Source organism: Epinephelus lanceolatus, chromosome 19 (assembly GCF_041903045.1).
Source record: "Epinephelus lanceolatus isolate andai-2023 chromosome 19, ASM4190304v1, whole genome shotgun sequence".
NCBI classification, from domain to species: Eukaryota; Metazoa; Chordata; class Actinopteri; order Perciformes; family Serranidae; genus Epinephelus; species Epinephelus lanceolatus.
In genome coordinates, this window is record NC_135752.1 from 1,758,765 (window position 1) to 1,902,943 (window position 144,179).

At 41.2% G+C, this 144,179-nt stretch overlaps 2 protein-coding genes and 1 long non-coding RNA gene across 9 annotated transcripts; 2 read left to right on the plus strand and 1 right to left on the minus strand.

Annotated features, from left to right (window-relative positions):
* Positions 1–414: 414 nt before the first annotated feature.
* Positions 415–83,518, minus strand: ajm1 (apical junction component 1 homolog). Of its 4 annotated transcripts, none has more exons than XM_033646763.2 (3): positions 83,284–83,518; positions 13,558–13,639; positions 415–5,608 (listed from the first exon to the last, which is right to left on the minus strand). In XM_033646763.2, exon 3 carries the CDS (start codon positions 5,552–5,554, stop codon positions 2,276–2,278), a length of 3,279 nt encoding a protein of 1,092 aa, XP_033502654.2. In that variant the 5' UTR covers positions 5,555–5,608; positions 13,558–13,639; positions 83,284–83,518; the 3' UTR covers positions 415–2,275. The 4 variants fall into 4 exon arrangements, with proteins under 4 accessions (XP_033502654.2, XP_078018332.1, XP_078018333.1 ...); XM_078162206.1 differs by lacking the exon at positions 13,558–13,639 and adding an exon at positions 18,526–18,719; XM_078162207.1 differs by lacking the exon at positions 13,558–13,639 and adding an exon at positions 25,727–25,776.
* On the plus strand, positions 25,298–43,203 carry LOC144458771 (uncharacterized). 3 transcript variants are annotated; one of them, XR_013488155.1, is made up of 14 exons: positions 25,298–25,783; positions 27,352–27,397; positions 30,416–30,464; positions 30,554–30,592; positions 30,702–30,740; positions 30,823–30,861; positions 31,088–31,125; positions 31,239–31,277; positions 31,363–31,401; positions 31,782–31,838; positions 34,304–34,470; positions 35,153–35,194; positions 35,697–35,811; positions 41,234–43,203. It is a non-coding gene; the product is annotated as an uncharacterized LOC144458771 (long non-coding RNA). The 3 variants fall into 3 exon arrangements; XR_013488153.1 differs by lacking the exon at positions 41,234–43,203 and adding an exon at positions 36,774–37,239; XR_013488154.1 differs by lacking the exon at positions 41,234–43,203 and adding an exon at positions 36,774–37,239 and having other exon boundaries at positions 25,746–25,793.
* Positions 83,519–98,794: 15,276 nt separating the features above from the next.
* Positions 98,795–101,348, plus strand: LOC117269201 (uncharacterized). 2 transcript variants are annotated; one of them, XM_033646068.2, is made up of 10 exons: positions 98,795–98,928; positions 99,221–99,352; positions 99,446–99,580; positions 99,668–99,736; positions 99,823–99,892; positions 100,081–100,100; positions 100,208–100,328; positions 100,618–100,691; positions 100,890–101,016; positions 101,137–101,348. In XM_033646068.2, the coding sequence occupies exons 1-9, from the start codon at positions 98,806–98,808 to the stop codon at positions 101,004–101,006; spliced, it is 861 nt and encodes a 286-aa protein (XP_033501959.2). In that variant the 5' UTR covers positions 98,795–98,805; the 3' UTR covers positions 101,007–101,016; positions 101,137–101,348. The 2 variants fall into 2 exon arrangements, with proteins under 2 accessions (XP_033501959.2, XP_033501961.2); XM_033646070.2 differs by having other exon boundaries at positions 99,224–99,352.
* Positions 101,349–144,179: the final 42,831 nt, after the last annotated feature.

Sequence of the window (144,179 nt, forward strand, 5' to 3'; positions counted from 1 at the left end):
AAGAGTAGCGGTAACACAGCCAAACCCGCATCGGAAACCAGATTGAACACCAGATAAAATATTGTTAGCATCCAAATAATTAGTGAGTTGCTTATTTACAAGTTTTTCCAATACTTTTGATACGCAAGGCAGTGTTGAGATGGGCTATAGCAGTTGGGATCAGCCTGGTCTCCTCCCTTAAAAAGGGGGCGCACTACAACTGCTTTCCATGCAACAGGGACTTCGGCCGTGTGGAGGGAAAGATTAAAAATATCTGTAATTGGAGCTGCAATGATGGGGGCTGCAATCTTACAGAAGAAAGGGTCCAGCTCATCAGACCCAGCTGGTTTTTTGGGGTCCATCCTAAGCAGCTCATCCAGCTGACAGACACAAGGTTGTTACACTTCACCTAAAGAACAGCAGGACAGCAGCACCCAGAGTTCCCATTCCATTTATTAGATATGGTTTATAAATAGACACACTCAGACACATATGTTGAAAGTATAAAAAATACAAGATTACAGGATTTTCTAGACATTTGAGTGAGGTCTCTCCATTACCTTTGACATTAGTTATTTTAACTTGAATGACTGACGAAAAAGGCAAAGTTTATTTTTTCTTACACAACATAGTAGTTTTCACTTTCACTAGTCCATTCATCAAGCAGGTTACTATTGTCATCAATGTCATGGTAAAATGAGATCAGAGCATAGAAAACAGAGTCACATGCAGCCAGCAATTTTTCACTGAATCTGTACAGAACATCCTGTCAGCCAAACAAGTGCAAGTCAGTGAAAAAAGAAAAAAAAAAATATATATGTATATATAAACATATATATATATATATATATATATATATATATATATATATATGTATATACAAAATGACTAATGACTAATGACTGGGTTGACTAAGAACAATGAATAATGACTGGGTTGACTGGGTAAGTTTAAAATCATCATCAGTGTGCTGGCAGGAAATTTAGGATTTAGGACACTACAAAAACAAAATTAAGAAATGTACTGAGTTATGAGGCAGCATGGCTTTGTTGCATTGATAAAAGTTTCTAAAACTCCTGCAACCTATGAGCAATGCAAAGGTTTTGATTTACTAAAACAAACAAACAATATAAATCACACGTAATAAAACTAGTGGAGCACAAATACACAACTAATGTCTTCTTCAAGCATTTATGTACTGTTTATGTAGCTACTGAGCCAAATCTGGCTCACCTTGTTCTAAGGACAATAACTCCTGCTGCTAATTCATATATTCTTATTGTAAACATATCTAAAAATACAACTCATCAACTTTACCGTTATAGGGAACTGCATGATATTGGTATTATACCAAGTTTTGATTTTGTAACTCTCACTATTCACAGTGTTTAAAACTGAGCAGTACAGGCCAACACCTACTGTGTGGCTGGTAACTGGCACCTTTTCAGTATCCATTGTGGGGTTGCTTTCAAGTCCACTAGTGCTCCGGTGAACTCAAACAGGAAAACACTAACTTTCAGTATAGTACTTCTACCTAAGTAACAATAAGTTTTTGTTCTTTTTATAGATGTTTCAAGTAGCACAAATGTCTCTTTCAGCTTTCATTATTTTCCTATGATTAACATTACCACCAAACTTTCAAAATTTTACTCAATTTCAACAAAACTTTCTTTACAGATGTGCATAATATAATATAATATAATATAATATAATATAATATAATATAATATAATATAATATAATATAATATAATATGTAACAAAAACAACTCCTACAGTAATGTGGTACTTAGGTCATGAAGCAACTTTGCATAGAATGTGTTTACGTAGCTAAGAAAATATTGTTTCATATTTTCTGCATGGTATACCATTAAAGTCGCATATGAAAAATAGTCACGTCGTACTCACACACAGAAATGGACTCTTTCATTCAAAGAGACTATGTAAAAAAAACAACATACAGTTGTTGCTAAGAATTTGAAAAAATTAAAATAGTAGAATGTCAGCTTAAGTAGTCCCTACCAAAGGGAATGTGTTGTAAAAGTAAATGTCCAGGATACATATAAATGACTTGTGGTGGACAGAAAGTATGTACTTGTTAAAAAAATTAAAATAAATAATGTACTGTACTCATTCTGCACCTGACAGGAAATAGAATACTGACCAAGCAGAAATGAATATAGATATTTTGATAACAAAATACTTATCTACAAATGTTTGTAATTGGATTGATATATAAATATGTGTAATAATATATATGTATTTCTATACATATATATTTACAACAAAAGGTGCACTCAAATAATATCATCAAGGAGATGAGGAGTGCCTACCCAGTCCAACGTCCTGGGCTCAGAGGCAGCCATAATCATGCACATAAACTGTTTACCTGTCCTCTTGTCAATAGGATAAATAGTTGTGGGTGTGAACCTTCTGTTACTTTCCACAAACTCACAGAGCTGCTGATATACCTGTGGGTATTCGTGTCGTAGGAAAACCCCTCGAATCCTTAACTCCCGTTGTATATTGATAAAACAGATTTCCCTGGCCTTCCTGCCTTCCTCTCCCTCTTTGTCAATATCTGCTGTTCCAGGGGGTGGAGTGAGGATCAGCGTTTCCATGTCACTCTCTTTCTTGTGAACCTTCCTTTCAGGGCTAAAGGAAGCCAGTGCTACCTTTGCATATTTTCTGACAGTTGGAGCTTGATTCCTTGGTGATGGCCCATCGGGCAACTGGTCACCAACAGCAATGGATACATTCAAGATGAAACATTCATTAGGGTCGTACTCTTTACCAGCTTCTTGCAGCTCCTTACAATACTCCCCTAGGTTGTCCTTGAAGCTTTCAAGCTCTCGGAGGGACAGGTATGTAGGAGACATCAGTAGACTATCAAGACCATACTGCAGGAAGTTACTAGATGATGCAGGATTTGGAAAACCAAGAAACAGAACTCCTCTACCTCGAGAAAGGTAGCCAACTTTGGCAATACGGGAGAAGACTTTGTGGACTTCAACAGTCTCCCGGCAGTGTTTGATGATGTGACGGCATATGCTGCCAATTCTTCCATACAGGCAGCTTTCTTTATGAATGTCCCAGTCCTCCCTGCGACAGTTACGAGAGCAGTAGTAAGTGTAGCAGCTGTGGCAGGATTTAAAATATAGGCAAGCATTAAACAGGGTCTCTGTCCTCCGGCATTTGTTGTTTGAGCACATCATTGTATCATCTTCATCTGGGCTCTGATCTGGGGAGCACTCATCTGCACTCTTCATTGCATCACTGGCCCCGTCCATGTCTCGAAAAGCATCAGGGGTCATTCTTATTGAGGTTGGCTGCTTATCAAGAGGAGCTGGTTCCTCTGCACAGGCCTTTGAGCTCTTTCTGGATAGAGATACTGCTTCTTCCTCATCAATTAACTTCTTTAATTGATCAAGAATGTCCTCACTTGCCCTTCTACTGGGTGGCTTATAATCAGTCACAAGATCTGCCAGAAGTTCATCAAGTTGTTCAAGGCTTTGCTGTAGTGAGGCATTGTCATGTGTCTTCTCTTTGGTTGAGCTTTCAAAGTCATGCTGAGACAGGTCTGGACCCTCTGGGCTTCTGGAGTCAAGAATGTCCCAACTGGCAGACCGTCCTTCAGCCTTATTAAGTTTCCCTGGTCGAATGTCATTATCAGTGATTGTTATCTCAGGAGTGACAAACCAGAGTTTACTAGTCGTGCTCTTTGATGTCTCTGTTGGGCTTTTGTCAATTAGTGAGTTATCAGACATTGATAAGGCTGCATAGCGTCTTGGTGAACTGGAAAGATTGACCACCACTGGTTGCGGTTTGTCACCCGAGACTGCTGCAGGCTTCCTGGAGTCAAGAAGATCATCATAGCTCTGACCCCGTTGTACAGGAAGAGGTTGTTCCCTCTCTACTCGAGAGTTGAGAATATTGTCCCAGGACCTTGAGTAAGATTTTGAATCTGTGCCAATTCTTTGAGTCTCTAAACATGGGTTGGCATACCAGGGTGCTAACACTGGTTCTTGATGGACTCTGGTTGGAGTGACTTGAGATACATAAGAGGCAGGATTGGTGGAATAACCAGATGCATCTGAGCCATACCAGTCATCTGTTTGTGCCTGAATGACTCTAGCATGTCTTCGGCCCTCTGTGTAATATGCCCTTGCTGGGATATGATGCTCTGGTGGCATTGCATACATGTCGCTGGAATAATAAAACCTTGGCGGAGCAGTCTGGATTTGATAAGACCTTGGATCATCACCATAAAATATTCTTGTTGGAGGTGTCTGTATAATGTATGGCCCTGGTTCATTTGCTGCATAGGGTTTGGGATACCCTGTCTGCACAGAGTAAGGATAGGGCTCCATCTCAGGATAAAAGGGTCTTGTAGCTACAGCATGTACCATTCGAGTCCTTGGATCTTGCACGTATTGCACTTTTGGAGTATATGTTCGTCCTGGTGTGTAATGTTCATTGTGAAAGCAAGAACTTGGTTGAGGAGGAGCAGTAGTAACATATCTCCCAGGGTCATCTGCATAAAAGAATTTGGTTGGCACATTCGGACTGGAATGAGCTCTTCGTTCCCTACCATAGTAATCACCTGATGATGGCATTCTTTGCAAGGGAATTTCCATGGGTTGTAAGTAACTATTTGGCATGCTGCGAGAATATTGATAAGCTTGCCTACCCTCTGTACCTAACGAATCAGTGGGAGTTGGTGTTCTTGAGTAGGAGAAATGGCGTGGCACAGTCAGACTCCTACTCCCCCCACTGTGGTGCCTCTGCAAGGGTATGTCCACTTGTGGTGTAGCCTGTTTGCGTCCTGAATGATGCAATGCTGCATCATCAGGCTTGATGTCTACCCTACACCTGACATGAGGGCTAGTTGCGGGTTTATCCAGCCCTCCATCCTCAGTATTATCAGCAGCATAGTGAGGTGAGTATCTACTGCTGTCACCCATTTGAGGCTGCAACTTAATGGGATGAACTTCATGTATATGAGCCCTAGCTGCTGCATGGGAGGACTCCCTACGTGGTGATACTTCTGGTCTCCAGCGAGTGTCTCTTGGAGCCCTTTGTGACTCCCTGCCCTTCCTCCCCGAAGATGAGGAGCCTTCAAAAGACACAGGAGTGAGACTGGTCTGGACCCGAGGGGCACTTTTTGACCTGGTCCTTATTTTTTGTTCAGGGACAACTACTTCACTGGTCATATCTGCAGCCATTGGTTGAGGAGTTAACCTATGGCTAAAAATGTCCGGAGCAGAAAAGCGGTATCTCTGCTGGTGGCCCAAGGCATTCCAGGCAGCATCTGGGTTAGCTGCATGCCTATCAGCCTTCTTGTATGGGGACTCCATTGAGTATTTGTGTAACTTTGGGTACTCCAATGACCTATAGTCAAAGGTGCGGCAGTGCCTCTTATTGACTTTGCTCTTACTGTCCTCCAGTGTGCTGTAATTTATGAAATCACATTGTTTGGAGGGTTGCAAGGATTTGTAGTGTGAAGAAATGGGGACAACTTTTATATCTCGATGCACAGTTGATACCAGTATGTCAGGAGGGTCTGTGCGTGTCATCTTAAAGGGACTCCTCTAGTTTTCTCCATCAAGTTGCTTCAATATTGATGTTGCCTGGAGAAATAAACAAAGAATTGTAGTTAGTGACATTTATCTGGCCAATACAAATTTGTTTCACCTACTATGCATGGAGAAGAAATACGATTCAGTATGTTAACAAGTCAGTCTATAGACTAAACTTTGGCAGAAATATTTCGCTAATTATGTAATATGATATAAATATAATCAACTTGGCAAGGTGCCTTGTAAATTTAGTCCAAGGATTTTCTGCTTGCCATTATCTTTCATGTAGAAAAATGCTGTTAGGTTTGTGCAATGACAATAATAATTATAATAATATTTGTATTCTAATTCAGGTGGTAAAAAGGAAGGATACACTAATTTATTGGCCGAACATGGGTATCAGCTGATATTCCTCTTGTTGACTGCCACCAGCCAATAAGATCACATTCACCAATGCTAGTGGCCGATGTTTTTCTGTTGTGTCACATTAAAAAGGACCTATTGTGCTTTTTGGGTTTTCCCCTCTTCTTCAGTGATTTATACAGCATTTTATGCATCTATACAGTCTACAAAGTAAAAAAGCCCAAAGTCCAGCCTAAAGGGAGCTCTCTCTCCCCACAGAAACACGGCTCCTCAGCTGTCTGAAATGTCTCATTTGCATTCCTGCCTTTACTTCTGTAACTGGGTTGCATCACTATGTAAAACATTATCTATCTAATTATTATCTCTAAATGGTCAAGCTCCATCATATCTTAGAGAGCTCATAGTGCCATATTATCCCACCAGAACACTGCGCTCTGAGAATGCAGGGTTACTCGTGGTCCCTAAAGTCTCCAAAAGTAGATCAGGAGCCAGGGCCTTCAGCTATCAGGCTCCTCTCCTGTGGAATCATCTTCCTGTTACGGTCCGGGAGGCAGACACCGTCTCCACATTTAAGACTAGACTTAAGACTTTCCTCTTTGATAAAGCTTATAGTTAACACTAGAATTTTAAATTCAATTCTGGATTTTACAGCTGAAAAAATGCATTTTTGTCACAGTCATTTTAAGTACAAAAATTTTTTTTAAAAAATGCTGGAATAACTTGTCAATGCCGGGGAAGTGTTGTGTCATAAATGATGGAAAATCTCATCAATGGTAGGAAAAATGTTAAGACCTGCATTTATTTGTCAAAATGTGTAGCCACACAAGGAGTTAAATTGGGAATAGGCTTTTAAAGAGGACCTATTATACTTATTTTGTTTTTCCTTTTTCTTTAGTGTATTAAATAGCATTACAGCTGTAGGCCTCAGCTAACTGGCTAACCAAAGTTTTTCTTTTGAAATGGTTTTGTTACTCAGTTTATAGTAAGTTACACTGCCAGCTAGCAGGCTAATGATGTGTAGCATGTCCATATTGACAAAAGTTCCAACATTTACTGCACGATCTAAGCAGCTAACTAACACTAGCTTGAGCGTTTAGCCAACACCACGACAGCAATCAGACCTGGGGTAGAATTAAGACCTAAGACCCCATCTACTTTACAGACATTAAATTGTGATGTGAGAGGCAGTCGTCTGACCAAGAACCATTATTTTGTGTTTAAGTATTTAGTGTGATTTTTGTCATCATGCACATATTTCACGTATTTTTATATTTTAATTTTACTACTATGTTGTTTTGTTCATTGTCTTGTTCTGGGTACACATTTGGTTTGTAGTATTTGTCTTGTCTTCTTGTCTATTGTTCTTATTTTACTTACCACTTACTTTCTTGTTGTGTCATTATATGATAGAACAAATATTACTGTGCTTTCTGTCTGCTGTAATTGGAAAATCTCAATAAACAGATTTGGGGAAAAAAAGACATACAGTACATGGAAAAATTTTACAGCTTCAGAAGCTTCAGAATATATATATTTCTGCCTCACACTATCACATGCCTTTGACTTTGTTATAATGTTAGAGCAGGGAAAAAAAATAAAAAAATTAAAAAATAATTATATATATATATATATATATATATATATATATATATATAATTATTTTTTTATATATTTATATATATATATATATATATATATATATATATATATATATATATATATATACATACATGTGTATACATATGTATGTATATACAGTACAGGCCAAAAGTTTGGACACACCTTCTCATTCAATGCGTTTTCTGTATTTTCATGACTATTTACATTGTAGATTCTCACTGAAGGCATCAAAACTATGAATGAACACATGTGGAGTTATGTACTTAACAAAAAAAGGTGAAATAACTGAAAACATGTTTTATATTCTAGTTTCTTCAAAATAGCCACCCTTTGCTCTGATTACTGCTTTGCACACTCTTGGCATTCTCTCCATGAGCTTCAAGAGGTAGTCACCTGAAATGGTTTTCCAACAGTCTTGAAGGAGTTCCCAGAGGTGTTTAGCACTTGTTGGCCCCTTTGCCTTCACTCTGCGGTCCAGCTCACCCCAAACCATCTGGATTGGGTTCAGGTCCGGTGACTGTGGAGGCCAGGTCATCTGCCGCAGCACTCCATCACTCTCCTTCTTGGTCAAATAGCCCTTACACAGCCTGGAGGTGTGTTTGGGGTCATTGTCCTGTTGAAAAATAAATGATCGTCCAACTAAACGCAAACCGGATGGGATGGCATGTCGCTGCAGGATGCTGTGGTAGCCATGCTGGTTCAGTGTGCCTTCAATTTTGAATAAATCCCCAACAGTGTCACCAGCAAAACACCCCCACACCATCACACCTCCTCCTCCATGCTTCACAGTGGGAACCAAAGACATGTGGAATCCATCCGTTCACCTTTTCTGCGTCTCACAAAGACACGGCGGTTGGAACCAAAGATCTCAAATTTGGACTCATCAGACCAAAGCACAGATTTCCACTGGTCTAATGTCCATTCCTTGTGTTTCTTGGCCCAAACAAAGGTGAGGTGACTCTTGGTCTTCCTTTCCTGGGTCGGTCCTCATGTGTGCCAGTTTCGTTGTAGTGCTTGATGGTTTTTGCGACTCCACTTGGGGACACATTTAAAGTTTTTGCAATTTTCCGGACTGACTGACCTTCATTTCTTAAAGTAATGATGGCCACTGGTTTTTCTTTAGTTAGCTGATTGGTTCTTGCCATAATATGAATTTTAACAGTTGTCCAATAGGGCTGTCGGCTGTGTATTAACCTGACTTCTGCACAACACAACTGATGGTCCCAACCCCATTGATAAAGCAAGAAATTCCACTAATTAACCCTGATAAGGCACACCTGTGAAGTGGAAACCATTTCAGGTGACTACCTCTTGAAGCTCATGGAGAGAATGCCAAGAGTGTGCAAAGCAGTAATCAGAGCAAAGGGTGGCTATTTTGAAGAAACTAGAATATAAAACATGTTTTCAGTTATTTCACCTTTTTTTGTTAAGTACATAACTCCACATGTGTTCATTCATAGTTTTGATGCCTTCAGTGAGAATCTACAATGTAAATAGTCATGAAAATAAAGAAAACGCATTGAATGAGAAGGTGTGTCCAAACTTTTGGCCTGTACTGTATATATATATATATATATATATATATATATATATATATATATACATACATATATATATATAAAGAGAGAGAGAGAGAGATGTCCGATATTATCGGCCTACTATTATTATCTGCCGATATTGGCATTAAAATGTAATATCGGAAATTATCGGTATCGGTTTTTACTTTTTTAATGACACAACTTTTACACAGCATGCACATATTATACATCAAACTCTTCAGCTACTTCTCCTCTCACTCAAAATGTCAAAATATGAGAGATGTGGTGTATAGTTTTTGAGATATCTTTGTTTGGCACAACTTGCAATAAATCCTGTGGCTTCTGCATTTCTGAGCCAACCTTGAACGTATCAGCGCGCACTTGATAACATCATCAAACCGCATCGTCACCTGCAGCATAACAAGCTCGTAAGTGGACTCGTCAACATGTCTTTGATTTGAAATTATTTCAAAGTGTCTCCAGACATTAAATTTGCCGTTTGCAATGACTGTAAAGCGGAGGTTATGCGAGGAGGAACCAAGACGTCTTCCTTCAATACTATGAATTTAATCTCCCACCTCAGGAAGAATCATCCGGAGATACACGCAACGTTTGTGCAGCAAAACGATGAAAAGAAGCAACAGGAGAGACCGAAAAAAACCACCCAATTGACCTTTAACAAGTCGATCGATACAAAACAAAAATACAACAAGGACCACCCCAGAGCGAAAGCCATCAATCAGAAAATCATGGAGTGTATAGCACTGGATAACCAGCCATTTTCGATCGTGCAAGACACCGGATTCACCAAACTTGTGGAGTATCTCGAGCCACGCTTTGCCATGCCCGGTCGTAAGTATTTCACAGATATCTGCTTGCCCGAGTTGTACAATATGGTGCACACGTCGAGAAGCTAATTTCAGATGCTGTGTCCATAAGCTTCACAACAGATATCTGGTCTTCAAGCGTTAGCCAGGTTAGCATGCTGAGCTTGACTGCACAATGGCTGGATGAGGACTTTGTGCTGAAAAAGGCTGTGCTTCTTTCCCAAGAGTGCCGTGGCTCTCATACAGCAGTAGCGATCTCAGCTGCTTTTGAAGGGATGTTTGAGGCGTGGAAAATCCCCAAGGCAAAAGTACATACTGTGGTGAGGGATAATGCACATAACATGGCTAAAGCTACGATGGAGTTTGGTGTGAAAAGTCTGCCCTGCGTGGCGCACACCTTACAGCTGGCAGTGAACGGAGGTGCCCTGTCTCAACGCAGCATCGCAGATGCTCTGGCTGTGGGGAGGAAAGTGGTAGGACACTTCAAGCACTCATTGCAAGCTTACAGTTGTTTGGAAGACATACAAAAGGAACTCAACATGCCTGTTAAAAAGCTGCAACAAGATGTCACCACCAGGTGGAATTCCTCCTATTATATGATGCAGAGTCTGGTGGAGCAGAAGAGGGCTTTAAGTGCATATGCTGCCGATTATGAACTCCCTGCAACATTAACAGCAACTCAGTGGGGAATTCTAGAGAAGATGATCACCCTGCTGGAACCCTTTGAACAGCTAACCAGGGACATCAGCTCCTCCGCTGCCACTGCTGCAGATGTCATCCCTGGTGTGGTGTCCCTGACACGGCTGCTTACCAAGAGTGATGAAGAACAGGACAAAGGGGTGAGAACAGCCAAACGCACTCTATTGGAAGCTGTCAGCGATCGCTTCAGTTGTGTGCAAGGAGTAACCTCTTTATGCCATTGCAACCATAGTTGATGCTCGTTACAAAGATCGTTATTTTGACATGGACAAGAAGGAGGGAGCACGCAACATGCTTCTGAAAGTTGTGGAAGAAATGGCCAGTGGCAGTGATGATCAGCAAGGAGAGGCTGCTAGTGCCAGTGCAGATGACCCAGTCCAGGAGGATAAGGACCCCCCACATAAGAAGGCCCGAACTGGAAGCCCGAAACTGCAGGACATGTACCAAGAAATCCTCGAGGAGAATGTACTCAGCGAACAAGCAGCTACAGGGGAGACGGCGTCACAGGTGAGTTAATAATACATTTTATTAGCAAATTAATTTAATCGAATTGCAGGGTGCTTCACATGAAAATGTATATGAAATTAATAAAATAAACATTGGACTGTCAGTGCTTTGAGGAAAAGCTAATAGAATTCTATTTTTGTTTTGTACATTTGTCTTTTTCTTTAGGTGCATGCATACCTGGGAGAAGCCACCATTTTCAAGAAGGAGTGCCCTTTCAACTACTGGAGGTCCAACCAGGCCCGCTTCCCTGCTTTTTCCCGTGTAGCACACAAGTACCTAACTGCACCCTGCACCAGTGTTGACAGCAAACGGCTCTTCAGTGCTGTCGCCCATGTCATAGATGAGAAGTGGAATCGAATACATTGCGATAATGCTGAAATGCTGATTTTCATCCAGAAAAATCTACCTCTCACTCACAAGGAAAAATAGGACAGGGACACTGTCATATAGCCCAGTCTACATCAGTTTTTCTTTCACTTTAATTTGTTGCACCTTAAAAGAGGGCTATGTTTTGTTTACTGGACTCTAAACTGTCACTGTTTTTTTTTTCGTGACGTTTTTGTTTTCATTTGCACATTTGGTTACTTGAAAGAGTAGGGCTGATTGAGCCAAGGTTGTTACTTTAGTGATTGTGTTAACCAAATTATGGCCAGTTATAGAGCTCAATTAGAGCAGGGCTTGAGCCCAGTTTATTTTAAGATTGCGTTACCCTAAGTAGGCTAATGACTGGCCCTGCTTAAATGTGTGCTGGAGCCTCCAGCACACATTTTTTTTAACTTGTTTCAGTTGTTTGCACTTTACCTCACAGTTGTATAGGTATAATGTTTACATTTTGTGAAGAAGTACAAATTTGCCCTGTGTAGTGGGCGTTTGTCAGGATTATCTCAGGGAGAATGTGATCCAAGCTGCTGTTGGAGAAAATAAATATGGCACTTTTTTCCATAGCCTAACTTAAATTGAAGTAGTTGTCATATTTTGCACAGATAATGTTTAAAGTTTACTGTCAAAAGTATGCATGATGTTCTGTTAATTCCAAGACAAGAGATATGTAATGTTAGTTACCTAAAATGATTTAGTTTTTCTTTTCTTTTTTTTTTTTTCTGAGGGGGGGGACCCCGCATATATTGTTATCGGTTGATATCAGTATCGGAAATTAAGAGTTGGACAATATCAGTATATCGGATATCAGTAAAAAAGCCAATATCGAACATCCCTATATATAAATAAACATACATATATGCCTATGCAGGGTCCAAAACTAACACTCGCCGCTCGCCAATTACATGTAGATTTTGACTCTGGCTGGTAAATTTTTAAGGCCACTCTGGCGAGTTATTTTTTTTACCAGCAAAAAATGCATTTTTTGTTACTGGAGACAGATGCTGGTATCGGCTGGTTTCCTGGTAGAGTAATGTGTATTTCAGGCAGAGACGATCTTTGGTCACGTAAGTGCGTAAGTCATGACGTTAACACAACGCGCCAAAGTGGATAGCTGTTGTTAGGCTCGTTGGTGGTGACAAAAAGCCGCGGTGAAGTCGTACAGTTTCCCAACAGTTTCCAGCAGCCTTCAGTCCGTGCAGGACCATACAGTCACAGACACACTAACATCCTGTCTGCAATGATATCAGTTCATTAAAAAAATGATCAGACCCATATGTCAGTTTGTTTTCAGTCTCCAGTTGTTTTACTTATGATAGATTAATTTATTAAAATGCTTTACAGGTGATCTGTAGTTTATGTTCATGGTTTATCCTCCATTTGATATGAATTCCATTTGATGTGAATCTGACATCAAGAAATCCTACCAGTGGCTGGAAAAGGCTGGACTGAAAGACGGCATGGAAGCTCTAATCATGGCAGCAAAGGAACAGGCACTTAATACAAGATCAACAGAAGCAGGGGTCTACCACACCAGACAGGACCCCAGGTGCAGGCTGTGCCAAGATGCTTCTGAGACAGTACAGCATGTAATAGTAGTGATGGTGAGATGAAGCCTTGTGAAGCATTGAAGCTTTCCAGCAAATTGGTTCAGTAAAGGGTTCATTTCTCGAGGCTTCATGTGCACACAAAACCACTTGCTGGCCAAAGTGTGTAAAACAGGCAGCTGTGATCTTAACCATGTAATCTGTAATACACGGTATTTTGTGTTAGTAATGGCTGTTGGGAATGACTATTAATAATAATAATAATAATAAAAAAAATATAATAAAAATATATAACCATATAACTTACTTTTTATCAATATAGTGTATTTTCTAGTGAGTATATTATGACTATACTGTATCAAATACATGTATGATAAACTGTTACTGTTTTGTGAATGCATCCTGTGTGTATAAACCAATCATTTGGCTAAAAATTGTATTGTGGTGTAGTGTCATATAATATAATAATGGCAAAAGGGGTAATATTCGTGTTCTGTGTCACTTCTGTGCAAACCTCGCACCAAGATCTGAACTGCTTCCTGAACCAGTCACGTGGTACAGCCGGGCAGCGAGGCTTCGGACGTCATCAATGACGTCACTCATCTGAAATGATAAAAGCCTCGATAAGCGCATCGCGGAAATGCTTCCTGGATTACTTGACGCAAGCTTCGAAGCATCGGCACAGCATGTAACATCACTATGTAATAGCAGTGTGTAAGATACAGGCAGGAAGAGCGTACATGGAACACAATAACCAAGTGGCTGGCATAGTGTACAGGAACATCTGCACTGAGTATGGGCTGGAAGTCCAAAGGTCACAATAGCCGCTTTTCCACAGCAGGAACTTTTATCAATTACCCGTGATTTTGAAAAACCTCTGCACGTTTCCACTGAAACTACTTGGGTAAAAAACTTTCCCTCAAGCCCAAACTTTCCCTGAAAAAAGTACCTGGTAGGGGGGTAGGACTTTACAGATTACCCAGATTTCTTGAGGGGCGGGGCTGTGTGCTGAGGAGCGCTGATTGGTGGAACACACTTGCAGTGTTCTGCACTTCCTGGCACGGGCAGCCGCTGCAAACTTTATTTAATTTCTACAAGCTTCACTTCGTTTGTGTTTTGATAAAGGATGGGTACTGAATCCTGGTACTAAATTAGCCCCGAGGCTAAATTATCAAAGACCGTAGTATTGATAAGCACTGACAGTATCGGTTCTCCTCTGCGCTTTGTGCCACCGCTGAACTCCTCCACACACACATTCACACATGTAACCGGTGGTGTCTGACTCTGCGTTGTGTGCGTTGTGTTTGAGGAAGAGACTCAGACGTGGATATCTTTGGAGGCAGTCTCCATTTAATCTGATGGAAGCAGCCTGACGAAAGCAGCATAAATACAAAATCCTCCGGCCAGTAACATTCTCTTCCATAAAACGTGCCCCTACACAAATAAAATGACACAGAAATATGTTGTAGTGTATCGTAAGCACTTCACAACAAGTTTAAGCTAGCCAGTAAACTTTTAAATGTAAATAACAGAGGCTAAAACACAGAAATTTCTCCCGACTGCAAGGCCGCTTACCTCTCCCACGGAGATCAACAACAAAAGGGACGAGGAAAAGGCGTGGAGACGCTAGTTACAGAGGGCAGTGTCACACTGTATAGTAAACATAGGGTTACAGTCTCAAATTAAAGTTCCACATAACTGACTCGGAGGCCTAACATGTCAGGTATTAACTAAAATAAATATAAATAAAATAAACGTAAGGTTACACAGATTTTGTGTAATTATAACACAACAACCAATGTACATTTTCCTTTACACATATCGCTGCTGCATAATTGACCCTGTTACACACACACACAGACACGACACAGTAACCGGTGAACAGCAGAGTGGCCCCGGTGGAAACGAAGTGAAGATAACTCAAAAATGACTTGAGTTGACGGCAGCTACATTCGTTACTGTCAGTGACATTAAACCTTAGCGAGTAAGAAGCCAATACTTTATCAATACATATGTTCAGCAAGCATGAACATGTAGACAGCGATATTCAATATGCTCCATCCACAGTCTCTCATCCACTGTCACTAATGTTATGTCTTACACAAGGACAGCGCGCTAATTCAGCTGATAGCAAACTGTTACTAATAATCTCAAATGACAGCTGTCTACATGTAGACTAACTTAGTTTGAGACTTATCGTAAAATACTTTTAAACTTAGCTACTGGCTGAGACAAACGGCCCCTACTCTCTCTACCAGCACTATGTTACCAGTAAACAAGCTGGTGGAGCCAAATACAGAGCACATGCTGAATCATCTACGTCATCACGCTAATTTGAATACATTTTCCGGAACTTTGAGGTGCGGTGGAAACGCAAACCACACAGATTACCAGGAATTCTTTTACCCAGGTAAATAAATTCCTGGGAATAAAAGTTCCTGGAAATGTGGGTGGAAAAGGGGCTAATGGAAGACACCTCCTAAGGTGGTGGAGAATGACCGAGCTAAGATCCTGTGGGATGGTGTAAATAAAATAAATTCATGATAAAACGATTCACCCTGGCAACAGGTAAAAAAATAGAATTACTGCCCCGGGGTTGTATGCCTCTGTGCACCAGTCAAATTTATCTTACAGTTTACATCTGTTGGGAACATAAATTCGGGCTTCACACGGAGGCACCAAATATGTTGGGATCAACATATATATTTTGGGAACATAATTTTAGGTCTCACACGGCGGCATCAAATATGTTGGGATCAATATACACTGAACAAAAATATAAACGCAACACTTTTGTTTTTGCTCCCATTATTCATGAGCTGAACTCAAAGATCTAAAACATTTTCTATACACACAAAAGACCATTTCTCACAAATATTGTTCACAAATCTGTCTAAATCTGTGTTAGTGAGCACTTCTCCTTTGCCGAGATAATCCATCCCACCTCACAGGTGTGGCATATCAAGATGCTGATTAGACAGCATGAATATTGCACAGGTGTGCCTTAGGCTGGCCACAATAAAAGGCCACTCTAAAATGTTCAGTTTTATCACACAGCACAATGCCACAGATGTCGCAAGTTTTGAGGGAGTGTGCAATTGGCATGCTGACTGCAGGAATGTCCACCAGAGCTGTTGCCCGTGAATTGAATGTTCATTTCTGTTCATTTCAATGTTTTAGATCTTTGAGTTCAGTTCATGAAAAATGGGAGCAAAAACAAAAGTGTTGCGTTTATATTTTTGTTCAGTGTATTAGGTCTCACCAAGGGGCACCAAATATGTAGGGATTTAATTGGCTATCAGAAATAATTAATAATTATTAATAATAATTAATAATTATATTAAATAATGTGACTTAATTAACATTAAATCAACTCTTGGGGCACCATTCCCCTAAAGGGAAAAATGATAGCCAGTTAAAGATATCAGTCTCATAAAATACACTAAACTATTAATTTAGAGTTTTGATTAATAATTAAATTAATTACAACAACCAAAATTAACAGTAACGCCTAAAGGAGTTCGGAGTTCTTGACACAGCAGAGGTTGACTATTCATTCACTCTTGTGCAACATTACAGCAGGTATGATTCCAAAGAATTATATTTATTCACAAAGTAGCAAAGCAAACCAAAACACACAAATTCTAACTAACTATATACAAGCTTGGTGTGTATATGTGTGTGTGTGTGTGTGTGAGAGAGAGAGAGAGAGAGAGAGAGAGAGACAAAGGCGAGTGTGGTGATCAAAGAGCCGTTTGGCCTACAAAACAAAATGGCTGACAACAGAGGACTACAAATGGCCAAATCAAAGCTGGCTTCCGGTCGGGGGAGGTGTTTGTCTGACCGTGTGTTCAGGACAAAGACAAAGGAAAAGAAGCGGGAATTTTGAGATGCCTGTTTGGGTGTAGCTCTGTTGAAAGCCTATTTGTTAATGAATCTATGTCAATGTAATTTGTGTTGCAAACAGTCTGGATTAATGCAGAGATTGTTTAGTTGTGTGCAAGAATCTGTTTGTGAACAGTATTAGCAGACTAAACACTTAGCTTTGGCGAAGCCAACTAATCAATGACCTAACTGCTAGGATTGGGTACCGAAACTCGGTACTTTTTGTACTTGGTACCGATTCACGTCGGTACTACCGAGTACCGATTCACTTAAAATGAAACGGTGCCAAATTTTGGTACCTGAGGTGGAGGCGGAGCGAGAGCGCATGACTCACACATCAGACTCAGCAACAATGGCTACAAAACTTTGTGCAGACAAAAGTTAATGTGCAGCACTGTTCCTAAATGTTCTCAATAAAATGTTGAAACTGAGAAGTTTAGAATATGGGCCCGAACGATGCATAGTGCGTCCAAATTCACACCCGTTCTTCTCTGTGGATTTTCTCCGCAACCGTGTGTCATAACGAGATGCCATGCATATCAGCGGATACAGCAGAATTGTAGCTTTCCGACAAGGCCAAGCACTTGTCGGTAATCCAATGTTTTCACAGCGAAAAAAATTGATAAAATTACAATAAAATTATGTATTACAGAGCTTTCATACAGTTTTGCACACACATTACTGTTGGACGGATTACTCGCGAACGCAGGCTCGCACAGAAATGCCACGCATATCATATCACATATCTAATTATGCATGCATGACAGGGCCGTAGTCACCATATACATTGAGGAGGACACGTGCCCCCCCACCAATGCCCAAAATGTCTCCCCAATATATAACTGAAACTGAAAAACAAATATTATCTTGGAGGACATCATTGCACTTGGTTGACTATTTTTCTATGATCTTAGATGTAAATATTGCATGTTTCTTTCAGATAAAACACATTTTTGACTTGTGAATGAGTCAATGGAATTTCTTGCAATAATGAAGAAATACTGGCAAACATGTCTGCCTGGCACAAACCACATGTTTTGGACAGCTGTGAAGTGACAGAATGTCCCAGCATCATGGTTCTTATATTGCCAGATTCCAGAGAGTCTCCCCTCTTTATATATGGCAGAATATGTCAACTTCCAACTTACTATGGTGAGATACATGTAAAAATGTAAGAATTTAGTAACACGGATTTGTTTTTTTCATTGATATAAAAATTAATATAAAATACAGGCACATAGAAGGACATGAAATGATGGTTAGGTCAGAATGTCCTGAAAAAACGATATATAGCATGTGTATGTAGCCTTTATAATGACTGTGATATGAGCTTAAAAGTAAAGGCAGTAAAAATACCCCAAAAAGGCCTAGGACCCATAGGGTTAAAAAGTACCAAAATAAGGCACCGTTTGGTACCGGTACCGAATTCCAGATACCGGTACCGGTACCGTATCGGTTCAATTATGAACGGTACCCAACCCTACTAACTGCAAACAATCACAACAATAACTCAATGACAGCATTCCATCACATGCAACAAGAGTGTCAACAGTCTTGCTTAGCCTATAAAGCTGTGATGAAGCTATGCCCAGTTGTTACATTACCGATCCTTGAGTGGATGGGAGAAAGAGTCACTTGGTGGTGTACTGCTTTGTTAACCGGCAGAAGAAGGCTGGGAAGAACTGTGGTTCCAGCTACAGTCTTTGCTGTGTCCTTTGTTCCAAAGGTACTGATCCGAGGAAGCCAGTCGCTCGGGGACCTTCCAGAGTTAGACGCTGGGTGCTAACTCACTTAGTTCCTTGTTGCTGGAAAGCTAGTTGCAAACCCTGTGCTTGCACCTCTAACTTTCTGGTTCAGGTTAGAGAGAGAGCTGTTCAGCAACTAGAAGGAAGGGAGCAGACCTTCTACAGGCCTGTGACATCACAGAGTCACATGTCAAGTCCTGTCCAATCAAACTTGTGCCTCACTGAGGTGTGAGGTAAGACCTCCTGGAGATGGGTGTCAAATAGCTGTCTTTGTTTGGAGAACAAAGAGCATGCAGAGAAGGAAGCCTTTAAATCTCCAGTTTAGATTTTACCAAATGACAAATAATCATATGTGGTCCTGTGAATCCCAACACATCCATATCTGTGAAAACATGGATGCATGTATAAGTTCTTGAGTAATGGCCCAAAACATATTTTGTGAGGTCACACTGACCTCAACCTTTCACCAAAAAACTCTAATCAGTTTATTCTTAAGTCCAAGTGGACGTTTATGTCAAATTTGAAGAAATTCCCTCAAGGTATTCTTGAGATATCATATTCACAAGAATGAGACAGACAAGGTCACAGTGACCTTGAGGAGCAGTGGATTTGAAATGAAATGAAAGTTGTTAAGAAACTGAACTTGAGTCAGCCAGATGTCTGCTCAATATTGTACAATCCCCCAAAACCAACAGAAGGGGCTGCATCAGTAAAAAACTGGAGACTCCACAAAGTCATAATAAAAGAAAGCAATACTATTCCATTCATCACATGATATGGCCCAGAACTGTAGATCTGGAAAACAGCTTTGACTACAGTGTGTTTTAGATTTTGAACAGAATTTGCCAATAGTCACACTGTGACCCATTGTAGCGCCACATTATGTAATAATGTAATTAATGTTCACGTCATTATGTAACAACGCCACATTTTGTAATAACCTGCCGCATTTTGTAATAAAAGTCTCGAATGCAATATGTAATAAAGTTTGCCACATTTTGTAATAAGTTGTTACATATTGCACCAGTTATTACAAAATGCGGGTGTTGCACTTTTTTATGTAGAAAATGTAATGCTTTGGTGCATTATGTAATAAACCACCAAATTGGATGTTTTAATTAGAAAAAACATGATAACATCAGAAAAACACTGATTTCAAGCATTCTAGCATGAATCATAACTAAAAATTAATTTTAAAAACGAGTAGGATGTTTCACTAGTCAAAACTAAATCAAATATAACTGTGTTTATTACAGTAATAAAGAATGTGTTTGACAGTTCATAGAGACAAAAACTGCACTAAATAAGTGTTGAATGAACACAAACATTACAGGTGCACTGAAATGTCGAGAGACATACACACATGCAATCTGGAATATGTTATGCATATTTACGTGATAGAAAGCAGACAAAAGACAAAAACAATTATAGCTGCTGCGCAGCGATGGGTCGGGTCTGGACATTTTTAGGCAATTCTGAGCAACAAGCAGAAGAATTGGAAGACATTTAGGAATTTTGCAACACAATCTGCCTTTTGCATCAGCTGAAGCTTGAACTCACAACCTCTGAGACTAAGGATCAATTTCTATCTCACTGAGCTAATTAGTCAGTGACAATTCATGTGTAGCTTCACAAATTGACTAAGCCAGACGTGCAGGTTTAGCAGCCGTCCATGCATGGAAAAGCAGATTTCAAACCACTGTAAAAAATTCAGTTATTAAGACAAAAATCTGAAAATACACATATTGCATCTAGACAACATGGAGATGTTGGTAATTTGTTTGTAACAATGACTGATTTGCTCCATAAGTGAAAAACTGATGTTACATTGACTCCAATTGTTCACATTAGAGCAAAATTCAAAATGCTGTCAAAAATTCAGTTTTTGAGATAAAATTCTGAAATTTGCCACACATCATCTACCATGACTGTAGAATTGTGTCATTTTTTTCATGAACATTGAAGATTTATTTAGCAAGAATTTGCATGTATATGTTTACAGTACCGTTTACAGTCATTTTGATGCACTGTAGGCTCAATTTTTGATATATCAAAAATCTGAGAAACATAGTTTGTGTAGGACAGTCTGAAGATGCTCTGTAGCAAGTTTGGTGTCAATTGAGCAAAAATTGTGAGAGGAGAAGTTTTACAGTTTTTTGAAAAAAACAGAGTGATGAACTTCATAATTTTTAATAGGTTTAAATGTACAAAAGTTTCTTCAGTATTGGGGCTACAATTTGGTGAAAGTTGTGAAGTTGTAGCACGTATGGGCTAAAGTTTTGAACTTTAGACGCTTGCTGTAGCGCCACCATCAGGACTATTGGCTTGAGTTTATAGCTGAGGATATCTGGCATGAGACTGGACCTTTGTGCAAAGTTTGGTGAGTTTTGTAGTATAATTTCCTCGGAAGAAGAAAGAAGAAAGAAGAAGAATACCTAGGATTACAATAGTGTCCTGGCAGCTTAGCTGCCCGGACCCTAAATATGGAACAGAAAAACAGTTCCATTTGTGTTAATGCGACATAGATGTCCTTTTCTATAATGGTTAATAATAGTATATAAAATGACTAAAAACAGCCTAACAATCTTTCAAATGCAAATGAGATATCTCTAATCATGTTATTAAAAAAAGAAGGCTATCCACAAGTGCCTCCCACTGAGCAAGCAACGTCTGTGGACGTCCAAGTCTAGTTGATATCACGTCCATCCGTCCAGGCCATAATCTGGATGTCTATATGACAGCCAGAATTAGTTGATAAATGACATTGAGTGAAGTCGTCCAGCCTGGCCCAATTTTGGACGTCTACAGACAACCAGAATTAGTTGAAAATAGACGTTCTGACAGGCCAAAATATGGACGTCTATATGACAGCCAGAATTAGTTGATAAAAGACACTGAAGTCGTGAAGTCGTCCAGCCTGGCCCAATTTTGGACGTCTACTTACAGCCAAAACTAGTTGAAGATAGACGTTCTGACAGGCCACAATATGGACGTCTATATGACAGCCAGAATTAGTTGATAAAAGACAATGAGTGAAGTCGTCCAGCCTGGCGCAATTTTAGACGTCTACTAACAGCCAGAACTAGTTGAAGACAGACAACCAGAATTAGTTGAAAATAGACGTTCTGACAGGCCAAAATATGGACGTCTATATGACAGCCAGAATTAGTTGATAAAAGACACTGAAGTCGTGAAGTCGTCCAGCCTGGCCCAATTTTGGACGTCTACTTACAGCCAAAACTAGTTGAAGATAGACGTTCTGACAGGCCACAATATGGACGTCTATATGACAGCCAGAATTAGTTGATAAAAGACAATGAGTGAAGTCGTCCAGCCTGGCGCAATTTTAGACGTCTACTAACAGCCAGAACTAGTTGAAGACAGACAACCAGAATTAGTTGAAAATAGACATTCTGACAGGCCAAAATATGGACGTCTATATGACAGCCAGAATTAGTTGATAAAAGACACTGAAGTCGTGAAGTCGTCCAGCCTGGCCCAATTTTGGACGTCTACTTACAGCCAAAACTAGTTGAAGATAGACGTTCTGACAGGCCACAATATGGACGTCTATATGACAGCCAGAATTAGTTGATAAAAGACAATGAGTGAAGTCGTCCAGCCTGGCGCAATTTTAGACGTCTACTAACAGCCAGAACTAGTTGAAGACAGACAACCAGAATTAGTTGAAAATAGACGTTCTGACAGGCCAAAATATGGACGTCTATATGACAGCCAGAATTAGTTGATAAAAGACACTGAAGTCGTGAAGTCGTCCAGCCTGGCCCAATTTTGGACGTCTACTTACAGCCAAAACTAGTTGAAAATAGACGTTCTGACAGGCCACAATATGGATGTCTATATGACAGCCAGAATTAGTTGATAAAAGACAATGAGTGAAGTCGTCCAGCCTGGCGCAATTTTAGACGTCTACTAACAGCCAGAACTTGTTGAAGATAGACGTTCTGACAGGCCACAATCTGGACGTCTATATGACAGCCAGAATTAGTTGATAAATGACATTGAGTGAAGTCGTCCAGCCTGGCCCAATTTTGGACGTCTACAAACAACCAGAACTAGTTGAAGATAGACGTTCTGACAGGCCAAAATCTGGATGTCTATATAACAGCCAGAATTAGTTGATAAATGACATTGAGTGAAGTCATCCAGCCTGGCCCAATTTTAGACGTCTTCTAACAACCAGAACTAGTTGAAGATAGACGTTCTGACAGGCCAAAATCTGGATGTCTATATAACAGCCAGAATTAGTTGATAAATGACATTGAGTGAAGTCGTCCAGCCTGGCCCAATTTTAGACGTCTACTAACAGCCAGAACTAGTTGAAGACAGACGTTCTGACAGGCCACAATCTGGACGTCTATATAACAGCCAGAATTAGTTGATAAATGACATTGAGTGAAGTCGTCCAGCCTGGCCCAATTTTGGACGTCTACAAACAACCAGAACTAGTTGAAGATAGACGTTCTGACAGGCCAAAATCTGGATGTCTATATAACAGCCAGAATTAGTTGATAAATGACATTGAGTGAAGTCGTCCAGCCTGGCCCAATTTTAGACGTCTACTAACAGCCAGAACTAGTTGAAGACAGACGTTCTGACAGGCCACAATCTGGACGTCTATATAACAGCCAGAATTAGTTGATAAATGACATTGAGTGAAGTCGTCCAGCCTGGCCCAATTCTGGACATGTACAGACAACCAGAACTATGTGAAAACAGACGTTCTGACAGGCCACAATCTGGACGTCTATATGACAGCCAGAATTAGTTGATGAATAATACAAAGAAAAGATGTTCAGCCTGGCCCAATTCTGGACGTCTATCAACAACCAAAATTATTTGAAAGCAGACTTTCCGCCAGGCTGTAATCTAGAAGTCCAGTGATGAACTGTCGGTATGGAATTCTGAGAGGCTATCATTTGGACATATTGATAACCAGAATCTGTTGGTACTGTAAATAATTAAATAATACTGGGAAAAAGACATTTAGGCAGACCAACCTAGTTAACAGACAGATCATGCCACAATCTTGTCTATAATGACAAGCTAGTTGAGAAAGAGGACATCCATTTTGACCAAAAAGATCAAAGAATATGCCCTACCAGAGGGACAGAGAAAGGCTGGCTGGTGAAATTGTCCTGTCAGCTATTGGTAGCATCAGGATGTGATATAGGCCTATACCTTTTATCCATGTGTGGGATTTGAAGGTCTTGAACAATGGATATGTTTACTGCATCCAAAATCATCAACCATCCCACACCCAACCTCACAGAACTCAACCACCGATCTGTCACACATCTCGCACAAACAATAACCAATGACTCGGATCACCCTCTCAACCCACACTTCACACTGCTGCCGTCTGGGCGCAGATACAGGACCCTGAGATGGAGACGAGTGCGCTTCAACAAGAGCTTTGTCCCGTCTGCCATCTCTGCACTTAACAACCTCCCCCAATAACCTCATATGGACCCAGCCCTCCTGAGTGTGATATATGTGTCAGTTGTTCATGTCTGGTGGTGTTTGTGCATTGTGTGTGTATGTTGTTCAGTGTTTGGTGGTGTTTGTGCATGGTGTTTGTTGGTGGTGTTTTTGTGTACCCAAATATTGTTGTGACAATTTGTGAAAACAAATTTCCCCATGGGACAATAAAAGGCTATCTATCTATCAAGAAAATGCCTGGGCTAACCATTTCAAAACTTTTAATCTGGATCAGGGTTATCTGGATAAGATTACATCTCAAAATTGTGTATTTAAAAACCTGATTATGTGAGCGTACAAAAACGGGATACGAATTTGATCATCTTATCCTATCCAGAATCCAGATCAGATGTTTCTGGGTATTTCAAATCACACACTCACAACAAGCACAAATCATGTATGTATGCACCAAATTAAACAGAACAACCTCAGCTAAAAGCTCATGTAAACCATTTTACCTACACCAGTATCAACATCAAGCAAATTAATAACAACATATAGCCAAGGCAGGCCCCTTGGCTGTTTTGGAGAGTAGGCTACAATTCGAAAATGCTTTGAGAAGCAAAATATAAAACATTTATGGAAAACTATGAAGGGGATGACTGACTATTATTCAGAAAGTAGTGGTAGGTAGTGAAACAGATTTTCTCTGGGTTTGAGGGAATTAGTCAGATCATAATATTCTCTTGCACCTAGACTGATAGAATTCTGTTTCTGTTGAACAGGTCAGCATTTTTAAACGCCTGAATCAGAGGAAGGCTACAAGTCCAGATAATCACAGTGCATTTATTTTGGCAACATTTGCAACTGAAATGCGGAAGACTTCACATGTAGTACCCCTTCTAAAGAAAGCATGCCTAAGGAACTAACCTTGACCCCTTTTGTGATGAAATGCCTAGAAAGAATTGGTACAGCAACTGACTAAGTCTGTAGATGACCCACTGTCTGTAGCCTAAGCAGAACTGCAAAGATGCAGTTACTGGTTGTAGATTGTTTGTTTGTTTATGTATATTCAGTTTTATTGATTTTTTTTTAAGGTGGCTTATTGCATTCATTAAAAAAAAAACTCCCTGTTTTTTTAGAGGAATTATCTCAACTGTTGAGATTATTATCTCATAAAAACAGGGGGAAAAAATTGTTTTAGAAAACATATCTCAAATGTTGAGATAATTATTTCATAAAAACAGGATTTTTAAATTTTTTGAATGAATGCAATAAGCCACCGTAATTGTTATTGTTGATTTTTTTCATTTTAAATCTTTTTTTTCTAATTAACTGGGAGCACTGCATAACATAAGGTGCTGTAACTTGAGTCGAAACACCTTTTTGGGAGGGGAGGAGGGCTTACTTTCTGATCCCTCCACTGTGAAAAACAATTCTACTTTTGGGACAACACTGAAAGTTATGTCATGAGTAAAATTGCTTCCGACAACCTTTTTTTGTTTTAATTTGCGGATGCAAAGCTCTTTATTGATCAAATACTTGGAATTAAACCGGCTTTCTCTAACTCTGTGGCGGATGGATATGACAAGTCTTAATTTTCAGTGGAGGGATCTACCTGGACACTCGAAAATCCACGGATTCACAGAGCTGCCGCTGGAGAGGATTCTGCAAGGTAGAAAAACGTATGACAAATGATTTCATGAAACTTTATCATTTGTTAGTCTTATTTGAAACACAGGTTATCCCACTGAAAGCTTAAATCATTCTATGTAATGTTGTTCGCTCCAAAAGATCAGGAAAAGTTGTAAGTTATGTGTGCTTGTTTGTTCGCACTTTAGCTTCAAAGCTAAATTATAGGCAGTTGGTAAACAGTTTTTGGCACACACATGAACCACGGGCAACCGTAGCTTCATTTACAAACTTGTTGCTAACTGGGAATGAAGAGTAATGACCAAATAAACTTCTAACGGGCCCGACGTGAAAGATAAATCTATTTGCTGGTTAATGCACACACTCGGAGCAACAGCTAACGTTACCTAGCTAGCCTGCTAACTGACATTTGCCTTTTCTTATTTCCTGGTGAATGTGGCCACTTCAACAATGTAGGAGTCGTGTGTTCACGTTAGTGCTGACCTTCGACTTCATTTTGGAAAATCAAAGTTTTTGAGCCCAAAACGATTTTTAATCGAAGCTTTGACATTGCGCCGGGGGGTGGGGGTGGGGTGCACTGAGCCGGCCCGCTAGCCGCTAATTAGCCGCTAGGCTACAGAGAACAGTACCACCACAAGAGCGTCGTGAAAGTGTTGTTAGTTGTTGTTAAATACATTGTAGACATTGTTGAGTAAGTGTAAGAGGTTTTAGAGGTACCTGAGGAGGTGTCAGAGGTTTTACAGATCCTTTGGGAGGTTATAGAGGTCCTCGAGCAGGTTTTAGAGATCCTTGAGGAGGTATTTAGGGGGCTTTGAGTAGGTATTAGTCAAAGTCAAAGTCAGCTTTATTGTCAATTCTACAATATGTACAGGACATACAGAGGATCGAAATTGCTTTTCTCTTCAGACTCTTGGTGCAGACAGTACACTTGACACAACATGCAAATATAAAATATAAGATATAATAAGTAGAGGCATAAATAAAACCTGAGCTAAAAAGAGTTATACTCAGAAAAGTAAAAAGGCACAGTGGTAGTGACAGTGCAATATGAGAAACAGATCAGTAGTGCAAAATTGAGCTTATGGACTGGATAAAGTGTATGTGTGCATGTATAGTTCAGAGGTATAGTACAGTATAGAGGCACTTGATGAGGTTTTAGTTAGGGCTGGGCAATTAGGCAAATCTCAATTATAATTACGGCCTCCCACAATTATGAAAACAAGATAAAATTATTGTGCTGCATTCCATTTTGCAGTGATGCTCTGGTTTTGTGTTGTTATTAGTCGCACCCTATCCTTTGCAACTACGTGCTCTTGCCCTTCCATAAAAGCTTAAATTCACTTTAAGGCATGCTGTGGCATGTTTAGTTCAGCTTGAGCCAAGATGACCTAGAGAGAGCCTTTGGTCCACATGAAAGGTTGAAGCAATTGGAAACACTTAAGTTTCAAGAAGTCAGAAGAGGAAATGCATGATGTTTAATACGTCAATTGTGTCTAATAACCGTGATTTCAATATTGACTATAATAAAACCTAAATGTGTTCCTGGCATCTTGATACACTGACTGATTTTATCCTGTCTTTCCCCAACAGACAAATACACACAGTTATCCTGGTGGACAGTAACAACTCAACTAAGGTGAGTCTATAGTTAGGAAGAGTGTTCTTGACACTTTTGTTTATCATTCAGCTTAGCAGAAAAGTACGGAGCCCCTAAAGTTCCACAAAGAAAAAAAAAAATATATCAAGCACACGAGATAGTAGAGATGCACCGATCCACTTTTTTTCAGTTCCGATCCGATTCTGATATATACAGTACAGGCCAAAAGTTTGGACACACCTTCTCATTCAATGCGTTTTCTTTATTTTCATGACTATTTACATTGTAGATTCTCACTGAAGGCATCAAAACTATGAATGAACACATGTGGAGTTATGTACTTAACAAAAAAAGGTGAAATAACTGAAAACATGTTTTATATTCTAGTTTCTTCAAAATAGCCACCCTTTGCTCTGATTACTGCTTTGCACACTCTTGGCATTCTCTCCATGAGCTTCAAGAGGTAGTCACCTGAAATGGTTTTCCAACAGTCTTGAAGGAGTTCCCAGAGGTGTTTAGCACTTGTTGGCCCCTTTGCCTTCACTCTGAGGTCCAGCTCACCCCAAACCATCTCGATTGGGTTCAGGTCCGGTGACTGTGGAGGCCAGGTCATCTGCCGCAGCACTCCATCACTCTCCTTCTTGGTCAAATAGCCCTTACACAGCCTGGAGGTGTGTTTGGGGTCATTGTCCTGTTGAAAAATAAATGATCGTCCAACTAAACGCAAACCCGATGGGATGGCATGTCGCTGCAGGATGCTGTGGTAGCCATGCTGGTTCAGTGTGCCTTCAATTTTGAATAAATCCCCAACAGTGTCACCAGCAAAACACCCCCACACCATCACACCTCCTCCTCCATGCTTCACAGTGGGAACCAGGCATGTGGAATCCATCCGTTCACCTTTTCTGCGTCTCACAAAGACACGGCGGTTGGAACCAAAGATCTCAAATTTGGACTCATCAGACCAAAGCACAGATTTCCACTGGTCTAATGTCCATTCCTTGTGTTTCTTGGCCCAAACAAATCTCTTCTGCTTGTTGCCTCTCCTTAGCAGTGGTTTCCTAGCAGCTATTTGACCATGAAGGCCTGATTCGCGCAGTCTCCTCTTAACAGTTGTTCTAGAGATGGGTCTGCTGCTAGAACTCTGTGTGGCATTCATCTGGTCTCTGATCTGAGCTGCTGTTAACTTGCCATTTCTGAGGCTGGTGACTCGGATGAACTTATCCTCAGAAGCAGAGGTGACTCTTGGTCTTCCTTTCCTGGGTCGGTCCTCATGTGTGCCAGTTTCGTTGTAGCGCTTGATGGTTTTTGCGACTCCACTTGGGGACACATTTAAAGTTTTTGCAATTTTCCGGACTGACTGACCTTCATTTCTTAAAGTAATGATGGCCACTGGTTTTTCTTTAGTTAGCTGATTGGTTCTTGCCATAATATGAATTTTAACAGTTGTCCAATAGGGCTGTCGGCTGTGTATTAACCTGACTTCTGCACAACACAACTGATGGTCCCAACCCCATTGATAAAGCAAGAAATTCCACTAATTAACCCTGATAAGGCACACCTGTGAAGTGGAAACCATTTCAGGTGACTACCTGTTGAAGCTCATGGAGAGAATGCCAAGAGTGTGCAAAGCAGTAATCAGAGCAAAGGGTGGCTATTTTGAAGAAACTAGAATATAAAACATGTTTTCAGTTATTTCACCTTTTTTTGTTAAGTACATAACTCCACATGTGTTCATTCATAGTTTTGATGCTTTCAGTGAGAATCTACAATGTAAATAGTCATGAAAATAAAGAAAACGCATTGAATGAGAAGGCGTGTCCAAACTTTTGGCCTGTACTGTATGTGCCGATACCAATCCAAAAAACGGTATTAGAACTCTTTTTTCTTAAATATTATCATTATTGTTGTTGTTGTTGTTGTTATTGTGTAGGGCAGGGGGTACTCAAATACAAATCTTAAAGGTCCACAAAGAAATTTTTCAATGAGTCAAAGGTCCATTTATTTAAGTGCTGGGTTTTTTCCCAAATCCCCCGTCTCTCTTTTAGGGATTAATATTATGTCATAGTAATATTATTTCAATTATTAATATAATTTTTATCTTTTGAAATACAATCACACAATATATCTCTGTAGAATAATTTTTTTCATCTGTCTAATGTGGTCTGGATTTGGAAATATCAGTGATAACACCCTTTTTCTGTTTTCGTAAGCAAAATATGGGTTTTACAAATCTATAAGTGGGTTAAAACAGCTTTTGCTATAATGTCTAACACTCTTTCTGAGGTGTAAGTGGAAAAAAACAGAATGAGCTACTATACTATTTCACTTTGTTTTCTCAGACAACACTGAGCAAGCAAGTGTTGAGCACAACGAGTGCGTAGGGAGAGTCGCGCGCGCTCGTCACAGCCCTGTGCATGCGGATACTGAGTTGTACGCTCGTGGAGCAGAAATAGGCCCCAGCTGTGATAGTTTTCTGCTCGCGGTGACTGTTCTGTGCGCTCCTATCACTGGTTTATATCTGCTCGGGTGTTGGCATTTAAACGCCATAAAACCAACTCCATTTTATTTTCTTGAGTAGGCTACTTTACTGTCAGCTTGAAAACGAAACTTAACGCATCCCCTGCCCTCGTCCACCCCTCCCCCTGTGTCAGAGGAGAGGAGAGGAGAGAGAAAGTGCACTGCAGCTTGAGCTCCGCTGACGTACCGGAGCAGAGACGTGCATCTGCCCCAATTCTGAAGCAGTGGCGGCAATAATTTAGCAGCACCGTGCCGCCGCTTCTAAATGAATGTAGCGGAAACACTGTGTTTCAGTGGAAAAATGACAGGTTAACAAGAATTGCTGGCCAATGAAAAGTAACCTAAATGACGCCCCTTGCATTTAATAAACAAACTGTGGACAACAACAACAGACATCAATGTAAATGTGTGTGGGAATTTCCCGCATAATAAGTGCTGGATTTGCGGGAATTGTTGAAATTATGCACAGTACCTGCTATCCTGCAGTGAGATTCAGGCCCTGACTAATGTTTATGACTGAGTGATGTTTCTTTTTAGGATTGCTTAGGTTCATCGAAGTCTGTGGACCGGGACAGGTCAACTAGATGTGAGTATCTCCAGTTACAGAATACCAACGCACTCAGATCACTAAGTATCTGCTCTGACTGACTGACATCTTTGGTTTAACTTGCTCAGGTACACCAAGGTCCCATGGCCAGGGAGGTTCAACCAACCGTAAGTATTTCTATTAATTGCTTTTTTAAATCAGCAAGTGGAGCCATACCAGTGTTGCACTAGCCCTAATGTTTATGACTGACTGATTTTTCTTTTTTGGATTGCTTAGGTTCATCGAGGTCTGTGGACCAGGACAGGTCAACTAGTCGTGAGTATCTCCAGTAACAGAATACCAAAGCATTCAAATCACTTACTATCTGTCATTTATGTTTCTTTTTTGGATTGCTCAGGTTCATCGAGGTCTGTGGCCCAAGACAAGTCAACCAGTTGTGAGTATTGCAATTAACTGAACACTTAAGCATTCATATCACTTAGTATCTCTATTAATTGCCTTTCTATTAATTGCCTTATTTCAAATCAGCAAGTGGAGTCAAGTTTATGACTGACCGGGACAGGTCAACTAAATGTTAGTATTTTAGGTCACCGATTGCCAAAGCATTCAGATCACTTAGCATCTTTCATTTTTGACTGATGTCTCTGGTTTGAGTTGTGCAGGTTGACCAAGGTCCCAAGGCCGGGAAGGTCAATCAACCGTAAGTGTTTCTACTAATTTTCTATTTCAAATTGCAAGCGTAGCCCTAGCAGTGTTACACTGGCAGTAATGTTTACGACTGACTAACTGATGTTTATTTTTTGGATTGCTCAGGTTCATCGAGGTCCGTGGACCGGGACAGGTCAACCAGTCGTGAGTATTGCCATTCACTGAACACTGAAGTATTCATATCACTTAGTATCTGCACTGACTGACATCTCTGGTTTGATTTCCTCAGGTACACCAAGGTCCCATGAACAGGGAGGGTCAACCAACCGTAAGTATATCTATTAGTTTCATATCAGAAACTAGACACTAGTACAATTGCTCTTGACTGACAACATTTACAAGCAGAAAATATACCTGTTTTTGCCTTTATTCCTAAAAGACCATTAATCAAATTGTGTGATAAATTATTTTATTTATTCATTTATTTATTTGATTGACAGCACTTCTTTTAAAGTAGATGCGCTTCTCCTTCCCTACAAAAATGCGGGCTTTTCAAATGTGAATGCATCTCCAATCCAGCCCTGCAAAGTGTTGGCTGATTTGTGTGTCAAAATGACTCTTGTGAAAAGGGCCTGTTGTTTCTGGTAATTGTACATACATTCCAATTCCATCTGTTGGCTACACCCCACTTTATTTCTGTTCACTTAGATCCTCCAAACAAAAGGTCTTTTCATACTACAGAGAAGTTCCCCATTCCAGAAGGGAGTAAGTATAAAAAAACAAGAGAATTTAAATGTCTCACCTAAAGTTATTTCCAACTGTTTAGCAAACCTGCAAACTTGTTGCCGTTTGGCGAAAATCAAAGGTGTCAGTTTCTGTTGTTTTAAACCTGCTTATTAAAGTGGAGGTAAGCTCAGAATGTAGTGGCAGCTCACCTATGGTGGACAGAACTTTAAGGTGTCCTAACTATTCTCATTTTAGTGAGTCTAGCTGGTTTTAACTTAGTATTTCCAAAGTTCTGGCCAGCCTCTTCCAGAATTATAATTATTTTACGTGTTTTTGAAATGATTTTTAAATGTGGGAGGATTTCTGCTAATGTAAGGTTATGTTTCCCTTATCTTGTCATTTTTTAGACATGACATGAAGTGCATTTCAATCTGTATTTCTTAGGCATCACAGTGCTAACAGTCTCTGGGTGGTCTAGCCATGTTTTTCAATGTCTTTTTTCCTAAGATTATGTTGCCAAACTGTATTTTGTTTTTTCTTTGGTCTTAGGAGTTGTAAGGTATTCAGCCAATTCAATCTCTCTTTTTAGTCTTGGATAATAAACAGGTAACAGGCTGCAGCGAGGAAACAGCTGCTCTGACAGTGATAACTGTGCACCTTTTTATTAGTACTAGAACATTGCAAATGTGTGCAAATCTGAACTCCGTCAAAAGTCGCTCCAGCTGTTAAAGGTGATTGACAGCTCCAGCTCTGCTGCGCTCAACAGAAGCGGACGTCACGCCACATGACGCCGCAGAGGAGAGGATGTCTCATGTCTCTTACATCATGTTTCCTCAGCTCCTCTCTCGCTGGTTTCCTAGCGTTTCTCCTCGGTGGGAGGGACTTAACTTAGACGCAAGGAAAGGAGGTAAGGAGAGGAAACACAGATGCAATTAGGAGACTCTGGAAGCAGCCCTCGTAGACCTGTGTAAAGAAGGATGTGTTTGCACCCTTTCACTGTGTCAGTTGCTATGTGCGTATTCAACAGTTTATCTGTGATGTTATTCATCACACCAGTTAATGTACTATCAGCCTTATAGTAAGAACAACAGCTGTATTACCCCAGACTCGCCATATGCTAATTTGGCTATAGTTTGGATTTTATAGTTTCAAGGATGAGGCCTACAGTGGCATCATCATCATTCCAAATCCCTATTTGCAGTTTAAACCAGATCTGGCCCGCCAATCAAGTCAAACCGGCCCGCCAACAAGTTCTGTTTTAAAATGGAAAACCTGAAGAAAAAAGTCGCGGACATTTTTTTAACAATAAATCCTTCAAACTAAAATACTAATGTTAGTTTATCAGACAACATCCACTGTTCATCACTGACTGTAAAACTACCTACCCTTCCTCTCACTGTGAATTGAGGGAGGAAATGATCACTTTTCTCCGTGTTTGCAACCACATGATAGCTGACGTGTTTCTGCTGGATGATGGGTTAGTGTCAGAGATCAGAGATGTGCTTTTTAAGAGACATCTTTCATCATTTGAATGTGTTAAATCTGGGACTATAGGGAGGATAAAACAGGTGAAAAACTAACTGATCTGTTCATCTATCAATCCCTTGTAAATGATTCACTCTTTTATTTTTACCCTCACAGAAATCCTACTCATTTACAATACATTTGTTTATTTTACCAGGACTAAATTAAGTTACTGTCTGTTTACTTTTGGGGCTATTTGTGTTGCAAAGAAAATTAAATTAAACAATTTTCTTTCTATGATTATTTCGCTGCAAAAATTCCAAACCTTACCAAGAATAGATGTCTTTTTTCTAGTAAAAAATATCTCATAACACTTAAAATAAGACACAATCACCTAACAAGTAACTTGGTTTTTAGACATTTTTCACTAGTTTCAAGTGAATTTTTACTTGTTCCATCAGCAGATTTTTTTTTTTTTTTTTAACTTATTACAAGTTTTTGCTTATTGGATATGTTGTTGCTGATGGAACAAGTGAAAATATTCTTGAAACTACTGAAAAATGTCTAAAAACAAGTTACTTTTTAGGTGACTGTGTCTTATTTTAAGTGTTATGAGATATTTTGACTGGAAATAAGACATTTTTTTTACTAGAAATAGGACATTCTTAGTAAGATTTGGAGTTTTTGCAGCAATATCATCAGGTTACTTTGGCATGTAGCAAAGTAACAGTTCTGAAAATGGCGTGTTACGTTAAAGGTACATCCATAATGAGAATAATGGCTCAGGGAAATGTCCTGCCCCCGGTCCCTTGGCTTAATGCAGCCCACTGAACAATATTGTTGAATAGCCCTGATGTAAACCCTCATGCCTGAATGCAGCACTCGTGGTAGGCTATGTCACTTGAAGGTTATTTAGCCTAATTGAAAATTTGTTCCTTGAAATAGTTAGGCATTAATAATTTTAAGATAGAAAAATATGAAAGTGTTCTGTCTGCATCCCTGTAATGAGTAATACAATTTTTCCTTTTCTTCACTGCCAGAATTCCAAAAAATTGTAACAAATTTTGTGAAGCTACACGAAGAAATAAAAAAGCTGCAGAGGAGCAGTGAGTCTCACTCTGCAAGTCGTGTGGAGAGGATACAGTCCCTTGAGGAGTTCAAGGAAAAGGAGGCTTCACTGCAAGATCAGGGCCATTTTGATACCTTGGTAAGATATTTCCAAGGCTGTAATTTCTTCATGAAACTGAATAGAATGTTAATTCTCTCTTTAAACCATAAGTATTCTGGTTCACATATCCACTTATCATAAATGACACATTTCAAAATAAAATAAAGAATATGTTACGGCTATTATATCTACAATAGAAGTCTGTATCCTCTAGACCTTTGTGCAATTCAGGGTTTGTACACATTTTTCATGGTCAAATTCAAGCACTGTTAGAGCACTTTTAAGGGTCATTTTCAAATTTTTCCAGCACCTTATCACTTGTGGTAAAATGCATATCTACAAGAATAGATATACTTTATTTATTATTTTTATTATTTCATTATTTTTTTCACTTTTTATCACAATGATGTACATTGTATTATGCTATCAACATCTAAAATGATGTTTCACACTTAAAGCCTTTACAGATAGACACCAGTGCCTGCTGTGACGTTACAGAGACAAACTGAACAGCCCCGTTTCTGACTCTGGCGCTTTCAACTCTGGTGTTGAATGCAACAAAGTCGGCTAAACTCCCATTTAAACAGACATGTACCAGCATCTCTACGTCTCTCCTCTGTGTGTGTGTGGTTCTACTACTTCCGCAGCTCATTATGTGTTCACAGCAGAGGACTGCAATGTTTTAGTAAAAATACAAAAATAAAAATGCTTGTATTTACAGGTTTGTCAACTATCAAGAGTGGGTGGGAGCAGAATGATCATGGTAGGCTCAGTATATGCCTACTGACTTCCTATGTGTGTGGCACTAAGAATAATTAAGACCTGAGCTCAGAGCGGTACAGAGGCTCTATTGCATATAACCCTAACATTGTTATTATTCCAGGGCAATCTGCCTTCCCATGCATGGAAATAAATTAACTTTGCACTTAGGTCCAGTCCTATGCCAAACATCTTTGGCTGGCATTATGGGCTTATAGTTTTGGTGGTTGCATCAGAAAGCATCGGGAGTTTTAAAAAATCAAAAAACAAAATTGATCATAAATAAGTCATACGTGCTAATCACTTTGCAACTTTCACCAGAATGTAAGCTCAATTAAGCAGAAATGTACAGATGCAGGGATGCAAACCTGTCATCTCGGTGAAATTCAACAAGGTTTTGAGATCAGAATAGATGACTTAGTAGTATGGGATTCAAAGACTGTTATTTTGAAGAATCTTGTTTTGTTGGGTTAATTTTTTTTTTCTTTTTTGTCTGATACTTGTAGCTTGGGGATACCTCTTCAGATTACAACCCGGTTCCCAGTGATGTCCTTCAGCATTTTCAGATATCAACCACAGTATGCCTGAAGTGCCAAAATACCAGAGAAATAGATTTATGAGGTTTGTATTTCTGCTCATTCTCTTCAGTTTTGCCCAGTCTCCCAGGATTATCAATTTTTTGAATGTCTCTGAAAGGGTGTTTAAATGTGGGAAAATTTGTCTTTGTTGTTTTTTGACTTTTTTTACCAGCACTTTTTTCCTCAAAAGACTTGGTGGTTAATAGGGTTGGGACTCGTTAGGATTTTAACAATTCCGATTCCTTACCGATTCCTTCTTAACGGTCCGATTCCTTACCGATTCCTCTTACAGATTCCTACATTATATTCATTATACTTGCTATAATTAAACAAGTATATAATAAACACAAATGCAATCATACAAATACAAAAAAACTTTATTCTAACTATTGCACAGTACAATTAGATGAAAATACACATTTGTGTGTGGTGTGTATTTCAGATTTAGAGCCTGTATCATCTCCCTGAGAATATATAACAACAAAAAGTGATTCTCTGATTTCTACAGTAACACTATTACCTCAAATTAACCACAGCAATGTAATAAAAAATACTTCTATGCATTCATGCTTGGGCACTGTTATTTACGTGACAACACCTGAACAGAACACACACACACATTGGCTGTTTGTTTCTACCGCTCCCCTCGCTGGAAGCCTCGGACCTCCCGCCGCCAGCCTCCGCCTGGATTAAACGCTGAAAATTAAATAAAAGAGGGAGACAGGTTTTTCCTATTTTATCTTATTTTGTTATATTTCTCCCTCTCCCCTCGCTGGAAGCCTCGGACCTCCTGCCGCCCACTCCCGTCTCAAACACGCCGCTAAGCACCCATGGCGCACGCCCGGCCTGTTAAATAGCCTGTAACCATAACAACTGTGTGACACAAACTCAGTGCATTAGTCATTAAATAATGTCGGGTTCGGACAGAAATATGTGGCCCGTGCCGCACTTTAATGGAAATGCACGTGACTTTTTTTTTATTTATTTATTTTTTTTACAATCTAGGAACCATTTGCAGGAACCGTTACTCCAAATGTGATGGAACCGTTTCCGGAACCAGAACTTTGGACCCGGTTACAAAAAAGAACCGGATACAGATCCCAACCCTAGTGGTTAACTTTTATACTTGTTCCAAAACTGTTATTATATATATGTTAAACTGTTATTATAATTATGGTGGAATGTTATAGAAATAAAGAGAGACTGCTTTTTCAAATTCAATGTTTACATGTGGTTTTCAATATGTCCAAAATGTAATTATCAGTGAAACTTGATTTTGTACAGATCATATTGACATCGCTAAATATTTATCGGCCATAACTGCAATTTTAATGTTATCTGTATAGGCTACAATTTCCATATCAGTGCATCCCTTGTATGTTGTGTGTTTTCGCCTTTCACACTGTTAAACAGGGTTGCCACGTGTCTGGAAAGAACTTGAAAGTGCATGAATTAAAAAGATAGAAACAAAGAACTTCAAAGTGCTTGGATTTACCAAAAGGTCCTTGATTTTGAGCTTTGTGTGGTCTGTCAACTTTGCACAATTCAACAATTTTGGGGCAAGAAAACTGGATATTTTTCTACCAAGATGTAGACGATTTTTGGCAACAAAAACCAATATTTCTAACGAGGCACAGACGATTTTATGGCGACAACTGGGCATTTTTATTGAGACATCAAATATTTTGTGGTGACTAAACAGGATTTAGCAAGACGACAACGATTTTCTGTGTAAATTATGGGTCTTTGATTTTGAAACAATTCTTCTTGAACTGTTAAATTACAAAGAGTGGCAAACCTGGTTTAAGTCAGTCACATTTTACAAAATGTGAGATACAAGCACTTTGCTAAAGTTCAATTTTAGAATTTTCATGTTAATACACTGAAATTGAAGTAATTGCTTTCTGGAGTGGTCAGTTTTGCTATGGATGATTGAACAGCTGTCTGTATTTATTGATCTACTGAATTGTCATTTAGTTGTTGAAGTCAGTGCATTTTACAAGAGCTTGGAAGGCACTCCTTTTACTGTTCACCCCTGCTACCTAATTTCATCAGACTAAACTGAGGTCCATACTACATTTAAGGTTATCTTCATGGTCAATCTGTAGTGGTTCTAAAATGGGTTCAGGGCACCCCCAGAGATCTTTGAGGATTCTTTTCTCACAGAAAAAAGGATAAAAGCAGTCATGATAATTGGTCTTTTGCATCTTCTCAGGATATCTTTTGGACGTCCTGTAGATGTCTAGAAATGATGTCTGCAGTAAGTACTTTCAACAACAGTCTTACAACGTCCAGAAAAGACTTAAAAAAAACCTTTAAATCGGGCTCTCCTGAAAACGTAATCTGAAAGTCCAGAAATTAAACGTCCTAACAACGTCTAGAAAAGACATATAAAAACTCTCATTCTGGCTCCCAAGAAGACGTCTTCTGACGTCCAGAAGGAAATGTCCTAACAACGTCCAGAAAAGACGTATAAAAAACTTTCATTCTGGCTCCCCTCAAGACGTCTTCTGACGTCCAGAAGGAAACGTCCTAACAACGTCCAGAAAAGACGTATAAAAAACTTTCATTCTGGCTCCCCTGAAGACGTCTTCTGACGTCCAGACAGGAACGTCCTAACAACGTCCAGAAAAGACGTATAAAAAACTTTCATTCTGGCTCCCCTCAAGACGTCTTCTGACGTCCAGACGGAAACGTCCTAACAACGTCCAGAAAAGACGTATAAAAAACTTTCATTCTGGCTCCCCTGAAGACGTCTTCTGGATGTCCCGAAATTACGTCTTTTAGACGTGATCTGGACTACTTTTTGCTCACTGGGCTATTAACAAAAAGATTTGCAATATTTCCAATATACAAGAAATTTACTTTAGACTTGAAAAAAAAAACTTCTCTAGTAGCAACAGTAGAAAGACTTTTTCCTCCAACATAAACTTCTCTTAAAACAACCAGCACTTAGTAAGATTAACGATAATCAGTCAGAAAATTATTGAACTAGGTACAACAGACACATGCTGTTCAAGGTTAAATCTGATCTGTGCCACATTTGGAAGTTCCTCCTATCATTTGTTCCTTTATTCATTCACTCTTTACATCATATCTTATTTCTTTGTTTTTTCTTTCCTTCCTTCCTGTTGTAATTTATGTCAGGATATGAAGTTCAGTATGTATTGTAAGAGTTGAACAAGTCAATCTAGTCACAAAACACATGATAATATACTATGTTTTCCAAAAAATGTCCTTGATTTTGAAGTCCACAGCTCGTGTGCGTCAACAAGACCCATCCACTTGCTATTTTTTCCAAATAGCTCCCTTAATCTCACTGAGAGACCACTCCCACGTCCAGCTGATCTATATAGCCTCATAATAAGTTATTGTTCTTGGCCCCAAACAACTCAGAGACTCTTTATCTGATGACATAGTTTCTCTAGATGGCATTGCTCTGGCCTCTAGCACTACCGTAAGAAACCTCGGAGTAATATTTGATCAAGATTTGTCTTTTAATTCTCATTTAAAGCAAACCTCACGGACTGCATTTTTTCATCTGCGTAATATTGCAAAAATTAGGCCTATCCTGACCCAAAAAGATGCAGAAAAATTGGTCCATGCTTTTGTTACCTCGAGGCTGGATTACTGTAACTCTCTATTATCAGGTAGCTCTGGTAAGTCCTTAAAAACTCTCCAGCTAATTCAGAATGCAGCAGCACGTGTACTAACAGGAACTAAGAAACGAGATCATATTTCTCCTGTTTTAGCTTCTCTGCACTGGCTCCCTGTAAAATCCAGAATTGAATTTAAAATCCTACTGTTAACTTATAAATCTCTAAATGGTCAAGCTCCGTCATATCTTAGAGAGCTCATAGTGCCATATTATCCCACCAGAACACTGCGCTCTGAGAACGCAGGGTTACTCGTGGTCCCTAAAGTCTCCAAAAGCAGATCAGGAGCCAGAGCCTTCAGCTATCAGGCTCCTCTCCTGTGGAATCATCTTCCTGTTACGGTCCAGGAGGCAGACACCGTCTCCACATTTAAGACTAGACTTAAGACTTTCCTCTTTGATAAAGCTTATAGTTAGGGCTGGCTCAGGCTTGGCCTGTACCAGCCCCTAGTTAGGCTGACTTAGGCCTAGTCTGCCGGAGGACCCCCTATAATACACCGGGCTCCCTCTCTCTCCCTCTCTCTCTCTCTCTCATCCTATTACTGCATCTTGCTAACTCGGCCATTCTGGATGTCACTAACTCGGCTTCTTCTCCGGAGCCTTTGTGCTCCACTGTCTCTCAGATTAACTCATATCACAGCGGTGCCTGGACAGCGTGACGTGTGTGGTTGTGCTGCTGCCGTGGTCCTGCCAGATGCCTCCTGCTGCTGCTGCCATCATTAGTCATTAGTCATACTTCTACTGTTATTATACACATATGACTATTGTCACACAAGTATACTGTCAGATATTAATACATACTTTCAACATATTGTACCACAGTAGCCAGAACTATAACTATAATATTATTACTTTCATTAATGTTGTTGTAAGCTACTGTCATTACCTGCATCTCTCTCTCTCTCTCTCTCTGTCTCTCTCTCTCTCTCTCTCTCTGTCTCATTGTGTCATATGGATTACTGTTAATTTATTATGCTGATCTGTTCTGTACGACATCTATTGCACGTCTGTCCGTCCTGGAAGAGGGATCCCTCCTCAGTTGCTCTTCCTGAGGTTTCTACCGTTTTTTTTCCCCGTTAAAGGGGTTTTTTTTGGGGAGTTTTTCCTGATCAGCTGTGAGGGTCTTAAGGACAGAGGGATGTCGTATGCTGTAAAGCCCTGTGAGGCAAATTGTGATTTGTGATATTGGGCTTTATAAATAAAATTGAATTGAATTGAATAATACTAATGACACTGTCACTGTCATGTTCCAACTGAAGGCTTTCAGCTAAAGATTCCCTGGTGTAGATTTAAGGAAGAAATGGTGATGCAAGGTCTTGAAAAAATTTAGAAACCCCGCTGAATACACCAAGCATTGACATGTCAGCATGTAGTGTTAACTGAATAATATATGACAGCAATTCTGTCAGCAGGTTGGGCATGTCACAATTTCCATCATCATATAGAAGGGCATCATCATGGGTATATCCAGGGGATCATAATGGCGTTCATCCAGGGCACAGTCATTGGGTTTATCCAGCAAATGGTGATGGTCTACATTGAACAAAGTATCATGGCACTCATTCAGGGTATCAGAGGCTTCAAAAAGGGGATCATCATGGGGTTTATCCAGGGCATCATGATGGCATTCATCCAGAGCAGTCATCAGGTTCATCTGAGAAATGGTGATGGTTTTCATCAAACGTAGCATCATGGCATTCATTCAGGGCATCAGAGGCTTCATTCAGGGCATCATCATGGAGACCATCTGGTTCATCATCTTCTTGGTTTGATCCATACTCATATCTTTGAAATGTCCTTTCTCTCTCAGCTTCCACAATATTCTCAATGAATGAAGAGACTGACCCCTCCAGACTGATTGCCCCTCTGCAATGTGTCCAAGGACCAACAATGGCAAGCTTTCTGAGTATGTGTTAGACTGTGATATAATAGAAGAGGCATCAGTTCCCAGTGTGGAAATAATGAGAAATTGGACATTGAAAATCTCAGCTGCCTTTTGTAGTGTGATGTGATTGCTGTAGGTCCCACATCGCGACATGCTATCCAAGTATGCATCCCAGTCAGTTCCATCAACATAGTGAGACAAAAGTGTTCCATTTACGGTAAATGGATAAGACCTGAGATCTTGGACTATTTCATCCCTGAGGATTGCTGCTGATCTGAATATTCCTAATGAAGCAAGCTGATCAGCCATGGCACTAAACTGGCAATTTCCATTGGGTGCTGGGTCAAACCGTACATTCACATGTAAGGAGTTATAGTCCCTCAGTCTGTTTTCATGTGTGTATGGCATCAAAAGTGGATGTAAAGGTTGCACTGACTTTGAAGATTTAGGGTGCATTTTTTCATTTTTTTTTGTCGTGTTGTACTGGTAACATCAGAAACAAAGAAACATTTTTCTTGCACTTTAGCGTCACCAGGAATCTGGAACTGAACTTTGTATTTTGAAACAGCTTCACTGGGAGGATTTTGTTTATATGCATGCTGGATCATCCGCTTACTGCAATGCTTAGTGGCTTTCATTGCCATTTGTCTTTGTCTTCTTCGTTTTTCTTCAAGTCTAAGCTGCTGTTTCAGGGAGGGTAAATTACTTTGTGGATCATTTGTGGATTGTTCACTGTTGGGATTCACAGGACCATCAGACCACAGATGTTTTGTCATTTGGTAATATCTACACTGGACATTCAAAGGCTTCTTCCTCTGCATGCTCTTTGTCTTCCAACAAAGAGAGCTATGTGACATCCATCTCCACAGGAGGTCTCACCTCACACCTCAGTGAGACTCAAGTCCCAAAACTTGATTGGACAGGATCTTTACAGTGACGTGTGACTCTGATGTCACAGGCATCTGTAGAAAGTCTGCTCCCTTCCAACAGAACTCATTTCTCCAACTGCGGAGCAGCTCACACCTTTTTCTGGCTAGGCCTGGAACAGCCCAGAGGCCCAGACCCTTGCTCCATAGCCCCAAACCACTAAAGGGAGGGCAACTGATCACAGACTCTCTAACTTGAACCTGAAAGAAGTTCCAGCAACAAAGAGAACCAAGTGAGTTAGCACCCAGCGCCTAACTCTGCTAAACCCTGAACGACCAGCTTCCTTGGAGTTTCACCTTTGGAACAAAGGACACAACAAAAACTGCAGCTGGAACCATCTTCCCAGCCTTCTTCTGCCAGCTAACAAAGCAGTATACCACCAAGTGACTCTCCCATCCACTCAAGGATCGGTAATGTAACAACAGGGCATAGTTTATCACAGCTTTAAAGGCTAAGCAAGACTGTTTTACTTGTTGTATGTGATTTAATGCTGTCATTGAGTTATTGTTGTGATAGTTTGCAGTTAGGTCATTAATTAGTTGGCTTTGCCAAAGCTAAGTGTTTAGTTTGCTAATACTGTTCACAAACAGATTCTTGCACACAACTAAACAATCTCTGCACCAATCCAGACCGTTTGCAATACAAATCACATTGACATAGACTCATTAACAAATAGGCTTTCAACAGAGCTACACCCAAACAGGCATCTCAAAGTTCCCGCTTCTTTTCCTTTGTCTTTGTCCTGACCACACGGTCAGACAAACACCTCCCCCGACCTGAAGCCAGCTTTGATTCGGCCATTTGTAGTCTTCTGTTGTCAGCCATTTTGTTTTGTAGACCAAACGGCTCTTTGATCACCACACCCGCCTTTGTCTTTCTCTTCTTTCTCTCTCTCTCTCTCTCTCTCTCTCTCTCTCTCTCTCTCTCTCTCTCTCTCTCTCACACACACACACACACACACACACACACACACACACCAAGCTTGTATATAGTTAGTTAGAATTTGTGTGTTTTGGTTTGCTTTGCTACTTTGTGAATAAATATAATTCTTTGGAATCATACCTGCTGTCTGTTTAATGTTGCACAAGAGTGAATAAATAGTCAACCTCTGCTGCGTCAAGAACTCTGAAATCCTTCAGGCGTTACTGTTAATTTTGGTTGTTGTCATTAATTGAATTATTAATCAAAACTCCAAATTAATAGTTTAGCGTATTTTATGAGACTGATATCTTTAACTGGCTATCATTTTTCCCTTTAGGAGAATGGTGCCCCAAGAGTTGATTTAATGTTAATTAAGTCACATTATTTAACATAATTATTAATTATTAATAATTATTAATTATTTCCAATAGCCAATTAAATCCCTACATATTTGGTGCCCCTTGGTGAGATCTAATATATTGATACCAACATATTTGGTGCCGCCGTGTGAGACCTAAAATTATGTTCCCAAAAGTAATTTGTTGATCCCAACATCACCAATGACACTGGATGGAGAACCTGCCAGGGGATGTATCACCATGTTACTTTTTCTCCCATAGTATACTTCAAATGGAGACATCCAACTTAAAACTTCCTTAGGGTCTTCATTTAGCACTCAGGAATATGACGGCAAATGTTTAACCCAGTTAATGTCTTTCCTCTGACAATTCATAAGGTCATACATGTTCTTTTTCCTTAGCACTCTGTTGGTCCTCTCTACCTTTCCTTGGCTTTGGGGATGGTATGGTGAACTCTCAGTTATTCTCACTTGCATTGATTCCATCAGCCTTCACACTGCTCCTCTACACTCTCTGCCTTGATCATGCTGCAAAACTTGGGGTGGGCCATGTTCAGTGTAGATATCACAAAGACATCTTGCAATCTCTGAGCTGTCTTTACCTTTAAATGGTTTCAGCCATGTGTATCAACTAAAGACATCAATCACAGTGAGGATATATCAATATGTGAAATGGCCATGCTTGATCTTCTACTTTCCCATATCAAGGAGGTCAATCTGATGCTGATGGGCCTCGGAACAGGTTTATTTCCAAATCTAGCCTTGTGGAGTTGGTAGTGTCTGGAGCTGTCCAGTGTTTTTTGAACCTTTCTTTCCCTAATAATGAGTATTGCTCATTTAGTCGCTTGTTCAGCTTCCTCACACCTGATCCCTTTGTGTCATCCAGACCTTTTTTTACAATGCCACCAACTGTAGACTTCAAAGCTATTGCCTTCCCGGCACATAGCAAGGTCTCTCCATCCTCGTTCAGAGAATAGAGATTTATATTTCTTCACAGCCTCACCAGAGCACTTTGTTGCACTCTTGTACGTTCATTGACAGGAACATTGAACTCTCCCTTTAGTTTATTTACTATGACTTCATAGACATCCTTAGTCATTGATTGTTGTTGTCCATCTCCCATGCATACAACCCAAAGGGTACAGGCCACAATTATGCTGAACTGTAGAGCTGTCAAAAATAAGTATTATTTTTAATTGAACATATTATGTTGCTGTTATAGGTTCTAATGTAATATTGTAGTTTTTTATGGTTAAATGTGTGACAAACTTTTTAACAGGCCTGGAAGTAATTGTTTGTTCACTCTAAAAAGCTTGGATCCATAGCGTTAACTTAGTTTGCTCAATTTTGAGTCAATAGACAGGATAATCTGTAAAATTTCTGACCTGTTCCCATATGAATACATTCATTTGATGTTTAACAATGAATCTGTCATTTCAGAAACTTTCTAAAACCAATCTAGCTGAAGACACTGAAGCCAAAGTGTTTGGATCTCTCCCTGGTGGCTGGCTTTAGTACACGCACACATTCTATCACCACTTTGTTGTCAGAATGGACATGAGCCAAACTAAAAAGTAACATATAATGCTGGTCCAGTTAGAGAATTTTAATTTGTCCTAATTTTTATGATGAATACAGATGAAGGGCAATAATTTTGATGGTTTATTAAATTAATTAAACTGCATTATTTTTTCTGTTTCATATTTGTTTTTATCTTTTGTCTGCTTTCTATCACATATTTGTATAACATTACCCAGATGTGTGTATGTCTCCTGACATTTCAGTGCACTGATAATGTTTGTGTCCATAACACTCATTTAGTGCAGTTTTTCTTTCTATGAACTTTCAAACTCATTCTTTATTATTATTATTATTATTATTTATTATATTACTGCATCTTGCTAACTCGGCCATTCTGGATGTCACTAACTCGGCTTCTTCTCCGGAGCCTTTGTGCTCCACTGTCTCTCAGAATAACTCATACCGCAGCGGTGCCTGGACAGTGTGACGTGTGTGGTTGTGCTGCTGCCGTGGTCCTGCCAGATGCCTCCTGCTGCTGCTGCCATCATTAGTCATTAGTCATACTTCTACTGTTATTATACACATATGACTATTGTCACACAAGTATACTGTCTGATACTAATACATACTTTCAACATATTGTACCACAGTAGCCAGAACTATAACTATAATATTATTACTTTCATTAATGTTGTTGTAAGCTACTGTCATTACCTGCATCTCTCTCTCTCTCTCTCTCTCTCTGTCTCATTGTGTCATATGGATTACTGTTAATTTATTATGCTGATCTGTTCTGTACGACATCTATTGCACGTCTGTCCGTCCTGGAAGAGGGATCCCTCCTCAGTTGCTCTTCCTGAGGTTTCTACCGGTTTTTTTTCCCCGTTAAAGGGGTTTTTTTTGGGGAGTTTTTCCTTATCCGCTGTGAGGGTCTTAAGGACAGAGGGATGTCGTATGCTGTAAAGCCCTGTGAGGCAAATTGTGATTTGTGATATTGGGCTTTATAAATAAAATTGAATTGAATTGAATTATTACAATAAACACAGTTATATTTGATTTAGTTTTGACCAATGAAAAATCCTACAAGTTTTTAAAATTTTTTCTTAGTTATGATTCATGCTAGAATGCTTAAAATCAATGTTGTTCTGATGTTATCATGTTTTTTCTAATTAAGACATCCATTTTGGTGGTTTATTACATAATGCACCAAAGCATTACATTTTCTGCATAAAAAAGTGTAACATCAGCACTGGTACTTGTACTCGTACTCGTCCTCAGCTTATCCGGGTCCGGGTCGCAGGGGCAGCAGCCTCAGCAAAGAAGCTTAGACAGACCTCTCCCCAGCCACTTTCATCAGCTCTTCCGAGGGAACCCCGAGGCGTTCCCAGGCCAGCCAGGCGATGTAATCCCTCCAGCGTGTCCTGGGACGGCCCCGAGGTCTCCTCCCGGTTGGACATGACCGAAACACCTCCCAAGGGAGGCGTCCGGAAGGCATCCTTACCAGATGCCCGAACCACCTCAACTGGCTCCTCTCAATGTGGAGGAGCAGCAGCTCTACTCCGAGTCCCTCTCAGATGTCCGAGCTCCTCACCCTATCTCTAAGGCTGAGCCCAGCCACCGCGTGGAGGAAACTCATTTCGGCCGCTTGTACTCGCGTTCTCGTTCTTTAGGTCACTACCCAGAGCTTGTGACCATAGGTGAGGGTTGGAACGTAGATCGGCCAGTAAATCCAGAGCTTTGCTTTCTGGCCAAGCTCCCTTTTCACCACAACGGACCGGTTAAGCGCCTGCATCACTGCTGACGCCGCCCCAATCCGCCTGTCAATCTCCCGCTCCATCCTACCCTCGCTCGTGAACAAGATCCCAAGATACTTAAACTCCTCCACCTGAGGCAGGACCTCCCCCCTGACCCGGAGTGGGCAATCCACCCTTTTCCGGCTGAGGACCATGGCCTCAGACTTGGAGGTGCTGATTCTCATTCCAGCCACTTCACACTCGGCTGTGAACCGTCCCAGCAAGAGCTGGACGTCACTGTTTGATGGAGCTAGGAGGACCACGTCATCCGCAAAAAGCAGGGACGAGATCCTTCCATCACCAAACCTGACACTGCTGGCCACACGAACCAGACTCGCGCTCCTTCGGTACAGGGACTGGATGGCCCTTAGCAAGGGGCCGCCAACCCCATACTCCCAGAGCACCCCCCACAGGATGCCCCTGGGGACATGGTCGTAAGCCCTTTCCAAATCCACAAAACACATGTGGACTGGTTGGGCGAACTCCCACGCCCCCTCCAGCACCCTGGCGAGGGTAAAGAGCTGGTCCACGGTTCCGCGTCCAGGATGAAAACCACATTGCTCCTCCTCAATCTGAGGTTCAACTATCGACCGGAACCTCTTCTCCAGCACCCTGGAGTAGACCTTACTGGGTAGGCTGAGGAGTGTGATCCCCCTGTAGTTGGAACACACCCTCTGGTCCCCTTTCTTGAAGATGGGGACCACCACCCCGGTCTGCCACTCCAGAGGCACTGCCCCCGATGACCACACAATGTTGCAGAGGCGTGTCAGCCAGGACAGCCCTACAACATCCAGAGCCTTGAGATATCCAGGGCGAATCTCATCCACCCCTGGGGCTCCGCCACTGCGGAGCTGCTTCACTACCTTGGCGACTTCTGCCCCAGAAATTGGACGACCCGCCCCCTAGACCCCCGTCTCTGTTTCCTCACTGAAATACATGTTGGTGGGATTGAGGAGCTCCTCAAAGTATTCCTTCCACCGCCCGACAATGTCCCCAGCTCCCCGCCCAGACTATATGTGGGCAAGTTGCCGCCTTCCCCCTCTGAGGCGCCGGACGGTTTGCCAGAACCTCTTTGGAGACGATCGATAGTCTTTCTCCATGGCCTCACCAAACTCCTCCCACGCCCGAGTTTTTGCCTCTGTGACTGCCGCTGCTGCGCTCCGCTTGGCCCGCCGGTACTTGTCAGCCGCTTCCGGAGACCCACAGATCAACCATGCCCTGTAGGCCTGCATCTTCAGCCTGATGTACCCCCGCGACTGGCCCCAGCGGCCTTGCGGCCACAGCTCACCACAGCCACCTCGACAATGGCAGAGCAGAACAAGGCCCATTTGGACTCAATGTCCCCCTCTGCCCTCGGGACGCGGTCGAAGCTCTCCCATAGGTAGGGTGACCAGACGTCCCGCTTTGCACAGGACTGCACAGCATTTCTGTGTCTTTTCACACGTCACGCAAATTGAGACCATGTCCTGCATGATTGGTTGTCACCCGCGCTTGCATCCCCCCCCCAGCCAATGAGAAGAAGCTGCATGCAGCGGCCGGCCCACGTGGGCTCTGCGTGCGTCACAGACACACTTACATCCTGTCTGGAATGATGTCAATTCATTAAGAAAGTGATCAGACCCACATATCAGTTTGTTTTCAGTCTCCGGTTATTTTAATTATGATAGATTAATTTATTAAAATGCTTTACAGATGATCTGTAGTTTATGTTCATGGTTTATCCTCCATTTGACATGAACTCTCATGTAAATCAGCATCATATCAGTTTGACCTGTCCTCTCAACTACACAGGCTAAATAAACTGCGCTTGACTATAAGTTTCATATTTTCAGGAAAAAAAAATACTAGACAACAGCTTTCATTAAAGATCAGTCAGATACAGTCAGGGCTTCACATCTGTACAGATGTTATTTTGAGAATCCTCACATCCCACTGACCACAAGTCTCTGTGTTGCTAAATACTTCAATAATTAAAACAGTCCAGTGTTAATATACAGTAGACTACATATAGTTTATTATGAATGTATTTAGTCTCTGATGACTAAACACTACGCTGAGGGCAGGTGTCCCACATTGTCCCTCACAAACTTACTCCCTGTCCCACATTTGGTTTATTGGGACCTGGTCACCCTACCCATAGGTGGGAGTTGAAGATCATCTTGACAGGCTCTTCTGCCAGGCGTTCCCAGCAGACCCTCACTGCTTGTTTGGGCCTGCCAGGTCTGCGCAGTGTCCTCCCCTGCCATCTGATCCAACTCACCACCCCCTGATCAGTTGACAGCTCTGCTCCTCTCTTCACCCGAGTGTCCAGAACATATGGCCGCAGGTCAAATGATACGACTACAAAGTCAATCATTGACCTGCGACCTTGGCTGTCCTGGTGCCACGTGCACCGATGGACATCCTTATGTTTGAACATGGTGTTAGTTATGGCCAAACTGCGACCCGCACAGAAGTCCAATAACTGAACACCACTCGGGTTCAGATCGGGCAGGCCGTTCCTCCCAATCACGCCCCTCCAGGTCCCGCTGTCATTGCCCACGTGAGCGTTGAAGTCCCCCAGCAGAACAATGGAGTCCCCGGTCAGGGCACTGTCCAGCAACCGTCCCAGGGACTCCAAAAAGGGCGGGTACTGCTGTTCGGCACAGAAGCACAGACAACAGTCAGGGCCCGTTCCCCGACCCAAAGGCGCAGGGAAGCAACCCTTTCGTCTACTGGGGTGAACCCTAACATACAGGCAGAGAGTCTGGGGGCTATAAGAAAGCCCACCCTGGCCCTCCGCCTCTCACCTGGAGCAACTCCAGCAAAGGAGAGAGTCCAACCCCTCTCAAGGACTTGGGTTCCAGGAACTATGTGTCAAGGTGAGGCCGACTATATCTAGCCGGTAGCGCTCAACCTCTTCCACAAGGTCCGGCTCCTTCCCCGCCAGAGAGGTGACATTCCATGTCCCAAGAACCAACTTCCGTGGCAGAGGATTGGACCGCCAAGGCCCCCGCCTTGGTCTGCTACCCGATCCACAGAGCACCGATCCCTTCTGGATCCCTCTGCGGGTGGTGGGCCTGCAGGGGGACGAGCCCATGTAGCCGGTTCGGGCTGGGCCCGGCCGGACCCCATGGGCGAAGGCCCGGCCACCAGGCGCTCGCCCATGGGCCCCAACCCTGGGCCTGGCTCCAGGGAGGGGCCCGGTAACCCTCCGGACCGGGTATACATCCTCTTGCTGTTGTCCATCATGAAGGGTCTTTTGTAACATCTGCATTTTGTAATAACTGGTGCAATGTGTAACAGCTTATTACAAAATGCAGCAAACTTTATTACATATTGCGTTCAAGAATTTTATTACAAAATATGGCAGATTATTACAAAATGTGGCGTTATTACATAATGATGTGAAAATGTATTACATTATTACATAATGCGGTGTTATTACATGTGTGGCACATGTGGCACTACAAACATGAAACAAATGAGCAACGATGAGGGATGTTACGCATAACAAAGTTAAGGTGGCACAATAGAGATAAGAGATCTCTTTTAGAGAGAATAGCAGCAGCAGACCAGGATATCATAGCTTCTCTGCGGCGAGACAACTGGTCTTGTGGCAGTGATGCTTGCATGAGCAAAACACTGAATGTGATACCAAGAAATTCTAAACATGCGGAAAAGCCTACAGTTTTCTAAAGAAGATGCAGGACAAGAGGGAGATTTTAGGTGTTGTAGAGAATCCAGCATCAAACTTCTGACAATTAAGGAGTCGCAAACGCACGTGGCAGCCAATTAAACAGCGAAGAAAAACCATGAACACCATTTTACACTGAAAGATGCTATTGCAAGGAATGGAGTGGCTTGACTTTAAAGGCATTTGTATTTTCTGCTTTTCCCAGCCATGCACCAAATCCTTTTGACTTTACATCTGCACGGCATTATCTACAGAGGCGTAGAACAAGGGAAAAAGGCCCTTGAGAAACTAAGCCTTTTATACAGAATATTTATAGTAAACCTCTGCTAATTACTTGATAGGGACTGTATCAATGAGGAAATGAAACAGTGTGTCTGACTCTGTCAGAGGGAGGAGACAGAGAGAAACTTGTTGACAAAAACCTGCCAGCAAGCAGGTTAAGTACACAGAGTCAGTTATCACAGTAAATGACCGAGAGTTCTAGTTACCTATCTTTCTGGAGCAGAAAACAGAGTTTCCCTCATCTCAGGATTAATAAACTCAGACTTTTCATTAAACCCTGCTCTGGGTGTCTCTGAATATACTGCTGCTAATCCTTCCTGTTTGGTCTGTGAAGGGCGTCAAGTCTACTAAACGTCACAGTTTCCTAAACGTCACAATTTTGCACTCCCATTTACAATGAACTGGAGGTCTCACATATCACATGATAGTAAATGCTAAATGGACTTGCATTTGTATAGTGCCTTTCTAGTCTTCTGACCACTCAAAACGCTTTTGTAGTACATGTCACATGCACCCATTCACACACATTCACACACTGGTGATGACTGACAACCTGCTCTACCCCCTGAGCGACAGTCGCTGATGTCTGTTGACTGATGGTAAAGCTTGGGTTCCAGCTGGTAGTTGATCCTAATTTTGGAATATTTTCTGATTTTATTGAATGTAGTCATAAAGTAAATATGTCTCGAGTTTTCTTTATAATAAATTTGTTTATATTAGCTTCTCATAAATCAAGGATTAGAAAAAGGCAGTAAAGCCTTTGATTTGGTGCCAGTCACTCATGAACTGTAGCCTAGTGAATGATAAATTACGCCATTCGGTGCCTCTGATCCAAATGTCTGCACTCACAATATGCAAGAATTTAACATATGACTTAAAAAGCAGCTGTTGAAAAGTGAGAGGCAGTGTGTATTCTTAAAAAAATGTGGTGAGAGTAGTGGGATTGGTCTACAATCAGCTACATCAGAGAAGAAACTTTTGAACTAGAAAGACCTATTAAAGGGTCAATTTAGTATTTTTAAACCCGGACCCTATTTTCCCATGTTTTTGTGTCTAAGTGACTAATGGGAACAACATTTTTTGGAGAGGTTTCAATATTGAGTGAGAGCACTGGAGCCAGCAGTAGTCCACCAGGCTGCAGTGTAACCACTTGGGGCATATTTGCACCGTCAGTATACGTCCAGTAAAAGTGTTTGTTTTTACCACTGACACGCTCATATTGTTGTTCTAAGTGTCTGACAACATTATAGAAAGGATCCCTACAGAGACAGACCTTTTCGTTAAGGAGTAAGATCCTTTTTGTTTAACCAGAGACAGCTCTGAAATTGCCATCACCAATCCCATCAGATTCCATTTAAATAAAGAATAATTTTAGCGTGTATACAGTCAGCATATTTTCACATCTAACTTGGTGAATTCAAGATTTATTTCAATTAAACCAGAGCTGGTGATTGCTGGAACAGTGGAAAAACAAACCAAGATGTTTTTCCTGTTTCTGTCAGCTTTGAATGAAGTGTCTTTTACAATGAAAAAATTACTGTTTATTTCAATGGAGACTGGTGGGATTGGAAAAAGCAATTTGGGGGCTGTTTCTGGTGAAAAAGATTTAAAGCCCAGTTTAGACCAAAGATTTGCTTAGAGACTAGTTGAAATAGGCAACTACTTGCAATGCGCAGTTCTGCAACGTTCAAAAAACCTGCTGGTTCACGCCAATGTAACTAGATGAGACGGGTGTATCATCTCTATGCAACAACTCTCTGTACTTTTTTTTAAAAAAATATGAAAGAGGATCAATCAATCAATCAATCAATCAATTTTATTTATAAAGCCCAATATCACAATTTGTCTCACAGGGCTTTACAGCATACGACATCCCTCTGTCCTTAGGACCCTCACAGTGGATAAGGAAAAACTCCCCAAAAAACCCTTTAACGAGGGGCAAAAATAGTAGAAACCTCAGGAAGAGCAACTGAGGAGGGATCCCTCTTCCAGGATGGACAGAAGTGCAATAGATGTCGTACAGAACAGATCAACATGATAAATTAACAGTAATCCGTATGACACAATGAGACAGAAAGAGAGACAGAGACAGAGAGAGATGCTGGACAGACTGTAATGACAATAGCTTACCTCAACATTAATGAAAGTAATAATATTATAATCATAATTACGGCTATTGTGGTACAATATATTGAAAGTATATATTAATATATGATAGTATACATATGTGCCAATAATCATATGTGTATAACAACAGTAGAAGTATGACTAATGATAACAGCAGCAGGAGGCATCAGGCAGGACCATGGCAGCAACACAACCACTAGTGCTCCACGATTAATCTAATTGCAATCGCGATGTCAGGCTGTGCGATTACATAACTGCATAAAAGGCTGCGATTTGCGATTTAATGTAAATAAAAGTTAATGTGTGTGCCTGTGAACGTGACTACCTCTCCTGTAGTGTGTGGAGTTTACGCCCACAAGCTATCCTGGTGTGTGCAGCACGTATGGTCAGGTGACCAGCCGGCGTGCAGCAGTGACCAACACAGACGCTGAAGAAGAGCATGAGCACGACCAAGAACAGGCTGAGTTAGTGGCGAAAAAAACACAAAGTCTATTACATGGCGATACTTTGGATTCAGGTACGGCGAAGTTGAACAGAAAGATGTGCTGTGTAAAAGTTTAAAAGTTAAAGTGGCCACGTCCCGCGGCAACACGACCAATCTATATCAACACTTGAGACAGCACAGAGAAAAGTAGGAAGAATGCATGCCAGAGAAAGTCAAGCCACGTAATGTTAAAGACAAAGAGACAACTGAAAGCAAATCGTGCAGCATTAACAACCACACACGTCACACTATCCAGGCACCACTGCGATATAAGTTAATCTGAGAGACAGTGGTGCTCAAAGGCTCCGGAGAAGAAGCCGAGTTAGTGACATGCAGTATGGCCGAGTTAGCGAGATGCAGTAATAGAATACGAGAGAGAGAGAGAGAAGGAGAGAAGGTGCTCGGTGTATTATAGGAGGTCCCCCCGGCAGACTAGGCCTAAGTCAGCCTAACTAGGGGCTGGTACAGGGCAAGCCTGAGCCAGCCCTAACTATAAGCTTTATCAAAGAGGAAAGTCTTAAGTCTAGTCTTAAATGTGGAGACGGTGTCTGCCTCCCGGACCGTAACAGGAAGATGATTCCACAGGAGAGGAGCCTGATAGCTGAAGGCTCTGGCTCCTGATCTACTTTTGGAGACTTTAGGGACCATGAGTAGCACTGCATTCTCAGAGCGCAGTGTTCTGGTGGGATAATATGGCACTATGACCTCTCTAAGATATGATGGAGCCTGACCATTTAGAGCTTTATAAGTTAACAGTAGGATTTTAAATTCAATTCTGGATTTTACAGGGAGCCAGTGCAGAGAAGCTACAACAGGAGAAATGTGTTCTCAACTCTTAGTTCCTGTCAGTACACGTGCCGCTGCATTCTGAATTAGCTGGGGAGTTTTTAAAGACTTATTAGAGCTACCTGATAATAGGGAATTACAGTAATCTAGCCTAAAGGTAACAAAAGCGTGGACCAATTTTTCTGCATCTTTTCGGGTGAGGATAGGCCTAATTTTCGCAATATTACGCATCCATGAGTTTTGTTTTAAATGGGAATTAAAAGACAAATCTTGGTCAAATATTACTCCGAGGTTTCTTACGGTAGTGCTAGAGGCCAGAGCAATGCCATCTAGAGAAACTATGTCATCAGATAAAGAGTCTCTGAGTTGTTTGGGGCCAAGAACAATAACTTCAGTTTTGTCTGAATTTAACATCAGGAAATTGGTGCTCATCCAAGTTTTTATGTCTTTAAGGCAGTTATGGAGTTTAGTTAATTGATTACTTTCTTCTGGCTTCATCGATAAATACAATTGTGTATCATCCGCATAACAATGGAAATTTACAGAGTGATTTCTAATGATGTTACCTAAGGGAAGCATATATAGAGTGAATAGGATTGGTCACAGAGCACAGAACCTTGTGGAACTCCAAAACAAAGTTTAGTACGTAAGGATGATTCATTATGAACGTGAACAAACTGAAAACGATCAGATAAATAAGATTTAAACCAGCTTAGTGCAGAACCTTTTGGGCCAATTAAATGTTCCAGTCTCTGTAGCAGAATTTGATGGTCAATTGTGTCAAATGCTGCACTAAGATCTAATCAAACAAGTACAGAGACGAGTCCTTTGTCTGAAGCAATCAGAAGGTCATTTGTAATTTTAACTAGTGCTGTCTCAGTGCTATGATGCACTCTAAATCCTGACTGAAATTCCTCAAATAAATTATTATCATGGAGAAAATCACACAGCTGGTCTGCGACTACTTTCTCAAGGATCTTTGAAAGAAAGGGAAGATTAGATATTGGTCTATAGTTGGCTAACACCTCTGGATCCAGGGTGGGCTTTTTTAGTAGAGGTTTAATTACAGCTACCTTAAAAGACTGTGGTACATAGCCTGTTAATAAGGATATATTGATCATGACTAATATACGAGTGTTAACTAAAGGTAAGACCTCCTTAAGTAGCCTAGTTGGGATGGGGTCTAAGAGACACGTTGATGATTTAGATGAAGAAATCACTGCGGTCAGTTCTTGAAGAGAAATTGGGGAGAAGCAATCTAAATAAATATTAGGTCTTACAGCTGTGTTTGAGGTTAGATAGGTACTATCTGAGGACAGGAGGTCATGAATTTTGCCTCTAATAGTTAGAATTTTGTCATCATAAAGCTCATGAAATCATCACTGCTAAGGGCTAAAGGAATACAAGGCTCAATAGAGCTGTGACTCTCAGTCAGCCTGGCTACAGTGTTGAAAATAAACCTGGGGTTGTTCTTATTTTCTTCTATTAATGATGAGCAATAGTTTGCTCTGGCATTGTGGAGTCCCCTCTTATACGTTTTGAGACTGTCTGCCCAGATTAAACAAGATTCTCCCAGTTTGGTTAATCACCAGTTCCCTTCAAATTTTCGCGATATTTGTTTTAACTTAGGGGTTTGAGAGTTATACCAAGGAGCGAACTTTCTTTGCTTTGTTAACTTCTTTTTAAGAGGTGCTACAGAGTCGAGTGTTGTTCGCGGTGAGCCTATGGCGCTATCGACAAAATGATCAATTCGGGAGAGGTTAAAGTCGGGAAACCTCTGTTACAGAAGGACATGGTATTAAAATCATCATCATCATCATCATCATCATTAAAATCACCTACAATAATAACTTTGTCTGATTTAAGAACTAAACTGGATAAAAACTCTGAGAATTCAGATACAAATTCAGAAAAAGGGCCAGGAGCACGGTACATTGCAGCAGCCGAGAAGGGGGAGTTGCAGCCATTTTTAACTCTAGTCTTAAAAATGTCTGCAACTCCCCCTCCTCGGCTGCTGCCTCGAGGAATGTGGGTATTATTATGACTGGGAGGAGTGGATTCATTTAGACTGACATAGTCATCTTGACACAGCCAGTTTTCAGTGAAGCTGAGTGAATCAATATGATTATCTGATATTAATTAATTTACCAACACTGCTTTAGATGATAGAGACCTGATATTTAACAGTCCGCATTTAATTCTCCTGTTTTGTCTTTCTGTCACAGAAGAGGTTTTAATTTTTATGAGGCTGTTATGCACAACTCCTCTTTGTTTAATTTTAGATTTAGATAATTTGGGTGGTCGGGGGAAAGACACCATTTGTATAAAACTATGGGTGGGTAACTGCACTAGAAGCTCAGAGAAGCATGTAGGACTGCGACTCTGATTCCTGGTCTCAACTCTGGGTTGTCTGGGTTTTGAATTACTAATAAACTTGGCCAGGTTTCTAGATATGAGAGCAGCTCCATCCAAAGTGGAATAAATGCCGTCTCTCCAAATCAGACCAGGTTTTCCCCAGAAAGTTTGCCAATGATTAACAAAACCCACATCCTTTGCTGGACACCACCTGGACAGCCAGCGAGTAAATGATGACATGCCGCTAAACATCTCATCAGTGGTCAGATTTGGGAGGGGTCCAGAGAAAACTAGAGTCCGACATGGTTTTAGCATATTCACACACCTAGGCAACATTAATTTTAGTGACCTCCGATTGGCGTAACCGGGTGTCATTATCGCCGACGTGAATAACAATCTTATTAAATCTACGTTTGACCTCAGCCAGCAGTTTTAAATTTGACTCAGTGTCGCCCACTCTGACCCCAGGAATACATTTGACTATGGCCGCTGGTGTTGCTAACTTCACGTTTCTCAAAATAGAGCTGCCAATGATCAGAGTTTTCTTCTCAGCGGGTGTGCTGGTTTTCTTCTCAACGGTTGGAAACATGAACAGGCTGGTGGTGAACCGTGGGCTTCGGCTTGGTACTAAGCTTCTCCCGGACAGTTACCCAGCCTTCCAGCTGCACGGGCGCTAGCTATGCTATGTGGCTCCACACCAGCTACAGGGGGCTGGCTATTTACCGCAGCTACCGAGTGATTTTCCATGGTGCGGAGCCGCGCTTCTAATTCACCGAGCTTTGCCTCCAACGCAGTAAATAAACTACACTTGTTACATTTACCACTGTCGCTAAAGGAGGCAGAGGCACACATCATCTGGCACACCGAGCAAGAAAGAGCAGAAGTCATCACTAAGTGTAAGCTAATGTAGCAAACAAGGCTAATAACGTGCAAATAACAGCTAAGATTAGCAATAAAGTCGTTAGAAAGAGGAGAGCTATAAGTGCTTAAACAGAACTAGTGTGGGTTAAGATGTGAGGTATATGTTAAGCAACTGAAGTGAGGAAAAACAGAGAGCAAGCTGGTAGGAGTTCGCTAGAGCAGCACAGAGACGCAATCGCAGAAACACCAGAAATGACACAACATGCTTACCGCAGTATGTCAGCATGTCTCTGGCAGTCTAGGATAGTGATAGTGAGATACTGGCTACAGTTGCATTTGTAGTAGTGATAAAACAGAAACAAAATGAGCATCAGATAACAAAAAATGCCACAATAATATAAATAACCAGCACCAATTAATCAGCCAATGAGAATGTGTGTGTGTGTGTGTGTGAACTGGCTGCTGACCGCTGACGGCATGTTTGCTCCCTGTGGCAGGTGCTCTGTCCCCGCCGAGCCCTCTGTTTTGTCCTCACAGTGTGTGGGTGTTGGACCCACCGTCCAACACCCACACATTGGGTCTCATTCATGAAACGTGAGCAGAAGGAATTTGTGTGTAAATTGTTCGCAGACGGAAATTTACTTGCGTGTCCGCATTCATCAATATTTTAGTAGCTCCAATCTTTTCATAGCTACTAACAAAATGTACTCCTGCTCCTGACCACTCGTAGTGCTTGTGTAAATTTAGTAAAGCACATAAATATTGCGTGTCACTATTGGAAATTACAAATTTAATTTGTATTGTGCTCTGTTATGTACACAATACACAGATGCCTTTGAAACACGTAATCTAAACATGACGAAATATTAAAAATATAACACATTTAGTTAAATTAGTTGGCAATTAGCAGGTTTAAGATCCAGATTAGGTTCATGATTGTGAATTATCTATGTAAATCGACTCAATAGATTACACATTCTTTCTACATGTTGAATGATGATAATAAAAATATCCGTAAGGACAGCCGATCACAGCCTCTTCGGCCTCAGTGCCTGGGTTCAGCAGGAGCAGCAGGTGGTGGAACCACGAAGGAACAAGCGCCAGCTGAAAGAATTATTTGAGACAACAAGTTTTGTTTTTTTTTTGTTTGTTTTTTGTGGCTTTTTGATCATTTGAATGAATAAATCTGATTTGAAAAATGTTTAATTTACGTTGTATAAAACAGAGCTTAAGGCTATTAAGATTCAAATAATTTGAAGATGATGCATACAAAACTGCTGTAGGCTATATGTTATCCGTATCATTTGTTAAAATAAATGTTAAATAGCTCTACATTCCGACAGCCATCACTGATTTAGAGTTTATCCATTACGCACAAAACACCTCTGGTTTCCCATTCCCACTTCATTCAAAACCCCACAACGGAATCTTCTGTTTGTTTGGTGACCACTACGCTATCAGTGATGGTTTTCAAAATGTATTATGATACAACACCTTACCGTCTGGGTTTGATGTTGACTCCAGTGGAGGCATGTCGCTGTCTCCGTCAGGAATAATTCCTGACAGAGAGGTCTCCCCAATTATGCCAGCGATGCGCTCGTCTGCAGCAGATAGTTGTGACTGTGAGCCTCCTCCTCCTGTGGCTGCTGTATTTTTTTGTGTGTGCTTATGCGTTTCCAGTTTTATATCAAACCATTTACGCTTCACCTCTGACATGGTTCTTTGTACTACGGAGACAACATTAACAGCATCTGTTACCTCCCTCCAGGCCTTTGCTTTGCCTGTCCCTGTCACACCACTACTAACTGAAGAAAATAAAATGTTTTTTCTTAAGTCCACTTCACCCAAAATTATTTCGATCTCCGCTTCGGAAAAATTCTTTTTTCTTTTTCTCTCTTTCTTTGTTTGCGCCATGACTGACAGGTCGACTGGATGCACCTACACCTCCTTATATGGTGGTCATTGGCTATTCATGGGCGGGGATTTATGCTAATTGCTGATTACCGGGATCACGCTGTCACTTTACGATGGATTGGCATTCATGATCATACACAAGTGTTTATGATCAAATCTGAGTTTCCCACAGCGTTCCTGAATCCGGAGTAGGTTTTTAGTAGCGTAGGCTTTTATGTGCAAATCTACACACAGATTTACTCACTTTTCATGAATGAGACCCATTGTGAGGACAAAACAGAGGGCTCGGCGGGGACAGAGCACCTGCCACAGGGAGCAAACACTCTGTCGGCGGTCGTTTTGACTTGACAAGTGGACTTCACTACAAGCCAACTGGCTGTTGAAACAGGGGACATGCTTTACGTTCTAAAACCAGTCGCTGGTGATTTGACCAGCTGAGTTGACCGTCACAACAACAATGCCGAGCTCTGTTTGTGCTGCTCACCCTGTTGATTTGAACTGAAGTGTAGATCTGTTACTGTAGCAACTCCACCTCGTTGTCCATCCAGACAAAGTTATCTGTGCATGCTTTTGCCATTGTGTCTTCTTTGTTTTGTTTTGTAATCACCGTGTTGTAGAGGAAGGCGCTTCAGCGCAGGCGCATGGCGTAGTGTTGCACTGCCACCCATTGGCCTGGCGTGCATACTACAGCGTTTCCAGTAGATTTTGCGGCTCCATATGAACGGGATTGTTTCAATAACGTCGTCATATAAACGCAGATGTTTTTTAAAATGCAAAGGACAGACTTTTACCGTTGTCGTCTAAACAGGGCCTAAGACTGCATGCTCTTTGTTCATCAAACAAAGGACAGCCATTTGGCACACCACAGGATGCATTGTCACATCTAAGTGAGAGACCTATGACTGCTGTCATAGTGACATGTGACTCTGTGATGTCACCAAGCCAACTTAGAGAGATGCTTCTACTCTCCATCCCAGTCTTTTTCCTGGACCTCGACCAAGGTAGGGTGTAGGCAGGAGGACCTGCTATGCCCTTCCCCCATTTTCTCACCTCTGTATGCTTCCAACAGGAGCTGCAGCCTTGCTCTCAATGTGACCTGCTAAGAGAAGTTAGTGTGCCAAACACAAGGTTTGCAACTAACTTTCCAACAAGGAGAACTAATATATGATGTAAAACTTGCTATAAGGTCTATCAAAACAGTGTAATGCTTGCTGTAAGGTGTATCAAAATGATGTAACACTTGGAATAAGGAGATACTACTATGATGTATTGGGCTGCCCTCTGAAAGCTGAAGATTCAAATCGTCCGTCAAAAACCCCTCAGTCAACTGATATATATGTCAGTCAGTGTGCAATGTTCTTATGGGACAATCAGTCCCCATATTTAGCCGCTGAGTGAGCACTCCTCAGTTTCATGTTGCTCTCCGGCAGCTGCGGCTGCGGACGCAGACCCAGGTTAAGTTTGAATGAGACTGAGATAGCTGCCCGGATTCAGGCAGCTGCAGAGGATACAGTCTGTAACTTTTGTTTGAACTCTAGTGTCTGCCAAAAAATGCACATTTACCATCTGTTGTCAGCGTAATTAGCATGCATTAGCTTGGTTGGCTAACTTGACTTGTTTACTATATTACATGCACATCACTGTCCAGAGGTGGGAACTCGAACCACATGACCTGGACTCAAGTCAGACTTGAGTAACAAATTTAATGACTCACCTTGATAAAATCATAGCAAATAAACATGAACTTTAACACCAAAGACTCATGTCTTTACTTTAACTTGAGCCTTTTGACTTGAAAATACTTAATACCCTATTCAAAACCCAATTACTAAAAGTATGTTATTTAAAAGGGTGCCAGAACTTAATTAATGTCCCTTCATTTCTTATATTGGCTAATGTTGATGCTATTCAGTCCCATCAAGTGAACACTTAATTCCTCAGATGATTCACTTTGTTTGAACGAATGTGACAATGTTCGATCAAGTTGCAGCAGAGAACCATGGAGAACTAATGTTATGTTACTGAGCATCAACTTAAAAAAATATCAAAGATCATTTTGTTACTGTACAAAAACTACATGGTGATCAACAAAAACACAAATTGCAGTATGCAAGACATGTCAGTCGAAAATCATAGACAAAGACACAACAACTTCCAACAAACTTGTTTTAACAAAGAAACAAATTTTTATAAAGCATTGATGATTTTTGTAAATTTATTGTATTATTACCTCCGCCAAGGAGGTCATGTTTTCGCCAGCGTTGGTCTGTTTGTCTGTCTGTTTGTTTGTCTGCAAAATAACTCAAAAAGTTCTGTACGGATTTTGATGAAACTTTCAGGAAAGGTTGATAATGGGACAAGGAACAGATGATAAAATTTTGGTGGTGACTGGTTGAAGCGAAGTGGATAAAATAATAGAATGGCGGGAAATCCGAGCTGCTTGGCGGAGGTCTGCGCTCTCCGAGTGCTCTAGTAATTGTATTATAACTCTTTGTTAAAATGGCATTACATTCAGTGAAAAGCACATTTTGACTCTTTTAGACCTCAAAAATCAAAGTTAAGGACTTGGGACTTGGCTTTTAACTTGTCAATCTTTACTCAGGACTGGAGTGCAAAGACTTGAGACATACTTGTGACCCTGAACATCCCGCTGAACCCTGTTAAGACTCCCAAACTATTTATGTCAAAAAAGGAACCAATAGTGGACCACTCCTGATTCGCAGCCAAATCCGATTCGACTAGTATAAGTCTGAGTCTGGTGCAACCCTAATGATGTAACATTTGCAATAAGGTTTATCAGGACAATGTAATGCTTGCACTTAAAGCTATACCTGGTAATGTTGGAGAGCTAGCAAGATTTGAAAGTGGCACCTCCTCTAAGCTCCACCCCCTGCTCCCCCTCCCGTCAGTGTTCCGTCCAAAGCCACGAGCCCAGACATGCCTGAACGCGCATCCTACAGTCAGCAGGGCAGAGGAGAGCCGAGTAAAATAACAAATCCCCCCAAAGCAAACAAATAATTACCTGTCCAACAGAAAGACAGCAACCTCTGCATCATTTTTCAGGCCCTTCAGCTCTCTCAGTTGTCTCCACCGTTCAAACGCTGGACTGCTGTTGATGTCTGGTTTGTCCTCTCACTTTATCCAAAGCCTTTTCTACCTCTGACTTTGTTTTCTCAGCCTGTTTAGTGGGGTGAGCCATTACAAGTAACACTGGAAGTGGTACTTTTTCTCTGCTATTGTGCAGCAAACTCCTGCTTACTCAGTATTTCGGCTGAGAAGTGTGCTGAATATTTGCGACAACGGTGACGTGATGAGTGCGCGCAGGGAGGAGGGAGGGAGGGACGGAGGGGGGGCTCAGGCAATACGAGACATGAAGGCATCTGATTGGTTCTTTCCATTCGCACCGAATGGCAGGGATTGGTCAGAGTTTTTACAGGCCTGCAGCTGCCACAGAGGTCGGATTTTTTTCATTCCTTTTTCTGAACACATTATGTATTGACTACTCTCAGGATGGAAGGACCATTTCACCCAGTATAACAAAAAGTGTTTCTGAACAGGATTACCAACTATAACTTTAAGTGTATTGAGGTGATGTAATGCTTTAAGTGAGGTGTATCAAGGTGTTGTAACTCTTGCAGTAAGGTGTATCAAGGTGATGTAGAGCTTGCCATGCCCTTGAGGGTCAAGTTAATTTTATTTCATTTTATTTTCTATATAGAGCCAGATCACAACAGAAGTCATTTAAGGTTACCTTTCCTATAGAACAGGTCTATACCTTGTCCTTTTATTTAACTAAATAGCCTTATGTTATTTATTTTATCTACACAACAGCATGTCATTTCTGTCTCTACATGGTCGCGCATTTACAATTCTCCTCTGCTCTCTTTATCGTGCACAGTGGAGTTTCGCCCCGATGCGTGCACACACACACACACATATACACGTGCGAACACATGCACAAGTGAGCACACTAGAGCGTGGCTCGGGCCGCATTTTCTTGAACGAACCCGACCCGAGTCCCAGACAATTATAACCGAGCCCGGCCCGAACCCGACGCAGTTTGTTACCTCACATAGTTATTGTTATGGACAGTGTGTAAATGACCATCAAAAGAATGCTGTTACGCATAGTCACACACAGAGCCTGTGTAGCATAGCACAACACAGCAGCAACATGGCAATTATTATTACATTATTGCATGCTACATGTCTTCCACTTTGTTGCTCCTCTCAAAAATCAGGTCATGTGTCATTCTGCTGCTATCCTGCTCATACAGCTGGCATTGCAACTAACTATACACACTGTGTCTACAAGAAAGGCTGTGATACTTAGCAACATACTAAGAATGGGTAGCAAGCTCCATTATTATTCAATGAGTGAGCTATGCTTTGTTAGTGTTCTGTGGCCCATGGCACTGCAGATAAAGAGGCTGTTAGCTGAGGGTCAAATAATTGGGCCTTTCCAGCCTGAGAGGACACAAAATTGTCTTTTTCAGGTCCCCTCAACACTGGGCCAGTAGACTGTAAGTTTTCTTTCATGTTGGCCTGAAATCTTACCCATTCTGAAGTGCCATGATGTCTTCACATGTATTCACATGACCGCAACACGCCATACCAGTAAAATTTTGTGTTTAAGTAAATCAGATATAATACAGTAAAAACACAAATGGTTTTATATCAACTAATCAAAAGTTATGAGTACGTAAGAATGAATTCAGGTAATTATAGCCCAGTTGAAATGTAAGGCTATTCTACCTTAACATTTCTGATGATATTGGGCTCTAGTTTCGCAGACCGGGCGAGGCGGGGGCGCAGCGCACCTGCACTTCGCCAACTGGGTGTGGCCAGGCAGATTTTGCAAGTTTGGCACACCATGCGCGCTGGCGCAGCAACTCCTCTATCCCACCTCCGTCCCTCCTACCTGCGCAAGTCGGAAAGAGGGAGGAGAGAAGGCATGGAGTGGGTTTTACACACATCACACCAATCAAATGAGCCCCTCTCCTCGCCCTTAAATGCGCCGCGCGAAGGCGTAATGATAGTTTACTCAATTCGCCATGGCAGAAGAGAGCAGCAGCATCCAAACTTCTCCCAAGAGGAAACTGATGTTTTGGTCCGGGAGGTCCAAGCTCGCAGTGTCCGAATATACGGAACTGCGAGCAGACCTCCACGGGCTGATGATGCAAAGGTAGCCTGGGAGGAGGTCACCACAATTGTAAATCAATGTTGCGTTTCTCTCGTGCGCGCGCTCTCTCTTTCTCTCTCGCAGTCTCACTGTTTCTTTTCTTTTGACTTTTCTAAGATGACAGATGCTGAATATATACTCCCTATCTGATGCTGTGGCTGTTTGTGGTTGGCTGAGAGGGATGTGAACTCATTAGTTTGCAGCTGTGTTAATCAAATCAGGTTGGGTTTCCATTACGCGTGTCAAACGTGCCAAACGGTGCCAATCTGCTTTGATCTGACATCAGATGTGACGGGACAGTCGATATAGAGATACATTTATGTGCTGATTGCAGATAGTTGCATTGAATAGTGTTTTTTTGGGTATTTATTGCATCGTTAATGTGCCTGATATTCTGGAAACCTGCCTGTGAGGTTTTGGTGACGTGTGCGCACTGTCCGCCGGTCAGCCAAACTTCTGCTTACACCGGCTGGAGAGAGAGCCCATTGTGTTTTAGAATTATGAATTTCCAAACAAATTTCCAGTTAATCCGATTATCCTGAGTCACCACATCATGAACCAAGTGCATTCAGGGCCCTTGAGGATCTAGAGCCCTGGGGCATTTGCCTATTTCACATTTTGAAGCCAAAGACTTTAAAATTATCTGTGTTTACTGCAGTGTTGTGAGCAGCATAATCAAAAGTCCGTTTACTGACATTGTATTAGTGTGAAGGCCAAAATATCAGTGACCTGGACAAATAAAACCCTCCTGACATTCTTAGCTGGTTGTTTTGACTTTGCTAAAAGATGGATATTGTCTTATATTCATCCTATATATTGTCTCTGTGACCATCATAAAGTCTTTTCTGTACAGGAACATGTGAAATTTCTCACATGTCCAGACAAAGACAGCGGTTTCTGTTAAAGTTAAAGCGATATAAAGCGATATCTGTTTGGCTGATTAATCAGCACTGAGAGGATATTTTATAAACAATCATTATTTTGGCTGATGATTGTGCAGCCTGCAGTTGTCAGGTGGGGATATACATCACCAACCAGAGCTGATGAGGGTGATGTGTGTGTCAAATAATCAGTGGGTAGAGCTCCAGAGAAAGCACCTCCCTCCTGCTGTATGACTGTGTCTCGCTGTGCTGTTCTTCATCTTACTATACGATGACGAAAACTCTGTCTGTCTGTGGGTGTGTCTGTTCCACGTTTTTCTACTCACTGACATGGTCAATCTATGGAAACTGCACATACACATGAGGATTGGCATAGGTAGAAGGTGACGAAGATACTTTTTCAAAAAATTACACTATTATTAGTATATTCTTTTACAAAGTCGATGCATTCACCCCATGACTTACTGTGCACGCGCGTTGATATATGTATCCATCTCAAACAAACATCATCTCAGCTGCAGCCAATAAAGGTAGGCTTATTAATTACTTAATTACATTTACACTGCTAACACGTGCACATTGACGTCACACTGACAAGCTAATCAACTGCCATGTTGTGTAAGTGTATGTGCACATGGGAAGTTGCCCCTCAACTTTGTGCACGCTCGACAGAAACACCAGCCAGCTACACTATAATGAAAGGGAAGCCAGAACCAACCTTAAACGGACATCAGCTGTAGCCGAGCAGCAGAGTTACACTGTGCACGCGCGTCAATATATGCATCCACCTCAAACAGACATCATCTCAGCTGCAGCTGATAAAGGTAGGCTTATCTTACTATATAATGATAAAAACTCTGTCTGTCTGTGGGTGTGCGTATGGGTGTGTCTGTTCCACGTTTTTCTCCTCACTGACTTGGTCAATCCACGTGAAATTTGGCACAGTGGTAGAGGGTCATGGGAGGATGCCAATGAAGCAATATTACATCAATTGGCCAAAGGGGGGCGTTATAGCAACCGACTGAAATGTCAAACTTTGAATGGGCATATCTCATGCCCCGTATGTCGTAGAGACATGAAACTTTGCACAGAGATGCCTCTCCTCATGAGGAACACATTTGCCTCAAGAACCCATAACTTCCGCTTATATAGATTTTCCGCCATTTTGAATTTTTTGAAATCGATCTCCTCCTAGGAAGTTTGACCAATGTGCATGAAACTTGGTGAACATAATCTAGGGACCAATATCTAAAGTTCCCTCTTGGCAAAAGTTGGAAAACTTATTAAAACTGAGCTTCTATAAGGCAATGACTTTAACTATCTGCCTTTCAACGTGCTACCTCAACTACTAATGTACAGTTTTAGCCCACTAACTATCCCACTATTGGCAATGGTACTACTGTACTTCCCCCCTCCCCCTCATTTTGCATACTTGGCGACTTATCATCAGTTGAACTTTCACCAAAATACACAAAACCCACACCAATTGCCCTAGCTATCACCAAGAAAGTCATCCTTACAAACTGGAAAACCAAGCAAACAATAAGGGCTCCAGTTTCCCAGCGCAGGGCAGGGTGGCGCACGGTGGCGAAACCCGCACAGAGCTAGTTTCGAGCAGCACAACCCGAGGCGCTCTCAGTTTGGTAGTTTGGCACACCGAGGTGCGCTGAGATGGGTGTGGCGGCGCAGCAGGGGGAGGTGTCAACAGATCCAGCTTGGCACAGTGACAGTTTCGTGCCAAAAGGCTTCGCCGAAGGTGCGCTAAAAGCTCGCCAGCTGAAACCAGGTCTATTGTCAGCGCAGGTGGAGCGCAGCTGGTGTAAGCCAAAATTTGGCTGACCGGCGGACAGTGCGCACACGTCACCAAAACCTCACAGGCAGGTTTCCAGAATATCAGGCACATTAACGATGCAATAAATACCCAAAAAAACTATCTGCTCTATATCGACTGTCCCGTCACATCTGATGTCAGATCAAAGGGGATTGGCACCGTTTGGCACGTTTGGCACGCGTAATGGAAACCCAACCTGATTTGATTAAACAGCTGCAAACTAATGAGTTCACATCCCTCTCAGCCAACCACAAACAGCCACAGCATCAGATAGGGAGTATATATTTAGCATCTGTCATCTTAGAAAAGTCAAAAGAAAAGAAACAGTGAGACTGTGAGAGAGAAAGAGAGAGCACGCGCACGAGAGAAACGCAACATTGATTTACAATTGTGGTGACCTCCTCCCAGGCTACCTTTGCATCATCAGCCCGTGGAGGTCTGCTCACAGTTGGGATGGACATGATTAATCAATTAATTGATAATTGATCGTTAAGATTGTTTTCGATAACGTAAAATGTTGTCGATCTATTGTGCAGTGTGTCTGTTTTGAAGCAATGGAATGAATTTCACTATGTGGCAGCAATTAGACATTTCACCAGCAGGGGGCAACATTTAACTATTTTTAGGAGACAGAGAAAACCCCCACTGCCTCCAGGCTGCCGTAGAAATCAAACGGAAACATGAAGCGGTCAAAGTGGAGTTTGGTGTGGGACCATTTCAACTTAAAAAATGATGAAGTCCAGTGTAAATATTGTGATGTCGTGTAGGTTAGCGTGTCAATACCTCTGCATCCCTGCAACTTCGGTCCCGTCAGAGCAGGTGTTTTCAGCTGCTGGACTGACTGTCACCAGGCTGCGCTCGCGTCTCAACCCTGAGCATGTTAACATGATAATATTCCTCAACAAGAATCAGTAGGAGTTACATTACTTTGTTCGGAGTGGACAGTCACCACCGCAGCCTTTATGTGAGTCACTTGTTATTGTTTTATGAGGCTCTAGTTAAATAGGCATATTTGATTGTGAATTACGTTTGAACTCATTTGAACTTTTAAGTTACATTTTGGCAAAAATTGTCAGCCATAAGTAATTTTTTTTAAATTTATTATCGTTTGATATGATTGTTTTTTGGAATTGTGTCTAAAAGAGGCTCAATTGTGTTCAAGAGCACAGTAATGTTGGCTCGTTAATTTGTGTGAGGTTTGGCTCAGTGCCAGATGCTTGGCTGCCGGAGAGCGCAGCATATCTTTTTTGTTTAACAGTTAAACATTTAAACTTTAACTGCTTGTCTAAGAGGATTGTTGGACTATATGTAGTTCTTGGAATAAATATTTCATTGAGGAAAAACACGCTGTCTTTAGTATTTTATGTCATGGACATTTAATCGATAACTGATCGTTAATTTTTCAGATTATTAATTAATTATTAATTTTTCAGGTCTTGCGAAACTAGAGCCCTAAATATCAATCACTGGTTACACCTACTCACAGAACATATATCAACGGAAAAAATAACTGCCTCTCGAAAAAAACAAATATCACACTTTCTGAAAACTTGGACTCCATTTATCACAAATCTCAATCTCAAAGTCGATATTGCCTGTTAACGAATGCCACTAAACTAAACCAGACCAGGTCTCCACACATATACACGCAGACAGATACATGCCATACACTCAACATTTCACTCCGCATGCACGCACGCGCACACACACGCACATACACACACATACCTACATAGATGGAGGAGAGGAATATTTTGTCTTTTTCTTCACTTAGAGTATTTATTTTTGTAAGTAATTAGATTATTGTTGTCTCAATGTTTGTTTGTTTTTTTCTCTTTTTCTCTTATTTTTCACTATTATTATTACAACTTTCCATATCTTCTTGTAACTTTTATTGATAATGTTAGTAGGGTTATATTAATATATATGATGACATTTTATTGTATATACACATATTTAATATATTGATAATATTTAATATTAAAGTGACATATATAATGGGATGAATATAAATTAGTGTGGCGGTGGGGTGCGGGGCTGGGGGGTGAGGGGTGGCTGCTCGCCTGGCGCTCTGGGGACATGGCCTGGACCCCAATGGGGCAGGTGGGGGCGCAATCTGCGGGGCCTACTCCCCTCTCTTTTAAGATGGGAAAAAATAATAAATAAAAAATAATGCTAGTCATACTAAGAATGTTCATAACAATAATAATAATAAAAATGATAATAATAAATCAAGAAAATAAATAATATATATATATATATATGTATATATATATATATATATATATATAGAGAGAGAGAGAGAGAGAGAGATAGATATAGATAGATAGATATAGATAGATATATAAAAGTGCAAACTATTGGAAACTTTTGGGAGGTTGGGAGTGTTGCTCCTAGTCGGGCTGATCCCCTCCTAGCTGGTCTGGGGGTGGTCCATAATAGGATGAGGCAGTGTGGTGGGCCGGTGCCCTCTTGAATGTCTGGGCACGGCTCACTACAAGAGGTCCCTCCAACCAAAAAGAAAAAGGAAAAAAATAAAATAAAAAAAAATAAAAAATTAACTACACTAATGGGGGGTGGGCTTCGCCGATCGGGTCTGTCTGCCTCCTGCTGGGGATCCGGATTGAGTTCCTGGGGGGACTGGGGCTGGGGGCCCTGCTTTCCACCCGGGTGCTCTGGTCGGGTCCTGCTCATCATCGCCAAATATGATTGTAGTAATGTGTTGTATATGTGTATATAGGTGTGTGTGTGTGTATGTATATGTGAGGAGTTCATTTCCAAGGGCAGATAAACGCCATTTTAGGGGGGGAAAAAATGAGCTGAGCCTTGTAATTTACTCTTTGCATAGTGCTGTTTTCAAAGCCCAAATCCATTTTAGTGCAATATCTGATATCTCAAAGTTTATGTTTTGTGGCAGAAAACTAATAAAAAAAAGAAATTAAAAAAAATAATTTAAAAACGAATTTTCTGAAAATTCATAATGGTGGAGTTGTCTGCTTTTGTGTATGAACTCTTCTATATATATACTGTATGTGTGTTGTTGTTTTTTTTATGTATACTTTTTATATTACTATTATATTTGGACATATTATTTTATATTATAACACATGGTTATTACCACTAATTCAACGTTACAATGTATTCTACGATCAAATTTTTGTTACAATTCTCTTTCTTTTTTTTCTTTCATGTTTTGTTCTTGTCTTCTTTCTGTTTTTTCTCTTTCCACAAAGGCCAATACACTCTACTCCACACTTCAAGCTACACCAGATCACTAAACTTGGTTACATATATACACACATCGCCTTATACACACACACACACACACACACACAGTACCCATACATTTTCAACTTAGAACGGTCTTCACTCTCTGATTATAAAATAACTACATAAATGCTTTGTTATGTCGGTTATGTTTATCTTGTTTGTTGCTACTAATCCACTCTCTGTATATGCAATTTTACTGTTTGTTTTTCCCCTTTTGTTTCGGTCTTGTTCAAGTGTTGTTTTCCCCGCTGTCCTGTGCTGTGTCTTATGGTCTCTTTGTATGTCTTGTTGGTGATCACTTGTATTGCACTATAAAGTTCAACTAAAAAAATAAAGTTACTACTATACTTAAAATAAAGCAATCGTACTATCAAATTCACAAAAACTCTGTCTCAATACACTGCTCTTCTTAATGGGTTCAGTTGACTATTTAATCTGCAATTTCCTATGACCTGTATCCCAAACACACACCATGTGAAACTGTACGTGGGCAACTGTGCACTCAATGGGTATGGACTAGTTATAACATGGATTTACATAATTTTACTGACTGAATAGTAACAGCTAGTCCAGCGCTATAGTACCATTAACCCTGGAGAGTAAGTCTGTTGTTGTGTTTCATTAGTAATTTCACTTCCGCACATTTATTTCCTCTTGGTCCTTGGTATTACGGATCAGCATACTTCGCATGGAGACAATGGGTCAAAATGGGTCAGTACCACATAATATCCACAAGAGGGCGCTCACTGCCAAATTAGTGTCACGAAAAACAAGATAAAGTGGTAAAGTGCACTGATATCTATTTTCTGTCCTCTGACAACATTCAAGTCTTAGCAGCATCATGTTCAACATATGACATTTAGTGCAAAGTAAACTGCAGTGCAAAAATATAAATGGACTATACACTAGCCTTTAAGCCTTATAGATAACTGAACAAGAGGTAGACTTGTTGACTTGTGTTACTGACTTCAATAGATACAGTAGAAAACATTATCATTCATGACCAACGTCAAGTAAAAAAACAAACAAGCTAAGCAGCCTATCAGAAACAATGGTCAACGAACTATGTTGACATACTGCTTAATGCAAACTGTAGTACAAAAAGAAAAACACCCTAAAAAGGTTAGACTATACACTATAGCCTACTGAAAACAAAAGAAGCCTGAATAAATAAAATATGAATGACCGTCATATTTTACAAATGAAATTTAAAAACAACAGCAACAAAAAACGTGCTGGCCACAAATCAACTCAAAACATGTCTGGCAGACTACAGATTGTTTGCCAAAAAGACGAGACGCTTCACTTGATCAGCAGCGAGCGCTGAGCGCTTTTGTTAACAATGTTGCCTGCCGAGGAAAACACACGCTCTGATCTAACAGAAGTACCGGGTACAGTAAGGTATTTTTTTGCAACCTGCGCGATGTAGGGATACCTCGCACTGCCTGTCGTTTTCCACCATAGGAGTGGATCTGCATCGGCTGGCAGCAGTGGCTCTCTTTCATATGTGTTAATCTGTTTGCAGATTGTGGTCTGCTGCACTGGGTTGCTGCTGGTAGACTTGGGAAAATAGATTGCCCATTGCGGAAAGGGACATTTTATTTTGGGCTTTATTTGGCACGGATAATTCTGCGCACTCGACCTCAGACTTCTCTGCTATAGCTGTCATCTCTGCAAGCACTTTAGCACCGACCTCTTGTTGCTTTCCATGATGACTCAGGCAGTGGAAGCGAGGATCAAGATAGCTGGCAGTACATGAAAACATCACTGTCTTCTGGGTAGCGCTTCTCTAGATCAACAGTTATCTTTGCCTTCATTTCTTTCACAGCTGTTGTATCATTAACATCCGTAGGCTCTCTGAGACGAGACAGTAGCATGTGCTTCATTGGGAGAACAGCTGATGCTGTCGGGTATTTATCAGTCGATAATGCCTCGGTAGCAACTTTGAATGGCCTGAGAACGTCCTTTACTGTACCTGCAAATGTAACATAATATAAATATTTCTATATGAAGAAAAAAACAACAGCATAGTAACGTAGGCCTATTGATCAAACTTCTAACTGTAGTGTAGGCATATACAGGTCAGGAATAGTAATTATAATAATTATTATGATCATTTAAATAATTTATATATAGGCCGCTTAGTACTCACTTTTTCTAGCTGACTCCACTCCTGCGCCGACAGCTCAAGGTTGGCCAGCTTCTTCTCCAGGATGATCGCAGCCACCGGTGCCTGCTGCTCCAGTGCCCGACAAATCATGTCATGAGTGCTGTTCCATCTGGTCAGACAGTCATTGATTAGTTTGTCCGTTTTCACACCCAGTATTTCTGCTTCTCTTCCAGGAGGAAACTATGTGTGGTTGATTTGCTGAAGTGGGCAGCAGCGTGTTTCACTTTGCTAAGACTCGTCTCTATAGCTCTCACCCAAGGCCTTTGCGCACAGCCAGGTTAATACAATGTGCGAAACACGGCACATTAATGCATTCCATGTGCCTCTCCACTGCATTCACATAATTGGATGCATTGTCTGTTGTCACGTCAATGACCGACTCCCATTTCACTCCAAACTCCCCCAGCCCGTCCATAATGCAGTTGGCCACGTTCTCTGCTGTGTGGCTGTCTCTGAGCTCTCCTGTTTTAAGTACAAAGTTCCTCATTTCCCAGTCATCGTGATGACATACGCATCTGTGGCGAGGGAAGTCCACCCGTCTGTGGTCAACACAACGTCCATGTCCCCCTGATCATGGTTTTCACATTCTTGGCGATGGCATCGTACAGTTTAACAATCCTATTGCTAATAGTCGCCTGGGATGGGATTTGATAACGTGGGTTGACTTTGTGGATAAAGTCTTTAAAGCCATCTCCATCAACTATACTTGCTGGTCACATGTCTTTGCAAATGAATGCAGTTAACTTTCTGGTGATGGCTTCTTGTTTTGCAGTAGGCAGAGCAGCAGATGGGCTGTAAAAGGCTGTTAGCTTTGGTTATTTGGACACCGGTCCCTCTGTCTCATCCTTGCTTTCATTATATTCCTTGGCGTGCAAAGATTGTAAATGCAGCCTCAAACTCGTGGTACTGTTGCTACATGTCATCTCGTAATGGCATAACCTGCAAACTGCTTTGGCTTTGCTCACAACTTTCCCTCCTACAATGAGTCTGACCAGAATCCAAAAATTGCCACACATCACTTTTCAGATTATCTGGTTTAGTAATAACTCCATCCGGCGTGGAGTCGTTGGCTTCCCCGGAGTTCCCGGGTTCCTTTTCGGGCTCGCTTGGTTGTTTTTCGGTAGTGCTGCACGATTTGATAAAAATGTGGAATTCAGTTTGGGTGGACAATATCACGATTTCTGTGTTTCCCCTACCATTACATTAGGGGGGCACTGACCTGACCTGACCTGACATAGTTATTGTTATGGACAGTGTGTAAATGACCATCAACAGACTGAGCACAGTCAAACACGGCTCTTGCACAGCAGCGCAGCACGGCACTGTACACACAGCGGAGCGAGCCTGTGTTGTGTTCAGGCCTTGTCACGTAAATGACAAATTCCAGCACGTGAACAGGCCACAACACAACACAGCAGCATGTCAAGTGGGCCGAACCCGAGAAAAGTTTTGCTAAATTTTTTCATTTGTTATTATAGTTTGTTATGGAGTCCGTGATTTCCCCGTGACACTTACAAATGTTTGCGTAACTGTGCTTGGATGTTGATTTATGAGGCTCTGGAGGCTTTCAGTTGTCCCTTTGTCTTTAACGTTACACGGCTTGGCTTTCTCTGGCATGCATTCTTCCTACTTTTCTCTGTGCTGTCTCAAGTGCTGATATAGACTGGTCGTGTTGTCGCGGGGCGTGGCCACTTTTAAATTTTTACACAGCACATCTTTCTGTTCAACGTCGCCATACCTGAATCCAAAGTATCGCCATATAAGGCCTACTTTATACTACATGGATCAAGTGACCCAATTCCGATTTTTTCCTCTCAAGTGACACAGTTCAGATCTGTAACATGAACAGGAAAAAGACGCAAGATATTGGATGTCAAATCAGATTCAGGCCTCCTTCATATGTGGAAATATATCGGATATGAATCAGATATCTGCCAATAGGTCTGTAATCTAAACAGACAGATCGGATATTTCCTGGCAATCCACGTCGTACGTCATGAATAATGTGACGACAGCGCATTTTGATGACATGCTCATGACCGAGGGAAAGGAAGGAAAGCCGATTGCACGTCAATCATAAACTATGAACCAAAAAGCACAATCTATCCGAGTGAGACAAACTGCTTGATCCCCGTCTCCAGTGTACCAGCAGAGAACCTGCAGAACCGAATCAGTGAAAAAACACAGCGGGCTACACAGCCTCTCTACCTGAGCAGCTGAAGCTGCGGCTCACACCCTCGACACACAGACACACAGACGGTGCTTCTGCATGCCAGCCACACGTGTGTGCACCTGTGAGAAATAAATATGTGAGGTGTACGCTGCTTTTCTATCTTTGTTTTCCCTTTTCTTTCTTTCTCTCTGTCAGCGACATACACTCCTAACACAGGACGGGTTGTTTTTATTGACTGCGCGGATCGGCTCTGATAGCATCCAAATCAGCATGTACGCATCAGTCATCCAGCCGCACCCGTCTGCAGCTGCATGGACATTTCCACCACTCTGTGTAGGCTAAGTTACCTTTTAAATTAGGTGGAGCAGTGCCAGCTTTCCAGGTGATTTATTCTTTAACGATTAATTTCAAATATTTAAAGTCAGTCTTTAAAATTGCTTTCAGTAATTTAAACATTTCCATGCGCGTAGTAATGTCACTGTAGCAAATACTGTGGTACATAGAGTGTGCCAGTAAATCCAGAACTCTGTTAGCGCTTTTAGCACTTCCGGTTCTCTCATCTAAAAGTCAATACGTTTTTTGAATGGGATTTTGGTAAAATGCCTCAAATAAGGTCTGTGGTTAACAAAAGCTTAAGTGAGTTTCAGGTTTTGTTCTACGAAATAAAACACGTCAGTAAATACCCTACTTGTGAACATGGTCCAAAACTAACTTTTTCACTTACCAGCCAGGCAGTTTTTTGTTTTTTTGCGGGAGGCTCCGCAATACCTGGCCAGCATCACCACATGATACTTTTTCTTACTTCTTCTTCTTCTACGGGGGTTCAGAGCATGGAGGTACATTAACACTAGGTTCGTTCGAGATGAGCCAGGCCTGCACAGATTCAATCACCGGCGATCGGCGCACAATGCATACTGGTTAGTTTTGTGTCCGACTTCATCCCGACTTGCTCTGACGTATTACAAAAGTGGACGGCGATAAAACCGCGAGAGCGAGGCGGCTGCAGTTTTTAGAGCCAGGCGCTGCAGTTGCTCTCCACCAACTGCAGCGCCTGGCTCTCACCTGATCTAACAGCTGATTGGTTTAGATGTCGACTCAACAAGATGACGTTTTAGATACAGAGTCTACTGTATATTAACACTGGACTTTTTAATTACTTAAGTATTTAGCAACACAGAGACTTGTGGTCAGTGAGATGTGAGGATTCTTAAACTAACATCTGTACAGATGTGAAGCCCTGACTGTATCTGACTGATCTTTAATGAAAGCTGTTGTCTAGTATTTGTTTTTCCTCTGAAAATATGAACCTTATAGTCAAGCACAGTTTATTCAGCCTGTGTAGTTGAGGGGACAGGTCAAACTGATATGATGCTGATTTACAGGAGAATTCATGTCAAATGGAGGTTAAACCATGAACATAAATTACAGATCACCTGTAAAGCATTTTAATAAATTAATCTATCATAATTAAAACAACTGATATTAGAACAAACTGATATATATGGGGCTGATCACTTTTTTAATGAATTGACATCATTCCAGACAGGATTGACATTGTGTTTTTTTCCGCCAACAACTCAGCCTGTTCATGGTCGTGCTCATGCTCTTCTTCAGCGTTCATGTTGGTCACTGCTGCACGCCGGGTGGTCACCTGACCATATGTGCTGCACACACCAGGTTTGCTTGTGGGCGTGATGACAACAAACTCCACACACTGCAGGAGAGTCACGTTCACAGGCACACACATTAACATTTATTTACATTAAATTGCAAATCGCAGCCTTTTATGCGGTTATGTAATCGCACAGCCTGACATCACGATTACAACTGCGATTACATTAATCATGCAGCACTATTTTTCGGCCATGTTAACGTGTTCTCCTCCTCACTGCTTACTGTGTGTAATGCTGGTGGTTTGTTATGACACGTGACCGCAAGTGCTCAAGCTACATAGATAGATAGCTACATAGAGACGTACATACATGTGTAAAGGACAGACAGACACACACACACACACACACACACCGGAAGAGAGTCAGCAGCATGCCCCATGCTCTGAGCGGCAGCCACGCCCACTAATCTAATATTAAATTTCATAACCGAATGTCCATTTTTTTTTTCCATATTCAACGGTTATTCGACCTTTGACCGATATTATTTTACCAGCCTTAGTGTGCGTGCACATGTCTGTGTGTGTGTGTGTGTGTGTGCGTGTGTGTGCACGCACACGTGCATCGGGGGGAACTCCGCCTTGCGCGACGCAGAGAGCAGAGGAGAATTGTAAATGCGCAACCATGTAGAAACAGAAATGACATGCCGTCTTGTAAATAAGATAAATGACATAAGGATTTGGCTGATAGGTGGGTATACTGTAAAAGGCCAGAAAAAGAGGTGGGTATATACCGTTTACCTGCAGAACCTACACCTACACCAATGAATGTATTGGAAATCCAACTAAATAAATCGTCGGTTGGTGTGGGAGAGGATTTTTTGGGGGTGATTTTTACCAGCCTGATAACCAGCTTATGGCATTTTACATGGTATACATTAGCCTAGCGACGAGCGGAGATTTCCTCTGCTCATATGAAGCCAGGATAAATCCCGAAGTATGAATCCCCAAAATGATACATAACGCACGAGACTTAAAATGCTATTTTAGTGGAGGCTTTACTGTCTTCACAATTTATTGTTTCTTATCTTTGAAATACAAGTAAATATATGCTTCGTTTCCACTGAGGGAAATGGTGTCAGTATACAGAAACAGACAGGAGGTCTGTGTCACCGCGATGCTGAGCGTGAGGGTGGGCGAGTTCAACGTTGTGTACACAGCAGGGGTGTTTTGAAAACACCCACACACACACACAGGTAACTCAGCCAGTCCCTCCCACCGCAGGAAATAATGGATTAATCCTGGAAAGCTATTGATGTAGCACTTTTCTCCTTATGAAAGTAACATGCCGATTATTCGACCAATGAGAATTTGGTCGGACGAGAGCATAGCGACCAAATAATCGACCAGGAGACTACAGCCCTAGGGGGGAGGGTGCTTCATAAAAGACGCTTTTCCTACTGCTCCAGACACTTCTTCCATCGACACTTAACATTAGCACTGGACACAGAGTGTGTGCTATGAACATGCTCTTAATGGATACTGAACTGGTTACTGTTGTGGCATTCTTCACCCCACACTTAACCATTATTTTCATGTGTCAGGACATCTCATAATGTATGTGTATGTAAACTCACATACAAACAGTTGCTCCAATGGATCAGCCTATTTCACCAGCTATTAAGTAACTGCAGATATTCCTCTCTGAAAAGTTGGCCCCTCCAGGACTAAATTATGGCTGATTTCATTCAGTTTATACTCTTCATAGGATGTATCAACCTTCTTCAAGTACAGCCATAGTGCAACATATTCTGGAGTATCCCATTAAAGCTACAGTAACCTGGTAAGCCTGGTTCTGAACAGCCTAAATGTGTGTCAACTCAACCGTGATATGTCTGCAATTGTTGGTGAACTTTACACTAACTAGTCAGAAAAACAAACAATATGATGATAAAAGACATAATGATGAAATGAGTCAGTATAGGCCAACAAAAATAGAGAATACTTATTATCCATGACCGCTGACAGGGTTTAAATGCTGCAGTGTATGGACAGCTATAATCCCCAGCTCGTTCAGCACCATACAGAAATCACTGAGAATGGCAGGTGTGTGGAAGACTCAATGACACATCTGTGCAAATGGCAGATGAATAAGAAACCTCAAAAGGTTCAAATTAAGTTGACAGAGATATAAATACTCACGTTGCTCAATGATCCCTGTAAACATCCAAAATGTGATCAAAGTCAAGAAAGCACTCAGAACCTGGATACTAGTGTGCATGGATTTGGTTTAATCTATTTTTGTAGCAGTGAATTTTGGGTGGCTACAACTTTTAGAGCATTAATGCCACCTTTTGTTTGTTTGTGCACACAAGATAATTTACTTGTGCGAACAAGATAAGGTGATAGCCTATTTTAAAAAATATCACCTTACAGGATATTAAAAGTGCAGTGTGTAGGATTTAGGAGCATGTATTGGCAGAAATGGTATAGTTATGGCTGCCTATTCATAACTATGTTTTCATTAGTTAATTATCATGTGAAAATAAGAATCATTGTGTTTTTGTTAACTTAGAATGAATCATTAATATCCAGGGTTTCCCACATACTCATTTATTTATGGCGGCAGTCTAGTACTTTTCAGTTCAGTTCAGTTCAGTGCGCATTTTTCTGTTTCTACTATATGCTGTGGATGGTTCCAATAGAACTAGGGCTGTAGTCAACCAGAGAAAATCCTTGGTCGACTAAAGTCACACATAATCTTCAACTAATCGACGAGTCTGGGAAAAAAAAAACAACTGCACGTTATTTTTACTTCTGACTACTTCTGACTTACTTCTGACTACTACTTCGCTGAATGTAGAGTCTGTATATAGAGACTACCGCAGAAGTAAAAATAACGTGCAGATCCGGGCAAACCCCGGAGATCTTGCCTCCGGAAGAAGAGCGGAAGAGCCCTGGTTTCCGATTGTAGGCTGTTTGTAGTCCGCGTGATATTGACCAATCACATTTGAGCCGGCTGCAGTTGTTGCCAGGTTTAACGGTCCGTGTGGTGAACTAACGAGGCAGAACATAATTGGCGTCACTGCAAACTCTGAATCCATCACAATGGTTCAGCATATTTACTTATATGAGCGGGGGGAGGAAACGGAAGTCGGAAATGGAAATTCGCCTCCTCCAAACCGGAATGCCAAAAAATCGGGGGTCTGCCCCCAGAGGCTGTATTGCCGTCTGCCAGAAGTCAGACGCCGAATACAGCCGATGGGTTCCGAGAATGCTTCTGCGGTGGTGTGTCTGTGTCACTTTGCAGTTACACCTCCAAAACACCAGTCGGTGGTGGAGGACTGTGTTAAGTGCTGTAAAGTTTTTTATTTATTTTTATATAGTTGATTCAAAACACACATTAAATATGGCTTAATAGAGACAATTTCAAACACAAGTACGTAAACTGGCTCCACTATAAATCACAGGACTGACAGACAAACACTTGTCTTTATCTGGACACATTTCCCCCACCAATACCACATGCTAATGTTATTAGCGCCAGCCTATGGCATTTTACATTGTATACATTAGCCTAGCGACGAGCGGAGATTTCCTCTGCTCATATGAAGCCAGGATAAATCCCGAAGTATAAATCTCTGAAGGATAAATCACACACACGACTTAAAATGCTATTTTAGTGGAGGCTTTACTGTCTTCACAATTTATTGTTTCTTATCTGTGAAATACAAGTAAATACAAGCTTCGTTTTCACCAAGGGAAATGGTTTCAGCTTACAGAAACAGACAGGAGGTCTGCGTCACCGCGACGCTGAGCGTGAGGGTGGGCGAGTTCAACTTTCTGTCAACAACGGGGGTGTTTTGAAAACACCCACATTTTCATAGCACTTTTCTCCTTATGAAAGTAACACGGCAATTATTCGACCAATGAGAATTTGGTCGGACGAGAGCATAGTGACCAAATAATCAACTAGACGACCAGGAGACTACAGCCCTAAATAGAACCATTCTATACCGTCCCCATTTTTGGTCACCCTTCTGTTGGGGTACCTAGCACACAGATCTGGTACTAAAAGGTGGAGCTGTGAACACTGCAGTATGTTGATTGGTCAATAGAGGATGGTCACTCTTGCTCAGGGCTGAGTTGTGGCTGGTTTTGAGGCTCATGTAACCACTGTTCATACCGTGCCAAGTGTTACATATATTAGTTAACTATAACTGTAAAATGAAAGGATGTTTTGCTGCCTCTTGCAGCAGCTGTAGACTGAGAAAAAAATAACTGGCAACTTTTAAGGTGGAACGTTTACTTGTAATGTTTCTCAATGCATGAGTTGACGACGTGAATCCATCAACACCCCTCAAATTTCAACATGACAACTTTGACAGTTCCATTAGTTTTTATTGGTGGTGATAGCGGCATTTGGGACATTTCCCCCCCAACTAAACGCACAAAGTCTGAGGTCTGGGCGTCCTTTGGGTTTCTGAAGAATGCCGAGGGACAGCTGGTGGAGGACAACTATCCTGTGTGCAGAACATGCAGAAACAAAGTTGCTGCGAAGGGTAGCAACACTACAAATCTGCTGGATTATTTCCGTGACCATCATCCACAGCTTTACAGCCAATGCAAGTTATGCTATGCAAACGTCAGTTATTGTGTGAGGGACTTCGGTTTTACTGAGATTGTCATAATGTGTAACTCTCGACGTATACGGGACATTTGAGCCATATCTGTCCTCCTAAACGGCAACTAGGTTTTCCGTTTTCGTTTAAGACACTTAGGAGCTAATACTAGCTGAGTAGCTAAGAGTAGCTAAGTGTTTCAAAACGAAACGGAGCTGTAAACACTGAGCGGAGCCGACAGAATATAAACGGACGTAACGTAACGCTAATTGAGATCAACTATGATTGAATCACTGTGATTATGGTTATTGTATGGCGAGCTAGAATCGATATAGATGGTCAGTTATGCTGTCTTGACATAAGCTCAAGGAAACAACATAAAACGCTGCTGTGTTAACCTTTGGTTAACCTCTTGGTTAACCCTGTGTTAACCAAGAGCATGCACTCCTTTTGTCATACAGGTAATCCTCTGACTCACATGCACACTTCTAATGTGTGAATTATTCTGTGTAATGATGACCATTGCCCTTAGGATTTTTTTGGTTTCTCCTGCACATTTGTGATATCTATTCTATATATTGTAGGTTTTTTGTTCTACTCTTGCATTGTTTTGTTTTATATATTTTTCCTCTTGTGCTAATAAATAAATAATATATAAATTGTTTACATATTTTGCTGACTGTTAAAATGCACCAGACAAATAAGCTTTGTTCCTGTAATTTGTTTACATATTTTGTTCATTTAAAATAAAATTTTCTGTTGCTGTGCCAATCCCTTGCCCCTTTAATGTGAAAGTTTCATTTTAATATAAGATTTTGGCTGTTAACATTTTAGTCTGATAAGGAAGTTACAAGATTTAGTGAAGTTATTTCAATATATCTATTTTTTGGACATTTTACAGCGCTTAAAAAATATTGCAATATTATTGTTTACTGTGATAATTTGGTCACTATAATCAAGATATCAAATTTTCCATATCGTTACATCCCTACAACAACCCCACCCAGATTTAAGAGTACTGTCTGCAGTGGAAAACCTGTCTGCAGAGTTACTTTTGGTTCCAAAGGCACCATACTGAAAGTGTTTGCTGGAAACTAGGCTGTACACTCCAATTCCATAGGAAACACTGAATATCTACATATGAAGCAGGTGGCTTCCACAGAGTTTGCTATATTGTTCAGTAGCCGAGAACAGACAATTCAAACACTGGCTCTTGTTGGGTCCATTCGCGTTTTCATGTTGGCCACTGTAGTTATTGGCACATGGAAGAAGGTTCAGTTCTGCAATCTCACCGCTAGATTCCAGTAAATCCTTCTGGACTTATAAGGGCTCCATAGTTATGTGATGATCACTGGTCAGTGATTTTTGACACAGTGTGGCTAAATGATAAGTAAATGTATAGGATAACTCATCAAGGTAAAAGATAAAAATCCTCATGGGCAGATACATTTGAGAAATTCTTATTGTTCCAAAGTCATACAATTAAGTTAGAAACTTTAATTAATGCAAGGTCTGTATTTTGGGTGCACAAAAATAAAAATTGTATTTAAATTTCACTCATATAGCTGAATATAAGCTATCTATCTATCTATCTATCTATCTATCTGTCTGTCTGACTGTCTGTATGTCTGCACACATACTGTGGCCTCTGTACAACTCTGCAACATCTGGCTAAGCAATTCTGCCGGACTTCTCTGGCAAAATGAGAGCAACCCATGCAGCCTGTGTGACATTGCAACAATCCATTAAATTAACCTGGGTTGCAATAGGTCCGAACAAACGTCGCATTAACGCGCTGAGCTAGCAAACACTGCGTAGTATATCCTGACTGCTGCTGCTGCTGCATGAAGAGTTGCTGCCTAGAGCCAGAATCCTGATGAGGATGATGTCAGTGGTCAAGGATAGGAACACATTTTTCCAACATCAGCCAAATGACTGCATTAGACAGTAATGAGCAGGACAAAACCACCGCATCCCTCTGTGCTCATATTGTGCGATCCCAAACCGAACATGCTTTACGAGCTTCGAACGGTTACTGTTAATGCCGTAAGTGCACGGATGCGAAAACAGATGTGTGCTAAATCTGTGTGATCAACGCATCGAATTAAACAGAAATGTAGAGAAAGGGCAATCCATCACGATGGGTTGCAGCAAGTGGAGGTAAAATGCATAATCTGTGTTTCCCTGCATAGGCCAACACACGGTACTGCAAATCAAACGCCTCATGTCTTACCGCATCAGTCCGGACAGCCAGCCTCTGCTTATCCATTTTCTGTCAATGATGCGATACGAGGCAGTGCGATTGTGGTCTCCCAATGACGACATTGGACATGTGCAAGAGGTAAAACTGCAATATCCGCCTTATTGGTCAGACTCGCGGATTTTTCCTCCCATCGTTGGTTGATCGCTGCGCCACCCCGCTGCACCATCCACATCTATGTGGCCGTAACCACAACCCAACCACCCACCCTGGCTCTCTCTCTCTCTCTCTCTCTCTCTCTCTCTCTCTCTCTCTCTCTTTCTCTCTCTCTCTCTGCCTCCATCACGCCTGCAGCACTGACGCTTTAAATCTCCGCCAAGGAACTGTGATTGCCTACGTCCTCCATCTGTTTGCCCGTGACAAACATATTTCCATAAGGGAAATATGTTGTGCGCACTGATTCTCCCAGGAAGAAGAAACATTAACATTTTAGAGGCCCTCCATGACCTTGCACTCAGCGCCACCGACAGGATTTCCTACTAGCGTTTTGCAAACTGTAAACTCGAGTCAGCTGACATAATATTAATTAGCATTTGATCAGGTACCTGCAGAGGGGGAGGCTTAGGGCCTCTCTGGCTCTTTATGTCCAAAGTGCCCTTTTGTCATGGCTTTTTTGTTTGTTTTAGTTTTTAGTTTTTGTGAACTCCTCCATGGCACTTATAAAGACGACCATGTAAAAAACTGATAATAATTTTGCAATAAATACATGACCTGACTACTGCCAGAGAGTTTACAGATGACCTTTCACATGCTGCAGGTGAAAGGTCATGCGGCAAGTCACAGGGTTCATCCCAATACCGAGGGTGTTTCTCAAAGTCAAGGATCCTTCTTTGGGAGGACGGGTCCTCCCAAGAAAGGATCCTGCAGAAGCAAGGGAAGAAGCTGTCCCCAGGTATATGTCATTAACCCTCAGCAGACTGAGGGGATTTCAGAGTACTATGATCATTTTGGCACTCTAATGTTGTACAATTTTACCAAATGTAGCAGTATTTTCAGAGTCATGGAACTGTAGGGAGAATATATTTCTGGATCATACTTGTGGAGTAATGAAATAAAGACAACAGCTGAATATAGTTCTAAATTATTACTACAGTATTTGCGCAGACTCACACACAGAATCATTCTGCCATTTCAAAGTGATCCATATTTTATGTGTGTACCACCACACACTCCGCTACAATAATATGAATAGCGGATCTGATCTGATTAGCTTTGCTGCTGTGAAACAGCTGACCGCCCCAATTGTACATTATACCGCCGGGTAATCCTCTGAAATAAGTTCACCTCAAATGAGTGATGCTTTGACCCGCAGGATATTCTAACATCTTTACTGAGGCCAGTCTCACTGTGATTCCCCTAAAAAATACACCAGTTGAAGCTGACAGAATGAAAGCCATTATCTTGTCATTATCATGTGAATAGTGGGGGGAGGAGACACTTGTACTCCATCTCTGCTTTAAATGATCGATTTAAAAACTTTTATGTTTTATCTAAATCTTGTTATTTTAAAAGTCTCATTCAGTGGTGAACACACTGGAAAGTGTAAATTATGAGGTCCTGTATACTTTTTCACACTTGTTTGATAAAATATCCTGGAGATATAATTCAAATAAATGACATATTTATCTAAATCCTGGCCCTGCCTTCACTTCCAGCAAAGCATTGTGGGGATTTTATACCCGCTGAGGATCCACACATGCATCCTTGGAATTTCTCTGAAAGAAGGACTTAGTCCTCTGTGAAATTTGGAAGGATCCTTGACATTTGAACTGTCCTTCAGCAGGGGTTGATGACGTAGCGTCCTTCAAATTCAGGGATTTGAGGATCCTTCCTTGACTTTGGGAAACACCCTGGGTCAGGGGCGTATGTTTGATTTGAGCTTTGGTAGGGAACATGTGAGACCATGCTGAAAAAATTTTCAGCACTAATTTGCATACTGTTTTGAGCTACAGATCAGATGATCTTGATGACTGTTTCTTTAATCAGCTTCCTGAGCTGATGCATTTGGCCTACAGATGATAACAGTATAATAACTGTAGGCGGCTCTATACTTTATAATATTATCCACACATTACAGCACCATTATTCCACAATCATATCTTTTAATTCTCAAGTTTTTGTAGTTTACACATTAGTTTCAGAATTTTCATAAAACAATAAAACAGATATAGAGTAGCCTAACAAGCTTACCTAGGAGTTTGCAACAGTTATTTCTAATGTTACATACCAAAACTGATTTATTACTAGCTAAAGGCAACTGTTATGACAACATGACAGCACCTTATCTCTGCCTCAGCAAACGTTACGAGACCTATTAGCTACAGCTAGTGCTAGCTCTCTGACTAGCTGCACCACCGGCTAGCAACGTTACAGTTTACATAGGCATTTAGGATGCAAACTAAACTATTAGCATTGATACAACTCTGTACAGAAAAATAATAGTCATTTAACATTTTATTCCCTATTTTCAGTAACTTCAATCTTACTTGCTGCCTAATCAAAATCCTCGCTGTTGCCTATCGATTGTGCTTTGACTCTGAGCTGCGGAGCTCTCGTCTGGAGACACTGACTGAGAGGAGGCTTTCAGCGGGGAAGGAAGCGAGGACACACAAGTGCAGCCTTCGCGGAAGTCTTTTACTGACCGACAAACCCTCCTGATTGGATATCAGGTATTGATTGGACAGCGCAGCGCAGCAGCTGATCGGACTGATCTGATACATCACAATATCAGTGGAATGTCATTCTGGAGGGAAGACAGATAACAGATTAAACTCAAATGTATCACTGCCACATTTTATATTTTACTTGTTCTCTGATTCACCATTGAGTTAAAAATCTGTACAAGAAAAGGAAACCAGCGACTTTCTTCATTTATTAGACAGATTTTTCTCCTCACAATCTATTACTTCCCTTATCTACATTTATCGATACAGTTAGGCCCAATCCTTATACCAACCCCTTGTCCACTACCCCTTAGCCCTTGGCCCTACCCCTAGCCATTGCCCACTACCCCTTGACCCTCGAAATGAAGCAATGAGGGGTAGGGGTTGAAATCTTTCCCTAGGAAATGGGACACCACTCACTACGTCACCGCGTTGGTTACATTCACGCATAGGTAACTATTTTAAACAGGAAGCTGCGAGCCATCTACATTTCCAACTGGCATCTACAATGGAGTCTCTGGTTGAGCTCATCCTACCTATCGTGTTTGCTGTATTCATCATGCTTCATTTGATGAATGACAGACGACAGGGGACTTCTGCTAGCAAGTCCAGGTCATTGGTCCGACATCCCATTAGTCCGACGGTCCGCAGTGCTGAACGGCTCCCGGCGGGCGTATTTCTACCTTGATGGTGTGCCGCGACCAGCTCTGGGTCAGCTGGGAAAGGCTTGAGGCGGAGCAGGCTCACAGCTTATGTGTTTGTCACTTTCTTTTTCATTTTAACCCACACCATGATCTTTTCCTGATCCTAACCAAGTGGTTTTTGTGCCTAAACCTAACCAGACCTTAACCACAGGGCATCATGATGATTTCGGAACGGACTTCGGAACAATGGATTTAATATGGTCGGAACAATGGGCTGTCGGACCAATGGGCAGTTCCCCTGCTAGCTAGCTAGCTAACCAGCTAACTTTACAAGGCAGCATAGTTATACTAGCTGGCATTATATTGTTGTTATTGTAATGTGAAAAATCCGACAATTTTGCAGAACAGGACAGATGACAGACGCCAGATAGTGCGAGCTAGCTAGCTAGCTAACAAGCAACCTGACGACAGTAACATTAGCTATGTATGAATTTTTTTCCCCGTCTCTTGCTCGGTGGTAGCCATGGCGACGTCTACCCCTCGCTGGCAAATCAGCATCTGAAATCCCTCGCTCCGCAGGGCTAGTTTCATACCCACTACCCCTCGTTATGCCCCCCACTCCTACACACAAAAAGGAATTGGGACACCACTACCCCTTGTGGGAACGCGTAAATGTAGGGGTAGGGCCAAGGGGTAGGGCTATGGGGAGGTATTGGGACAGGCCCTTAAAGTCACGGAGAGTCCGTCTGTCATCAAGAAACACTTAAACATCAGTGATCATCATTTCCATTCAGTCACACCTGAGGCTAATCATTCTTGAGCGTCGGGTTGATGAGTTGAAACATTTGATCGAATAAATTATTTCAGGTGTTCAAAGACATCGTGATTATATTCTGGGTTATTAAATAATGAACTCACAATCAGAATATCAATAAATACAGAGGCAAATAATGACTAAATCATATAAAACATATAATCATATAGTGTGACTCTGAGCAGGACACAGTACAGATTATAAATACAGAATGCAGGTTGTTGTTCATGTGCAGGTGATTGTTAGACAGCTCTGCTGCCCTGTCACTGTTAACTGTATCTGTATCTTATATATGTATAAACTAAGCACAAAAAGTAAGGAAATTTGTGTTTGGTAGAATATTTCTTTGTTGTAACAATGCTTCTTGGCAGTAAATCTTATACCGTTGGAAAGCCTGTTTATTTCCCTTTTAAATCAATCAATCAATCAATCAATCAATCAATTTTATTTATAAAGCCCAATATCACAAATCACAATTTGCCTCACAGGGTTTTTCAGCATATGACATCCTTCTGTCCTTAGGACCCTGGCAGCGGATAAGGAAAAACTCTCCCCAAAAAAACCTTTAACGGGGATTCACTAGCAAGGACCACACCACAACAATATGCAGTTTAAAGATTTAATAAAGATGTGATTGTCAGAGAAATGGTTATGAATGGGGTGGTGATGAATGGGGGAGTGCAGATTTGCAGGTGAATGAACGGGATGGAGATGACGTCATAGGAGGGTCGGACTGGGTGAGGTGTAGATGTGGGCGGAGAGACTCAGTGTGGGGGTTCCGTCTCGTGTTCGGATAAGCCCGTGCTGTTAGGAAGCCCCCCAGTCGACGCCTAGAATGAGATGAGGATAGGTACACAGCAGATTGACAAGAGAGAGGAACAGAAGGGGAGGGAGGGTGGGTTCAAGAGATCTGACAGGCCTGTGGTAGAGCTGTGCTGGTATATATACGTTAGTCAGGTGATTAGAGAAGTGGTTGAGGTGTGGTCCTGCTCCTGAACCTAAGTTAAACAATTAACTCCATTTCACTAGCAAGGACCACAGCACAACGATATGCATTGTAAAGATTTAATAAAGATGTGATTGTCAGAGAAATGGTTATGAATGGGGTGGTGATGAATGGGGGAGTGCAGATTTGCAGGTGAATGAACGGGATGGAGATGACGTCATCGGAGGGTCGGACTGGGTGAGGTGTAGATGTGGGCGGAGAGACTCAGTGTGGGGGTTCCGTCTCGTGTTCTGATGAGCCCGTGCTGTTAGGAAGCCCCCAAAAGAGTCTCTTAGTCTGTCGTGTGCTAGACAGAGATCATTGAGGTTATTGTGGATGTAGGTTTGATATGCTTGTGAAGACCAGCGGCCGAGGACCTGAATGCCTTTGTCTGAAATTCCTGATCTGGCGGCTGAGGAGGCAGCGCCGATGCGGAACGAATGGCAAGAGTAATGGTCTGATGAAATTCCGGAGAGACGGAGGATATTATGGAAGTGTTTCTGGAACCAGAAACAGGTGGCCATCCTCCCTGTTTCGGTGAGGAAGAGGGGATCTTGTGGTGAAGCGTGGGTGGAATACCGGGTGTGACTTGATTCCAGTGTTAAGTCGACTGTGGGAGAAATGTAACCGGAGCGCAGAGTGCGTATGCAGCGGCAGAGCAGATCGGAGGTGAGAGGCGTCTGGCTGTCAGTGCTGGCTCGGGCTTTCGTAAGCCTTTGATTAGCATGGTGACGTGAGCGTAAGAGATTGACTGACAAGGGATGCCGGTGGATAATTTATGGAATAAATTGATACCAGCCAGATATGTTTGTATGCTGGAGGCCCGGATCTTTGTTACAGTATGACAGTGTGTGATGAAGTTGCACATGGACATGGCATCCAGAGAGGGAAATGGTAGATGATAAGTGGCGTGGTAATTCTTGAAAGAATTCCAGCCGGTGAGGTAAGCAGATAGTGTGCTTGGTGCTAAACTATTAACTATTAACTATTAAGGATGGTTTCTTGGGAGGTGCGAGTGAGATTTGCCAGATGAGGATTTAATTGAATATGGTCGCTGAAAACGGTGGGATTGGTGTGGGATGGACATCCGAGTCTGGAGCCAAGCATCTGAATTTCTGGAAGGAGAAGCGGGAGAGTGAGTCAGCGATGGCGTTGTGGTGACCGGGAATGTGAGACGGACGGAGGATGAATTGATGCTGAGTGGAGATGAGACTGAGTCTGCGGGTGAATGGCATGATGGCTGGGGAACGGGAACGGGCTTTATTGGTTATATCTACTACTGCTGTGTTGTCAGAGTGAATAGTGATGCATTTTTTAGACCATTTGTGCCCCCAAATTAGAGTGGCGATGATCACAGGGTACAGCTCGTACAGAGCAGACGAGGGAGAGCGTGACTGCATCGAGGGACTCAAACTCGGAGGGCCAAGCAGCAGCAAACCACCTCCCCTCGTAACACCGGCCTAAACCTACATAGGGAGCCGCGTCCGTGTAGAGTTGAATGTACTCGGGATGGGTGATGAAGTCATCGTAGAAGAATGAGATGCCGTTCCAGGATGACAGAAATTGCTGCCACATGCGCATTTCCATTTTACAAGTGTTGTCCAGAACCCCGCGGTCGTGGAGAGAGGGAATGGATGCAGCTTTGGTCAGCAGTTGAGAAAGAAAAGATTTTGCCTGTGGAATTATGTGGATGGCATAATTGAGGTGCCCGAGGAGAGCGAGCAGCTGGCGTTTGGTGCACCTGTCTGTCAGGAGATAATTACACAAGAGCAGCGAGATGCGCTGCACTTTCTCCAAGGGCAGTGAAGTCTGGAATGACAGTGAGTCCAGAGTGATGCCCAGAAACTCGATGGACGTGCCAGGTCCTGAAGTTTTTTCTTCGGACAGAGGGACACCGAGGTCGGAAAATGCAGACGTAAGTGTAGTGAGACCGTGGCGAGGAGGTGAGGACGGAGGAGTCACGACAAGAAAATCGTCAAGGAGATGAAGGACGTAGGGGAGCCTGTAACTGTTGGAGAGGATCCAGCATAGAGCCTCGAATAAAGAGTCAAAGACTTTGGGACTGCTCTTGCAGACGAAAGTGAGGCGCACAGAGAAGTAGTAAGCCCCCTTCCAGCAGTCACCATAATAACACCAGAAGTCGGGGTGAATGGGCAAGACCTTGAATGCACTGGTGATATCAGCCTTAGACAGCCATGCCCCATGTCCCACCAGACGGATCAGTGCCATGGTGTGGTCAAGGGTGGCGTACTGCATGGAGAAATCCAGGCTAGGAATAAGGCTGTTGATGCTCGGGATGTCGGAGCCGTATGGGGAAGACAGGTCAATGATCAGCCTCTTTTTCCCCGAGTATTTACGTGTGGCGACACCAATGGGACTAATACGGAATACAGAGAAAGGAGGATGATCGAAAGGGCCTATCATAAATCCCTGTGACCTCTTTTGCCAGTAACGTGTCGACAGTGTCGGGCTCAGTGAGAGCGGATTGAAGATTGTGACGTGTGGGAAGAATCGGGAAGCACCTCCATGCCAGGGTGGAAACCGTGAGTGAAGCCAGAGATGAGAAAATCAACAAACTGCTTATCAGGGTGATCACTGAGAGCAGCAGCAGCGAGTGCACGTACCTTGATGGGTGTGCCGAGGTGACGTTCTAGTCATGCTGCTGTGTTGGTGGGATTGTGGGGGCAGGTGGTCCTGGCGTGAGTGCCCCCACAGAAGGAGCAGACGTGCAGGAGGCGGCAGCCGGACGTGTTGCAACCCCACTGATTGAAATTATTGCACACCATCCTGCCGCCCTGATAGAGAATCGGCCGTCCTCGCTTGTCGACACCCTTTGACACCGGTACATTGACAGTGGGACATGCGTCCTTGGCTCTGGGGATGACAGGAGGAGGAGGTGCAGCAGAAGACAGACGGTCGAAGATCTGGGCATTGCGTGGAGTGGTGGGGCGGGAGTGCGATGGAGGAGCCATGATAGTGCATGCAGAGGCCGGGTGAGAGGGGGTGCCGCATAAGTCGCAGGAGAGGGAGGAACGAGCTGCGAAAATGCGGCAGTATATTTCAGAATCGAGGACCCCCCAGTACATCCCCTGATTTAGCTGCTGCAACCGGCCGGCTGCTTGTGCAGCAAAGTGGACATAGTAGCTATAAAATCCCGCCCCCCAGAAACGCAAAGCCATGTCCAACACGATGGACAGATAGTCGTCCAGCTCTGATCGACGGTAAGGAAAAGCAGAGCAGATGACATCGTGAAAGAGGGAGAAAGCTAGAGCAAACTCAACAGGAGTCAAGTCTTTAGACCTGGCTGGCAGTGACTGCTTTAATAGAACTGGGCCAAGGACAGTCTGCAGTTCCCTGGGTTGACTACTGTCGAAAAAAGATGGCTGAATGAGCTGGGCTAGGTCTACATAATTACCGGACAATATTTGCTGGCGCAGTGAGTGCGAGACAGGTGAGGGGCGGTGAATGGCAGAGGCTGGCGGAGCTGGTGGTGTGGCTGTGGCCAGAGTGTAGATGGCAGCAGAGGAAAAAACATTAGGGTGTTGGGGAAGGGAGGGGGTAGGGGGTGGGTAGGGAAGGGGTAAGGAGAGACACGTCGGAAAGAGAGTTGAAGGCAGTGAAACGCCTGCCGGAGGAGCCCCTTGTGCTGCAGGACGGGGCTCCTGGGCTGCGATGCCAGCCAGAACAGGATAGTTGGAAGGAAGGGTAGAGGAAAGGGATGTGGGGATGGAGGATGTGTGTGCAGGGGATGAGAGTGGAGGCCTGCGAGACAGGGAGGAGAAGAAGGCAGATATTGCGCGTGACATATTTGCATCAGAGGGAGCAGGCACAAGGGGTGATACGACCTGACCCCCGGCTGGGGGAATGAATGAGAGAGGCTGCTCCGGCTGGAGTAGTGGAGGCGCCGTGACGTCACCGACGGTGACGCTGGCGGGAGTAGGCCTCGGAAGGGAACCCGGAAGTGCGGCCGGCTTGGGAGAAGGAGCTGTGGTCTCGGGAGCCCGGACCGTGGCTGAATAGAGCTGGAACAGCCTGGACTTATTGTCGCTGCGGTGGAAGGGGATGTTTTTTGCCCTCAGGAACCGCTGGAGCCGGGCGATGGTCCAATCCCTGATGTCGGGCTCTTGTTGTGGACGTGGAGATGGTGGAGATGGCCGAATGGAGCATGAAGGAGCACCGTGGGAGCAGCGAGGTCGACTAGACGCTGCACCACTGTGGGAAGGAGGAGGAAGAGACCGCTGCTGACTCCCACGGTTGTGGATGCGTCGTCGATTTCCCAGGAGGCCTGAGACCCACTAGGAGTCGGGGCGATCTCGTTGATGGAGCCCAATGGAGAACCACGGCGAGATCGAGGGATGTGGACCACAGAGCGCAGCCGGCTCCCCTGGGAGTGTTGAGAGGATCACCTGGCTCAAACAGGGAGTCGTACAAGTCGTCGGAGTCGGACCCGGACGGGTTGACTTGCAGCACATGATCCATCTCAGTGAGTACACGAAAAAACACACTTGCTGAGATACGTAGGGTCGCCAGTGTTCGAGAGATCTGTCAGGCCTGTGGTAGAGCTGTGCTGGTTTATACACATTAGTCAGGTGATTAGAGGAGTGGTTGAGACGTGGTCCTGCTCCTGAACCTAAGTTAAACAATTAACTCCATAAAAAAACGGTAGAAACCTCAGGAAGAGCAACTGAGGAGGGATCCCTCTTCCAGGACGGACAGACGTGCAATAGATGTCGTACAGAACAGATCAACATAATAAATTAACAGTAATCTGTATGACACAATGAGGCAGAAAGAGAGACGGAGAGAGAGACAGAGAGAGATGCAGGAGGTAATAGCTTACAACAACATTAATGAAAGTAATAATATTATAATTATGATTCTGGCTACTGTGGTACAATATGTTGAAAGTATGTATTAATATCTGACAGTATACTTGTGTGACAATAATCATATGTGTATAATAACAGTAGAAGTATGACTAATGATAACAGCAGCAGCAGGAGGCATCTGGCAGGACCACGGCAGCAGCACAATCACACTATCCAGGCACCGCTGCGATATATTAACCTGCGAGACAGTGGAGCACAAAGGCTCCGGAGAAGAAGCCGAGTTAGAGACATCCAGAATGGCCGAGTTAGCAAGATGCAGTAATAGGATACGAGAGAGAGAGAGAGAGAGAGAGAGAGAGAGAGAGAGAGAGAAGGAGAGAAGGTGCCCGGTGTATTATAGGGGGTCCTCCGGCAGACTAGGCCTAAGTCAGCCTAACTAGGGGCTGGTACAGGACAAGCCTGAGCCAGCCCTAACTATAAGCTTTATCAAAGAGGAAAGTCTTAAGTCTAGTCTTAAATGTGGAGACGGTGTCTGCCTCCCGGACCGTAACAGGAAGATGATTCCACAGGAGAGGAGCCTGATAGCTGAAGGCTCTGGCTCCTGATCTGCTTTTGGAGACTTTAGGGACCACGAGTAACCCTGCGTTCTCAGAGCGCAGTGTTCTGGTGGGATAATATGGCACTATGAGCTCTCTAAGATATGACGGAGCTTGACCATTTAGAGCTTTATAAGTTAACAGTAGGATTTTAAATTCAATTCTGGATTTTACAGGGAGCCAGTGCAGAGAAGCTAAAACAGGAGAAATATGATCTTGTTTCTTAGCTCCTGTTAGTACACGTGCCGCTGCATTCTGAATTAGCTGGAGAGTATTTAAAAACTTTCTACAGCTACCTGATAATAGGGAGTTACAGTAATCCAGTGTAGAGGTAACAAAAGCGTGGACCAATTTTTCTGCATCTTTTCAGGTCAGAATAGGCCTAATTTTCGCAATATTACACAGATGAAAAAATGCAGTCTGTGAGGTTTGTTTTAAATGAGAATTAAAAGACAAATCTTGATCAATTATTACTCTGAGGTTTCTTACGGTAGCGCTTTTAAATGGTGCCACATTTGTAAGGAACATGCATTTTTGAGCAGCAGAGCTGAGTATGTGGGTTGCGCCCATGAAAAATTTGCCAAATCTTCACTTTCTTTTTTTTTGCTGTTGCTATTGACTCTTGTTTTGAGCTTCTGGTAGGCCTACCCCCAGGTGCTGACAATCAGGTGAGCATGGGCCCTGCTGCCATAATTTTGCTACAAATTTCCTTACTTTTTGTGCTTAGTTTATTACATTATGTGTGTGCAGACACAAACTCCATTAAAACTTTCTATAGCTGTTGATAAAGCCTCCTGACAGCTGATCCAGCTGTAATCAGCTGCCGCCGTCATTAGAAACAGATGTTGCTTCACGTGCTGCTTCGGAGGAAAAGACGTCTCATTTCTTTAAAAACACATAGGGTTCATCCCAATATCCCTCCTCGACTCCCCCGTCCTCTATCATCGATCACTTGACCTGGAAATTGATTGAGAATCGCCATCTTGTAGGACGTCTCAATTCGTTAAATGCACTCGTGCATTTGTGGTGCGTTCGTTTTGTACTCAGTGGTCGGAAATTCCCAGTTCCCAGTAGGAAGTTTAAACTCGAACTTGTCCACCGTCGTCAACTAGAATGCAAAAACTGTTGTCAGCTCGGAGGTGACGTCATTCCCACTTCCGATTTCCAACCTCCGAGTACAAAATGAACACACCATTAGTGCTTTCGAGCGCGTTCAGAGGAGAGGGAAGCAAGGATACACGAGTGCAGCCTTCACGGAAGTCTTTTACCGACCAACACACCCCCCTGATTGGATATCAGTTATTGATTGGACAGCACTGCAGCTGATCAGACTGATCTGATACATCACAACGGTTTCATCCCAAAACCAGATTTATTTATTTATATTTTTCAATCAACTTTATTGAATGTAACAACCTTGCAAACGCAACATATGCAACAGACTTTTTTCAAACAGTCCATTACAAACAGATATAAACATTTACCAATGAGAAAGCAGAGAATAGAAAAGGAGAAAATTATATAAATAATATATAGTAAAAAAAGTAAAATAAGTACACAAAAGTAAAAAAAATCAATAAATAAAAATAATTCAAATAAAGACAAACATAGTACAGACATTGATCGTTTTAAGAGCTTTTTTGTTTTACGAATGAGATAGTGTTGCTATGTAATGTTCTATTTCTGATTTAAATACCAAAAAAAGAGGTTTTTGTTTTGAGAATTTACACTTATGAATGTAGAATTTGGCAACAAATAAGATTAGATTTGTGAGAAAGAAAGCATTAATGTCCTTCTTATTATAGTCAATGCAGCCAAAAATGACATTTTGGTAGTATAGAGTAAAATTTGGGAAAATATTATTGATGGCAAATTAATTAATGTCTTTCCATAGTTTATGTGTAAATTCACAAGACCAAAATAAGTGTGAGATGGTTTCCAGGCGCAAACCACAGAAAGAACAGTTCACATCAATGCAAACTTGTGTAAAAGCACTTTTGTTGGGTAAAACCTGTGGAGCAGCTTGAAAGAGACTTCTTTGGTTTTGTTTGTTAAAAGGAACTTCTGTGGTAGGGACCAGATTTTTTCCCAGTCAATGTTAGGGACAGATTTACTCCAGAAAAAGAGAGAGGGGAGGTGGAGACTAGATCGGCCTGAAACAAGGACCTGATTTTAGAGCTGGAGCCTTTATAGGTGGAGAGACAGATTTTACCTAAAGGAAGTTGAATTGGGTCTGGGGGTGACATTATCAAAGGCAAAGATACATCAATTGTTCTGAATAACATACAAAGACCAGAAGGAACAGCATCAAGCAGAACTTTTGGGCTTACTGGAATCTTATACTTTACAAGGAATTCTGAGTAACTGTACAGTTGCCATTCTTTGTTAAAGAGCTGACTGACTAGTACAGTAAAATACCATTGTTGAACCATTTATCATAAAATAATGACTTGTTCTTATAGACAATATTAGAGTTGTTGCAGATATAACATCTCTGTGGAGAGAAGTTATGCTTGTACAGCAGAGCCCATGCCAAAAGAACCTGTTGATGGAAGTTGGAAAGTTTAATTGGGATTTTTTGTATGTTATAGTTGCAGAGCAGAATGAATTTTAGGCCACCTAACTGTGAAAAGACATTATGAGAGATAAAATTCCAGGTGGCAGTAGAGTTTTTGAGATATTGTTTGATCCAGTATATTTTAAATGTATTGTTGAGTGAGCTAAAGTCTATGAAATTTAATCCTCCTTTATTGTATGAGTTTAAAACTACAGATTTCTGAACATAGTGAGTTCTATTTTTCCATAAAAAAATATTAAGCATCTTATCAACAGATTGATCAACATAGGTAAGACGAGAGATGACTTCTGCCTTAGTGATCAGAACTCTGCCTTTTAAAGACAGATCTCTTTGAAGCCACTGGTTAAAAACATTTTTTTCAATGAGAGGAGAAAAGTTTAAATTGGCTCTGGATTTTCTATCCTTAGTAATATGGACACCAAAGTTTGTAACAGAATTTCTTACAGGAATATTACAAAGTGAAGTTGTAGAACAGTTATTCCCTGGCAGCAGTTCACATTTATTGAGGTTAAGGGAGAGACCAGATGCTTTAGAGAAGGATTGAATAGTACTGATCGCAACAGATATTTGAGAAGCATCTTTAAGAAACAGGGCAGTATCATCCGCCAGCTGACTGATTACAATTTCATTGTTTGCAATACTAATGCCTTTAATAGGACTGTTTTTAATGTGTAAATTGAGAAGTTGGGCAGCCAGTAGAAAGAGGTATACAGATAAAGGACACCCTTGCCAGACTCCACGATTTAAAGGGAACAATAGGAGAGGTGCCGCTGCTTAGTTTAATAGAATAGTTTCCATTAGTGTACAAAGTCTGAACCGATTTGCAAAAGAATTGACCAAAACCAAACTTGTTTAGGGTTGACATTATAAAATCATGCTCTAAAGAAACAAAGGCTTTATAAAAGTCTAAAAAAAGAATAAAACTATCACCATGAACTAGCTCAGAGTAGTCTAATATATCTAAGATTAATCTCACATTGTTAGAAATATGTCTATTTCACATAAAGCCAGACTGACTCTCATCAATAATCGTGTCAAGTACAGATTTCAGTCTATTGGCTAGTAATAAAGCGAATATTTTATAGTCATTATTTAGTAAGGAGATAGGGTGCCAATTGTCTAGCAAGAGAGAGTCTTTTTTTGAGCTTGGGGATGAGTGTAATTAAACCCTGATTTAAAGTAGGGGGCAGATGCTTTCAGCAAAAACTTCTTTTAAAAATGGAACCAGGCTTGCTGAAAATTGCTTATAAAAGTCGGCAGTAAAGCCATCTGTTTATTGATTTTTAGTTGATTAAACTATATTGCGAACTGTATTGCACCAAAAAATGCAAATCATTTATCTAAGACTTTACTCGTGCTGTGTAGATGAATCAGATGCACACCATTAATCTACATGCAATCAATCCCTGTTTCCGTCTGTCCATTTTTTGCTGTATTTATTTACTTATTAATTTGTCTGATTGATTCATTTATATTAATGTATTTTTCCTCAGATGTTACCCTGGTATGTCCTCGCATAACGTTATATAATGGCTATTGTATTCTCTTGGCTTTTATTTTGAAAGACCCATATTTATTTGGACTTCCGGGAAGCTCACCTGTCTTACTTTTCTTCACGTTCTTTTCAAGAGGAAAGATGAAAACAGACATTGGAAGAAACCAAAATGAATTTGTTTTTTCTCGTTTTTTCGTTTGTTTGATTCAGACAACAAAAACAGCTCTGTTTAATCATTTGTAGTTTCTTGTTTAAAACGAAGAAATGAAAAACCATGGTATTTCCGTTTTCCAGTTATTTGGTTAAAACGAAATATCAGACTGACAAAAAGTACACGGACTAAATAATGGTCCGATTTTGGTTTCTTCCAATGCCTGTTTTAATTTTCCTCTTGAAAAGAATGTGAAGAAAAGTAAGACAGGTGACCTTCCCGGAAATCCAAGTAAATATGGGCCTTTCAAAATAAAAGCCAAGAGAATACAATAGCCATTCTATAACATTAACGTTATGCGAGCGCATACCAGGGTAGCATCTGAGGAAAAATACATTAATATAAATTAATCAATCAGACAAATGAATAAGTAAATAAATACACCAAAAAAAAAAATGGACCGATGGAAACAGGGATTGATTACATGTAGATTAATATTGTGCCTTTGATTCATCTACACAGCATGAGTAAAGTCTTAGATTAATGATTTGCATTTTTTGGTGCAATACAGTTCGCAATATAGTTTAACCAACAATTACCAGCAATTACTGTGTGCCCCCAGCAGCAATCAGTGCAACGAGCCACAGGTGGTGGCGAGCACAGGTGACATTCCTTTTTAAGCAGCAGGAAAGCAGCGTGGAGAGGAAAAAAGAAGGCAGAGGACCTCAGTGAAGGGCCAGATGGCGAGAGGAGACCGCCACCACCACAGGAGAACAACCACACGCCTGAAGCGCAGCCTGTGTCCGTTTGGCCTTGTAACTCCAGCCTGGGCGAATAGCGGGACGCTATTCCCCAGGCAAAACGTGAGTGTTGTTTTGTTTGCATGTGTTGAGCGGCGGACACAGAAGGCCGGCTGCAGGGCCAGGCAGGTGTGGGTCGGAGGAATATTGCTTTTCACAATTGTGCTCTCAATTTTCTGTTTTTGAAAGCATCACCAGTTAAGGTTAAGTATAGATGCGTACCCATGGCTGCAGCAATGATAGTTTTATTTTTTTCACTTTGCTTCAGCTACTTGAAAGTAACAGTCTACCCAAAGAAAAAGATTGTATGTTTCATGCTTGAATAAAAGAGTGCATGCTTGTTCTACATTAACAGCAGAAAATTTGGTGCAAAAGGGACAGTGAAGTGGTCGTTGCTGTCATTGAATCACCTGACAAGACTAGCACTTACCCACTTCGTCAGAGTGAACTCAATTCCCTAGCACCACACAAGTGGCTGCTGGGTGAGGTAAATATTTCTTACATAACAAACATCACCTTTGCATTCATAAATTTTCTGAAGTTACCAGAGAAATCATTTATGGAATAATTTATTTTTCAGACAGTCGAGTGCTACCTCAGAGCCATCCTGAACAAGAATGGTTTGGGCAAAAGAATATACCTCTCAAACCATTACTCAGCTGGGGTAATAGTTTTTGGAGCACGGTCTGACATGAGTAATCACTCTTTGCGCAAGGTAAATATAGTTAATTTTTATAAATGAAAATGTATTAAACTTAAGCATTACCTTAAAAAATGCTTTTGTTTGCTACTACTGTATAAGGTTGACTTTGACAACTATGACGGAGTGATAGGGGCCATCAATGCAGGAAACAACCACTGGAAATTCCTGGTAAGTATTATATAATATACACTCTGCCTCACATTGAATGATAAAGTAATAGTGAAATTGTAATGGCATGTAACTTTTCCTTTAAGTATCTGCACAAGTCGAACGGAAATGCGTACATCATGGGTCCCATGGGTCAGGCTGAGGACAAAGACTCAGGTGATGCTGCATCACGGTTTCGGTAGGGTGTGGTAATTTTAATAGCATATTACTATGTACCACCTGATACCGGACAACTGTATGCACAATTGCATGTTATTTAATTTTGATTTTTTTATTTTACAGCCAAAAATATCAAATTATCTGTATGTACTAATAATTTCAATGCTTCTTTTCTCTCTTTTTAGCAAATTATGACAATATAACAGTAAGGCTAATTTTTTGTTTACATTTTTTTTTTTAACATGACAACCTTCATTTCATCATCTAAAAAGTGACATTTTATGTCTACTCTGTATTTCAATGACAAAACAGATGGCTGAAGATGTGGTGGAGGCTTTTCCTCTTGTCCCCCAGCAAATCCAAATACCCACATTGCAAAAAGGCCTAAAAGATCTCAGGATAAACATGGCAAAGACTATTCTGCAGTGCTCTGGTTTGTTGAATCTTCTTCTTCTTCTTCTTCTTCTTGTTATTGTTATTGTTATTATTATTATTATCATTATCATCATCAGGATCAATGACCTATACTGCATCCAGTCACCATAGATGTTTGAGCTTCATTTTAATGGAGTTGTCATGGGGTCCATGTCTAATACAGTCAGTAGTGTCAACTTCTGTAAAAATGTTTAGACTTACATAGACCTGTATATTGATTTTCATATCCATTACTTACCAACTCTGAAATCAACCATGAGATAGTTTATAAAATTACAATATTTCAGTCTTCAGTGAAAAGGACCACTGCTCTAGTTGTGGCCAGAAGTACTCAAAAGGACAGAGCCAAACCACAAAATGGGTGAGTGTACTTAAAAAAATAATCTATTAAAAAAAGTTGGACATTTAAATGATGCTGAGTAGCAGTGTAAAGCAGCGCCTAAAATGGATACTTTTGGAAAAAAGATCTGATCTTAGGTATTCAATTGTAAATATGATAACATATGATAAGACCATAACGTAATACTGTTGGATATGTGATTTTAAAAATCTATTTCAGATTGAATGTACCAAATGCAGAAGATGGTACCATCCATGTTGTGTGGCAATGTCTGATGCAGAGTGGGATGAGGAAAACACTGCAGCCTCATCAAAATGGCAGTGTGGTCTCTGTTGATTTCAAAAAGGTATTATGTGTCAGAAAACTTTCAACATTGACATTGAAAATGTATTTTTAAATATATAATCTGTGATGGCCCTTGGCCATTTTGTGTTTTGCTGGCCTCACTGTGCTCCTCCCTTCCCAGGTTCTCCCTGCCTGTCTCCCTCCCACCTCACTGGGGAGAGCCACTCCACCTGTGGCCTCAACTATAAAGGCATGGCCTTTCAAAGATGGCTCTGTCTCTCCCGCCTGGATGGCTGGTTTGGTTTGGTGTGGTGTGGTTTGGTTTTGTTTGGTTCTGTTGGCTCTTTTGAAATTCCAGAGAGATATTTCAAAGTAAAAGTGAGAAATATTCATAAATTATGTTCAATGAATACTAATTGTTTCTGGGATGATTTCACATGATTTTCTGGGAGACAATGGTTGTGAAAGATCAATACCGAGCTTACAAACAGATGCCAAGTTGAATGGTGTTTGTAGGTTGAAATTCCACAGAGGTATTTCAAAACAAAGGTGAGAAATATTCAGAAAATATGCTCAATAAATACTAATTGTTTCTGGGATGATTTCACATGATATTCTGGGAGATAATGGCTGTGAAAGATCCATACCAACCTTACAGATGACAAGTAGGATCATGTTTGTAGGTTGAAATTCCAGAGAGGTATTTCAAAACAAATGTGAGAAATATTCAGAAAATATGTTCAATGAATACTAATTGTTTCTGGGATGATTTCACATGATTTTCTGGGAGACAATGGTTGTGAAAGATCAATACCGAGCTTACAAACAGATGCCAAGTTGAATGGTGTTTGTAGGTTGAAATTCCTGTGAGCTATTTCAAAATAAAAGGGAGAAATATTCAGAAAATATGCTCAATGAATACTAATTGTTTTGGGGATATCCAAGGAACCTACTGTCCAAATACTGTTTTGATACACCTCACGGTTCATGAGTTATTTGCCAAAAGATAAAATGCTTAATATCAGACCATATGGTGGCACGATTGAGTGAATGAAAAATAACCTCCTGTGAGACTCTTAGCTTTCTGGTAATGACAGTATTTGTGTGTTGTCATTATTGTTTTGGTTATCTGGACTGAAAAATCAGAGATTGCAATTTTACGACGGTCCCTAAACACTCCGGCTGCCACACGGTACTCCGAAGGACATTCAGCGTTGTTCCTTGAGTTTTCACCACAACCACTGAGGTTGGTGAGTCGATGAGACCTGTGAAATGTCTGGCTTACTTATCTCTACAAAATAATACCAACCTGGATGAAATTGGTGCAGTTTTCATGACGCTATTGAGGTTAGAAACAGAAAAAAACAAGTGAATGTCGAATATAAAACCAATTTCACTTCGCTGGCGCGGCAGTCACTTTCACGCCCTGCGCCCTCGTCGCCTAACTAGCAAATGATCTTGCGCTTCTCTGGAGCCGTTTCTCAATACTCAAGTTCGGCAATTCGGACTTGTGGACTTGGCAAGTTCGGACTTGGTAAGTCCACGCGAGAGTCCGGACTTTCCGAGTACGGGAGTACAGTCATTTCTGCTTTTGGAACAGCAGCGAACTTGATGATGTCACCACCTCCGCTCGCCTTGGCTGTTGTACTGTGTTGTATACATGCATTTAGAATAAAACAATATAAACACAGCCCAGCCCTGCGTCTTTTCATTGTCATTGTAAGAAATTAACGTTTCAACATATATAACTGACTCACAAAAATATATAAATAGCCAAAATATTTTCATAAAATGTATTTTAAAACCTTTTCCCCTCAGCTGGCTTCTGATTATAATCAAAAGTCAGGTGCGGGGGGGAATGTTTGTGGAGAGTTGGTGGTTATTGTGATCGTGAGCATTGGCGAGTTGGAAATCAAAAATCAATAACGGACATGGATCGGAGAAGGCGTCTTGGCGCAGTTATTGCAGCAGGATTACTGTACCTGCAGGCTGAGGAGGAGGCTGCCCAGCTGAGGAGGCAGATCCGAGAATGACAGCGGAGAATGAGGATGAGGCTGAGGATGAGGATGAGACGTGCGATGCGTTGCATGTCTCTATTGTTTGATATGTTTGTCCAGTTGTGGACAAAGTACCCAGGAATATCACAACAAAGAACAAAACTCAGTCACAAGTTAAAGTGTTGCATACCAAAACTGACTTGAGTAAAAGTATATGGGTATTGTCAGCAAAATGTAGGACTACTTAAAATTAAAAGTTCAAAGTACTCATTATGCAGAGTGACCCAATTTCAAGTGTTGTGTTCATCATATGCGAATATGTATTGAGTATTAATTGATCAGTGTAGGCTACATGTGAGCAGCATTTAAATGTTGTCATGGTAAAACTAATTTTAACACCTTTCACTGGTATACTAGTCTAATCTATAACAACACACAGCAACTTGTAAATATATCAAATATATCAAATTTGTACTTAAGTACAGTAGCTACTTGAGTAAATATACTTAGTTATTGTCCATCACTGCATTTGTCTCATCATTATGCTTTCTGTCTACATTTTTATGTAGACTTGACTTGGAAACTTGGTAAACCTAGAAAAAAACAAAAGTAGTTTAATATTGTATTAAGTCTAACATTTTATTGAAGTGTTGAGTTGTAGATTGTGGTGCTGTTGAACTGGATTACACTGACAGCAGTTTCTCATTTAGTCTATCCTCACCAATATAAATGGGATCAAACAGGTCAGATGTTAAGAGGACATCAGGTATACAATTCATATCAGATAATCAATATTTAAAATGCTGTTGAATAAATACTACAAGAAAGACAATTAATCTTTAAATACAATAAATAAATTACAATAAATTCTTAAAATCATTATTGAATGGTAAAAACACATGGTAAAATTATTGAATGGTAAAAACACATAGGCCTAAATAAGCAAAAGAATGCAAAAAACAATAACATGTTACAACATTTATTAATATAAGAATATATCTTATACTGAGACTGAAAATTGCCCATTAGACATTCCCCAAACGAATTACATTTCATATTTAACCACTACAGAGATATCAGCGACGAATTTAAAAGGACTACCCGAGAGAGACTGCTCTCGGTGGGGCAGCCTGAGCGCTCATACACACGTTTATTATCTATGAGCGCTGTCACCGCTAGATGACAGTGGTGTCAGCGCTCATAAACACATGAGTGCTGACACCACTGTCATCTAGTGGACCTCAGTCACATTCAAGTGGGCTCTATATTAAAACAACGACCACGGGTCTGACGTTTAAACTACGCATGAAAACACTAGGCTACGTTCTGTGACAAAACAACAGTAACATATCGGTATGGCTTACAATTGTGCGCCTTTCCCTCACATTTTCCAATGATTGTTGCGAAATGCATGCTGGGATACCTGTCTGTCTGAAGTCGATGCATCCCCGGTGAAATGGGCGTGGCGAGAACACATCCGGGAATTTGGACTGAACTTGGCCAGATGTGAACTTTGAATTGGAACAGTACTTGGGCTGGACTGATGACTTGTCACAAGTCCACAAGAACACAAGTCCGCACAAGAACGTATATTGAGAAACAGCTTGGGTGTGTTGGTCTAAAAATGAGGAGTGGTCAGGCACAGTCATGGCGCGTTGCTAGTTAGATGACGTAAAAAGCAAATGCGCCAGTGACCAACAAAAACCTGGCCTGCGTTCCAAATTGCATACTTCTACTATATACTTCTAGTATGTACTGCAGTATGGGGTGCCGTTTGTAAAGTGGCTCACGCTGAAAATAACAAACATTTTGCCACATTTAGCTTCAAACAATGTTTAAAAAAGTGTTGTGAATTTTTTAACATCACCTTTTACCTAATTTACAGCAATATTTGTTAACTTAGAAATATATTAAATAGTTAAATCTAAATATTAAATGTGGCACCTAAATGTTAAATCTAAATATTAAATCTAAATCTAAATGTTAAATCTAAATGCTAAATCTAAATGCTAAATATTTAGCTAATTGCTAAATATGCAAATTCACACTGCCGGACACCGGAAGTACCAAAATAAAAGCTCGAGATGGTCAGACTGTGTTTATAGAATCAAATAACGAATTAAAACCAATTTATCGGGGGAAATGAACACTTGAACATACATTAGCGTGATAACTACCTAAAATAACAAGAAACATGTTTGGAGAAATATTATTTGATGTGTACTTTGAGTTGTTTCGGAGAGACTAACAACCTAAGCTAAGCTAACAACCGTTAGCTGTTAGCCCCGTTAGCGGTGTCTGTACTCATTAACTCTTAAACAGTCCCTGAAAAAAATATCTTTTCCAGCGGATATCTTAGTTACAACATGATTGAGCTAGCAAAGCAGTTTTGTGTTGCGATGTGTGGTATATATTCAGTTCTGGGAAATCACGATGTCTAGAAAGCATCAGTGGCCACAGCAGCAAAGCTAACATCAGGACGTCATCTGTTAAAAGCCTCCCGTTGTCGGATACGATATGAAACTACTTCAGTTAGCTCAATCATGTTGTAACTAAGACATCTGCTGGAAAAAAATATTTTTTTCATGGACCATTTAAAGTTAGAGTCATTACAGACACCGCTAACGGGGCTAACAGCTAACGGTTAGCCCCGCTAATCTACGATAACCACGTTATTAATTTCAGAACATGATAGTAATGTTTGTTCAATCATTGTGTTTATAGACTTTACAAACACCAGATTAGTCTAAACGGTGATATAGTGACGTGAAAAATGTGAGATATTCATATATATATGTAGCTAAATTTTGTTGGATTTCTACCCGGACGTATTTGTAAACAACAAGGCGATTCCCTCCGAAGGGACACTAACAACTCAAGTAACGTTACACATCAAATAAAATTTCTCCAAACATGTTTCTTGTTATTTTAGGTAGTTATCACGCTAATGTATGTTCAAGTGTCCATTTCCCCCGATAAGTTGGTTTTAATTCGTTATTTGATTCTATAAACACAGTCTGACCATCTCGAGCTTTTATTTTGGCAATTCCGGTGACCGGCAGTGTGAATTTGCATATTAGCTAAATATTTAGTTTTACCCAGAACATTTAGATTTAACATTTAGATTTAAATTTAGCATTTAGATTTAATATTTAGATTTAACATTGAGATTTAGATTTAGATTTAATATTTGGATTTATATTTAGCATTTAGATTTACCATTTAGATTTAATATTTAGATTTAACATTTAGATTTAGCATTTAGATTTACCATTTAGATTTAATATTTAGATTTAACATTTAGATTTAGCATTTAGATTTAGATTTAATATTTAGATTTAACATTTAAGATTTAGTTGCCACATTTAATATTTAGATTTAATTATTTAATATATTTCTAAGTTAACAAATATTGCTGTAAATGTGGTAAAAGGTGACGTTAAAAAATTCACAACACTTTTTTAAACATTGTTTGAAGCTAAATGTGGCAAAATGTTGATGTTATTTTCTGCGTGAGCCACTTTACAAACAGAACCCCATACTGCAGCTGCCCTTAAAAAGTATGTAGTGTAGTATGCAGTATGCATGCAGTATGCAAATGTAGTGTAATGTTTACTGAAGACATATACTGTACCTTTAAGATGACTTTTAAAAGATACGTGTTGAAGCAGTGTACTCTGTGCACTGACAAGACACCCACTAGTTTATTATTTCATGTATTCCTATGACACACACACACACTCACTGAGCACTTAAGCATTGTGGTGGAGAAGTACCTAGGCATCATTTCTAAAAATAGCATGAGGATGGGCTCAGAAACACTGGTGGAAAATTAGGGGAATTACAGCTTGTCCTGAGAATGACTCTGGTAAGAGGAGGCGGCCTTAGATTGTTCAGGAAAAACATTACGAGTACAAGTAAAGAGGTGGGGTTTAGGATGAAAGGAGAAAAAGTGAAGACTCAGCAGAAAATATGACACCGTTATGGTGGTAGGATGTAAGGAAAAAAGTGGAAACTCAGCAGAAATGTGACATCGTTACGATCAGAGCCAAGTGGGAAGGATTAAGAAAGAGACGACTCAGCAGAAAATATTCACAATAAAAACGAGTGCGCAAACAAAGAAATTTCAGTCTTGCTCCGGAGTTTGAGTCATTGAGTTGTGTTGTGTTTGTTGCCTGTGAGCACATTAAACTCAGTTGCATCTGATTCTACGTGTCTCCAGTGATTTTTAACCTCTGAGTATTTGAGTTTTTGATATCTAATAGAAAACAACGAAAGTCCGTTCGAGAAGAAAGGAACGAGGTCGCGAGCTTTCTGGCCCAGCTCTAGACCTTCAAATTTATGCTTCCACACATACTATTGGGACACACTACATCCGCCATCACATCGCTCCCTGAACTCCGACCCTCTTGCTCACTTCCGCTGCCGTCCGTAGCACCACATTTGAATATTTTGTTTTGTTGTACTTTGGAGATGCAGCAAATCTCCTCTCGTCGAGCTCACCAGAGTCGTGCATACCGTCGGAGGTGCCGGAGAGCTCTGTTGCTGTTATGTCGTAATGTATGTTGTTGTTTCTACTAAACTGACGTGTTCACGTAAACAGTCCCAAGCCTATTATTAGTGACCTGTCTATTGAACTAGTCACCAGTAGGCTTATTAACCCCCTTCACACACAGCTCTCTGTTGCTGGCAGATGTTTGTTGTTAAATATATTTACAGCTGTGCAGCTGCTGGCACTATATTCTGTCTGCACGTGAAGCAGCCTTACATTCACATTACTTTTATTTGTAGTGTAACATACTTGCACATTCTTACTACATTACTTAATACGTATTTGACTTTTAGTATTTATATATTTACTAGTCTATACTGCTCATACCTGGCCCATAGTGTATTCATATTTAGTCATATGCATTCATTATTTATACCACACTTACACCACTGCCTGTACTGGTAGAATCTTCTATATTGTAGTCATAGTTGAACCCTAACACTGATTATACTGTAATCACAATAAAGTTGAATGTTGTAACCGTGTTCTTGCAAAATATGGGGTGCCGTTTGTAAAGTGGCTCACGCTGAAAATAACATCGACATTTTGCCACATTTAGCTTTAAACAATGTTTAAAAAAAGTGTTGTGAATTTTTTAACGTCACGTTTTACCACATTTACAGCAATATTTGTTAACTTAGAAAATATATTAAATAGTTAAATCTAAACATTAAATGTGGCACCCAAATGTTAAATGTTAAATCTAAATATTAAATCTAAATGTTAAATTTAAATCTAAATGTTAAATCTAAATGTTCTGGGTGAAACTAAATATTTAGCTAATATGCAAATTCACACTGCCGGTCACCGGAAGTACCAAAATAAAAGCTTGAAATGGTCAGACTGTATTTATAGAATCAAATAACGAATTAAAACCAACTTATCGGGGGAAATGAACACTTGAACATACATTAGCGTGATAATAACTACCTAAAATAACAAGAAACATGTTTGGAGAAATTTTATTTGACGTGTACTTTGAGTTGTTAGTGTCCCTTGGGAGGGAATCGCCTTGTTGTTTACACATCTAACTAGCTCTCCGCCATGGGCTCCAATCGCGCCTCTTTTAAAGGGAATGAGGGGTGACACTCTGATTGGCTTATTTTTTTTATTATTAATTTTTTTTATTTAGCCTTTATTTATCCAGGAAATGTCCCATTGAGATACAAGATCTCTTCTTCCAGGGAGTCCTGGCCAAGACAGCACACATAAGTTCCATACATAAAACAATAGGACAACACACATAAGTTTCATACATAAAACAATAAAACATACATATACGATGAAAACATGAAATATAAAATATAAATGATACGCCCAAAACACACCCATGACTAATTCACAAAGTAAGTCCAACCCTTTTAGACTCTCCGCCATGGCGCACAGGCTGCATCCCAAGTCTCTTAATTGTATACTGCTAACAAAGAGCATGGATACCAAGAGGTGAACCTCCGTTGAATTTTTGCCAACAGCCACTAGGGGCGCTGTCGCCATTTTGGACTGTTGAACTTGGACTGTTGCGCCCAGACAACATTCAAGATGTCAAGGAGAGAGGAGAAAAAAAGTAAAAGAAAACAGTGTAGTGCAATTAACTGCAACAACTATCAGTGGAACACCCCGCACCTGACCTTCCACCGTTTCCAGAAGGATCCCGACAGGTAAGAACTCCTGAGGTGTAAGTTTTAAAGTGTTTTAATATCAATTTAATATGCCAGTTTTGGAGGGAAGGTAACACACACATAATTATAGATATATATATATATATACATACATACATACATACATACATACATATATATATATATATATATATATATATATATATATATATATATATATATATAATGTGTAAGCTGTCATTACCGTCTGCCCTGCATCTCTCTCTCTCTCTCTGTCTCATTGTGTCATACGGATTACTGTTAATTTATCATGTTGATCTGTTCTGTACGACGTCTGTATGTTGATATAACCCCCCCCCCCCACACACACACACACACACACACACACATCCAAACTGAATTGAACTGGACTGCATTCATACTCCTCATACTCCCCTCAACACTCTCACCTATCTGAACCAAATGACCAAATGAACTGAACTCTGAAACCTCTCTCTCACCTACACACACGCACGCACACATAATTTCCTTTTATTTTTTTTATGAGCTGAGTGAATAATATTTGTATTTGAATTTTGTGTTTTCCTGGGGTTGACTATTGAAGTTGAATTTGATTTCTGTTTATTGCACTGACATTATGAATTAAGACATTTTTGAGTTGTTTGATTCTGCTTGATTGAATTATGAATGAATATAACGACCCTTAATTAATCAACTGGATTTGTGGTGTTTCTGTGTTTCTGTTATTTTGTAGTGTAGAAGTAAGCAGTTGGGTTATTTTACTTGCATTTTACTCTTAACAAATTTGACAGGTGAGGGTTTAGTGTCCACCTGTCTGGCGGCCAACATTTTTTTAATGTTTCTACGCTACAACATACATATACATCCAGGAAATAATTCTATAGGTCATTCTTTGAATTTGCACAGGGATGAATTTACACAACAGCTACAAAACATCTTCACATAAAAAGCTGGACATCTGGGACACATTGTCCATCAACTGTGACAGTGTTTGTGCAAGAAGTCTTGTCAATGTAGTCCCTCAATCTTAATGGTATTACTGGAATTATAACATTTACTTCTTTTTTTTCAAATAAATTTATTTAAATTCTAATTAGTAATGTCCGTTATATCACTGAAAAAAATAACTATAACTAAACTAATAACTAAAATAATAAGATTTACTTAAAAAATCTATTTTAAGTATTTGCACGCAAATGCTTTAAGTAAAATTTAATGCTGCAATATCAAGTAACACTCACTTGCCAGTATCAAGTAAATTTTACTTACCACAAAACATAACAGTTGTGAAGATATTAAGTAAATGTTACTTAATTACATCTAAGTTTTAAGTTATATTTATTTAAACAAATTAAGTAAAGTCTACTTGTTTTTTCATAGGCAGGAACATAATTTTCCTCAAAATTTTAAGTAAATTTTATACATCTGTAGTATTTACTGTTATGAAGTAAATAAGTAGACTTTAATTATTTTCTTGTGCTTGACATTTTAATTTACTTGGTTGCATTAAATTATATTACTCACTAAAATTATGTAGTTGTTGCCAGTTTTCTTTTGATCAGTGTTATCAAATAAATGTAACCAATACTCGATACATTTAATATATACAGTGACCACAGTTATTAGAGCAAGAATTCAAGAGAAAAAACCGACTTATGCATGCTTTATAGACTTCCAAAAGGCTTTTGATTGGGTTAATAGAGATTTACTTTTCTTTAAACTAATCCAGTATGGTGTTGATGGAAAATTTTATAAAGCCATAAAGTCATTATATCAGGCTCCTATAGCGTGTGTCCAAGTGAATGACTCGACTACAGGTTGGTTCCCAACACCATACAGAGTGAAGCAGGGAGATGGACTATCTCCCACTCTTTTTGCCATATTTGTAAATGATTTAGCCCTAGAGATTAAAGACTCTGGACTAGGTGTAACTCTGGACGATGTTGTTTTGGGTTGTTTACTTTATGCGGATGATTTAATTCTTCTGGCAGAGTCAAGAGACACCTTACAGAAGATGTTGAATGTTGTTCATCTCTGGTGCTCTAAATGGAGGCTTGTGTTCAACCAGACTAAAACCCAGATTATGCACTTCAGAAAAAAGGGTACTGCAAGATCCCCACAGAACTTCTTACTGGATGATATGCCTTTGGAATTTACTGATTCTTATAGATACCTGGGCTTTACTTTGGATGAATTCATGTCTTATGATGTGGGGATTGGAATACTTGCAGACTCTGGGGGAAGAGCTGTAGGGTCAATAATTAGTAAAATGAAATTCTGTAAAGATATTGGTTACTCCACATTCTTGCAGCTTTATGAAGCTTGTGTATGTCCAATTCTCACTTATGCAGCTGGAGTATGGCTAAATAAGTAAATTCTATTCAGAACAGAGCTATGAGATGTTTCCTCAGGGTACATACATTTGCCCCCAGTCTTGCAATACAGGGAGATATGGGGTGGGAGCCTATGGAAATTAAACAAAAGGGAGAAATGATACGGCTGTGGAATTGCTTTATTAATATGCCAGAGAGTAGATTAACAAAAAGGGTTTTCAACTGGGATAAGGCTCACAGTCACCCCTGGACAAAGGAAATTCTTTGTATTTTTAGGGAGGCTGACCTTGCGTACATTTTTCATAACATGCTCTGTTGTAACGTCAATATGTTGAAACAAAAGTTAATTCTCCAGTATAAAGAGAAATGGTCAAATGACATATGGCTAAAGCCCAAGCTTAGATTATATATTCAAATGAAGCAGAGTTTTGGCCCTGAACCCTATGTTACTTCCTTTCTAACCAGAAGCCAGAGGTCACTGTGTGCTCAGCTGAGAGCTGGTATCCTAACCCTCGCTATTGAAGTGGGGTGGTTCACTGCGGTACCTGAAGACAATAGGATATGTAATGTCTGTGATCTGAAAGAGGTTGAAAATGAATTTCATTTTATGTTTTATTGTTCACAGTGTGAGGACTTAAGGGTTCCCTTGTTTGATGAAATGCAAAAACAAAAAGCTGATTTATTTTGGGCGGATGATGGTCAGAAGTTGGAGTGGTTATTTAAGACTGAGGTTTTTAAGACTGCTAATTTTATTTTCAAAGCCTGGAATAGAAGGCAATCCTTGCTCTTTAAGTGAGATATATCAATGGATTAGATTAGGGTTCACTGTCCTAATCATGAGGACTGTTGTGTTTACATTCTACTATTGTACATCTGTATTATTGTACATTTGTTTTGTATCTTGGTTGTTTCCAACTTGTATGTTTGATCATTGTTTCTGTTTTTGAGATAAAGTGTCTTATAAGCCCATAAGGGCTGGGCTTCTTTGAAGCATGACACTTAAATAAAGAAATCAAATCAAATAAAAAAAAATATATTTATCACATATATCACACAACTAAATTACAATACAAATAAACCGTTTAATTTTTAATAACATTTTAAACAGTTCAACAAACAAGTACTGTCAAAGTAAGTCCACTACTATTGTGGATTGAATCGCCCAATCTTTTATGGGGCAGCCATAAATTTAACATTGGCATGACTGGCATCAAAGAACAAACAGACAGTATTACACAGTATACACTGCAACCAGTATACACTATTTAGTATTAGGACACCTGTGCAATGTAATGCAATCAAATACAATAGCTCTGCCATACAATCTACTTTAACTAAGCCTTTTAAAACAAAAACATTTTCAGTTGTTGACATTGTCATAAAGGTGATAATTATATTTATTATTGAAATTGTAGTGGATGGTGCTGGTGTACTGGAGTGCATCATATTGACAAGTGTTCCTAATATTTTGGCCACCCCATTAACATACATAAGGGGGCAAAATATTAGGAACACTGTCAATATAATGCACTCCAGTAGACCAGCACCATCCACCACAACATCAGTAATAAATATACAGTCAAATTATCACCTTTATGACGATGTCAATAAAAACTGAACATGTAGATGCTTCATAAATGTAGAATTTATGGCAGAGCTGTTGTACTGGAAATAAATAATAAATAAATCATGCTACATCCTCAACAAGGGTCCATGCATGATGCTACATTTTTCTCCTCTAGGATGACAAAGTCATGACATGCATTTAGGAAAGCAACTTCACGTCAAGGTGTTTACTTTTGGGGACAGTTTAAATCCATCCAGCTCCAGCAAGAGTTTTTGAAAGACTTCAAAAGTGTAGCGCAAAGTGGGAGGGTATGCCAAGTTGAGGGCATAAATCAGTCCCATGAGCAGTGAGCAAGCTTTCACAGTACTGTTCCATCCTGGCAAAATCTCATGGCCTTCGACAAGGATGGATACATTGACTGGATCCTTATCAGCACCATGGACGAAGAGTATTTTCAGGATGTGGTGATTGACATCACTCCGGCTGTCCTCCTGCATACAATGTACAACAAAAAAGCAGAATTCTATTGAGAACCAAATAATAGAATTGCGTGATTCATTCAAAGTGACTTCATTATCAGGGAAGAATGAACACAGGAATATCTCTGTTCCTTTGTCTGCTTTCCTCTTAACTTGAACATTAAATAACATTAAATTCTTAACCCGTGTCATTAAAAATTATTTTAAAATTATTAAATCATGCTATACCAAGCAGTCTTTAAAAAGTTCCTCTTCTTTCTCGCCAAGGTACAGTATAAGGCTGCGGGTAACGGTTTCACGTCTCATCCCAATGCTCTGTTTCTGCCAACAGATTAAGAACATGAACATAACCATTATACATACACAATGAACTGTCAAGTGAAAACACAAGTGCATATGTTAGCTCTTGTGATTTAAGTGCATGGAGCCAGAGCGTGCAGGGGCATTGAATCTACCAAGTGTGAGGGTTGTGCTGTATACATGTATATGTGTGAGTGAGAGAAAAAGTGGGTCCGTCTCCTTATAAAAAATATGAACAAGCAAAGCAAGCACACCTGACTCAGTCTGTCCAGGAACGGCCTCATCTTGGTCCCCATGACACCTCCCTCGGCTTTCATCAGCGTAATAAGTTTTGGTGTGTAGTGGTCAAGTTTGTGCATGAAGTTTAGCTCCAGGGGAATTGTAGTTAATCTCCTGAATTCCACCTTGATGTGAATGGACAAAAGATTCACAAGTACATCAATAACTAGCCAAATAGTCTGATGCAAAATGAAGGGAGGGTAAATTCTGTTTAGGGCGTTTTCAACCCTGTAGATACTAATGGTGGACGCAAACGCAAACTGTTTCCGAAGTGGTGGCAGTCACTTGAGTTCAGCCGCACACGTGCATTCGGAAGGGGCGCATTGATTTACACAACCGTAGCTCGCCTCAGAGGCGGAAGCAGACAACCGGTGGAAAATAGGTCCTATAACTAGCGAAATAACTGTCTACTGTGACGGAAAAAAGTTGCTAACCCCAAATTAGTGCAGACTGGTGAAAATAGAGACACTTTATTATGAGTATCGATACTAAAACTGACATGTTTGGTATCGAAAGTATCGGTCTGCACAAGACCGCATGGCACAGCCATGCTAACGATGCTAGCCATGCTAACTAGCTGCTAGTCACCATCGCCCACCAGCGAAGTCTCTTTGTATCCGCACGCTGGTGCTCTCAAAGACCTCAGGTGCTTCAGTCAGTAAACGTGTGTTTTAAAAACTTATTCTGGGGGCGTTTTTATTTATACTTTTATTTCTCTCAAACAGTCATCGATATCTCTCCCTCACTCTCAATGCATAACAGTTAACATTAATTCACAGTTCTCTGGCCTGTTACTAGTTAACGTTACTTCAATGAAGTGTTGTCACAGTACCAAAATTGGGACCCACGGTACGACACCACTGAAAGTATCACGGTTCTGAGTAGTATCACAATACCACAGCGAAAATGAGGCAGATGTGCCTTTTGTCATTTATAAAAAGATGAATCACTTTTCTATAATACATCAATGATATTTCAATGGAATAAATTACTTATTGACTTATTCATACTTCAAAAACAGCATCAATAAGTGATTAACATAGGGGGGATCAAAATAAAATAAATAAATAAAATAAAAATCAACCAAAAATCAACCAGCCACCCTCCTCCCCTGAAAAGTAAAGTAAAGTGCGGTGAAGTTTGTGGACCGTTACAAAACAATTTTTTTTTCGCAAATGCGAGTAAAATGCTTGTACCGTAGAATCCTGTGGAAAACAAATCACTGTAGCATAAACAAATCTAGCCTACGAGTAAAAATAAATAAATAATAACTTCCACTGCTCAAAGATACTCAATAGCTCAGCTAATACCTACAAACCACTGCAGCGGCGCCGACGGCGCATGGAGACTCACCCTCTTGCGATTGGACTTTAACTTATCCCACAGTAGTGGTACCTGAGGTACCATAGTACTACGGTACTCCAACATTATGGTATCATATGTAACGTTACCGTCGTATTTTAGTACCGCGGTCTACCGTTGGTACCAGGCTACCTTGCAACACTACTTCAGTATCAAAATACACGCGGACCCATATATTATCACAAATTCAAAACAGAAAGGTAATTAAAGCTGCGAGCAGCAATGGGCGGGACCTCGGACCCTCGCTGTCGTCCTCCAGCTCACGTAGACAGTGCAAATTATTTGTAAGAGTCAAAATGTTGATAAAACAAGCAATGTCAATAGAACGCAAGGTCATTTTTGGCAATAGAGGGACTTTATATTACAGTACATTACAATATGTATTTAATTTTCAACCGATGTATTAACTAAAATGTACCTGTAATTTGTCAGGTATGGAAACAAAATGTCTTGTCCAAAACATCCACATTGAAATGAAATACACTGTCATGATTAAGTAATTATATAATGTTAACAGCAACATGGTGTCTGTCCTACTGTTAAGAATTGAAGTGTTCCCCATGTACTGTAAAAAACAAAGGTCTGAGGTGACAGTAATGAAAGTTGCAATAAAAAGTCCTCTATGCTGAAGTTTTAAAGTCACCACCACAACGTTATATGATCCATTTCAATGATGACATGCTTGCCCAGAGGCGAAATTTCGACGTAACTGCCTGTTCAATTCACATCAAGCGCGATACAATTTTGCAAACAGCCTAAATGATTTAGCTTCTAAAAATAAATAGCACCAAGGCAAAAGAGACACACACAAATGTGTGTGTGTGGGAGGAGGGAGAGAGGGAGGAGGAGGGAGAGAGGGAGGAGGGAGAGAAGGGAGGGAGAGGAGAAAGGGGGGAGGGAGAGAGAGAGGGGGGAGGGAGAGAGAGAGAGAGAGAGAGATGGGGGACAGGGAGGGAGAGAGAGAGAGATAGATAGAGAGAGAGAGAGAGAGAGAGAGAGATAGAGGGAGAGAGAGAGAGGGGAGAGAGAGAGAGAGAGAGAAAAAGAGAGAGAGACAGAGGGAGAGAGATAGAGGGAGAGAGGGGAGAGATGGGGACAGGGAGGGAGAGAGAGAGAGAGAGAGAGATAGAGGGAGAGAGGGGAGAGATAGAGAGAGAGAGAAAAAGAGAGAGAGACAGAGGGGAGAGATAGAGAGATAGAGAGAGAGAGAGAGAGAGAGATGGGGGACAGGGAGGGAGAGAGAGAGAGAGAGAGAGAGAGAGAGAGAGAAATGGGGGGACAGGGAGGGAGAGAGAGACAGTTTGCTGACATATTGACATATCTCACATTTACATACTTCCTGTTTGTGGCAGAGGGAGTTACAGATTGCACTAAGTATACATAATGTTGTATGCATCAAAAAGACAGCATTTAATTTTCCTGTCAATTACATCAAAAGAAAGGTGTTTGATGAGGCTACTGTGTTGTTGAATGTAACATTTCCTCAAAGATGTATATTCTTTCCTGATGTTTGTAACACTGTTACTGACTTGTACTTGAAATGAGGTGATTTACTGCAGCCCTCCAGGTCAGTCACTTGGGTTCAGAGACATAAAATTGATAAAATAAATGGAAATACTTTTAAGGTCATTTTTAAAGTAATTTAAAACCTCTTGACCAGTTGAAAGCTTGAGTGTACAACAAGTGAATGCAATCACTGTCAAACTCAATTTTAAAAATCTAAAGGTTTCTTATGAAGTGGTGTGACCTTTTGTGACCATATTTTGAAAGATGTAGACATTAGCCATGTGACCTAATTAAACTTTGACATGTGTGACAATCATACAAAACATCCATATTCATTTGAAATCATGTGACCTAGTGGAAGTGTACTTGATGTGTACCAGCTGTTGTGAAGATATAATTTTCTAAATGAGTCAAAAGAGATTGACCTGGAGATCTTGTATTTACATGTTTTTGCTATCAGGCATTTATTTAGGAAAATGTAGGAATGAGACACATGAGCTGGTCAGTTTGGTCAATGTTATCCTGTCTCACACACACACACACCCACACACACGCTTGTGTCTGTCAAAGTGAAGCTTTTGTTATGCTAATTAAGGACTGCATGTGGCTGACAGGCAGACAGAGTGAGAGCAGAATGGGTTGAAAATGTCTCGAACTAGTCCTTCCAGTTCCCAAACCGTGGGTCCTATCTTCAATCTGAAGGCATCACCAGATAGATAAACTTGTTCTGAACGCAGAAACATAAAGCTTTTATGTCTATGGACTCAAAAATGTGAACTTAGTCACAAGTTTACGATGTGTTGGCCCTCATCTTTTCTTACAGAGATCATCATGAGGATTTGTGTCCTGCACCTTAGAACGCTTCTCAAATCCAAACCATTTCAGTAATGACAAAGTCCTTCACAAGTAATGTTCACCAGGGTTAGAGCTGTAATGTGTGCAAGTCTGAAGCAGTTATGATAAATGGTGTAGCAGCAAATATTTTTGAGAGAGAAAATTTGTGAAAAACGTCATCTTACATTGAAAGGGCAATAGCTCACTTCCTGTTGGACTTAGGTCAGGGGTTGCAGCGCGACATGTGTAGGTCTTGATGAGACAAACGAGCCAGTGTTGGTTTGATTTTTCTACGGGATTCCTACCAGTCGCAGCAGACATTTTAGTGTGTCTAGGTGGCACAAAAAAAATCATCATGAGGTTTTGTAAGACATCACCTGGAAGATGCCATTAAATCCAAACCATTCGAGTAATGAAAAAGTTATACAGAATATTTGATAAGGACGCATTGATCAATAATGTGTGTGAGTTTGAACAATACAATACAATATGATAAACGGTGTAGGACAAGTTGATTTTTTAAGGAATTTCGTTCTTTTTAAGGAAAAGAGCATTTTTGAGGCGAAATCTTACTTTGAAAGGGAAATTAATTAACCAACTTAAGTTCTCGGTCAGTTACCGTAGTAACAGACTCTATGAACCTAACCTGGTCGGGACCAGGTTTTTCTCAATGAACCTCGAGTGTCTCTCTGTCTCTGCCCTCTTTCAGAGCCACACACTCCATTTGATTTCCTCATTCATTCAGTCAGCAGGCGAGTTTTGGCGTAGCCTAGTTCTGCCGTCTGTCATTTTAATAAATCGTTAAAAAAAATCAGTATATTAGAAGTCCATTAGGCGCAGTAGGTGGCGACTTTTTTCACTAACATGGCATGTCCTTTTGATAACGATCCCGTGGATGAAGGTGCAGCATTACTGCGCAGAGAATTAAATATTCGTCAGGAGATGGTTATCAGACCGCGCATAGATGTTTTAGCATTTCCACACAATTATCTTTTTGAGCGGTACCGTTTCACGTCACAGTCCATCATCTACATACACAACCTAATCCGTCCTTACATTTGCAACATTACCAATCGTAGTCATGCTCTCACATCCCAGCAGATATTGTGTGTTGCACTGCGTTTCTTTGCAAATGGAAGTTTTTTGTACACTGTCGGAGATGCTGAGCACTTGAGTAAGGCAACTGTGTGCAGGGCGGTCAGAAAAGTGTGCTCGTTTTACGGGCATCTGCCTTCTTTCTGTTGGCTGAGTAGAAGTCTGTGTTAGTTTAAATAGGCTTAATTATTTAACAGAACATGATATAGATGAGAAGACATTTATGTGTGTGAAAACAGCATTATGTTGGGGATAAAACAACTGCACAGTCAAACAGCCACTTAATATTTACTTTACAATGTAAAACATGATCAGAATGAGGTTCCCCCATGAGATTATGCCGAGGTCTTACCTGTTTGAACAATGTTTTTATATTTCATCCTAAACTGCTGCCAAGTGCGCTTCTCACCCGCGGGATTGCACCTAAATGAAATAAATTAATAGGCTACCATTCAAGCAGTTTTCCCCTGTAATATTATTGTGATTGCAAAGGACAACATTTAAACTTACGCATTGACCCGAGCAGCAATGTTCTCCCACGCCGTCTCCCTCTCTTTTGCAGCTGCAGCGGTGTTGCACTTCCTTTTGAAAACGTGTGCAAACTCGCCGTATGAGCGCATTAAGATTTCTAATTCTAGTGGGGTGAAAAACGCTGCCCTCCTCTTCCCCGTTGCCATGGTGACTCGTCGAATCGGGGCTCCATTGATGCTGGCTTTTTATAGTTGTGGTGCATTTTAAACTGTGGGTGCCGTTTGTCAATTTACATCCATGTGGACAGATAAGTAAACTGTGCGCAGATTTGCAAAACTGTACCCACGGTACAGTTTATTTATTTTTCTCCTCCCTGAGCTTCAGGACAATGACCACAAGAGGGAGTTAAACCACCTTTTAACATTATTTAACATTAGAAAACAGATGGGATATCAAATATAGACTGATGTACCAAGTACATTATATACACAGTAAACCTCTGGTAATTAAAATTTGCACACACAAATAAATATCATCCTGAATTCACAAATTCTTTATTTATTAGTGCTGTTTATGCACTCATCTAACTTTTATCTTTTAGTTACAGGACTGATGTTTTCCTAACTAAAAAAACACATTACCCTGCTCTGCCTCTGATTGGCTAGTACTCGCTGGTATCAGGGTCAGAGCCAATTAGAAGCAGGATGCGGGTGGGAAAAAACTCTGCTGTCTCTAGATGTGTTCGAAATCACTCCCTATCACAGATATAGCGCACTATATAGTGTGTTCGCCATTTTGTAGTGTTGTTCGAATTCTCCGCGGTTAATTTCATTCACTGGCTGCATCCCAAGTCTCTTATTTTATACTGCTAACTCCTAACTCCTGACTTGAACCGGAAGTCGTTCAAGGTCTGCCATCTTTAAGGCGGTCTCATGTCTCTTATTCCTGCCAGTAAGGAGTTAGCGTTAGCGTTAGGCGTTAGGAGGGATCTGTTAGGTGCGATGAGTAAGGTAACACGAGAGGTTCCTAACAGGAAGTATTTTTCAGCTTGAGGCCTTGACGTATAAATACCCGCCCCCTACGTCTAAATACTCGCCCCCTACATCTGGCTCATTTGAACGAGATGGCGGAGAAACAGCACAAGTGTACCCGTTACATGCATTCTTTGCAGTGAAACGCTGTAATTCACATGCCTACGTGACTACAACGAGTAACATTAATGATATTTCCTGCAAGACTGTCATGTTGTAATTAAGTTTATTTCATTCACAACCCGTTGCGGTGTTCAGCGGACTGTCAGTGATGTGTGGCTGTTAAATGTGCAGCTGCTCATGTCCAGAACCACACGTGTTGATATAACACCATGCACGCACACACAAACACGCACACACACACACACACACACACATTTACCCATCATTAATTGTCCTGCATGTCATGTGAGTGGAATAATGTTTAATAGGCTGTAGGTAATATTAATTATTAATATTAATATTAATTAATATTATTACTTTCATTAATGTTGTTGTAAGCTACTGTTATTACCGTCTGTCCTGCATCTCTCTCTCTCTCTCTTTGTGTGTCTCTCTCTGTCTCATTGTGTCATGCGGATTACTGTTAATTTATTATGCTGATCTGTTCTGTACGACATCTATTGCACGTCTGTCCGTCCTGGAAGAGGGATCCCTCCTCAGTTGCTCTTCCTGAGGTTTCTACCGTTTTTTTCCCCGTTAAAGGGTTTTTTGGGGAGTTTTTCCTGATCAGCTGTGAGGGTCATAAGGACAGAGGAATGTCGTATGCTGTAAAGCCCTGTGAGGCAAATTGTGATTTGTGATATTGGGCTTTATAAATAAAATTGAATTGACTGAGGTAGACTGACAGGTCTGATATGTCTTATTCACTCAGCAGCTGACTTGTTGAATGATGGCGAGTAGATTTAATAATAGTGATAATAATAATGATGATGATAATAATAATAATGATAATGATGCTCATCACAGTGACAGTGGCAGGGCTACAGACCATTCTTTAACGTCTTCCGCAAATGACTCAATAACAATAGTAATACATGCAAAAGTGTGTGACCAAAGTCATGATGGCGGGGGGGGGGGGGGGGGGGGGGGGGGGTTACGGCTTTGATCAGCGAATATAATGGGACTTGGGGTGTACGCCAAACGCTGGCTCCGTTACGCAGCAGATCCAGCTGTGGTGCGGTCACCAGAATAGGACGTCGCTTTATGTGACGCTTCAGAGTAAGGCTGTCTCATGTCTCTTATCAGCAATCCTCGCTCCTCACTCACAAATACCCACAATGCACAGCAAATGTGAGTGAACAAACGATGTACCCTACATTTTACTCCCGTATACCACAATGCAATGCAGGGAGAAGAAGAACAACAACCACAAAGAGAAAAGAAACGAATAGGATGCTAGCCGGTAACGTTAGCTCACGAGCTAACAATAGCCACTTAGTTCGCACGAGCCAGGTAGCTTGTAGCTCGTGCACTATTGTGGGCTATTACAGCTCACAATGCAGACACACAACTGCTGACAAAAGCTGACAAAACCAAACGTCCACACCATTGGCATTTCAACAATTTATTGACAAAAAGTACAACCACCATACAGTTCAATCATCCTCAAAGTGCCCGGTTTGTTTACATGATGCTCGGCGCGTCCACTTGCGTCACAGGAGTATGCGGCGCAGCTACTGACGCAACGACGTTCAGAAAATTTCAGTTAGTGTCCGAAATCTCGTTCAGTCATTCCCCATGTAGTGCACTATATAGTAAACACCAAATAGGGAATAGTGAGTGAGTGAGTGAGTGAGTGAGTGGACGGTTTCGAACACAGCTTCTGTGTGTATGGGGAAAGGGGAGGGACAGAGGAAACAGGCAAGACAAACTATCCTACATTTAAATAACATATCGAAAATATCTGCTTGACAACTCATTATGGAGCTGGGAACAAGCCCAAATAAGCAACTACTCTTTAGAAACAAGCCCAAAAAAACCGCGACCCACGACTACCAATATTTGTAAGCGACTTTACAGAAAAACAAGCCCAAAGTCGCTTATAATAAGCGGACTTGGCAACACTGCTTTCTTCTAACCGTCCTGTTGTGTATTTTGGCAGAGAGTACTGTGCACATGCGTCGTGCATGCGCGTCAAAACATGCCTGCGCGGATTCTATACTTTCAGAGTAAAGTTTATGTAGTATTTCTAGGTTTATGTACATACAACTACTACAAAAATAAAACTTATTCTGTCCCCATAATTCATGTATTACATTAATAAAATGTTTAATTTTACCTAAGAAACTCTAGTTCTCACTGAATCTTAAAAATACAAGGTAGAAATTATGACAGTTACTCTAATAGAGTTTACTGCACCAACAAGTCATTTTTTCAGTGTAGTCTGTCTGTGGATGAGTAACAATAGTAAATGAAATGTACTTCCTTCTGCTAACTTTCTGTATACTGTACTTGGAGTTGTAGGCATTTGGCTGTCTGAGGAGACTGTGAAGGCTCACCTACCAGATGTTTCTCAGAACTACTCTGATACTCAAGTGGTGCTGCTGCACCAAACTCTCTCCTACTCTAGAGTGAGGTATACCTGCAAATCCCACAGCACCTTTAAAGAGCTGACTGGTATGCCCCCTCATGGCACAAGAGCCTTTCTGATTATTTATGGCATAATGATAGTGTAAGGGAGTGAGTTTATGTTCACCAGCAGAGGGCGGTTTCGGTCCTTTTTGGCCCACTGTAGGTTTTTTTTTTTTTTTTTTTTGTGATACAACTACATTCCATTCAATATTTACATGTTTATTGCAATTTCTTTCTTTTTTCCCCACCCATACATAATATATATATACACCCAGTGAACTGTTTTCATCTTTGTCCAGATACATGCATACATTCTTATCTTATCTGCACCTCTGTATGCTTACAGTCATGAGAATAAAAATGTGCACATATGTATACACATTCAGATTTAATACAAAGATGTGAAGCAAAACCAAGGCACAAACGAATAAAAAAAAAAAACAGCCACCAAACCGTGTGTGTGTGTGTGTGTGTGTGTGTGTTCCTGTGTGAATGTGAATCTACTTCTCCACAAACCGTTCACAATACAATGATCATGTCTGTCTTATTCATAAAATTCATTATTTAATTCATTTGATTCATTAATGGCCTCATAGCTCGTCCACTTAATCCATCGTCTTCTGTGCTCGGATTCTTCATTTCTATCTGTATAACTTACCCTCTCCATTTCATAAATCTCTCTTATAGTTAACATTTTTTAATTGATGGACTTCCAGATTTTAGCCACATCCTTGTGATCTGTTTCATAGCTGCAGTTCTCAGAATTCTATAGAGATACTGATCTCTTTCCTGCGACAGCTCAGGTGAAGATTTTCCTAGAATAATATGCATAGGATTAATTGCTTTTTTTATTTGAAATATGCTCCTGATAGTTGTTATAACTGAGTGCCAAAATATTTTTAATACAGGACAGAAAAAGAAAATATGTGAGTGGTTTGCCTTTGTCTCCCCGCACTTTCTCCAACAATTCGACGTCACAGATGTGTTAATTTTGGAATGTACCTCTGGTGTAATAAAAAATCTTGAATATAGTTTCCATGAAAATTCTTTCCAATACTTAGAGTTTGTTGTTTTGTGAATCTCTCTGCACATTTGCTTCCATTCTTCTTTGTTAACCTGCTGTCCTAGTTCAGACGTCCATTTTTGTTGAGTATTAGTTTCCGCGTCCATACTATTCTCCAGAATTTTGTATATTTTTGACAGCGAGTTTTTTATTTCCTTATTATGACTTTTGCTTAGAAAGGTAATTAAAGGGTGCATTTCTTTTGCACTTTGATTTCTTAAACATTTTGTAAGGTATGTCCTTGTTTGCAAATATTTCTAAAAATTACTTTGTGCCAGATTGTATTTAGAAACTAATGACTGAAATGAGCTTATGATATTGTTGGTCATCATATGTAAATATGTTTTCAATCCTTTTGATGCCCATACTGTACTTTCAAAATGTTATCTGTTCTGTTTTGGGATCCCATGCCATTTCCCGCAAGTATACTAAATCATCATTTATTTTATGAGTTTTGCGTATCTTTTTCCAGCTTTTGTCATGATCCTGTTTTCAGTTAGTTAAGTTACCCATTTTGTGTTCATGTTTTGTGTCTTGTCCTGTACTTCCTGTTTTATTTTGAAGATTCACCTGTCTCTCCTTGTCTCCGTAGGTTTTACTTCCTGTCTGGTGCTGTCACACCTGTTTCCTGATTGTTCCTCCCCAGCTGTGTCTCATCACCCCCTATCACCTCATGTATTTAATCCTCATGTCTTCCCCTTGTCTTGTTGCCAGTTCGTCGTACGTTACAGTCTTCGTCCCAGCACTCTTTCTTGTCTCGTCTTGCCGGTAATCAGAGTTTTGTCATTGATCTAGCTTTTGCCTCACGATTTGGATACCTTAGCCTGTCTTGTTTGATTCTCTGTGTACCGAACCCTGCCTGTCTTTTGTAATAAACCTTGCTTTTGTCAAACTGGGGAAGAATTGAGCCTTTGTGTCCCTTCTGTGCCACGTTTATGATAGCTTTTTAGTGTGTTATCAAGCCATCTGTTTAGTCCTTTGATTTGTGAGTAATCCTTTTTTCTATATAAGGTAATGATTTTATAGATATTGGTATGGACTCATTTTTATGAGAGATGTGTTCTGCTGGGGGGAAACTTGTTTCAATTGAAGTTTTCCTAAATACATTTCCATTTCTGTCTTTTCTTTTATTTCAGACTCATCCTTATATAAATTCTCATAATATTTTGCAAAAGTCTCTGCTATGTCCTCCTTATCGGTTATAATTTTACCGATATCGTCTTTTAATCTAGTAATATAGGATTTACAGGTTTGCTTTTTCAGTTTATATGCCAGGGCCTTAATTGAATTTGGTCCATCATAATGTTTTTGTTTAGTAAATATGAGTTGTCTCTCTATTTCCTCTGTCATTAATTTATCCAGTTCTAAGCGTTTCTTTTTTAGTTGTGTGTTGATGCTGGTATGAGGGTTAAGTTTATGCTTGTCCACCAGGAGTCTAATTTGTAATTCCAGTTCCTTCTTAACTTACTCCTGTTGTCTTTTCTTTTCACATGCATGAGCTATTATTGCCCCCCTTAATACAGCTTTTGCCCCTTCCCATAAAGTTATCTCATTTACGTCCCCGGTATAATTTAATTCAAAGTATTCATGCATTTTTTAATTTTTTCTTTAAACTTCAAATCCTGCAAAAAGAGTTTTGAGTTTAATTTTACCTTTTAAGGTAACTGTCGCATGATCTGATAAAGTCATCGTTCCGATAACACATTCACTAATCAATGAAATGTCTTTTTTAAACATAAAGAAATAATCCAATCGACTATAAGTAGAATGTCTGCCAGAGAAATATGTATAATCTTTAGTTGCTGTATGTAATGTTCTCCATATGTCCATTAGTCCTATTTCTGCACGTTTTTCTCAGTAATGTAGCTGTCTTTTCAGCCCTATGTGCTCCCCCTGTTGAGTCCATCTTAGGGCTAAGGACCAGGTTAAAATCCCCACCAATAATAATTACTCCTTTACCTTGTGTCATTATTAAATCTGTCATTTCAGTTATGAACTCAGGCCTTTCATCTGGGGGATAATAAACATTCATTAGGGATATTTCAGTTGTGTCTATTTTCCCCACCACCAAAACATATCTTCCCTCTCTGTCCTGTACACATTTTGCCTTTTCAAAAGGAATGTGGGCTTTTATAATTGTAGCCACCCCCCTTCTTGCTGAGCTGTATGAGGATGAAAACACCTGTCCATTTGTTATTTTACTTAACGTTTTATGCTCTTCCTGTGTCAGATGAGTCTCTTGCAGAAACAGTATATCTCCACTTTCTTTCTTCAATTGTTGAAATATTTTTTTCTTCTTAATACAGTTATTGAGGCCATTAAAATTTAAAGAAATTACATTCAAGTTACTCATAAGGCAATTATCGATTGTATACGCATGATCTTAAGAAAATTACTTCCTATCCACCTTATTTTCAAACACGGAAGTAAATAGTGATCAACTTCCATGTTTTTGTGCGTGACTTCCGGTCAGCCGCTTTCCCTCATGCTTTCCCTTACTGGAGCTAACGGTGCAAGCTATTTTTTTTCAATTTTCAATTGTTTATGTTAGTCAGTCAGTTAGTTAGTTAGTCTGTGAATTTTATATAGATAACTGTGCCCACGTTTCTGTTATAAGGGAAATTTATTCCCTCTAAACGCCAATAAATCGCACGTCAATCATAAACTATGAACCAAAAAAGCACAATCTATCCCGAGTGAGACAAACTGCTTGATTCCCGTCTCCAGTGTTCCAGCAGAGAACCTGCAGAACCGAATCAGCGAAAAAACACACCGGGCTACACAGCCTCTCTACCTGAGCAGCTGAAGCTGCGGCTCACACCCTCGACACACAGACACACAGACGGTGCTTCTGCATGCCAGCCACACGTGTGCGCAACTGTGAGAAATAAATATGTGAGGTGTACGCTGCTTTTCTATCTTTTTTTCCCTTTTCTTTCTTTCTTTCTGTCAGCGACATACACTCCTAACACAGGACGGGTTGTTTTTATTGACTGAGTTGATCATTAAGCCATAGTGATGCGCGGATCGGCTCTGATAGCACCTGAATCAGCATGTACGCATCAACCATCCAGCCGTTACAACATGATTGAGCTAGCAAAGCAGTTTTGTGTTGCTATGTGTGGTATTTATTCAGTTTTGGGAAATCACGATGTCTAGAAAGCATCAGTGGCTGCAGCTGACAGGGACAGCTAACGTTAACACTAGCAGCAAAGCTAACATCAGGACGTCATCTGTTAAAAGCCTCCCGTTGTCGGATACGACATGAAACTACTCCAATTAGCTCAATCATGTTGTAACTAAGACATCTGCTGGAAAAAAATATTTTTTTCATGGACCGTTTATTGAGTTATTACAGACACCGCTAACGGCTAACGGCTAACGACTAACAGCTAACGGTTAGCCCAGCTAATCTACGATAACCATGTTATTAATTACAACAAGTGCACACAGAAATAGTAATGTTTGTTCAATCATTGTGTTTATAGACTTTACAAACATCAGATTAGTCTAAACGGTGATATAGTGACGTGAAAAATGTGATATATACATATATATAGCTAAACTCAAGGTAAACTCAAGGTAAACAACAAGGCGATTCCCATTTGCACAGTGGTCAAGAGTGCTGGACCGGAAGTGTCGCACAAAAAAACGGAAGCGTGCTGCCCTCTGTTTCGCCTCCGTGTTTCCGTGAAAAATAAGGTGAATATCATTCCATGAGGATCTTTGTATTGTACTATATATCGAACTGTGGAGTGTAGATAAAATGTAAATCACACAAAGGGGAGTGCAGCTAAATCAACCCAAATTAATAACATAATAAAACCAAAACATGACTTCCTGATATGCTACGTTCCTACTTGGGTAGCTTACTCTACTTGTCCATGCTCTCTTCATTGCATGGCAAAATGTGCATTCTACTATAAAGAAAGAACACCGTATCTTTACCAAAACCAAAATTTCGCAGTATACGTCAGCTCTTCCTATTCACCGATAGCCCCTCCCCCTTTTTTGTTTCAAAACTTTTTTTTTTTCCTGTTTTGTATGCTGCAGCACTTGAAGCAAAGAAAAAAAAGAGATTTCATAAATTGATTAGTAAATAGATAATATTTTTCTTATGAAAAGAAAGTAAAAAGGTCTAAGCAAACTGAAATGTTCTCTTTAAAAAAAAAGAGAGACACATATCTATATTTAATCATATGTCAACATACATTTGAAGTTTTGCCCCAGTTTATTTATTTATTTATTTTTAATCGAGTCCCCCTCCCCTCCTCCCTCCCCACACCCCCATCCGAAACACTCTCTCACCTTATTTCAACAAACGGAAAAATCCTAAATTCATTATAGCCCCATCATGTGAACATACACACAGAGCTTTGTAAGCCAATAATATGCCTAAATTTCGGAAGTTTCTGAAATTCATGCCTCAGTGGGAAAGGCCTCTTTTACAATGTAACGTTAATCTCGGTTACTTAATTACACTTCTGCATATTCAGATCCTTCTTTTTATTATTTATTTATTTATTTATTATATAATTCCTGGGGCTTATGAATGCACTCACTTGCATGTTCACATGAAAAAACAAAAAAAAAACAAAAAAAAAAGAGGGGGGTAAGTTAGGCCATTGCTACTTTTTTTTCCTTTTTTTTCCCCCTCTCTCACCCTCTCTACATATAAGAGAACATCTAACTCTCACATACTCCACCTCTCGTCCCACTCCTACCCCGCCACCATACCCCTCACTCCCCACACACCTACCCCCCCTCATCACCCATTCCACCCTGATCTATAGATTCGGTCAGAACATCTCACAGTCAGTCACCTCAAACGGCCCGTCCCCACCCCCTGGAGGAGAGAGAGAGAGGGTAATAGGGAGAAAGAGAAGGAGAGAGAGACACAGATGTATTTCTACGTTTCACATGTTTGTCAATGTCATGATTTAAACTAAACTTTGAAATGATACGATTCCTAGGGAATGTCACTCACGTCTCTGGGCCAGATTGTCCAACCTGTAGCCTGGTTATTAGTGTCCATATTACAGTGGCCCACTGTAGTTTGAGCCTTTTTGACCCTCTGCAGCCACCGCAGTTCAGTTTGTTTTGTGTCTTGTAGAAGCAAAAGTCAAGGTCTAGAGCTGGGCCAGAAAGCTCCCGACCTCGTTCCTTTCTTTTCTAACGGACTTTCGTTGTTTTCTATTAGATATCAAAAACTCATATACTCAGAGGTAAAAAAAAAATCACTGGAGACACGTAGAATCAGATGCAACTGAGTTTAATGTGCTCGCAGGCAACAAATACATCACAACTCAATGAGTCAAGCTCCAGAGCAGGACTGGAATTTCTTTGTCTGCGCACTCGTTTTTATTGTGAAGATTTCTGCTGAGTCATCTTTTTCCTTAACCCTTCCCACTTGGCGCTGATCATAACGGTATCACATTTCTGCTGAGTTTCCACTTTTTCTTTTAGCCCACCATAACGGTGTCACATTTCTCCGTTCTCCCCCTGATGGCCGCCTCTTTACTTGCACTCGTACATAATAGTATCCCCGCTCTCTTTTTCTCCTTTGGAGCCAATTTCACTGTGTAATGCTTTTCTGGGCAGTCTAAAGGCCCATTTATGCTCAACGTTAAATACGGATCCGGATACGGACGGAGCCTTCTGTCCGTGCTCCACGTTCATTTCGTCCGTATTTCTGCACGTTTCCATGAAGCTTACGGATACGGGCCAAACGGAGCAGTACCACCGGAAACCGTGGGGGCAGTGTTGCTGATACGTAGCCGATACGTAGCTCTAGTGAGACACGAAGAAGAAATAACAATTCAGTTTCTCTCATCAGCAGTACTAGAGAAAAGAATTCTCCATCCTCCAGTCACGATGTATTTAACGGCCTCACCGACCACCGGCTCCTACAACGCTGCCTCTTTTTTTGTCTTTTATGCAAGAGGTACATTATCAATATCTCCTCCAGAGTCGCCATGTTTGTTTTTGAGTTTGTTGTTGTCATAAACTTTTGACGCTGGGCTGCCTCCTGGTGGATATATTGGTTAACATCCATGCCAACGTAAAGGGCGCATGTAAGTATGTTCCACATTCCGTCGTGGTCATTCCCTGGCCTGGGATCTCAAACGGGGGCTGGTCATCTGACATGGCACGTTGTGAGTTGTCAGCGGGGTTGAAGGGGTTGATGGGAGTCCACTTTGGGATGTTCATCAATGGCGGCTGCAACAGATTATCAAGAGAATAGTCAATAAAACAAGTTGAAATATTACTCCTATAGTCTGTAAGATTTTTCCAACAGAGAACTTTTCTAACCAGTCAAGAATTGATGAGGTTTTGTTCCAACTGTAGTGTTGTACTTGTTGGTCTCTTAGTCTACGTATGTTTTCTAAAGCTTGAGTCAAGTTGCCATCTTCACCTGTATTCATGGGGATGGCTGTACAGCGCTCTTCCCCTATTACATCACAGACACCTTGGTCTGGGGCTAACGTTGTTTTGATGACATGTCTGTTCTGCACAGTCATTAGGGATGTAGCATGCAACTGTTCACTCACACCTTCCAGTGCTGCTATAGACCAATTTATGAACCTCTGTTGATTGTACCACAAATAGTTCACCCAGCGACTATTATGTGCTATGTATTGGTCGTTCATTATGGTCCCTACAAATGGCATAGCACCTAATCCTCTACCTGTCCCTATCCAGTCATCTCCTATGGCCTGATGTTCTGACGGGATCCCTTCTGGCACGTGGTCCCATGTGATGTATATTTTCTCATCCTCTGGCCAGGGTTTTGGACCCCCAGTTGATCTGCGTACCCTTTGGCCCGTCATCAGCCAAACTTATTATAGTGATTGGTCCTGTCAGCATGACTGGCGCACCAATTCCAGTCCAATTGGCTGACAACATTGCTTTTACCTGTCTATCTTCCTCGCACATCCAAAATATATCTGCTAGGGGATCCGTACCTTTGCTAAGGTCATAAATCCAAATCCATGTGGCGTGAGTGAGATTGCGCCCCATGACGTATGAGGTTTTAGCTGTGCCGCTTACCACCTGGTGACACTGAATCTTAGCTTTTTCTACGGTTCAACACACTTTTGCGATCCAAGTCTGATTAGTTTGCTTCTGGGTGGCACTTTCCCACCGGCACTGGATCAATTGTTCCGCCTCGAGTGTGTTGTTGCTGCTAGTGGAATAGCCAATGTAGCCACTGGTAAAACATATTAGATCTCCACGTGGTAGTTCTAATTAGTTCGGTGTCTCGTGCTGGCGCGTTTCTGGTTCTCCTGCGGGGTTCTGATTTTAGTTCAAGCCATTGCTGAGCCAGTTTTACAGGTACTGTGTGCCCGGTGTCTATGTTGGCACAACCTTCATTGTCACACCAGACTCTTGCTGTCACCATCCCCTCTGCTCTACATTGTGGTCCTATAGACCGGCCATGCAACCTAATATTTCCTGGACCTTCCACCAACACATCATCATAAGCGTTCGACTTATAGTAGGTCAGCTGCACTATTTCTCCGCTAGGCATCTGTCCTTGTTGTACAGCCATGGATCCTAGTGTGAATAAACAATGGTCAATCTGCCCCTGATCCTGATCGCTCTGTTCTGCTCCCTCACTTGGCTTCACCCCTGTCATGATAAGCAGTAATGTTAGTAGCGCTGTCGCTATTATCCCTGCCTGAATTCCTCCTCCTATACTGGTCTGGCTTCCTACATCTGAACTTCTCTGGCTGTGTGGCCTGCTGGTCTGCTGTTCCCTGTTCTGAGCCTGCATCTCCTGTGTCTGCACTCTCTTAGCTCTCTGCTGTGCCTGCTTCTGAGGTGCGGCCTTCTTCTTCTTCTTCTTCTTCTTCTTCTTCTGCAGCTTCCTCAATTTCCTCTGTTCTTGCTGTCCCTGCGCCCTCATTATCATCCCTGCGGCTGTCAGGTGTCGACTAATGAGACTCATCGTTAGCCACTGTGGAGGAGGTGCTCCCCTCCGTGGTGCTCTCTGGTGATACCCTCCCTGGCAGTGACCCACTGCTGTCACTCTGGGCCCTGCTCCGATTCCGCCTGCCCGCCAAGCGTGATGATCGCCTTGTCCCTTGCTCCTGCGGGAAGGCATCACTGAAGGTCCTCTGGGATCTCGACTTGTATGTCCTCTGTGGCCCCTTTCACCTGCTGGAAGATGGCCCTGTGGATATGGGTTAGACTTCGTAAATAGTCAAACATTTCATTTTGCAGTTGCTCCAATGGGGGCCCTTCGTAGGGACCCCTCAAATATGGTATTGGCATGGGTCGACCCGTAAGCATTTCATGCGGTGTTAGATGCGTGATTCTGCTGGCTTGTGAGCACATTGACATTAGTGCAAGTGGTAAAGCATCCACCCAGTTACGCTTGTCCCCGCTATCTGCTACTATTTTTGCTATTTTTGTTTTCAGAATCCCATTTGCTCTTTCTACTGCCTCCTGTGATTGAGAGTGGTAGACATAGCCAAACTTTTGTTTGATGCCTAGTTGCTTCAATGTTTCTTGTATTACAGTAGATACAAAGTGTTTTCCGTTATCCGATGATATGGTGTCCGGCATCCCAAATCTCGGGAAGACTTCTCTGTTCTGTGATCTGATCGGGCTGTGGCTGTTGCTTCTACCCATCGGCTGTATCTGCATATGACTACCAAGACGTATCTCATTCCTCTTACTCTGGACTGTGCTCCCATGTCTATGTAGTCTAACATGAGGTGTCTAAAAGGACCGTCTGGAGGTGGTATATGCGCCAGTGGGGCTGTGAAAACTTTCCTGATGTTGTACCTTGCGCAAGTTTCGCATTCGCTTAGTACTCTATCTACAGTCGCTGCCATGAATGGTGACCACCATGTTGCTTGCAATTTCCATAGGATCTCCCCCCTTGCGCAATGGTCATACCATGCGCCCAAATTATCGCATGTCGCAGCAACAGGGTCGGTAGTACAAAATTGCCGTGACTATCTTGCCAGAGACCATTTGTTGGTCCCTGTACTTGTGTTCTGATGGCGCCATGCTTGATCCACAGTCGTTTTTCAGCCTCACTTATTCTGTTTTGTGCAGCTACAAGAGAAGGCATGGTAGTGAGGAGTTCACAGTCTTGTATGGTTAAATATGGGTACCATTACTGCACCTATTGCTGCCTGTTTGGCTGCTACATCAGCTAGGTTATTACCTTTGACTATCAACGAATCAGTCTTTTGGTGAGCTGGACATTTAATTATGGCTAGGGTTTTGGGGAGGAGCATAGCCTCCAACATGTCTCCCCAGGTGGCCTCCCCATGTGTGACTGGGGTGCCGTCTGCTCTGCGAAAACCTCTCTGTTTCCAAATGTTTGCGTGGATGTGGCACACTCCATATGCATATGCTGAATCTGTATATACATTCAGTGACTTTCCCTTTGCTTCTCTACATGCTGCTGTTAGAGCTTTTATCTCTGCAAGCTGGGCGGAGCAGGGCTGAGCAAGTTTACATGATCGTATAGTCACAAAATCCTGATCGTTATTGAGCTGTACAATTCCATAGCCTACATGACTGCCTGTGGCGTCCCGAAAGCAGGGGCCATCAACAAACAATGTGAGGTCAGCTGAAATGGGCTGACTGTGCAAATCTTCTCGAGCGCGCATAAATTTGTCTGTGTCATGAAGACAGTCGTGGTGTACCTTCTGTGGGTAGAACCATTTTGGTGGCCGGATTAATGATGGTACAACGTTGAATGTCGAGCTCAGGAGCGGACAGGATGACCTCATATCCTGTGCGTCTGGCCTGTGTCAAAACAAATCTGGGACTTGTCAGCAGGGCATGAAGCTGGTGAGAGGTGTACAAAGTTAGAGGATGTCCCATTGTTAACGAGGATGCTTTTTGAAATGCAAAGACAGCTGCGGCTAGCCCCTGATAACAGGGAGGCAAACCGGCCTCTATGTTATCGAGCTTAGTGCTGTAATATGCTAGTGGTTGTTTACCTGTGGGTGTGTCTTGCATCAGGATGGCACACGCAAACCCAGATTTCTCTGCTACGTAGAGATGAAAAGGCTTGGAGTAGTTAGGAGTGCCTAACGCTGGAGCAGACTGCATGTCTATTTTTAAGGCTTGGAACGCACCTTCTGCTTCCTCCGTCCAGGACAGCTGTGTTGTGTTGTTGGTCTGTCCTGCTGCTCTTAGTAAAGCTCTGAGCGGAGCAGTTTTTATAGCATAGTCACAAATCCATGGCCGACTGTATCCTGTCATGCCGAGAAAAGACAGCATTTGGCCCACCGTCTCCGGCTGAGGAGCCTTACTTACTGCCTCTAATTGAGATGGGGCAATGCACTTTTTATCCCTACTCAACTGTCTGCCCAAGTACTCTACAGACTGCTGGCAGAACTGCAATTTGTCTTTACTGACCTTGTGCCCCCCCCTCTGCTAATGCTGTGAGCACTGCAATGGAATCTTTTTGACATTGTTCTTTTGAAGAGCTACAGACAAGCAAATCATCTGCATATTGTAGTACAGTGCTTGGCACGTTCAAATTAGCTAGGTCCTGTTTCAACACTCGGTTAAAGATCGACGGCGAATTCGAAAGTCCTTGAGGAATTCTGGAATTCTGGAATAGACATATTGCTGACCTCCATAAGTGAATGCAAACAAATATTGAGAGTCTGGGTGTAGTGGTACACTGAAAAAGGCAGAACACAAATCAACGACTGTGCACCACTGTGTGTCGGGTGGTATGTTTGAAAGCAACGAGTGTGGATCTGGCACATGTGGCGTCTCTGTTTCCACCACTGCATTAACTGCTCTTAGGTCGTGCACTAAACGATAATCTGAGGAATTTGGTTTCTTGATTGGAAAAATGGGCGTGTTGCAGAGACTTCTAGTTTTGACCAGAACTCCGGCTTTTACCAAGCCCTCAATTGTGGGTCGGATACCGTCAATGGCATGCTGCTGGAGAGGATACAGGTATGGTAGTCTAGCATACGGTTTTAGTGTGATGCGAACAGGTTGCGCTGATTTTATCAAGCCTACGTCTGTTTTATGTGCTGTCCATAGCTGTGGTGGAACTTTACTCAGCAACTGTGCATGTTCTTCTGTGACTGCCATCTGTGTAGGAGTAGTACCATCTACAAGTACCTTGTCTGCGACTGCTTCATCACCTGTCTTAGTTGAGATTCTGATGTATTGTTTGTCATCTGAAATGTGGATGTATTCTCGCACCTGCAGTGCACGTCTGACCATAGGACCCAGATGATGAGACTCATAACCTTCTGCTATCATCAGTGTAACGTGTGGTGCAGAATTTGGCACCTGAAACCATCCTGCTAATTCTTCTGGGAGGCAGACGGCTGCCGCCACACCTTGAGGTCCTGAATACATGTCTTCACTAGTGATCAGACATGGTTTTTTTATTGAGCACTGCATCCCAGCATTTTTGATAATCTACATGAGTCTGGTTTGTGTCATACACGAGCGTGCAATGCAGTGGCAGAGTGGGACTATGTGCTGTGTCAAAATGTAACCTGACCCATGGTTCCCACCCAATCCATGTCTGTTTGAGCTGAGACTCTTCTGGTGTCAGTTGGAGCCAGTAGACAAACGCCTGTGGTGTCTCTGTGGCGATCACGGGCAGCTGTGGCATCATGCTTTGTGGGGGGTCTTCAGAGAAGTCTAAATATAATCCATCTTGAGTACATGTGATCTTAGTTTTGAGAAGTCACAATATACAGTATCTCTGCCTAGAAGGTTCACTGGCGTATGAGCTGAGTAGAGTAGGGGTGCAAATATGACTTTACCGGCGATGAGCATTGGAACGAGCTCTGTCAATGTTATGACTTGTGATTTCCCAGAGAAGCCTATGGTCTTGATGGATGACTTAGAGAGGGGAGTTTAGAGGCTTCTTTTCCAATGCATGAATATGTAGCCTCTGTGTCCACCATAAAAGGATATGCTTGTTCGTGGATGACAACAGGTATATTTGGTTCGTCGTGTGGCTGTAATGAAATGACTGGTGACATTACTTCCCCCTCAGGCTTCTCTGGGCAGCCCTACCATAGGCGCCCTGTCTCCGTGTTTGGCCAATTTTCTGCTGGACCTTCCCATGGATTGACCGGACACTCCCTATGTCGGTGGCCGGGCTGGTTACAACCCCAGCATTGATAGTCAGATGCAGCAGGATTCACTCCTGGATATCCTGTGTTCATTTCCGGGGGGCCTGATTGCTGATAGGGTGCGGCTTGCTGATAGGTTTGCTGTTGCGGTGGCTGGGGTCCTGGAGGAAAGTTCGGTCCCCCTCTCCATCCTCCTCGGCCTGCTGGTCCTCCCCTAGGTCCGCCTCTGTCTCTGCACCAGCACAAGGTGGCGTTTGCATTGTCAGTGTCCTGCGTGTGGGGAGCATCTTCTTTCATCTGCTCTTGGCCTTCGTGTCCCTGGCCAAGGTCACTGTGAACCTTCCCTCGACTTGGCCTTCCATTGTTGTTGTTGCTCTTGCCTCACTTACCGAGCGCAGGGGGTATGGTCCCGTCTCTGATGATGATGTGTCTTGTAGGTATGGTGGTGGTGATGCTGGTAGGGGTGGGGATGTGGGTATCACATCCGTCGGTGCCTGTGGGTCCTGTGGGTCCTGTGGATGCTTGCTGCACTCCATTGACTCATTTAAATCTAGGCTCAAAACATATCTCTTCTCAAAAGCATTTGTATCCCCCTGACATGATATTTTAATCTCCCACTCTGTGCTTATTTGTGCCTTGATTTATGTATTTATGTATGTTGCTGCTATGGCTTTGGTTTTTGTGTTATTGTGTTTCTTCTATATTTTTTCATTTTTTATGTTCAGCACTTTGGTCAATGTGAGTTGTTTTTTAAATGTGCTTTATAAATAAAGTTGACTTGACTTGACTTTACTACTTGCACCATTTGCTTCCTACCCCCTGCTTGTCTAAACCACCCTAATACCTCCCTTTCTTTAGCCCTTTTGTTCTTTTTCTGATAACTCGCCTTAGTGTCTTTTGCTTCAATGTGTCTTAGTTCTGACTCCACCTCATCGCAACATGCCAGGTTGAAGGTTCGATCTTTAGACCAACGATTTTTCCCTGATGTTCTTTTGTGCCATTTGGTCACACAGTGTTGGATTTGGTTTCTTCAACCTGGGTGTTGTGTCATCACTATCTATATGGGTGTCAGAACCCCTTTCTCCATCTTTCCTTGGTTGGCTCCCATGAAGTCTTGTTTAACTTCACTTGCTCTTGGAATTTGTGGTTGCTCGTCTGTTTCTTTTGTGCATATCAGTACTAGTAATTTTCCCTACTGTGATGGCAGTTTTATTTATATATATATATATATATATATATATATATATATATATATATATATATATAAATATATTTATTACAGGGGTTATATTCTAATTTATGTGACCCGTCTCCTAGGGGGACTTTGGTGAAACAGCCAAATTTTTCTGTCTCCCAAATCAACTTTTCTAGGCACGACAACAATCCGCAACCTTGGATTAAATTCCACTCCGTTCTCTAAATCTTGAAATACTACCTGGTTCAGAGGAAGTGAAGCTATGGGTCCGTTTTTATAATTGTCACACAAATATTGCAGCAGTGGATCTAATGAGCAGGGAGTCCACAAATCATTTAAAATCGTCTCCCGCCGTACACTTGGAAATTCTTCCTTAACTTGTTTTAAATTGGTAAATTTAATAATTATCCAAAGTTTCAGTCAAATCTCTTGCTCGTCTTGCTACTGCTCCTCACCCTCGTTGTCTATGTAGGTTCTTTCTAACCCGAAATGTGTTCTTTATGCCTCTAGTTTCTACTGAGCCATCAGTCATGCAATATTCTTCAGCCCAAATTTTGTCACTACTGCTGTCACCCTCTTCCATCCAACTCTTAGCAGCCTGATTTTAACTTATCTCCTTTTTTTAATTTATTTTTTTTATTTTATCACTTTTTTTAGTTATCTATAAAGCTATATTTATTACTTATTTTATTTATTTATAATGCTATATTTGTCACTTACTTTTTTATTTATCATTTATTCCTATTTTTATTTATTTATAAAGCTAAATTAAGATAACAAAAATTTCTGTTTTATTCTCCCCTTAACAGCCAACCAGTTTGTATGGAGTTCACCCAAGCAACTGGTTCAATCAGTGAAACATATGGACTTTCGTTGGCACCATTAGGTTTCCAGTCCCCAGACAATTTGTTGACACTGTTAGGTTACCCTTGTCTGGTTTTATTTCACTGAGACACTGTTAATAACTACCACATTTAACAACCCTTTAAAACAAATCACATAAAACAAACACACAGATACCAGATTATGATGAAAACATTCAGGCACCAAAATGTCAAAGGAATTTTCTTTGTAATGACCTTTAACCCAATAGAGATCAGAACCGAAGTATTAAATTTTTGTTTTACCGCATACCGCAGCGGTGCCTGGACAGCGTGACGTGTGTGGTTGTGCTGCTGCCGTGGTCCTGCCAGATGCCTCCTGCTGCTGCTGCCATCATTAGTCATTAGTCATACTTCTACTGTTATTATACACATATGACTATTGTCACACATGTATACTGTCAGATATTAATACATACTTTCAACATATTGTACCACAGTAGCCAGAACTATAACTATAATATTATTACTTTCATTAATGTTGTTGTAAGCTACTGTCATTACCTGCATCTCTCTCTCTCTCTCTCTCTCTCTCTCTCTCTCTCTCTCTCTCTCTCCCTCTCTCTCTCTCTCTCTCTCATTGTGTCATATGGATTATTGTTAATTTATTATGCTGATCTGTTCTGTACGACATCTATTGCACGTCTGTCCGTCCTGGAAGAGGGATCCCTCCTCAGTTGCTCTTCCTGAGGTTTCTACCGTTTTTTTTCCCTGTAAAAGGGTTTTTTTTTGGGGAGTTTTTCCTGATCAGCTGTGAGGGTCCTAAGGACAGAGGGATGTCGTATGCTGTAAAGCCCTGTGAGGCAAATTGTGATTTGTGATATTGGGCTTTATAAATAAAATTGAATTGAATTGAATTGAATTTTACAAAGCTTTGTTTTTTCTTGTATAAGCCCACTTCTGTTGGCTGTGTGCACCTTTTATCCACCTCTTACGCTCCCCGTCCTTGTCCAGTCGTTAGTCTATTGTGTCCTCAGTCTTTTTATCTAAACACGTCTATTTATCTTTACCTTATTCACAACAACTTCTATCTTCTCCTATAATATTTATAATTTTTACACTTTGATCGATCTGTTAACTGTTCGCAGTCCCTTTGGGGCTCCTAGCGATTTTTATCTCTTATCTCTTATCTTATAACTCTTTAGCATTCTGTCGCAGACCTGCCTTCCGACACAACACACCTGCCTCTACAAGCGTAAAGGTATGTTGGTGAGATAAACAGCGGTACCCACAGATATGCTTTTATGTATTCTCTTCAGCATTCTGTTCGCACAGACCTGCTTCTCTAACACAACTATCCTGCTTTAGGCGTTGCGGGATAAACAGCGGTAACCACAGATATGCTTTCATGTATCTTCTCTTATTTTTTCTCTTTTTCTTCATGTGCTCTTATCTTCTGCTGTAATGTCTCTGACACACACATTCTTTTCCTTTCTGTAGCTTTCACACACACACATTTTCTCTTTTTCTTTCTCTAGCTTTCATACACACACATCTTCTCTTTTCCTTTCTCTAGCTTTCCCACCCACACATTTTCTGCCCGCTTATCGCTCTCGCTTACACACACACACACACACACACACACACACACACACACACACACACCAAGGTCACGCTGTGTTGCATTAGATTCAGTTGTCTCCAGCAATATATCAGCTATGTTCCAATGTTGTGTTATTAGTTAGTAATTATTACATCACATTTTAGGTTCTTTAGGAGAGGAATTTGTCAAATTCCTGGGCGACCTGGGCGGCTCCCAACACTGCACCTCAGACGCACCCAGTTTAGGCAGAAAAAGGCTCTGCTTACCTTATCTGGTGGCCACCTGTACGTCTGATGCGCAGCCCAGTGCCCCCGGTCTCACGATCTGACTTTCTCGCCCTCCGACGCTAGCTCACCAAAAATGTAGAAGCAAAAGTCAAGGTCTAGAGCTGGGCCAGAAAGCTCGCGACCTCATTCCTTTCTTCTCGAACGGATTTTCATTGTTTTCCATTAGATATCAAAAACTCATATACTCAGAGGTAAAAAAAAATCACTGGAGACACGTAGAATCAGATGCAACTGAGTTTAATGTGCTCGCAGGCAACAAACACATCACAACTCAATGAGTCAAGCTCCAGAGCAGGACTGGAATTTCTTTGTCTGTGCACTCGTTTTTATTGTGAAGATTTCTGCTGAGTCGTCTTTTTCCTTAACCCTTCCCACTTGGCGCTGATCATAACGGTATCACATTTCTGCTGAGTTTCCACTTTTTCTTTTAGCCCACCATAACGGTGTCACATTTCTCCGTTCTCCCCCTGATGGCCGCCTCTTTACTTGCACTCGTACATAATAGTATCCCCGCTCTCCTTTTCTCCCTTGGAGCCAATTTCACCGTGTAATGCTTTTCTGGGCAGTCTATGGCCCAATCCCAATACACCCCTTAACCCTACCACTTGCCCCTACCCCTCCATTTTGCGTGTTCACGCATAGGGGTAAGGATGTCCCGATTCTCATTGAGGCAGAGGGGAAGGTCGGAGTGCTAGGGCTATATGGCCCTCCAAACTTTTCAGAGTTTTTTCAGAGGCACACTTCAAAGCGAGTGCTACGAGAAATCTCCCAGAATGCCTTGTAAATCACCGGCAAGATGGCACGGAAGGCTTCAGAGGCAATGAAAGAAAACCATAAATGTAAGTATTTTCTTCATAACTAAAGATTTAAAGACTATGATAACCATCGGAAATGTCGTTTCAATGCATTATATACATTTGTTCTAACAAAAATCGCTAGTTGTGAGGTTTCCCCGGCAACATACTTGTCACGTCTTTTTATGACGTCACTGACGACTAATGATGACGTTTCCAGGTATGAAGGGTTATCCCATTTCATAGGGGAATATTTCAACCCCTACCCCTTGTAACTTTGTTGCAAGGGGCAAGGGGCACTTGAAAAAGAGGGGTCGGGGTAGGGGTAGGGGCGAAAATGAGAAATGGGATTGGGCCTAAGCCCGCCTCCTCTAGAGTCATATCAGGACAAGATGGAATTTCCCCTAACTTTCCACCAATGTTTCTGAGCCCATCCTCATGCTATTTTTAGAAATGATGCACAGTGAATCCTAGGTACTTCTCCACCACAATGCTTAAGTGCTCAATGAGTGTATGTGTGTCATAAGAATACATGAAATAATAAACCAGTGTGTGATTTGTTAGTGCACAGAGTACATTGCTTCAACACGTATCTTTAAAGGTCAACTTAAAGGTACAGTACAAACACTACAGTAAATCAGTACATTACACTACAGTCTCGTAAGGTAAGGAGGGTTCCCAAACACTGTACTAATGAAACCACTTTATTTAAAGTTACAATGTGTAATTTACGTTGTTGTTTATTAGTAAATATCAACTATTGCTTTCATAAATATATATTTACTAAAGTGTAATGCAATTCACATACAAATGGAAGCTTTCTCATGGGCTTAGAATGATTTCTCTATATATAAACACAGGCAGGGCGCGGTCTGCTGGAGGCTGCCCTCTTGCGTCGCCATATTTGAATACAGTTGAAAGGGATATACGCGCTTCGCCTTCCGCGTTTACCTAGAATTTAACGTCACTGGAGACGGTTAAGGTGAAGATTAATCCGGGACGCTTCTGCGTGAACCTGCTTTGTACTTTTATGATTCTGTCGCACTTTAAATGGAGGACCACACATATGTTTTGCCCCGTAAGAGGGAAACCACACCACCAAATAAAAGAAAAAGATCAGATAAGTGAGGACGGGACAAAACACGAGTGAATATCGGCGTTGCTTATTCCAGGTGGAAAGAACTCCTGCAGGAGAAGGATTTCACAAGGGATGCGGAGGTTGCCTGCTTTTTGCTAGACAGGTAATTCAATTTGATATTTTAAAGTCATTTTGGCTTCATGTTTGCAACTACTTTTCCCTCTCGTCCAAGTTCGAGTGACAGCTACGTTTACGTGCTAATGTTATCCTAGCCTTGGCTAAGGTTTTCCCAGAGCTACAGCTAAATGGTTAGCCTAGCCTACAGCCTAACCTGTTGATTCCTCTCGTGCTGCCGCTAAGGCTGCCACCCTCTCCTCCTCCTCTTCCCTCTGGGTAGCCGAGATACTACCTCCTCACTTGGCCGTTCCTGCACCGTCTCTACCCCCTTGCCCCCTTACTCTCCCTGGTCTTCCTCCTCTCCCTCTCCCTCTTCCTCTTCCTCCTCTCCCTGTGTCCTGTGGAACAACACTCTGGAAAGGCATATATTATAATCATACCAACCTATATTTTCCGCACTGTGCCGTGACTATCACATAAAACATGTTATTTTAGCATTACTGTGCTAATGTTTGCTCGTGTTACCAAAACAATTAGAAATAAAACACTCCTAACATATATCTCACAGATAACCTATATCTCACTGGTAAGCTATAACATATCGTAACATGGTTTAGATTCCTAAATAAATATTCACCTCGTCGCTAGATACTCCTGAAAAACTCGAAAAACTCGTGGATGATGCCATTTCTGCTGTCTGCGCAAGGCTTTTTGTCCTACGTGGCCACTGTCACTTACACGACGGGAGGGGTTAGTGAGTGAGCGTGAGTGAGCGCTGCAATCTAGAATTTGACCGCTGATGTCACTGTTACTCATCATTTTTACACACTGAGGCTTTAAGCATTAACATAACTGTCTGTTGTAATTTTATTAAACACGCCAGTCCCAAGAGTGGTTATGTTAAAGATGGGACAGTTCCTGTAATTTTATGTTGAAATGTGTTTATACTGATGCACTAACTGTGTGGAGCTAGTTGTGTTGTAGCTGGCTAATCAGTAACTGTAACAGAGGCAGCTGAAGTTTATTTTATTCTGTATTTGATATTTAATTTAATTCAAGTGTTAATATGTGCCTTGGAAACTGAGCACAGTTTGTTTTGTGTCTCGTAAGGCCAATAAATGAGGGAAGTTTGCTCCGCCTCAACCACCAGTTTGAGTCCTGTTTCCCTGTCTCCCCTGCCACCCCGGTATACTTCACCTAACACAACGCAGAGACCTCGCTGGGGCTTGCTGCCTGAAAGATAGGGTTACAATAGCACAGCTCCGTTTTTCAGACGTTGGCGTCCGGCTGGAGTTGAAGGCTCAATCAGGTCTGTACTTTGAAAAATGTCGGCTGCAGACTCTGGTGTGATTCGAAGTTGAAGTTGTCGTGAAGTTGTCATGTCTTATTTGGACCAAACACCTCTTCTGTAGTTCAGTGTCTTGGGGAAATGTGTGGAAACTAAGAACAGAATTAAACTTAGCTGAAGCTGTATACAGCAGCACGCAGCAGTGGTGTCCTGATGTGCTGGCCTCCCTTCTTTGAAAAGACAGTTTACCTCGTTTTGCGGTCATGACACAAGGTAAACATCGACACTTAAACAACAAAATACACAAAAATCGAGAAAAAATGTATTGGAAAATTAGGAATGTAGTTTTAATGTTGTTTTAACCTACAATATGACGAGCATTCCTATATTAGCAAAGGGTTCTACGCTCAGCGGAAGTTGCCAGGCAGGCATGTTTTATCAGAAAACACATCACGAGCTGCCGTGCATAGAGCCTATTCACACAGGTGAACGGCTGCAGAAGATGGCGGTAATGCACCTAAACCAATTTCCATAAGCGATATAGCTCATTACCTCCACCAAGGAGGTTATATTTTCGCCGGTGTTTGTCTGTTTGTTTGTTTGTCTGCAAAATAACTCAAAAAGTTCTTAACGGATTTGGATGAAATTTTCAGGAAAGGTTGATAATGGGACAAGGAACAGATGATAAAATTTTGGTGGTGATCAGTTGAAGCGAAGTGGATAAAATAATAAAATGGTGGGAAATCCGAGCTGCTTGGTGGAGGTCTGCACTCTCCGAGTGCTTTTGTAGTTTTTTTTTTTTAAGATTTTTTTTGGGCGTTTTAGCCTTTAATTGATAGGATAGCTTAAGCATGAAGGGGGGAGAGAGA

Coding starts and splice junctions, on each gene's coding strand:
- LOC117269201 (XM_033646068.2), top strand. CDS start 98,806: ATGGCGAGAGGAGACCGCCACCACCACAGGAGAACAACCACACGCCTG. Junction 98,929..99,220: donor CGCTATTCCCCAGGCAAAAC/GTGAGTGTTGTT, acceptor CTACATTAACAG/CAGAAAATTTGGTGCAAAAG. Junction 99,893..100,080: donor GGCTGAGGACAAAGACTCAG/GTGATGCTGCAT, acceptor CTCTCTTTTTAG/CAAATTATGACAATATAACA.
- ajm1 (XM_033646762.2), bottom strand. CDS start 5,554: ATGACACGCACAGACCCTCCTGACATACTGGTATCAACTGTGCATCGA.